At 39.7% G+C, this 144,179-nt stretch overlaps 1 protein-coding gene and 2 pseudogenes across 1 annotated transcript; 1 reads left to right on the top strand and 2 right to left on the bottom strand.

The window, feature by feature from the left end:
* Positions 1-20,823: 20,823 nt before the first annotated feature.
* Positions 20,824-37,193, bottom strand: LOC148029900 (uncharacterized). Its single transcript, XM_087687330.1, has 4 exons — positions 37,086-37,193; positions 36,828-36,997; positions 21,631-21,934; positions 20,824-21,275 (listed from the first exon to the last, which is right to left on the bottom strand). The coding sequence occupies exons 1-4, from the start codon at positions 37,191-37,193 to the stop codon at positions 21,144-21,146; spliced, it is 714 nt and encodes a 237-aa protein (XP_087543456.1). The 3' UTR covers positions 20,824-21,143.
* Positions 37,194-47,578: 10,385 nt separating this feature from the next.
* Positions 47,579-112,270, top strand: LOC148029899 (uridine 5'-monophosphate synthase-like; annotated as a pseudogene).
* A 2,085-nt stretch (positions 112,271-114,355) lies between these two features.
* Positions 114,356-114,449, bottom strand: LOC148029898 (U6 spliceosomal RNA; annotated as a pseudogene).
* Between the last annotated feature and the right edge of the window lie 29,730 nt (positions 114,450-144,179).

The following is a 144,179-nucleotide window of genomic DNA, read 5'->3' as shown; positions in this document are numbered from 1 at the left end:
ATTGCATACATGTTGCCCTCAAGATCATCTTGACGAACAGCCCATCCTATCCCAATAGGACTTGTATCTACCGTGAGTATGATAGGCTATCCATTAGAGTAATCAGCCCTCTTTAAGGTGGGGGCTAAAATCATCAATTTCTTCAATTTTCAAACAACTTGAGTATGCTCTTTTTCCCACATAAACCTTTGGCCTTTTCTTAATAGTTGATAAATATTTTCAGCAAAATGAGCAAAGCATGGCATCCAAATAATATAGAAAACACACGCTCCAAGAAATCTTCTCGCCTCCAAAACATTTATGCATATTTTCCGCATTTTGTTGATGGCATCAATCTTGATTGGAGAAGGCTTTCGGCCATATGGGCCACACATATGCCCAACCACAAGAACTTCTTCAACTCCAAAAACAGATTTAGCTCCTGAAAGAGTAAGATGGACTTCTTCCAGTTTAGACAAGATTTGAGCACAATTATTAATATGATTGGAAACAAACTTGCGGCATCCAAGCTCGTTGAGCTCTTCATTCTTCTCATGAATTTCACATCCTTTGATCAGTACATCATCAAGGAAAGGAAGAGTAAGTTGGGGAATATAATCTCTCAATACTTTGTGCATGGCATTCATCATGTGCGCCACTGAATTTGTAGCTCCTTGGGGTAGAGTACACATGCTGGCTAAACCAAGAGGCGTCTTCATTGTGGTAATGTCTCGGCTCTCCAAAGCAAGTTGAAATTGGTCATAGCCTGGATATAAATCACCCATGGAATAAATTTCTCTACCTGCAAAAGCCTTAGCAAATTCATCAACAATTGGCCTCAAACCAACATTTCTAATAGTGACTTTATTGACAAGCTGTAAATCTTGAATGAATCGCAAAGATTCATTCTTCTTAGGCACGGTAAACCATTGGTTAGAATACGGAGTTGAAGATGGCTCCAAAATTCGCATCTTTATCTTTTCATTTAAAAGCTCCAGTAGCTTAGGCAAATGAGCCCTTGGTACTGGAATTGGTTTAAGATTCCAAGGGATGTGTGGGATCGTGAAAATCACCATTGGTGCCACAACACTTGGATCCACACAACCAATTTCATGAGGCTGAAATGAAAAAGCTTTTCCATGTTTCTTTAATATTTGCAAAGAATCTTGCTTTTCAGATGGCAAGAGAAAAGAGTCTTCACCAATTTTTAGCTCCCGTAAGCTTTCAGCCTATAAATTGGTGACCAATATCTTTGGGGTCACGAACACTTGGCTGTTTGATGCCCTTTTAGCCAGTCCCTCACTTTCGGGAGGTAGTGGAGTTGCCACCGGCTTGACCTTCTTATCAATAGTCTTGTACTTCATTTCTACTCTTGCCTCATCCCTATTTGGCTATCCAAAAGCTTCATGATCAGCAAATTCTTGAATTATGTCATAAATATCCAATGTGCATACGTGTATGGACTGATTTTCAGCTTCATTTTCTGCATGAACAGCTACATGTATTTCACCAATGTATCATTATAAGTCAGCCCATAAAATAGTCCTGAAATTTCTTCATTTTTAGCTAAAACATCAACTTGCTTCAGCTCTCATTCCACATGACATAAATGCTTTCTTTCAGCCCTATCCATGGCTGAAAACTGTTTATAACAGCCCACACTGTTGGCCGTAAATACCTGCAAATCAGCCTTTGGCATAGCTCCCTTTACATGTGGAGGCAAATTTTTATGACATGAAGCACTGTCATAGCCTCCACTTATAGTAGTGTAACCCAAAAACCCTTAAATTATCAGGCATTAGGAGGCACAGGATGATCTCTCAATCGATCTCTATTCCGGTGATGATTTACACAAACAGTCAAAAATTGGACAGCTTTGTCATTATCGTTACTTCTTATCCGAGCATAAGATGAACCATCATCAAGGGCCTTTGTCTCCAAACGAGACTGAGAAATAAAAGGTTGACCAAGAATGATAGGATAGCTACAAGAATCTTGAACAAAGAAATGAAATTCATCTTTTACATTACCAATAGTAACCTGTACATAAGGACATGCCGCATAGAGATCGCCATAAGAATTATTGGCTGCTCTCATGCACCATCCCGAGTCCACATATATGGGCCATTCGCCATTCTCATAGAGACTTCTTGACATGACGTTGATCTCCGAACCATGGTCTATAGGGGCAATGCATGGAGTCTCTCTTTCTCCAATCTTGACAACGGTTTCGGTAGTCGCCCTTGCCCAATGGGTACGAGAGTAGTGACTACTTGGAATAAAATGAGCATCAATCTCTTCTTGCATGTTGTGAAGACAAGCTTCTTTCTTATGCATGGACTGCTCTTTGGATTGAGAAGACCCCAGCATAATATTCTCTGCAATAGTTTCTTCAATTTCAGCTTCATAGATGTCTTCATCTTTGGCTTCTATGGCTGCAATCAATTCTTTGATTGCCTCCAATCCAATCCCTTGAGTATTCAGCTTCTCTTCATCCTGTAATACACATGAAGAGTTTGCAAAAAAGCATGCACAGATTCTTCAATTTCTTCACCAACATATTGTATTTTCTATTTAATTACATCAATTATTACATCATGAAATCCTCCTTTTGCAATTTCGATACTTTCACCCAATGTAAATTCAAATTTTCTTCCAAGAATCCTTTCTTCTAGGATCCGCTTGAGATCCATCACAGTCTCTATGTTAGACTATAGCCGGGATGTTTTCCTTTTCTCTTTCCTTCCGTCTTCTTTGCTTGTGGGGCATCTTCCATATCATGCTCTGGCGGTGGTGATGGATTTTCAACAGCCTTCTACTGATCCGGTTTACTTCTTGTCACACATTTGGTTGGCCCTAAAGAGGAGGGACCGGTAACATCTTCTTCTCTTCTTCTCTTTTCTTCTACCACAGCTTCTTGATTATTGATTTTAGCCAACCGAGCGAAAGCTAAAAATGAATCAACTAACTCAGTCCATCCGGTTCTTCCTCGGATGCATTGATTGGCAGTAGTCAAATCATCTTTGGATGCCTTACCTCGCTCCATGAGATCTAAGGCCTGCATCCACACATTAGATTTTACATCAGCTTTACATGCTTTAACAATCTCATTGGTTGGCTCAATTTGTAGCCCATAGGTAGCTGCATCAACAGCTGCATAGGCTATTCTTGTTGCCAAATCCTCCAGTCTTTTCTTCATGCTACCGTTACCAAATTTTGGCTCAAGAGGAAGCCCAGTCTCGGTCACATGAATTTTACCATCCTTCCAAAAACTAATTTTTGCACCTCAGCTTCACAGAATGCACTGCACTCCCTCTTATCATGCTATAGGTTGTCACACCAAATACAACATATTTTGAAGCCTTCTCATATGGGTCTTTGGGCAGTTGTCCTCGTCTTCTTTCTTCCACTTTCACATCAAGCCTTTCCACCTTGGAATTAATCTCCATTAGATTAAGATGGAGATCCCGCACGCTCTTGATCAGCTTGTCCATGACATCCTTCTTTGGAGGTGGAACAACAGGATTTCTTGGTTGCTCGGCCATAGAAACAGGAGGTCGAGATAGACGAACAGACTCTTTTATGGACTCAGATGGTGCAAAGGTAGAACCCCACCTTAGGCACATCCGCTCTCTTCGAGAAATCATATTAACTGCTTCAGTGACATCACCCCAAGCATTCTTCAATCCCATCTCAGAGTCAGGATCTTCAAGCCGATCAGTCAGTTTCTCTTGAAGAAAAGGATCCACAGCCTTAGAAACAATTCAATCTTCTGGCTCTCCATACTCTGCTGATCATCAGGATCTTGCTGAGAAAATTTGCTTTCAAATTCATGTTGAAGAGCAGTGGTAGTTAGTCCCTTTTTGGGCCTTTCAACCCATTTAGTGAAGATTTTCCTCGTCATAAGGCCAGAATCTTCAAGAAAGAATTCTTCTCGAAGAGCCTTCTTGAATGTAGACCATCCCGCATTTTTTTGGAAAAGACCATGAATCCGGTCTTGGAGGCCATGCATGGCCAAACAGGCAAAGTATCGGCTCCACGCATGATGAGGAACCCCAAAGAAGACCATCTTGTCAATATAAAGGCGGATAAAAGAGGACACATTTTGCCCATTAAATTTCTCTCCTTCCTAACTGCTTCCAAAGCTTTAATGGCAGCAACATTATTCCACTCTTCATCTTGCCTCCGTTGTTGCTACAGTTGCATCTGCTACTGAGATTGCAATTGTTGTTGTTGGTTCTCTTGCATCAGATGAACCAACTACCGCAAGGCATCTACTCCCGAACTTGATGATTCTCCCATTGTACTTTCTCTTCTGCAGCCGACTTTCACATTAGGTTCACCACTGTCATCGTGTTGGGGATCGAAGGTCTACCACCGGGGTTTAGAGTAGAAGAGGAGTGAGAGACTCAAGGTAAGGAGAGAGAGAAAATAATGGGGTTTGATAAGTCTTGGGTTTTAGAGATGATTCAGTTGGAGAAGAAGACCTCAAGCTTTTTCATATACTTAGCATACATGAATGACATCAAAGACTTTGACTTGATTAGATCAAATGCTTATGAGGTTAGTAGACCATTACATGTAGAGATTTTATCTCAGATTTGATCTAAATACATATTTCAAATGCAAGCATAAATGGTTACAATTTCATGAATGCCAATGAACAACAACTCCAAGATACAAGTATTTGAGTGGTAGATTCCACTACTTCCAAGACATAGACCAAAATCTCTTGAAATGCACTAATAAATCTCTAAGTACACTTCAACCCTCTTTTGTAAAAGTAATTTCTATCCCATTAACAATCCCTTAAAACATACATAAACTCAAGAATATGCCTCTCCATTTACTCTCAAATGAAGCCCTGATGTTTAGACGTCAATACCAACACTTGCAACCACATAGATCACTTGAATTCCCTTCAAGAAGACAAGAACAGTGGGCTGCCCTATTTATGATAGTTCTTGGGACAGCCTATTCAGCCCATATATTGGCAAAAATCACCTCTTGACTTGCCCCAAAGTCACTCAAGTACTTGGGCACAAGAAGGGCTTCAACGAAACACGAATATGGTAAGAGAATGGAAGAAGACGCTCATAAGAGCAGGCTGAATACTTTTACTCTAGTTTTTTCCCTTTTATGGACTATCATACAACTCATTTTCATGACCAAATGGATGGGGCAAAAAGGACTCTCAGCTTCTTTGTTTGTATCTCCTCTTTATCTTCAGTTTGCTCTGTGTTTGCATGCTTTGGAGCATTCACCATACTCTTCAACTCTCCCTCCATCTTCCACAGGTGTACAGGCCCGAAAAATGCACCGAACAACGCGGGCTGCATTCCTCTCCTTCTTCCACACAAAAAGTGGACCATATAGGTCACTTACTAGTCACACAAGTCTCTTACAACCATTACTTCATGTCCCATACAAACCAAATGGACTTTGGGCACTCTTCTTGACTTCCAAGGAAATACACCTCATGAACCAATGTGACATAACATGTAAATTGTCAATCACCATCTGTTGATCAAGTTGAAGGTCCTCATAGACTTAATTTTTGTCAATTTACATGATACAAACTGAAAATTGCATGTCAAGTTACAAAGGAATTTATGAGATTAAATGGCATCTAAGACAAATGTAGGGGAATAATGATTGAATTATCTATGAAAGTTTCTCTTGTGAATCCTAATGAAGTTCTTCTACAAACATAAGAACTCCATGTTTTATGCCATGAACAGAAAACCCTCTAACAACGGGGGGATGTCCTATAGCCTATATTGTTTTATTTCATCAGGCCATGAGGGCTACTTCTTTTGCTACATTGAAATGATTTATCTTGTTAGGCCAAGAGGGCCATATGTCTGTTTGGTGTAGGTGTGTTTAATAATTCTTTATCTTAACATTATATCAAACAAGTTTTAAAAATCACATGGAGCGGGCCAATTGATACATGGATGCTTCTTGTGGCTAATTCAAGTCATGTCTTTCCTTTCCAAGTTCCATGTCTTAAAGTAGAATGTGTCAATGTACTTGGAGAATGGTTTTTCTTTGTTTGGTATTGGTAGTCAAGGTATAAAGTCCAAAGACTAGGTTGGGCATGTTTAAGGAGGTTTGATTAGTTGGCCATTGTTTCATGAGCAGTATTTGAAGATAAGCTTCTTCAATGTTCGAAGATAAGCTTCTTCAATGTTCAAAGATAAGCTTCTCATATATCTCAAAAAGGAGACAACAAGGAGTGTGGATAAAGTCGTTCACTTTATCTAAATACTAAACAAGACAAAACATTTTGACAATTGACAACCAACAAATAATAGCACATCCAATTCACAATCCAACTACAAGCCTTTTATGACATCAAACACATGGAGAGCACACACAATGTAGAGCAGTTATAGCCTCAAAATTAACAAACCAAAGAATTGAAGTTCGGAAAATAAACATCACTCAATCTTCATACATCTAATTTTGATTGTAGCTACACATCTAGCAATTGACACCATGTGTGGAGATGTTTATAAAAAATAAAAGTATTGCTTTCAAAAAATCTTGGATTTGATCCCCCTTTTCTTTCAATCAAGACTAGAGCATAAGTCAAAGAGGGTCCTTGCTCTTTGGTTTTTCCCCCTTATCTAGACAAATACCCTCTCTCACACAATGTGTATGTGTTTAAAATAATTTTTGTTTGCCTTTATGGATTTTAAAGTCTTACAACTTTTTTTATACCTTTAGTTTGTCTTTTTCATGTAGGCTGGTATCCTGATTTTGTTTTTTTTTAAATCTATTTTCTCCATATGCTTGATTGCAACAACCTTTCCATAAGATTGGTTAGTTTAAACAAATTTTTCTTCCAAAACCTCTACTTCTCTCATAATCACCACTCCAAACTTTTGCTTGACCCATACTAACGATGCCATCATGTCCAAAGTGCCCTGATTTGCCGAAATCCTAATAGCTAAAATCACAACCTCTAGTTGTACCTTGTTAAACTTCCTCTCAAGAGCTCCCAAAATGGCATCCTCACACTTGACTTCACAATGCTGGACTTCTCCTCTATGAAATCACAACTCTCTCTAAAGTTTGGCATAGTAGTCCTCCCTCCTTGCTTCAACATATGGATGTGCTTCCCCATGTAATAGTCTTGACTACTAACCATCAAACACTATATTAGGAAATTCACAATATATTTAATATTTGGACACATGATTAAATATTGTCCCTTTACTTGAAAGTGGAGTCTACCATAATTATTCTATAGGTTGTCTTTCCAAGTGCCAGTTTGAAGCGTAGATTAAGATTTAACCACATGGACAAATCTTTACCCTTATTTTAAAGTGGGGCTTGGGAGATTCCCAAATTCTCTAACATGGTGTTACTAGCCTTTAAAATAAAGATCACAATGATATCCCATATGAGTGCAACCAATACCAACACAAACAACTCCCTTGAAAACACATGCAAACTCTATGTGGCTAGCCTTCCACAAAAGAACATGCCATATATTTTTCAACATTTACCTATGTCAGCAAATGTGCTAGTTCACTACCATAGGACAATGAAACATCATCAATCTCCTCCATTGGCATTCTGATGATATTGATAGTCCATCTTCTTCATCATATGTAGCATCTCCTTCATGTCCATCAACATGCTCAACAATTACATTATTCTTATTTTCTACCTTATAACATGTTGTTACGAACCATATAGGGGACCTTCAGTGCTTCCATATCACTCTTGAGTATACCATCGATAACATATGTAGGTGCCCACTAGTAGCAGATATGATGTTCAACCTTGGTGCGCTATTATCTATCGATTCTAAGGAGACCTTTCCTTTGGCAGGAAAATAGTTGAAGCGCCATTAAGCATCTACATGTGTACAGGGTGAGCATGGATGGAAAAATGATGATTGACATAATTTTCATCCTAGCCATTGTAATGTATAGGCTTTACGTAATGTTTAACCATAACTTTACCATTTTATACAATTGAAAAAAATGTCAAAAACTTGTCATGAGTCATCTTTTGCAAAGCTTCCATAGCAAGTGCATTACTTATTTCAAACACTAGCTTCATTGGCATAACTTCTAATATACAAGAATATCCCTTGAAATTTTCTATGTATCTTTTCCTTAAAACCTCCCAAGCAACCAAAGCTCTTGAGTTATATTGTCAAATCATGAGGAGGTTCATCTAGTATGAATTGCTTCATAGATTATACTTTTGTGTTGCATTATCCCCATTAATACTTATTGTTTCCATCCAAAATCTCAATAGCTATATAATGTGCCAAAGCTTTTTGTGAAAAATCGGGTTTTCCATATATTCATGAGCAATATCTTGAGACCACATTTAAGCATCCATTTTTGGGATATTATCAAACTTTTCCTATTTGGATTCATCCTAACAATGGTGAAATTGTATTTGAAAGGGAGCTCCACCATGATCTCCATGGAGCTCAATTTCCACCATACAACAGCTCCGGACAATAGTAGCCTTGACAATGAGCAATCATATAGAATCACATGAACATTTTTGCAAGTACTACGATTTCCTTTGTTCATGCATTGTGTCCTATTCAAAAATATGCTTTGAGAATAAGCTCCATGCTCCATCATAGATGATTTGAGAAATTGCAATCGAAATCAATGCTATGTAGTCACACAATTTGTGCAACACATGGAATGATGGATGCATTGAAAATATAGTACGTAGCCTAAGTGCAAGTGCTTGTGAATTATGCAAGATGCAAACACAATTCCTTAATTATTTGCAATTCTTAACCTTTCCTCTCATCACTCATCAAAGAAGAAATGTACACTCATCACTCATCCTTGATTTTTTACAATCCTAACCTCACCTCTCATCACTCATCAAAGAAGAAATGTAAAATCATTACTCACCATTGATTCTTTACAATCCTTAACCTCACCTCTCATCACTCATCAAAGAAGAAATATTGTACTCCACTCCGGCCACCTAAAATCTCGCAATCATTCAACAAAAATTATGGTCTTCGTAATGCTTACTAGGTAAACGACCCATGTCACAGTTGAAGGCATCCTTCTTGACTCTCAAACTCACCCAACCACCTTTCTCACTCATGTTGGAGTTCCTAATTTGGTGATGATGATCCGAGACTCTTGCATGTGCAAAGAACAATGTGTGCACAATGAAAGGTGCTCTCTCAAGTGCATGTATATCTAAGATTTACTACATATAGCTATAGTGCGCATCATGCCATGCTAGTGCTCAATGATGGGGCAATGAGTGCATCAACCAAACATGTAGCATGGAAATAATTAATAAAATCAAGAGATGGCCCTTGAGTATAATGTATCCAACAAGTGCAATGTGAAGTGATCATGAATCCAAAATCCATGTGACATGCAAAGATATCACCAAGAAAGTATACCTATTCTAGGATGTCCAATAACTACTATTAAAAACTTGCTCTACTCTGTCCAGAAAAACACCAATCTCAAGCAAGTCTATCAAGTTTTCAGGCTCAACAAATCCAAAATAGTGACATAAAGAGTTTTTTCTCTAAGTAAACACAAAAACTCTTATTACAAAACAACAAAACAAACAATTATACTAATTGCTAAGCTATAAAATTTTTGCCTATCTAATGTTTCTCTAGGGGTTTTGGAGTTTATGCAAAGCACTTGACATCACCTCTTGTGAGGATATTATCCGGCATACAAAGATTTATCTTAGCAATAGCCCTAGTGACCCTCTCCTAGTAGTTTGCTATGAAGTTTGTTCTAGGAATTCTTGTTACTTGTGAGGCAACTAGGGAAGCCTCACAAATAACATAAGAAAATAGTAAATATATTTGAAATATCTAAAATATGGAGATATATTAAAAGGAATTTTAACACTTGAAATAGGAAAATGAAGAGAAAAAAAACAAAAGAGCAGATATTTGGCACCTTGTGAAGGCCTAATAGGTTCCTAGGGAGAGTCAAAGACCCAAGGCCAATGCCTTGGTCTTCTTAGAGATAACCTCTAGCCAAAAGAAAATAAGGATGGTTGTGATGAAAATAAAAGTTAATGAAAAAAAGATTTAGTATCGCCTTGCGAATGTTTGCTAGGTTCTTGGGTACCGAGAGATAGGACCGAATGCCGATATCCTTATTCTCCTTGAGTCACAATATGCATAGCTCCATCCTTTCTTCCTTTTTACATATCCAAGTGGTAAGTATTAAAGAGTAAACAATATAAAGAACTTAAAAAATTATAAATTCAATTGGACTAGGCTATGGGAGTCCCCATCTAGTAGGAGTTCTTGGTCTAGTTGTCCTAGGTTAGGTAGGTAGGTCAAATCACCACTTTGGATGACCCCTAGAGTTCCAAGAGAGACACGAAGAAAAGAGGGAACCTATTGTAGGAAAATATATCTTATAACATAGAAAATAATGTTCTTCTTTTTTTAATCAACTACAAGAAGAAAAACAACATCAATCTTTTGAAATCTTCACACAGCATCATACAACAACTCTCCCATCGATGTATCACAACAAAACTTCAACACATTCTTCATATTATTCATCAAAAGAACAAGAGAAAATATAAGAATGCCCCATTTTCAATGAAATTTCATCATATAGATCTCATTTTCAATGTCTTCATAATCGCTCTTTTGATCTTTCACTCATAGATACATTGTTTTGCATGAAAATTTGGCTATCACACACACACACACACACTCTCTCTCTCTCTCTCTTATGCTCTCTCTTAATAGTACATTGGAATAATGAAGAATAACCATCCATAATCCCTCTATGGTCATGGATACCCCTCCTAAGAGATATGTCTCATATGAAGGGTCACCAGAGCCACTACTATGTCCTTTCATGGCTCAACAATATCATTGTCACTTCGTTCTTCACTTGAGTCTTCAACAGCTACTTTTTCCACTTCTTTGAGTTATTTTGAACTTGTTTTATTCTCTTCAAAAGATTATCAAGCATTCCCAAGCTAGACATTCATCCCATAGAATATTTATAGATACAAATAGAGCAGAAATAGAACAGAGATAGAGGCTCTATAGAAGCTCTACAAAGGATCTATAGTACCATATAGAAGATCATAAAAAATAATTTCGCTAAACTAAAACCATTGCAAAACCATAAAAAATCATTCGATAATATTTCCAAAACTCTTAAACTCCATTAATCATAATTCCATCCTCTCATAGAGAATGAAATTAGAAAAAAATAGAAGCTAGCAAAACCAATTAGAAACCTATCAAGCACCCTATGAGACATTTTAGCATATCAAATCTCCACTGAAAAACATCATGATCTTCTCAAAACTATTCAACCTTATTTAAAAATATCTCAAACACTACCAAACTAATCAATCATCATTCAATTCATACAAAAAATGGCTTCTTACTTGTTTTTCTTGAGAATGAGGCTCCCAAGAGAGGAAATGATAGAGGGAGAAGAAAAAAGGGAGAGAGAGAGAGAGAGAGAGAGAGTGTGTGTGTGTGTGTGTGTGTGAGGAAGGGAGAGAGGAGAATGAGTGAGAAAACTTGAGGGGGTGGAGAGAAACAAAGAGAGGGGCATTAAAGAAAAAGAGAGAGAGAAAGAAAGAGAAGGAGGAGAGAACATAAAACAAAGAGCACAAAGAAAGGTGGATACATTGTATTAGATTAGTTAGAAAACTAAAGCTACTCTTCCATGGAAAGGGATGAAGGGGGTGTTTGAATTGCCCATGGATTTTTTAATACAAGAAAGTGGTCTTGGTTAGCGAAGAGAATTCCATTAAAAATATAAAATAATAGATTAGTTCAAATTAGGAATGAATGAATGTCAACTATTCTAGTGTGTCACCCTAGATCCAAATCAATCTTATTTTAGTGGGACTGAGTTGAGACTATACCTTATTAATAAAGTGGTTCATGCATATTACTTCCCTCAATTCTCACTCTCTTTAACCAATGCAATGTTCTACTTAATTTTGAGAGATGATAACAAAGTAGTTATCTTAAGCTAATATTAGATAACCATGGTAGGAGACTATAGTCACGAATTAAGGCTGGCTTTAGGTTGATCCTTGTGGGGTTGAGGTGGAACTTTTCCTACAAGGTAGACTTAATTTGGATGAAAAGGGATCAATTTTTGTACACCTTAGATTGCCTTTGTGATCTTTCTGCATTATGAAAAGTGTTCAATATGGAATAGCATACATTGCTTTATCAATGTCAATCATCTTCCCTATATTATAACCAACATTAAGTAGATATAGTGGATGGAAAATCTAAAAGTTGTTTAATGTTTGTTATGAAAAAATCTATGGTTAACCATACTATTAATGTGTGTAATTTCTATGTATCTAAAGTTATTATGTGTTGTAAATCAAGATGTTTTAGTTTACGGTAATTTTATTGAGTTACAAGAGAAGAAATCCCTTCTCAAAAATTTTAAAAAAGAAAAAGAGAATGAGAACAAAAATCAATTGTTTGTTATAATATAGAAAAAATGGAAAACGATGATGGTCGTGATGTTCAAGATCGTGAGGCATATCTTAATCAGTGTGTCACGTGTTTTTGCTCTCAATGCAAGCTAGCAATTAGACGAAAGTGTCGCTTGTCTACAGAATGCGTACGAGGCTTTGGCGAGTTTCAATCAGAGATAATTGGTCAGGCGATCTCAGAATTTGAGAAAAGGGTAAGAAATATTGATATCAATCATGCCTTATGTTCTATAGACAAAAACTAATTGAATATCATATACAAAAACATTAGACGTGGTCATAAAATCTATACATGGGAGTGACGTCTCATCCCAAGGAGGAATGCACCTATTGTGGCTAGTTAAAAGAGCTCGTGGGCATGCAAAGGATGGAGTGCCTAAGCCAATTCATTGCTTGGAAGGCACGACCCAATCTATACCATCAATATGAGAGGAGACAGGAAGCCTTTTAGACTTTCCTATAATCTTGGATCATGAGATAGAGGCAATGATAGATGCATTGATGCCCATGGATGCCAAGACATTTGATTCGCTAAGAGAGTAAGCATCCATACCATTATATGATGGGTGTCAAGTATCTCATGTGAAGACGATGCTTGCAGTCCTAAGTATGCAAGCAAAATACGACTGGAGCGATGCGAGTGTGACCGAGTTGTTTAGGTACATTCTACGTATGCTTCATTGATTTTTTTTAGCACTATTATAAAAAATAATTGTGGTTTTTCAAAGTGGTTTATCAGGTTTCTTAAGTATCATATATTAAAACTTGGAAGTACCATGCATGAGTCTTGTGATGATACACCACATGTGTTACGAAAGCTTGGCATGGACTACAAAAGTATCCATGCATATGTCAATGATTGCGTGTTGTTTCCAAGAGAGTACGGGACTATGGAGACATGTCCAAAGTGTGGTGCTCACAGGTATTGATAGGGCTTGCAAGGGCAAACCATCCCTTAGAAAGTTCTTAGACGCTTTTCACTTATCCCCCGTATACGTCACATGTTTCGTACATTGGGCATGGCAAGCTTGACAACATTGTATGCATAGAACAGATCTAGAGATGGAGTCCAACGAATATCAACGGATTCATGTGCATGAAGCCACATTGACTCTACCTTTTCAATATTTGCACGAGAGCCAAGGAATCTTTGCCTCCATCCTGCTATGGATTGTGTGAACCCATCCGATAAACTTCTTACAGTGTGTAGCATGTAGTCCTTATTAACTACAACATCCTGCCATGGCTCTCTACAAAGAAAGGACGCATGATCCTTAACTTGCTCATTCTTGGCTGGTACAAAGTCAAGAATATGGACATCTATTTCCGTCCATTAGTTGATGAGCTTAAGATTTTTTGGGAGGAGAGGGTCGTCTGGGAATATATGAGCAAGTGAATATGAGGCATGTATCTTATAGTGTTTTCTTTTTGGTCAAGCTTTATCATGGTTTTTTTCCTAATCTTGGAAAAGAATATGCAACAAGATGTAGACACTGGTCGAGTAGTAGAAATAGAACTTCAGAAGCTACAATATGGTAAACGCCTTGCCTTTGCTTATGCATCTGAATTTAGGCCATTAGTCTATGACCTCACTTGGAATGAGGAGTATTTAGTAGCCAATTTAGATGGGTCTTCCAGATGACATCAACAACCTCATGCTCACTATGCCTGAGGTAAAAGTACTCAATAGTTATGTCATGCAAGTCATCTAGTTTGATAATAGATTGTTAAAGAGGAAGCAAGGAAAATAAGAAGAATCAAGGCCTTGCCAATGAAAACTAGCCCCAATGAGAGAAGTAACCAAGCCCAAACTCTTGTACATAGTAAATACCAAATTCTAGTCCTTGAACCCATAAGAAAAGAAAAATGAAGAGAGAATCATCTATACCTATATTGTAGAAACCCTGGACACATTCCCTAAATTACCCAAATAAGAGAGAAAGAATCCCAAGAGTTGCTACAACCAACCTCAAGCAACAAAACACAGAAATTTGGTTGTGAATGAGATTGTACAACCAAACCTTAATATAAGAAAAGGATCTCTGGATTCCAATCAGATCCATGGAAACATTTCTTGTCACAATCTAAATGATCCTGGCAAGAAAGACCCTTTCCCTCAAAGCCCTGATTGACTCCAAGGTCTCCGCATATTTCATTGATGATGGCTTTGAGAATAGATACCAGATTCTAGTACTCCAAAGACCAATCTTGCACTAGCTGAAGTCATAGATGGAAGACCTCTAGCATCTAGAGATATTACCAAGGAAACCCGACCACTGATGGTAACTCTTAGTGATCATAAATCTTGTGTATGCTTTAATGTCATATCGAGTCCCACAAATCCAATCATCCTTGGGATGCCTTGCCTAAAGAAACACTATCCAGAAATTGATTGGGTTAAGCAAAATATTACATGTCATGAAAATCAAGGAAAGTTGGTATATCTAGGAGCCAAAGTCTTTATGCACATACCACATCAAGAATTGACCTAATGATATATTACATACCAACTCAAGAATCTAGTAAGGATGAATTAGTCAAGGTACCAAGACAATATAAAAACTTTCAAGATGTCTTTGAAGAAAATAATGTATATCTCTTACCTAAATAAAAATCATATGATTGTGCTATAGAACTCCATGAGGGAACTCAATCACCTTCTTGACCCATCTATAGGTTGTCCCTAGATGAGCTAGCTAAACTATGCAAGAACATTAATTAAAACTTAGCCAAGGGGCTTATTAGACACTCCAAGTCTCCTACTGGAATTCATTCAAGAAGAAGAAAGATGAGTCACTTTGAATGCATGTGGATTATCGAGGACTCAAAAAGATAATAGTCAAGAATGGATACCCTTTGCCGTTGATAGGAGAGCTTTTGGAATGCCTTGGAAGAGCCAAGATCTTCACAAAGATTGATGTACGAGGGGCTTACAATCTTGAATGGATTAAAGAAGGAGATGAATGGAAGACAGCCTTTCACACAAAATGTATGGTTACTTTGAGTATGTTGTTATGCCATTCGGTCTCCTCAATGCTCTTGCAATGTTTCAGCATATGATGAATGATATCTTCCAAGAGTACCTAGATGATTTTCTAGTTATGTAATTTGATGCTATCTTGATATTCTCAAAAGATCCTAAGGAGCATGAGCACCATGTAAATTTAGTTTTAGAAAATCTCTAAGAAAAAGAACTATATGTAGAACTTGAGAAGTTTTTGTTCCATTAGATAAAAGTGAAATTCTTGGGGTGTAATGACTCCCAGAGAGGAATCTTCATGGACCCCAACAAGATTGAGACTATTCTTGACTGGCACACATTGGCATGTGTCCATGATTTCCAATGTTTCCTTTGCATTGCTAACTTTTTAGGATATTTATCAAGGATTAGTCAAATATATTCATACCACTCTCACCAAACTCACATGAAACTCAAGTTCTCATGGACCCTGGAAGCCAAAAAGGACTTCTAGACCCTAAAGACCACTTTGACCATTTCCCCAATCCCAGTCTACCTAGATCCTACCAGGCCATTTTTCTTGGAGACCGATGCATTAGACTATGCCTTAGGAGCCCTCTTGTCTTAGCATGGAGATGATGGTCTTATGCATCCAGTGGTATTCCATTCAGGAAGTTCTCCCCTCTAGATATAAACTATGAGATCCATGACAAAAAACTCCTTACTATTGCAGATGCCTTTGATACTTGGCCTCATCATCTAGAGGGTGTAGCCCATAAAGTTATCATCTATATAGATCACAAAAACCTATAATACTTTATGATAATCTACAGCTTGAATTGAAGACAATATCTATGGAGTAACTTTTTATGTAGGTTTGCCTTTGTCATCACATATCGTCCAGGCGGCCAAAAATGCCAATCAGATGCTTTATTAAGAAGATCCTACCCTGGCACCTAAGAAGGGAGAAGAAGATTTTGATAAACAACAAGCAATACTACTCAAGCCATAGCATCTCTAGCTAGCACCCATCTCCAATTGTCACCAAGATGACCCTACCTTGATCCAATTAATCCATGAAGTCTTGTTATATCATGATTTTGCCAACAATGTCAAGAGAAAAAATAAAGAGGGAAAAGGAAATGAAGTCTATTAGTTTCAAGAAACTAATGGATTGGCATACTATAAGGATCTACTTTACATTCTTCCAGAAAAACTGAGACACTAGGTACTCCAACAATGCCACAGCACCCTAGTAGCAGGACACTTTGGAGGTAATAAGACCTTAGAGCTTATTTTAAGATATTTTTGGTAGCCCTAGATTTGAAAAGAAATTAAGGAATATATAAAATCATGTGATACTTGCAACAAGGCCAAGTTACCTCCTGCAACCCTTGCCCATTCTAGCACAACCTTGCTCTTCCCTATCATGGATTTCGTAACAAATCTTCCCAAATCAGACAAATATGACTCTATTCTTGGTGTGGTAGATAGATTCACAAAAATGTCACATTTTATCCCTACCACCCAGACCCCGTCACAAGCGTAGCTACCACTGGACTCTTCCTCAGATACGTTTTTAGATTACATGGACTCCTATATGACATCATCAATTAGGGTCCCCAATTCATATCTAGTTTTTGTAAGAGCTTTTACAACCTCCTTGGAGTCCAAGTTAAGTTATCCCCAAACTAATGGTCAAATAGAACGGGTAAATCAAGTCTAGGAACAATATGTTCATTGCACCATCAACTACCATTAGAGTGATTGGTTTGAGCTCTTGCCCTTTGGGGAGTTTGATTATAATAATAATACTCATGCATCTACCAAGCATACTCCTTTTTTCTTTCCAAACTATGACTAGCATGCAAAGATGGATGTGCATCTCTCTAATCAAGTAAAGAACCTTGCCACCTAAGATAAGTTCAACACCTAGCAAATGTGTACCAAGAACTCAAGCAATAGATCCAAAAGGCTCAGAATCAGTACAAGCACTATACAAACTAGCATTGTCTCCAGCATCCAACATAAAAAGTCAATGATAATGTATGGTTACTCAAGATTAACCTCCACACAACAAGGCCCTCCACCAAGCTAGACCACTAGAGATTTTGGCCCTTTACTATCATAATCCAAATAAATCCAGTTGCTTACTAACTCCAACTCCCTATCACCATAAAGATCCACCCAATCTTCCATGTTTCCTTGCTCCAGCCATACCATAGCTCACCACCCTTGAGGGGGAGAGATTTAATCCCCCACCACCTATCTAGATTGAAGATCATGAAGAAATTGAGATTGAGTATGTCTTAAACTAGAGGATCTCTCGGGTGTGATTGGAATACCTTGATTACTGAGAAGGATATGACATCAATGATCACACTTGGGAACCTGCAAAATATCTCCAAAGAGCACTTCTCAAAGTTAAATAATTTCATAAGAGGAATCCAAAGAAACTTGGACCAAACCACTAAGGCACTCCTTGTGGAACTCGTCACTACAGGGGGGGTGATGTCACAGACATACCATGATCAAATGTATGGATTATTTCTTGCTTATGCCATATGAGTCCATACCCTATGTGAATGCACCATTAATAAGACATCCTTGAGGCAACCATGTGAACCCACCCTTGCCATGTCATCATAGAATCTTCCAAAAGATATGACATGTCATCACTTGCATCATTGATGATGCCATCATGGAATATTCTAAAATATTTTTAGATGTCATCCAACACGTATAAAAGGAGGGGCTCATCCTCAAGGGGGGGGGGGGGGAGGGTCACCTTATAGAAGCACACTATATAACGTGCGTTCAAAGGATACTTTAAAAACCCCTTTTTTAAAAAATTTCACCATTTTATATACCCCTTTTGTGAATTTTGAAGGAAATAGTTATATCCCCTCTGTAAATCTAAAATTTGAATCGAATGTGCATTTTCATGGCCCCTTCTGTACAATTAAAATTAAAACATGATACTACCATAGTGAGTACTTCTCCAACTCAGCTCTTCCAAATGGAAAACCATGCATTAAGCATCATGTTTCCTTTTACCTCATCAAGTGGAGCATTATGAGCATTCATTGCTCATACAAGATCCCAAGCAACTACCACAGTAGTTAGGCAGTTACCCTCATCTACTCTTTACATCCACACCATTCATTGTGGTTTTGTACTTTGAGTCTCACTTTTGTATGAACTATTGGGCCAAGTCAAACAAACAGGTATTCACCAAACAAAAATCATTGCCTTCACGATCATTGCAAGTTTGTGAGCAATCCATTGCAACACCCTTGGTCTAGTGTCTTGATTTCATTAGGGTGACCTCTTGGGAAACTCAAAGAAAATATCCATCACCTTCGTGATCCTCCTAGGTCCTTGAGTAGTCCAGAGTGACACCCTTGGCACAATGCCTTAATCTCGTTGGGTTGGGACTCTTTGGGTCAAGACTAGAGCCTTCCTTTCACTCTCTTTGATCACCCTTTTTGAGCATGAGAAGGAGGGTTAGGCTACCTTAAATTGCCTTTCAAAGTACCATGGTTCTTATATAGCCCCAAAAAGTAATTTTTTGCCAATGACTCGCGATCCATAAGGAGCTTTTGTTAGGAAGGTGGCTAAAGTCAGGTTTGCACCTTAACAATAGCTTCCTAACATGAGTGGAAGACATTGATTGGCTTATCCTCTTGCCTTCTATGCAGAGAGGGGGGGTGCTATCCATACTAAGATGCAATTTACTACTACACCATTGTACCACTTCTATTTTGACCACTATCCATGATAGTTTACAAGGTTGAGCAAGTTGAGCAACCTCTTGATTGCCCTCCTCCAACACTTCTAATCTGCCTTGATGTAACCAATGCCTAATTTTAAGGACTCCTTTTTTTCCAAGATCCACAACTCTTAACTCATAAAATGGGCCACTTTACTCAAGATAGTGAGCCACTTAACTTGAGTAAAGTGTGGCTAATTTTTTGGAGCCATGCACCATTGTACTAGCATATGCCCTAAAGGGAAAGGCTAATAAAATTGCAAGGAGAGGAAACAACTATGGATGATTTGCCTCACCTGGTGTGTTGCCTATAATCCTCAAACTTGGATGTTGTTTGAATTTTAATGTGAACATAAGGTAAATTCATATTGATGAAAAGCTATGATAGAATCCACTCCCCCTCCCCCATGCTAGTTGTAAATATTTGTCTCTTGAGAATATATATGTCTTTAAGTATTGATCCCCTCCACCCATCTTCCCCCCACCCATCCTCCTCCCACCCCACACACCCCCCTCTTCCCCCCCCCCCCCCCCGCCTCCCTTAAAAAGTGTGCTTCTGAAATTTTTTGAATAAAAACACCCCTAATGTAAATTTTACATGAGGTGCATTTATAAACCCCTTCTGTTTTTGGAAAACTATAAGTCAACATAATAAAAATACCCTTTCTTTTAAACTCACGTGGTATATTACATGTTCTATAAGGTGACCCCCTCGAGGGCTCATCATAGAGCTCCTCAATCTTGCCAATGTCAGCAATCTTAGGAGCTCAAGGACTCAAGACCTCCTCGGGGGGTTCACTATATATATATATTCTCTATACAACGTGCGTTCATGGCCTATTTATAAATATCCTAACCTGTGAATTTTTCTTGAATAAAACACAACCCTTTTCTATTCAATTTGTAAGTAACCCCTTTATATGACACCCTTCTGTATGTAAAAAATGTATAAAAATGGTGTTTTAAAAACTCCTTATTTTGAACTCACCTTATATATACATATATTCATGAGTGACCCTCCCCGAGAAGACCTCCAAGTAAATAACTTCAAGTTCTAGTTCTAGCTCTTATCTAATCATGGTATCTAGTCTTGTCTTGCCTTCCATTGTACTCAAGTTGTCTTGTCACCTTGTAATCTCCTGGTATGAGATCTTATCTAGTATTTTGTATCTTGTTCATCCTTGTCGAGCGAGATCTTGCAATTGTGATATCTTGTATCCATAACTATTGTCCCAGGTTGTGGGATCCTTCATATCCTATCGAGTCTGTTATCTATACCTACGGTCTTAGGTTGTGGGATTTTATATTGTATCTTGTTAAGTTATCATTGTACATTGTGCCCCTACATGGGATTAACTTTTAATTAGAATTCTTGTAAAAAATCTTGTATTGGGTCCAATCTCTAGAGCACATTATAATGCTCCCATAATAGTTCCTTTGAAACATTCATTCAGTGAATCTTTACAATATTTTTTAAAGCTCTTTGCGTAGTCAACATTTGTTCCAAATTAGAAGACTCATAATACAAATCACTAAAATTTATGGATAGACATGAGATGAAGAACCCACCCAATGCACAATTATCCTGAGTTAGAAATGTTTGATTAATTTAGAGTATTGTCCATTGATCAATGTTTTTAAAGTAGGATATTAGTGTTGGCCTTGATGGAAGAGTGGAATATGAGTGATTGTTCCACCCTATCATTGTTTTAAATGTAGGATATCAGTCTTGGTCTTCGTAGAAGAGTGATCATGAGTGATTATTCCACCCCATCCAAAGTAGCACATGATGGTGATCTTGTTGCATGTAATTTGTTATGTTATGATGGTACCAAGAAAATAGATGATACTTTACAATAAAGTGCTACAATATATATTCTTATGAAATATCATGGCCTATCATAGCCTCCACATGTCAAAGGCTTATTTCTAGAAACCTCCCTTCTACTTTTCCTTCTCATAGTGCTCATATCCTGCATAGCCTGCAGATCCAAGGGATGCAATGCCGGCTAGTTCAGCCTCAGGCTTATGTTTTGAGGCGTGTAGGACATCCGTTCTTGCCTTGTTACCTTCGTACTACAAAGGGACAATAGAAGGGAGTATTACGGTGGAATGTGTTGTCTCTAAACATTATGTATATACATATACATAATACAACGTGACCTACACAACACAATATGCATACACAGATACACTGATCATCGAGCACAGATACATAAGACACATACATACTCATGGACGCATATAGGGAATGTAAGTAAGTATGGAAGTACATATGCACCAACATATGTGTACATGTGTACGTATGTACGCAATTACTTGCACATACACAAGCACGCATACATACGGTATGTGGGTGAACTATGGACATTAGTCATAGGTGCTATATGTGTCTATGAAAAGAGTGACGATTATGTCTAATATATCTTACCAAGGCGAAGGCGCCCGCAGCAACTGCGCCAAGCTCGCCGAGGCGCTCATTGCGCTGGTATTCCTTCTCTTCCCTCACACGCTCGTAGTTGTAGTCGTTAGAAGGGCGGCCATAGCCATAGCCTTCTTCTCGTTCGTTACTGAAGGCGGACGGTGCCTCCCCATTATAATACTTACCCTGGTGTTGGTGGTGTGGGTGAGACAGAGCTGCACTGGCTGCTGATATTTGTATTGTGGGAGGGATCAGAAATGTATGTGTATCGATATTTGTCAGACTTGGAACAAATGCGGTTGCTCGCGTCAACCTTTATAGGAGCACAGCGCGTGGCTTTGATCCTCTAACGCGTAAAAACCGGATTCCTCTCGTCTTTTGCTTTACGTCGCCGTCATCCCCACAAAATGCAACGGCGTCATCTCATAATATAGGTTCTTCCACCACCGCGCGCCATCGTTAAGGTTTTTTTACACTACCCGGGGCCATCAGCTGACGTGACTCTCCCTCCTATCCGGTCGTCTGGGCGTGCTCAAGTGTGTCCACAATACATACCTTCAAAGTTCCCACCAGTATAGATGAGAACAAGGATTTTGACAAACCAAGGCATTGAAACATCTCCGGATGCACAAGCTTGGCCAGGGAGGACGGCTATGTTTTCAAACTTAGTGGGACAATGATGTTTAAACAATAAATGCTATATTGAACCAATCAAGCTCATGATTTGTTTTCTAGTTAGTGGGTGTATTTTAATCGCGAGCATAGTTATATGCTCAAACCCTCCTCCATGTGAAAGTAGGAGCTTGTTCATCTTGGGCACAGGGGTCATGGTAGACAAAAAGTGAAAGTAGCCTTGTATGGACATTGTTTCGTCCATTCAATGCACAACAATACATCAGTATCGTGTTCATGTGGTGCAAAGTGGGTGGGATGGATGTGAATTCAATCTAGCTCCATGATAATTTGTAATGCATTCGTTTGTGTACACATGAGCCAATGCCTCAAGCACCATGACTCTTTAGTGTAAAATTCTTTGGATGGATGTGAATCGATTCTAAGTCCACGATAATTCGTAATGCATTCAAATGTATACACATGAGTCAATGCCCTAACAAACCCTATTTCATAAGGTCTAGACATCCATTAGAGACAATCATCCCATTGTTGTTTATATTTGCTAAAATGACTCATAGTAGTAGTGTGGTACCAAAAAGCCATCCATTTGAAACCCATATCACATTGTTAATTCACATCGTTTGGTTTCTTAGGGCAGAGGCACTCACAAACATGTGTGGGTCTACGTATGGCATTATTTGTATTTGTCTTGCACTACAAGATATAGGCCTTATACCGATGTTAAAAACGACGAAAATGCAAATAACAAAATTTGCCCCCGTTGTCGCAAAAAGTGTCCGTTATTGCTGACACCATAGAACAGCCGGTATCAGCGTCGCTATCAGCATCGGTATTGGCGTCGGTATTTGCGATGCTGCTATCGACACCAATACCGACGCTGATAGTGACAGTTTGAAATGAAAATAACGACGCCAATAACGATGCAAGCAGTAAAATTTGCGACGCTAGTAGCGACGGTAATAGGGAAAAAAATTTGTTGTGTGCTTTATTAGAGCCATACAAAATAGTTTCTGCACTGTGTACAATGCGCTTGCAAACAAAAACAAAGTATACTGAAATCATAACACTGATACATGAAATAAATACATGATCGCATAATAAGCGATTGGTACAATCATGATAAGATATTACCAATACATAGATTAGGCGACCCAAAAATAAATGTGTGTGAGCTCCAGGGATCCAAGGGCGAGCTACATATCCTCGCCCTCTGAAAGCTCGTCCCGCCGCAAAGGAGCATTGAACGGACTCTGCAAAAAAAGAAACAACACATCATCCACCATACAATAATGCATTCTAATTAAACATAGCAACTACGAACAAGAAAGATGAGTGACTTATAGGGCTGCCATGTCTATACAATCGGTCGATTAATGAAGTGAGACCGTGCTTCTCTGCATATAGAGTCTCAAGGCTGGTTGGATCGTGATTTGCAATGGAGTGCTGCAAAGAAAACAAAATACTAACTGTTAGAAACATAATTGTCAGTACATAGGATATTGCAAAAAAATAAACAAGCAAAACAAAAGAAAAACTTACAAAGTCCTCCAAATATGTCCTATGGCTGCCACTCCCAAGATGATGGACCACTCCGGCCTTGAGTCGTGCCCTCGCCACCTCGCGCTATTGACTCTAACATCCTGGAGAATCTGTAGCCTTCTCCCTCAATCGGCACCAGTCGCCGCATCTTACTACTCGGGCTTTGCAGCCCCACTCTTGATTGCCTTACGTGCGTCGGATCATCTGTGTGACATATATACACGCATGCAATTCATCATCCAGGCCTTAGAAAATCTATCTACTGAGACTAGAACCCGAAACTCCTCATGCAAGGATGCTACTATGTAGTTCTTGCTCCCCTCTCGTATGTTCTTCCAATGATCTAAGACGTTGCGTCGAAAAACTTGTTGGCACAACTCTCTCATGCAAGCCATCACCCTCCTCCCCTCATTATTCATGATGATGGCTCCTAGCCTATCATCGACTAGATATCCATATCCCCCTAGAGTCTGCCAAAGATAGGTCATCTCCCATCTGCGACCACACTCCTGGGCATATCCAGGAGACCCCTGTGCATCCGGTGTACCGACTGGCATAATATCTCTCCGAGTGGCACCCATAGGGATGCCACCTACTGACGGCTGATCAAAAGCCAAAGTAATTGGAGTAGACGTCTCCACATGTGTGACAAATCCCTGAGGTGACGCAACTCCAACTGAAAAACAAGATGGAGACATCACGTCCATGCCTCCACAACATCCACCTGAGCTTGAGCCACTCTCCCTAGAAGGGCCATGAGAGTGAGGAGTCGCACTTGTATCCCAAGTCGACCATGGGCTCATTGCATCAGTATCTCTGCAACATCCCCCTGACCCCAACGCACTCTCTCCCTCTGGCCCAAGTCTGGAGCATCCAGCTCGTCTCCTGGAAGCTGAAGCATCCGATCGCGTTGAAGTAGATCTAGCACAGGACCCTAATGAAGACCGAGACAGCTCTTGGTCTGCCATATCTCTGAATCTCGCGATCTCGTCTGGAGACATGCGTGTGAAGATATCCTGTAACTCCTCATTGCTCATCCCTCGACTCATTCTGAAAATATCACCTACACATACAAAAAATGATGTTAGAATAATCAATTTAAATCATACAAAGCATAGTAATATAAATCCTTTAAAAAAGATCTCACTTAAAATGCATATCTTATGTACCTTTATAAGCGATTGGTCAACGAATTGAGTAAGTGGATGTTCCAAGTATGAAGTATCCTATGGTCCCATGTCAATCTCCTGACACAACTCCGCATACACTGGAGGGTCGATAGACATGTCACCACAAAAGGATGACTCCACCTCGTTCTCAAAGAATTCTTGGACTCCTATATTTCCATCATTGTTAGTCAATGCTGGCTCCAAGCTTTCGGCGGCCTCCACCCCTTGCAATATTGATCCCTCTATTTACATATTATCTTCATCTATGCTCGGAACATTGCTTTGATCATATACTCTAGCACTTCGGGGAGTTGAAGGTATAACATATCACCATCGAGGTTGTCAGGGGTTTGGATAGAAGATTAGTTGTTCACAAATGTACAAGAGAGTTTAAACCATTGTGACATAAACCATGTCGTAATAAAATTAGCAAACAAATGAGTCCATGCACCTGCTCACAATGGGCCGGCAACACAAAGGTGTGGCACAAATCCGTCCATTTTTTTTGGAGTCTATTTTGAGAAATCCAGATGGACCTCGTCGAAGTATTGCTTCAGCTCCTCCAAGTACCACTTTGAACCACTGCACATCAAATAATATCATGGAGAAGCTATGGTAATCCATTGTAACAATACTTATGCCTGTCACCATGGAATTTTAGCCCTGATAATTGATCATCTTCAGAAAATGTAGACATGAGATAATGCATCATACCCGTCGGAGTACGGATAGACTTTACTACTTGCTTTGCAATGCGCTCTTCTTTAGTGGACAAAACCCAAGGAGTGTGAGAAAGCTGCACACGACCATTAGCACTTGACTCGCCAAAGCGCCTCCATCTTACTTACCTCCTTCAAATCCATTCGTGCCCCTATAGTGTCTCTCTTTCCTATGATGTGGTCCCATAGCAAGTTGCCCACATTCTTGAAAATATACATGGGATCCAACAAGTGGTTGACCTGTAAGTGGGTCCAATATGGCAACTCGTAGAAAACTGAGAACCGCCGCATTCCGTTTGGATGTGATTCCGCGTGGACCATTTTCCGTTTGTACCATCTTGCGTCGTTCATACGTGTTGGAGGTCATCCAAGGAAACCTTCCCTGAGTTCATGATCCTCTGGCAAGAAAGAAGCGTGTCCTTGATATACCATTTTCTTTATGGTTTGTGACCTTCGGGAGTCTAACTATGGCCCGTACAATGGACATGCATGATAACCTGAGGTAACCAAACACCACGACCCAGTGAATACTTGCTTGAATGAGATAAAATATAGATAATACCAATGAGAACGGAGGCCTGTTCACCTGAGCACTCTCCAAATCCTGGAAAGTCATGCATCGTCCACATGAGAATGGCTCGAATATTGGCTGACTGGCGACCATCGCGCCTGCTCATATCTTGCACGGTGATCCCCTCCTCCCACAAAATCTTAAGATCATCGACTAATGGATAAAGATACATGTCCATATTTTTGACTTTGTAGCGGTCGGGGACGAGTAAGATAAGGATGAGACGTCCTTTCTTCGTAGAAAGCCATGGAGGGATATTGTAGTTGACAAGGATTATAGGCCACACACTATAAGAAGTTGAGCGCAGACCGAATGGGTTCATGCCATCCATTGCAAGACCGAGCCGAAGATTCTTTGGCTCTCGGGCAAAGCCTGGGAAGGTAGAGTCAATGTGGCTCCATGCACATGAATTCGCTGATATTCGTTGAACTCCATCCATGGACCTATTCTGCGCATGCCACGTTGTCAAGCTCGCCATGCTGGACGTAGGAAACATGTGGTTTATGCGGAGATAAGCGAAAAGTGTCTGAGAACTTTTTGAGGGATGGTTTGCCCTTGCAAGTCCTGTCGATACCTGTGAGCACCACACTTTGTACATGTTTCCATAGTCTCGTATTCTCCTCGAAACAGTATGCAATCATTGATACATGCATAGATGTTATTGTAGTCCATGCCAAGCTTTCGTAAAACATGTCGTACATCATCACGAGACTCTGGCATGGTATTTGTAGGTGGTAATATATAATATTTTAATAACCTTAAAAAAATCATAAACACCTTGAAAAATCACAAATATTTTTAATAATAGTGTTGAAAAAAAAATCAACGAAGCATATGTACAAGATACTTGAACAACTAGGTCACACTCGTATTGCTCCACTCGTATTTTGCTTGCACACTTAAGAGTGCAAGTAGTGTCTTCAGGCGAGATACTTGGCACCCATCATATAATGGTATGGATGCTTCCTCTCTAAGCAGATCAGAAGTCTCGACATCCATGGGAATCAATGCATCGATCATTGCCTCCATCTCAGGCTCCAAGATTGTAGATAGGTCTGGAAGGTTGCATGTCTCCTCTGGCATTGACGGTATAGATTGGCCTTGCAAGTGGTGGATTGGCTCATGCACTCCATCCATCGCACGCCCACGAGCTCTTCTATTTGGCCGCAAAGGGTGCACTCCTCCTTGGGACGAGACATCACCTCCCTGGATAGAAAATTTGCCAGCGAGACCTAATCTTATTGTATATGGTATTCAATTAGCTTGCGAGTACAATGCATGATTGATATTAACTTTTCTTACTATTTTTTGCAAAACCACAATCACCTAATCAATGATCTCAGATTGAAACTCGCCAAATCATCGTACGTGTCTATAGACAATCGGCATTTTCATCTAATTTCTAGCTTGCGCCATTGAGAGCAAGGACATGGGACACGCTAATTAAGATACGCCTCGCGATCTTGAACAACAGGACCTTCATCATTTTCCATTTTATCTATGTTACAATGAACAATTTGTTTTTGTTATCATTCTTTTTTTTTCTTAAATTGTTATCCTCTTCTTCCATCTCTCTCTTTTTCTATGACCATGACTACGACTACGACTACGTCCACGACCATGACCACCACCACCACAACTACGACTATGATGACGACAACTACCACCACCACCACGACTACGACTACCACCACGACTATGACCACAACCACAACCACGACTACGACTACGATAACCACGACCACGACCACGACTATGATGACCACGACCACGACTACGACCATGACCATGACTATGACCACGACCACCATAACCACGACTACAAATATGACTACGACTACGACTATGACCACGACTACGACTATGATAACCACGACCATGACTATGACCACGACCATGACCACATCTATGACCACCACCACCACGACTACGACCACGACTACGACCACGACCACGACCACAATGACAATGACTATGGGTAGGTTGAACTCACTAAGAATAAGATTGATGATTCACCTCATCTTTTCTCTATCATCAATAGAATTCCTCTTTACCATTTACAACTACACTATTGCACACTACAATCTCTATAAGGACATGAGATTGGGATCTCCACAGATATCAAATCATAATCTTTAGCTTGATGCTACATATATACTACTACTACTCATGGAATAAACCTTAAAATAGTTATTATACTCAAATATATGAGGTTTAGAGCATAAATTTGTTTCTAAGACTATTTTAAGGAAGAAAGAGGGTTAATGATAAAAGAGTGTCCTTCCTTGTAAGTGATTTTATATTATATTTATTAATTAAAATTAATAGTTGAAGATGAGTTTCCTAAGAGATCTTGTGGTGATGCTGTTTTAGTTTTGCGAAGCATATATATGAATGATGCTATTTTAGTTTTCTTTATTTGTCTTTTTAAGAAGAGATTGATTTTTATAGAATATCCAAAGTTATTTTTGGGATTACGTTATGAAAAATGCATGTTTTTCATACTGATAGACTGATTGCCTTCGTTGTATATTTGCGTGGTGGAGGCTAGGACAAGCCTCATGTATGAGAGGTCTCTTTGCAAGAAGAACATTATGCTAGGAGGCACAAGTATGCTAGGGCTCTCTAGCCATATATCCCTTAGGTTTGTTGAGGATCGGCCTAACCCCTATGAGCCTAGGATGAGCTTAATGTAAGGTCCTACTTACTTTCCTCTCTTTTTGTCCCTCTCTCATTTCCTCTCTCTTCCTCAACCTCACCCTCTCTTTCTCTCTTTCCCTATTAGGTTTAATGATTTTTCTCTCTTTTCTTTCTTTTCTCTCTCCTCTCTCTCATATTTCTTTTTCTCTCTCCTCTCCATCTCTCATTTCCCTTTCTCTCTTTCTCTCCCTCTCTCACCCTCACCCTCTCTTTCTCTATTAGGTTCAATGATTTTTTCTCTTTTTCTCTCTCCTCTCCCTCTCTCATTTCCTCTCTCTTTCTCTCTTTCCCTATTAGGTTTAATGATTTTTCTCTTTTTCTCTCTCCTCTCTCTCTCTCATTTCTTTCTCTCTCTCCTCTCCCTCTCTGATTTCCCTTTCTCTCTTTCTCTCCCTCTCTCATTTTCTCTCCCTCCCTCACCTTGTCTCTCTCTTTCTCTCTTTCCCTATTAAATCTATTTCCCTTTCTCTCTTTCTCTCCCTCTCTCATTTCGTCTACCTCCCTCACCCTGACCCTCTCTTTCTCTCTTTCCCTATTAGATTTAATGATTTTTCTCTTTTTCTCTCCTCTCTCTCTCATTTCTTTTTCTCTCTCCTCTCCCTCTTTCATTTTCTTTTCTCTCTTTCTCTCCCTCTCTCATTTCCTCTCCCTCCCTCACCTTGACCCTCTCTTTCTCTCTTTCCCTATTAGGTTTAATGATTTTTCTCGCTTTTTCTCTCTCCTCTTAATGATTTTCTCTCTTTTTCTCTCTCCTCTCCCTCTCTCATTTACCTTTCTCTCTTTCTCTCCCTATCTCATTTCCTCTCTCTCCCTCACCCTGACCCTCTCTTTCTCTCTTTCTCTTTTAGATTTAATGATTTTTTTCTCTTTTTCTCTCTCCTCTCGCTCTCATTTCCTTTTCTCTCTTTCTCTATTAGATTTAATGATTTTATCTCTTTTTCTCTCTCCTCTCCCTCTCTCATTTCCTTTTCTCTCTTTCTCTCCCTCTCTTATTTCCTCTCCCTCCCTCACTCTGACCCTCTCTTTCTCTCTTTTCCCATTAGGTTTAATGATCTTTCTCTCTTTTTCTCTCTCCTCTCTCTCTCTCTCATTTCTTTTGCTCTCTCCTCTCCCTCTCTCATTTCATTTTCTCTCTTCCTCTCCCTCCCTCGCCGTCACCCTCACCCACACCCTCTCTTTCTCTCTTTTCCTATTATGTTTAACATCTTATCTCTTTTTCACTCTCCTCTCATTCTCTCTTTTTTTTCTCTCTCCTCTCCCTCTCTCATTTCCTTTTTCTCTCTTCCTCTCCTTCTCTCATTTCTTCTCCCTCTCTCATTTCCCTATCATGTTTTCGTCTCCCCCCCTCTCCCTCTCCCTTTCCCTTTCTCTTTCCCATTTTCCTATTATGTTTAATATCTCCCTCCCTCTCTCATTTTCCTATTATGTTTAATATCTCCCTCCCTCCCTCTCTCTCATTTCCCTATTATATTTAATATCTCCATGTCCCTCTCTCATTTCCTCTTCCTCCCTCTCCCTCCCCCTCTCTTTCTCTCTCCCTCCCTCTCCCTCTTCCTTTCCCATTTCCTCCCCCTCTCTTTCTCTCTCCCTCCCTCTCCCTCTTCCTTTCCCATTTCCTCCCCCTCTCCCTCTCCCTCTCTTTTTCTCTCTCTCTCATTTCCTCCCTCTCCCTCTCTCTCTCCCTCTCTCTCTGCCTCTCCCATTTCCTTCCTCTCCCTCTCCTTGTCTCTCATTTCCTCTCCCTCTCTCATTATACACAAATTTTACAAAAAATAAATAAATAAGAGAGAGAATACACTCTCCCTCTCTCTCGTTCTCTCATTTCATCCCCCTCCCTCTCCCTCTCCTTCTCCCTCTCTTTCTCTCTCTCTCCCTCCCTCTCCCTCTCTTTCTCTCTCTCTCTTCCTCCCCCTCCCTCTCCCATTTCCTCCCTCTCCCTCTCCCTCTATTTCTCTCTCATTTTCTCTCCCTCTCTCAATATATATGCACAAATTATATTTAAAAAAGTAAAAGAGAGAGAGAATGCACTCTCCCTCCCTCTCCCTCTCTCTCTCTCTTTCTCTTTCTCTTTCTCTTTCTCTCCCCCTCTTTTTCTCTTTCTCTCCCTCCCTCTCCCTCTTCCTCTCTTTCTCTCTCATTTCCTCTCCCTCTCTCAATATACACAAAGTAAACCCTAAACAAGTAAAAGAGAGAGAGAATAGACTCACTGTAAAGATTTGGCGAGGATTTGGTGGCTCCTCTTTGCAACGGCGGCTCCGCCTCTCCTTTGCGAACGGTGTCGTACTGCTGCGCATCCGAGGTGTGGAATCCACCAAAATGTGGTATGTGTGATATCTGTTTTTTTTTTTTTTACATAGTTGTTATGTTTGCATCTTTATTCTGCTTGGTGGAGGCTTAGAGTTAGCCATGTCCTCCCATGGGTGAACTGCAGATCCCAAGTCACAGCTTGCCTTGCCTGAACTTCAACTTGGAGTCATTCCAGGTGCTGGAGGCACTCAACGTCTACCCCAATTAGTTGGTTTGTCAAAAGCCATGGATATGATCGTGACATCAAAGTCTATCTTTGCTGAAGAGGCTCTTGAATTGGGCCTTATCGATTGTGCCATCAGAAGAGCTCCTTGACTACGCCAAAAAGTGGGCTTTAGATATTGCAAATTTTTGCAAGGCATGGAGTATTTCTCTTCATAGAACTGACAAACTAGAGCCTTTGGTGAGCCATGACAAACTTTGAAGCTTATAAGACAACACCCTTTAATTTGCTTAGATGCTATTAAAAAAGGACTATTTTTGAAAAGAGGACAAAGGGGGCGTGAGAAAGAAAAAGCAAGGGAGGACTATTTTTGAAAGGGGAGTTTTGGAGGCAAAAAGGGGCGACAGAAGAAAGATACGAGGAGAACAGGAAGAATAGGGGAAGAAAATCCTTAATGCTCTGGGGGACTTGTCTATCTGCATACGACGATATACTCTGCAATTGGACTATGAGGGCTTTCATAATAAGAGCTTTTATCAAAGAAAAAGCACAAACTCGGAGATCTGAGAACGAAGGGAGTTGGCATGTTTGTCTGGGGATGAAGGAGATGATACAAAACCATTCCTGAAGTAGTCACAATAGATGCCGAAGTTGCACAAAGAGAGTTTGAATTCACACAAAGAAGACAGTTGTGGTGGCCTCTTTGGTCTCGTCTATAATTCCGTAGGTCTGCACCTTTCAAATCATGGTACTCATGGCCGTGCAGACAGTTTTGACTTTGCTGATTTACGGCACAGCAAATACACAAACATAGTCCTGAATGACCTAGCAGCTCTTTCGGCCCTCTCTGTATGTTCCCTTGATCCATCTAGTCATCATCAGAAGGACAGGATATAGCTGCTCCAATACGGAGCTGATGGGACGAAGACAAAGAAGATATTGGCAGACAACAATGAAGCAAAAGGGAAGGAAGCATGAAGGTGAATCTCAGTCCATGTAATTGAGAGGACAAGAAGTCAACGAAGTCAACGAGCTTGTGATCGGGTTGATCTGCATATTTTCAACGTTTGAAAGCTTTCCTCCCATGAATTGAGAGCGTGGTCGTTAAAAATTGATTATGGCATATGTTCAGGGCCTGTTGTGTGTTTGCAAGATGGTTGCTAATACCTTGAAGACTTTTCTTCCATCCCTTTCGTAATTCCACAGATCTTTCGGCTGTCTCTGTATGTTCTTCTGATCCATCTGGTCATCATCAGAAAGAGGGAGCATAACGAAGAGGTAGGGGAATTTGGACAGAACAGGAACGCTATGTATGGAGGGAGGGGAAGATAAAAAACGGAAGACTGTGATGAGAAGCAGTAAGGCGACAGGCATTTGGGGGGATGAAATGTCAATAGAATGGACAGACCGCAGTATTTACCGAATTATGTGACTATCTGTTGTTCCAGAACGAGATTATGTCGAATAGCTACTGGTGTAATCAATGAAATTTGACAAATTAGAAGATGGAGTTTGTAAAATTTTTATGGTAAGAATTACAGTGACAGTGAGCTGGCTAATGGGATTATCAAACTGATAAAGAACCATAGATTGTGAGAAGAGAAGAGAGAGTGAGAGACACAGACACTGAGAGAGAGAGGAGCTTTCCCATGTTATCTGGCACAATTGAGCAATAATAGAGCATACTCTGCATCAAGGAACAGAGCATTTAGCCCTTGATTGCCCTTGGACTATTTCCACTACTTGGATAGAGCTGAATCAGCTTGGAGCATTTGGTTAAAGTTGCTCATAGATCTTATATTTTACATTACGAAATTGTAGAATTTCATACTGTCATTATTTTGAAACCATGACTTCCCAGCCACTTTCCCAAGAGTTGTAGTTATGCCACTCTGTACAACACATCTATGTACTTATCATTACAAATACAACATTGGTTTTGTTGGTGAATTGGCTTTGCTTACCGCTGCATTGAATCCAATAACTGTCTTTGAGCTTAATTAACAACTCCCTACCTGGATATGACCAGCAATCAACACCATTGTGTCTTCGGTACGCTTGTTAAGACTTTGAACCCGGAGCGACTTTGTTATTAAGGAGTTTTACAACAAGCTATGAGAATTTTGCAGATTGAGATAGGTATAACAATGACATGAGTTTTATTGTCATCATCCTAATCTCTTCTAACACCTAAGGAAGTAAGCGCCTGTATTTGAAGATCTACGGAATTGAGGAATCTTCTTTCTTGGAATTTCTTAAGAACCTCTGTGGTCGCGACTTTGCTTTCGAAAACCCTTCGACATCTTTGGTGAACTCGACGTGAAAGCGTCGCAGAAATTTCAGGATGGGAGATACTTCAGCATCCATTTCAGTTTCTTCTACGATTCCTGCTGCATCCTCTGCTTCAGCTCCATCATTGACTGCTGCGTCAAGTACTTCAACAGATGATCTAAAACAGATTTTACAGAATATATCCATGTATATGCAGCTTCAAAATCAGCAGACACAATTGTATATGCAGCAGCAGCAACAATTGCATCAACAACAGTTGTCTCAGCAAAGGCAACTATATTCGGAGCAGGAAAATGCAATCAGCACGACTAAGGCGATTGAAGCAGTTGAGAATGAGAAGAAGCTATTTTATGGCCATAATGTTTCAGCATATTGGAAGACATATGAGATCAAGATGGGATTTTTTGGAGTTTCAGCTAGACTTATGAGTAAGTATTTCCTTCGTCTTGTCACACCTGCCTTAAGGGCGAAAGTGACTGATCTTTTTATTCAAAATTTGCATTGGCAAGATTGTAAGAAGGCCCTGAAAGAAGAGTATTTCCTTGAGGACTTTGGTATGGCTACACGGCAGTCATTCCGAGAGTGGGTCTACATACCAAACAAAGGTCTAGCTGCTTCAGAGTTGATTCGAGAATTTGAAGAGAGGTATAGTCAGCTTGATGCCATTGAACAAAGAGCATTGGATGTTGAGAAAGTTGAGCTTTTCTTGCAAGCTGTAGATCCTGCTCTTCAGGAAGAATTGGGAGAGCTTCTTGAGGATCGCACGAAGCCTATGGCTCTTAAAACAGATTGGCAAGATGTCCAGGATGCAGTCTCGACTTTGACCAAAAGTAGGATATGGAAGACCCGCCTACAGAATGGCTCTATGACACTGACACCGTCTTCTGCTCCTATGTCTGCTTCTATCGGTGTTATTTCTTCTTCTCCTCAGCCAGTTTCTTGGCCTATGCCAGTGCCTATTGTTTCTACTCCTCCTATTCCTTCTGTTCCACGACTGATGCCTGCACCTTCTACTCCAAAACCATCCGATCCGTCGGTGCCTACCTCTCTTGATGACATAATCAAAGGCATAACGGATTTGACACTAGAGTCAGTTAAAGTGGAGTTGGTGGGAAAATTGAAAGAGCAGTTTGCTTCGACTGTGCCTACTATTTCTTATAGTGCTCCTACTGCACCTAGGAGTGCTCCTAGTGCACCTAGGAGAGATCAAAGATGTATTTGGTGTGATAGTATGGACCATCAACATTGCAGGGATTGTGAACCTTTTCAGGATGCAAGGAGGAAGAATTTGGTATATTGGGGACAAGATGGTAAGATTTGGTTGACTGAAACAGGAGCTTCGCTTGCTACCAACTTTGGGAAAGGCGGAATGAAGAAGTTAGTGAATGACATGGCTGCGCATACTTCTTATGTGACAGCTAGAGGAGATGCTTCTGCATATGGAGTCCAGATTGAGAAAGGATCATAGAATCAGTCAGCATTATGGACTTATGCTATGAAGACTGCAAACAAGGGGAAAATTCAGCAAACTGTTTTGACTAGTGCAGGCTCTAGCATCAAATCTGAGACAGGTTGGGATTTGCCTGTTGACAGGTACTCTATTTATGCCTACTTGGCTAAGTCTCAGGGAGCAGATGTACTTGTTGAGGAGAAGCATAAGAGGGATGACGAAAATCCCAGTGTAGCTAAAAAGACTAGAGGGGGTGAGTTTGTTACTCCACCTACTGCAGGACCGTCTTTGAGACCAGGGCCAGAACGATGTCGAAGGGTTTGTGAAAGCAATGTCGCAACCACAGAGGATCTTGACTAATTTCAGGATAGAAGATCAATCAAGCAAATAATCAAGATGAGAAAATGATGCCAAGACTCTGTTTTATTTCTGCCAATAATAAATACAAGGTACAAGAAGAAGAAACCCGAGCAGCCTCTGGATTGCGTAGGAAACACCTTTGAAAGGATAATAATAAAATAGATTTAAAGCTTTCTTGATAAGCACAAAATTGATACAAGGCCGTATCAAAAGACTAATACACAGGATTTTGATATAGAAGCTGTGACAAGAGGCTTTCCAATTTTAGGATACCTATCCATCTGTGTAAATACATTTTTAAGCATACCTCTTCTTCATATGCATCTTCGTCTTCCAAATCTCTCTGATACTTTGTTTCCCCTCAGCTCCCCTGTTCTTCATGTCCTGAATCTCCCTTTTAAAGTTGTTGAGTTGTCCTTCCCATCCATCATCTTCAATTTTTCCCTCTTTTTACCTCTGTAGTTTAGTTTTTCCAGTTATCCAGATCCGCCCTATTTTTAAATTACAGAAATCCTCCCTCCTCCTAGTGGAACAACAGAGCCTAGAGAGAAATAATTTGTCTTCCCATCTCCGCTTACCTTTCTTGAGTCTATTACAGAAGATGTTGAAGAAGAGTCTTTTAGCAAAGCATAAGGTGCCAATTCAGAAACATCGAATGCCAGTATATTTCGGAAAACAGAGTCCAGGATTCCGAAATATTTTTCTTTGATAAAGCCTCCTCACCCGTCGTTAGACTTCTCTGTGCTTCATCACCAGTAGAGCCATCTCCCTCTGCCGTCAACTTTCGCACGTCAAGTCTTGATCCTTTATTGCTTCATGTAGCAAAGAAGCAGATCATGTAATGGAAAACCTTGAAGCATGCACAAGAGAGGGTTAAGAAGAAAATAGAATACAGCATCCAAAAAGCCATGAAAGGGCGGAGCTCTGAGAGGCAGATGTGGCATGGCCGAGTTTCTGATGGCATGGAGATGGTAGAGGGAAAGGCTAGGATTTCTGGCTATGGTATTCGAATGAACTCGTCATGAATAAAGGGCCTCAGCCTCCTCTATGCTATCGAGAGAGAATCTTGAATCGGCTGTTATGGAGCTCTTTTGTGAAAGCCTACGGCCAGTGATGTAATTGTTTCGCCGACTAGTTGCAAACTTCCTCTCGTCCTTGGCCTTTGTCTTCTGAGTTCGCCTCTCCTAGTCCATCGTCTCTTTATATCCAGCGTCTTCTCATCTACAAAATTTCCTCTTCATCTGCTTCTCCCACCCTTTTTCTTTCTAAAGCATTCTATTTTCCCTTTTATCAGGATTACCTTTTCCTTGTTCTTCTTGTTCTGAATTTCGTGAGACGCATGCGCCCCTCCTTCGACTGTAGGATGGCGTTTCCTTCAGTATGTTCATCGATGTTCAGTCTTTCTCCTTCGACTTCAATTCCTGTTAGCTCTTCTTCGTCTCGAATTCTCTTCACCACAGCATCCTCGTTCTACCAGCTCCTCTTGTCGAAGGATTTCAGTCCCCAGAAAACCAGTGGCCTCCAGATGTGATACAAACAAGTCGATTTTTTAACTCACCTTTGATGCTGTTAGCATTAGGTTCCAAGCATGAAAAAATGACGTTTTCAAGTAGAAATCTGAAAAAGGGCTGAACAGATTCTCTTCTATAGAGAAAGATGACTGCATATCTTGCTTTCAGAAAGTACTCAGTAGAGGCAGCTCCACGGGTTCCAGAGCTGAAGTTGTCAATGAAACGAACACAGCGGCGTTCAAGAGGAACGGTCGTGCCTCCTCCTCAGTCAATCTTCTCCGAGTCTAGGATTCCCCCTAATTTTCCATTTTTTTTAGCGTAATTCTCCCCTTCGTCAAGCCGCAGAGTATCATCCCCTTTCCTTCCTCTGTTTCTGTCCTCGTCCCCTTTTCCAGGCTCCTTGCTTTTCCCTCCCTCTTTTCGATTCAAAAAGCTCCCCTTTTCAAAAATAGCCGTGTCAAAAATAACCATCCCTGGCTTTTCCATTTCCATTAGGCTAAATTTACCATAGTCATAGTGCAGTCCAAGGTCTTGAATTAAATCATCCAAAGTAAACGTGTGATTGTCATGTTTATAAGTTCCAATCATATAGAAATCCAACTTGATATTATCCATGCTGGCCTTAAGGACATATTTCACAGTGTCCCCATAAATGGAGGTATCAACACTTGTAAAAACTGAAGTAGGGTAAAATCTAGGCATTCCCACATGCCAATGCTTTCTAATATCAAAGTATGATAAGATCCTATCAATATGTTCTGAATTTGATGTGATAAGCTGAATATCTAAACCAGCCTGACCTTCTATAATCCCAAAAAGTTCCTAAACTTGTTCAACTGTAGCATTCTCGCCATAAAGACTCAGATTTTTCTTTTTATAAAGTCCATAATACAACATTGTGCTCAGCATGTTCACAAAACACGATCTCCGCATCCATAATATTTCCAAAATTCCCATACATACCCATCACTATGCCTCCAAACTTCTCTCATACGCAGAAAATAAATGTAAACACAACAACTAAGTATGTACAAAGTATCAAATCACACACACAACTTTTGGGTGGTTTTCACACCTCGAATGTGCAGCAATACGACAACGACAGATGGAAGATGCTCAAAAGAGAGAAAAGAGGCAAGAGCCTCGAGAGAGAAAGCAGCCAGGGTTTAGATTGATGTCCGATATTGAGACATCTACAGACATGAAGAAAATCTTTAATGACAAGATACTTGGCAGTGAGGTGACTTTCACTATTTCTGAGGTTTTGTGCATCTCGAAAAGAGAGTTTCAAGATCAGTTTCAAGAGGTCCTGAAGAGGAAAAGACATGCATTGCCTACTACTGATACACAGGGAGTTTTGATTGGGGAGTTGGATGAGGATGAGGATGAGGTTATGGTTGAGAATGCTTCTGTTTTTCCGCAGATAGAGAAGAGGGTTCAGCCTATGCATTATTCTGAAACTGATGAGCCTATCTTGATACCGCGTAGTCATTTTTTGTGGAGTCATTGGGCTAGGGAAACTACAGAGACGATGGTAAAAATTGGAGAGAAATAGGTGCCTTATGTTGCTTTGGTGGATCATGGTTCAGAGATTAATCTCATAGTTCGTGGAGTTTATAAAAGTAACAGATGGCCTATGGATGTAGAGCATGGGTGGCGTATGAGAGCTGCCAACAACACTGTAGGTGATTTGTATGCTGCCTGTCCCAGTGTCAGGGTTTCTATTGGAGATGTAGAGGAGGATTTCCATTTCTTTGTGCAGGATTCATGCTCTTATCCCATAATTCTTGGACAGCCATTCATCACAGAGATGCGCATGGAGACAAAGGTAATGGATGATGGATCTGCTTATGCACAGATTCGCAGTAAAGATGGTATGAGAGCACTTCAGTTTATGACTGTGTGTGTGAACCATGTTAGAAACAGGGATACTCTTAGAGATGCACCTTTGCCCACTGTGAGGGATTCGGGTTTTCATTAGGTACCACCGTTTCGCGAGACGACGGTCGTACAGAGCAGAGGAGATTGGAGTTCTCGCCTCCTGGCAACAGTGTTTTCTCCTCCTGTTTTGTTGGGATTTCAGCAAACAATTCGATGAGTTATCAGAAGACTTCTAAGTTGCCTAGAGCTGCCAGGCAGTACATATGCAGGAAGGAGAAAATTTTGAAAAATGCAGGAATTTTAGAGAATGATGAGCATATAGATGGGATGTATGACAGTATGATTTATGCAGATACGATGATAGAGATGAAAAATATGCTGAAAACTGATATGCAAAGTTGTCACAGTAATGTATTAGTACAATCCCTCGACATGTTTCATGAAATTGCAAATTTTGTGTCACAGATAGAGTCAGAGGCTGAGGTGATTCAGCAAAAAGTATTGAGTGCTGAAGAGATTCAGCAAACAGAGTTTCCGGCTGATTATGATCAGCTTACACAGACACAGAGGGCTGAAAACTTTCAGCCAACAAAGTTTACTGCTGAAATATTTCAGCATCCACAGTTTAGGGCTGTTCCTATGCAGTCCAGAGCAGAGGGCCGAGGATATTCAGCCACCATTGGAGTGCAGAATTGCTGATTTATAGCAAGATTTAAGTAATGCAGAGGATCATAATGAAGCCAGGGTTGACACGAAATACAAGACTGTGGATAAGAAGGTGAAGCCGATAGCTGTACTGCTTCCACCTGACAGTGATCAGCAAATAGAGAGGGCTGCCAAATAGCCAATTTTGAGGAATCCGGAGCATATAGGCCATAAATTTTCACCAGAGACTCTTGCTGAATTGAAAATTGGAAATGGTGAATTCTTGCTACCCACAGAGAAGCAATGCTTTTAGGAGATGCTTGAGCGACATGGAAGGGAGTTTGCTTTTTTCTCGCATGAGATTGGATGTGTGAATCTGGATATTGTTGCTCCTATGGTGATCTTTACTATTCCTCATATTCCATGGAACCTCCAACCTATTCCAGTGGCTAAGGCACACCTGCCAAAGCTGATTGATTTGTTGAATGAGAAAATCAGGATGGGAATTCTTGAGCCTTCATCTGCACCATACTCAAATAGGTGGTTTGCGGTTCCAAAGAAGAATGGTACTCTCCGATTTATACATGACATGTAGCCAGTAAACAGAGTTACTATCAGGAATGTTGGTATAGGTCCAGTTGTGGATGAGTTTGCAGAAGCATTTGCTTGATGTGCCATCTATTCTTTAGGTGATTCGTATTCGGGATATGATCAGTTTCAGCTGGCTTTGGAAAGCAGGGACATAAACACTATGAAAACTCCTATTGGGCTTGTCAAGATGTGTACCTTGCCTCAAGGTGCCACTAATTCTGTTGCGCATATGATGAATGCCATGCATAAGGTCCTTCGTGATTATATATCTTAGCTTACCATGCCTTTCTTGGATGATGTGCCCATTAAGGGGTGTGCAGAAGAAGAGAAGAATGAGAGTCTAAATGAGCAGGGATGCAGATACTTTGTGGCTGATCATATTTTAGCTTGTGAGAAGATTTTGGCCAGGTTAGAAGAAGTGAACTTGATAGTATCAGGGCAAAAATCTATTTTTGGAGTAAATGAGGTTGTCATTGTTGGACATATGTGTGGATATTATGGCAGGAAACCCTCACCTGATAAGGTGGATGCTATAGGCAAGATTACGCAGTATTGTTCTACCACTTCAGAGGTACGGAGGTTCATTAGAGCTTGTGTGTTTTATATGATTTGGATACCTCATTTTGCACACATAGCAGATTGTTTATATCAGTTGCTTTGAAAGGGGCAGAAATTCTATTGGGATGAGAGCCACACTAGAGCCATGCGGAAATTGAAGAAGTTATTGCATATTGCTCCTACTCTTCAGAAAGCGGATTATAATTGCGGAAGGCCTATTGTATTGACAGTTGACACTAGTCCAATTGGCATAGGTTGGGCTGTGGGTCAAGATGATGCAAATGGAAACCGGTATGCTATTCGGTTTGGGGCAAAAGTCCTAAACGAGAGACACAGGAGATATCCGCAAATAAAGAGGGAGTTACTGGAAATTGTTACGGCTCTCAAATGTGATAAGGAGTACTTTATTGGAGCCTCAGTTGTGGTAGAGACAGATTGCTTGCCATTGATAGGTATGATTACGAGTCGCTCTACTCTGGATATAGCTATGCTGAGATGGATTGCATACATCAAGTCATTAAATCCAGAATTCAAACACATAGCAGGGAAGGATAATCCAGTGGCAGATATGTTGTCTAGAGCAATATATGATGATGAGGAAACACTATTTGTAGAAGAGGATGATGCAAAAATTTCAGCACTATGGTTGATCATGTTTGCCATGTCCATGATATTGTGGCTTTCATAGAAGAACTCTATGTTGGAGATTGGTTGCAGATTGGCAAGTACCTTAGTACACTAAGCAAAAGAGATGAATGGACAGATGAAGAGTTTAAGAAGATCAGAAGAAAATCCTATGGTTATTTTCTCAAGGACAGATTTCTTTGGAAGCATCCGAAGAAAAGAGGTGGATTACTTTTGCGGGTTGTCTGCGATAGAGAGACACAGTTATAGGTGATGAGGGAGTTTCATGAGAGTCCTTGGGCTGGTCATAGAGGAGTGTGGGCTACTTATGAGAAAATCAAAGAGAAATATTGGTAGAAAGGCATGTATAGAGATGTTTCTCACTTTGTAGAGACTTGTAGGGACTACCAGATGTATTCGATAGTGCGTCATCGAGATGAGCTTCATCCGACCTATCCGTTATGCATTCATTATAAGTGGATAGTTGACTTGGTTACTATGCCTATGGGTCTATGGTAGATGAGATATATTGTTTTAGCTAGAGAGGATCTTACCAATCATGTTGAGGGCAGATCTTTGAGAACGAAGACCACTAGTGCAGTGTGTAAGTTCTTATTGGAAGAAATTTTCTACAGGTATGGCTGTGTGGGTAAGATCACTGCGGATCGCGGTGAATTGGATGCAGATGAAGCTAGGGAGTTTTTCTCTCAACTAGGAATCAAGTTGGCTCTAACCACAGCATACAATCCAGAGGGAAATGGGAAGAGTGAAAGAGAGCATCCGCCGATAGTGAAAGCATTAGCCAAAGAATGCAGAGGACGGATTGGAGAATGGCCGAGACTTCTACCATTTGCTTTGTGGGCTGATCGTACGACTCATAGTGTTACCACAGGATATATGCCTGCAGAGTTGATGTATGGTCAAAAACTTGTTATGCCGACTGAGACTTGTGCTTTGACTTGGTCAGTTTTACCTTGGCAAGAGGATTTGACGAGAGAGGAGCTCTTAGCTCTTCGGATTCGGCAGTTGGAGAGAAGACCAGAGGATATTCAGTTAGCTATTGACAGGTTGAAGGTTGCTAGACCAAGAAATAAGGACAGGTTTGACAGCAGGCATTGCTTGCGGCCTAGAGCAATAGAAGAGGGAGACTGGGTATTAGTCTTTGATAGTAGCCTTGAAAATCAGCATACTGCACTTCGGAAAAAGGTGAAAATATGGTTTGGGCCATACATAGTCAGACATGTCTTTGATAATGCAACATATGAGTTGATAGAATTGGATGGGACAGTTCTTAGAGTGCCTATTGCAGGAAAAAGAATCAAGATTTTTAAGAAAAGAGATGATGAGGATTATGCATTGGAAGAATTTGCAAGAGAAGAGCAACGAGAAGAAACTCCAACAGAAGAGACAGATGATATGACAGATAATCTTGTTGATATACTGGAAATGCTCAATGAAGAGATTGATCTGTTTGTGGATCTTGATGATAATGATCATGGGTAGTTGGCCCATCCGGAGGATGCGCAAGATTAGAGGGGGTGGATGTCGTACTGCTGCGCATCCGAGGTGTGGAATCCACCAAAATGTTATGTGTGTGACATTTGTTTTTTTTTGTACATACTTGGTTGTTATGTTTGCATCTTTATTATGCTTGGTGGAGGCTTAGAGTTAGCCATGTCCTGCCATGGGCGAATTGCAGATCCCAAGTCACAGCTTGCCTTGCCTGAACTTCAACTTGGGGTCATTCCAGGTGCTGGAGGCACTCAACGTCTACCCCGATTAGTTGGTTTGTCAAAAGCCATGGATATGATCCTAACATCAAAGTCTATCTCTGCTGAAGAGGCTCTTGAATTGGGCCTTATCGATTGTGCTATCAGAAGAGCTCCTTGACTATGCCAAAAAGTGGGCTTTAGATATTGCAAATTTTTGCAGGGCATGGACTATTTCTCTTCATAGAACTGACAAACTAGAGCCTTTGGTGAGGCACGACAAACTTTGAAGCTTATAAGACAGCACCCTTTAATTTGCTTAGATGCTATTAAAAAAGGACTATTTTTGAAAAGAGGACAAAGGGGGCGTGAGAAAGAAAAAGCAAGGGAGGACTATTTTTGAAAGGGGAGTTTTGGAGGCAAAAAGGGGAGACAGAAGAAAGATACGAGGAGAACAGGAAGAACAGGGGAAGAAAATCCTTAATGCTCTGGGGGACTTGTCTATCTGCATACGAGGATATACTCTGCAATTGGACTATGAGGGCTTTCATAATAAGAGCTTTTATCAAAGAAAAAGCATAAACTCGGAGATCTAAGAAGGAAGGGAGTTGGCATGTTTGTTTGGGGATGAAGGAGATGATACAAAACCATTCCTGAAGTAGTCACAATAGATGCCGAAGTTGCACAAAGAGAGTCTGAATTCACACAAAGAAGACATTTGTGGTGGCCTCTTTGGTCTCGTCTATAATTCCATAGGTCTGCACCTTTCAAATCATGGTGCTCATGGCCGTGCAGACAGTTTTGACTTTGCTGATTTATGGCACAGCAAATACACAGACATAGTCCTGAATGACCTAGCAGCTCTTCCGGCCCTCTCTGTATGTTCTCTTAATCCATCTAGTCATCATTAGAAGGACAGGATATAGCTGCTGCAATATGGAGCTAACGGGACGAAGACAAAGAAGATATTGGGAGACAACAACGAAGCAAAAGGGAACGAAGCATGAAGGTGAATCTCAGTCCATGTAATTGAGAGGACGAGAAGTCAACGAGCTTGTGATCGGGTTGATCTGCATATTTTCAACGTTTGACAGCTTTCCTCCCATGAATTCAGAGTGTGCTCGTTAAAAATTGATTATGGCATATGTTCAGGGCCTGTTGTGTGTTTGCAAGATGGTTGCTAATACCTTGAAGACTTATCTTCCATCCCTTTCGTAATTCCACAGATCTTTCGACTATCTCTGTATGTTCTTCTGATCCATCTGGTCATCATAAAAAAGAGGGAGCATAACGAAGAGGTAGGGGGGTTCGGACAGAAGAGGAACACTATGTACGGAGGGAGGGGAAGATAAAAAACGGAAGACTGTGATGAAAAGCAGCAAGGCGACAGGCATTTGGGGGGATGAAACGTCAATAGAATGGACAGACCGCAGTATTTACTAAATTATGTGACTATCTATTGTTCCAGAACTCGATTATGTTGAATAGCTCCTGGTGTAATCAATGAAATTTGACAAATCAGAAGATGGAGTTTGTAAAATTTTTATGGTAATAATTACAGTGACAGTGAGCTGGCTGATGGGATTATCAAACTGATAAAGAACCATAGATCGTGAGAAGAGAAGAGAGAGTGAGAGACACAGACACTGAGAGAGAGAGGAGCTTTCCCATGTTATCTAGCACAATTGAGCAATAACAGAGCATACTCTGCGTCAAGGAACAGAGCATTCAGCCCTTCATTGCCCTTGGACTATTTCCACTACTTGGATAGAGCTGAATCAGCTTGGAGCATTTGGTTAAAGTTGCTCACAGATCTTATATTTTACATTACGGAATTGCAGAATTGCATACTATCATTATTTTGAAACCATGACTTCCCTGCCACTTTCCCAAGAGTTGTAGTTATGTCACTCTATACAGCACATCTATGTACTTATCATTACAAAATACAACATTGGTTTTGCTGGTGAATTGGCTTTGCTTACCGCTGCATTGAATCCAATGACTGTCTTTGAGCTTAATTAACAGCTCCCTACGTGGATATGACCAGCAATCAACACCATTGTGTCTTCGGTACGCTTGTTAAGACTTTGAACCCGGAGTGACTTTGTTATTAAGGAGTTTTACAACAAGCTATGAGAATTTTGCAGATTGAGATAGGTATAACAGTGACATGAGTTTTATTGTCATCATCCTAATCTCTTCTAACACCTAAGGAAGTAAGCACCTGTATTTGAAGATCTACGGAATTGAGGAATCTTCTTTTTTGGAATTTCTTAAGAACCTCTGTGGTCGTGACTTTGCTTTCGAAAACCTTCGACAACGGCGATGGCAACGGCAATGGCCGCAAGCCTTCTTCCTCTCCCTCTCTCACCCTCTGTGCAAAATGGTCGCTCTCTCTCTCGCTCGCCCTCTCGAAATGTCTCACGAATGCGCGAAATGAAATGCGCTCAGTTTTTGGCCCTCTTTTTTTTCCCTGTGGAGCGTCGCTATGTGCGTTGCTATTTGTGTCACAAATGCAATGCTAATAGCGACACAAATAGCGACGCCGCTATTCTTGCGTTGCTACCTGCCATCGCTATACATGTGTTTCCTTGTAGTGTTGGTAGATATATGGTAGGGGACTAATGTGTTTTGTGTTGCAGTGAGTAGATCACTAGTAAATTCATATTTTTGAGTAGATCACATCATAATGCACAGATTTTGTTCATCTGTGGGCTCTTCATCAATGTGGGATTGCAATACTTGTCTACGCACTTCTTAGCATAAGGTTATTATATAACACACACATGTAAGTTTTTTACTTGGTTGTAATTTCTTTAAAGAAATCTTAGAAAGGCTTAAATATCATTCTTGCTAGAAAAATCCTATAATATATCTATAGTTTAATTTTTCTAGGAAAAAGCATGTTATGCAAGGGAGAAGAAAGGCAAGATCCCAAAAGGAACACCCTTTCATTGTATTTTGAGCACCAAAGCTAATCAATATCCATAAATATATAAAATTTACATTAGGGGGACAAATATTTACAACTAACATGGGGGGGGGGGGGGGGTGAATTCTATCATAGCTTTTCATCAATATGAATTTACCTTGTGTTCACATTAAAATCCAAACAACTTCCAAGTTTGAGGATTATAGGCAACACATGTGCTTTTGTTGGGTGAGGAAAAGTATCCATAGTTGTTCCCTCTCCTTGCAATTTTATTAGCATTGCCCTTCAGGCATATGCTAGTAAAATGGTGTGTGGCAAGGTGGTGCATGGATCCAAAAAAAAAGCCACACTTTACTCAAGTTAAATGGCTCACTATCTTGAGTAAAGTGGCCCACTTTATGAGTTAAGATTTGTGGATCTTGGAAAAAAAGGAGTCCTTAAAATTAGGCGTTGGCTACATCAAGGCAAATTAGAAGTGTTGGAGGAGGGCAGTCAAGAGGTTGCTCAACTCACTCAACCTTGTAAACTGTCATGGATAGTGGTCAAAATAGAATTGGTACAATGGTGTAGTAGTAAATTGCATCTTAGTATGGATAGCACCCCCCCCTCTACATAGAAGGCAAGAAGATTAGCCAAATCATTGTCTTCCACTCATGTTAAGAAGCTATTGTTAACGTGCAGACCTGACTTTAGCCACATTTGCAGAATATCTGGGCTCGAGGATCATGGTTTTTGCAATGAAGATGTCATTGTGCATGATTTTCTGGGTTCTCTTATTGATGCTAAGGAAGATAATCTAGCTACTAAGTTGGATTTTCATCACTTTAGATGTCGGTACATCGCCTATATGTTGTAGTGGAGCATCACCTAAAGATAGGATCAAATTCATAATCTTCTTCTTCATAATCATCATCTTCCCCCAAGTGTGTAGTCTCACTAGAACATTCCAAATTGGCAAGTAGGAAAATGAGACAAATACAATAAAACTCAACTTCGTCCATTGGGTCTACTTTAGAAACAAGGCAATTAATAGTTTTTGTGAATTTTTTCTAAGTGAAAATTCTTGAATCGCTACTCAAAAAAAGTGCTAGGGCTTCCAGATGGGGGAAGAAGTAGGCAAAAAACTATAGCTCAAGGAGTGTTCACCAAAAATCCAAGATTTAATGTAAAGTGAATTGCAAAAATTTTAAAAAGAAGCTCAAATTTTAAAGAATAAGGTTTTAAACCTTGAACCCTTGAAACTTTTAGTTATAAAAATGAAAAAATACATGGAATTTGATTCAAAAATCCTTCCAAAATTATAAATTAAAGGTTTTTGTATTTGCTACCAAAAATATTTTTCACGAACGCTGAGGCCAAGATATTTTGCTACTTGACATTTCATGAATGGAACCCATGAAAATTCTTTCATAATTTAAATAAATTTTCTAGTTAAAATGTGGTTGCATTAATGTTGTATGTTACAAATAACGTAACCTTAGAGCTACAAGGGTATAAGCAAAGTATCAAAGACTGCTTGTTTTACATCAATTTGTTGAGCTAACATTGAGAGAGAGAGAGAGAGAGAGAGAGAGAGAGAGAGAGGGAGGGAGCTACCATGGATGATCTCTTCGAGCCTGACAAGCTTGTCCTCACTCTTCATGATGCGGAGGTAGTCCAATCGAGAGCTTCAAGCTCAAGAGAGGCATCACCTCCCCCATATACATCGACCTCTGTGTCATCGTCTCCTTCCCTGCCCTGCTTGCAAAGGTCACACAAGCCACTTGGTCCACTTTCTTCTCCCTCCGCTTCAACGTCATCTATGGTGTCCCCTACACCGCGCTCCCCGTTGCCACGGCCATCTCCCTTTCCCGTGCCATTCCCATAAAAATGTGCCGCAAGGAGGTCAAGGACTATGGCACACACAACGCCATCCAAGGCATCTTTCGCCATGGCCAGTCCTGTTTTGTCCTTGAGGACCTTGTCACTAGCGGCACCTCTGTCCTTGAGACTGTCACTCCGTTCACTGATGTCGGGCTCATGGTCACCAATGTTGTTGTCTGATCGACTGACAACAGAGGGCCGTGCAAACCTACACCAGAACGGTGTGAAGCTTCATGCTGCGCTCGAGTTGACTGAGATAGTGGAGGTGCTTGTGCGGCATGGGAAGCTAACGAAAGATGTGGCTGCTTCTGTGCAGTAGTTTTTGGCAAAGAATCAGACTTCCTTGCCAGGCCCAACACAAGGGTAGGTTCCCCATCCTTCAAAGAGCAGGATGTCTTACAATCAACATGCTCTTCTTGCACAGAACGCAACAACAAAGAGACTTTTTGAGTTCATGGAGAGAAAGAAGAGCAACTTGTCATTGGCTGTAGATGTGAACACAATAGAAGAGCTGTTGGCTTTTTCTGAAAAGGTATGTATAAGCTTATTGTTTTAGTTTAGAACAACAGTGAGATTTGATGGTATAACTTAACCAATAATACAAACAATTGGTCAGTGTGAGCTTTTCTGTCCTTTACATTGATTTCAAGTTATATAATTGGAAAACACAATAGTTCAAGGAAAAACAAAATGTATGCCTTTTAGTTGTTCCTTGGAACTTAGATGCACCAACACTTCAAGTCTAGATACCTTCTTGATGCATGAATTTTTTTCACATGAGTAAAATCATCTAGCCAAGGATGAGGATTTATTTAAGGAGCTATCTCATTGGACCTGAGAATGTGGTATAATTGAAGTAATCTTTACATGTCTCAGTTGTATATATCTATCTGGTGGATGTTGTCATGTAGAGGTCATGTGAGTTTATTATTGTTAAGGCCTTGTTTAGGAACAACATCACAATATTTGATCAAGGTAGTTGAAATACGAGTTATGAGAGACTCACATATTCACCATCACCTACCAAATATGTAATCAGTAGGCCCACCTCTTAACTATGGGCAACAAAAGACCACAACTATGCTACACGCAGTTAGTTGTGAGTGCATTAGTTAGGCTAGTGCATCTATGTCGCAATTTTTGCATCTAGAAAAGATGAGGTTGTCTAATAGGCTACTCACTTTTCTAGATGGAAAAAATGCACCTACTATAGTGGTTGGACTTTTTGCATCTATGTCTAGTAGGTTGCTCATTGGAGTGGTTGCCAAAGTAGCCATTGGACAGACTCCAGAGTTAAAATATTATGTCAAAGTGATATTGGAGAATGAAAAATTCTTCACAGTGTTGTTTGGTATTACAGAACACCAAGAAAGCATAAGTTCGAAGGCATGTTGAAGGGGGGGTCCTCGAAGTATTGTGATTATCCATCATTCTTATATGGATTACTCAACTTGTTCTCCTATGAGAGCTGGATTTGAGGACCCAATTTGAACCCATTCTTGGAGTGTTGGAGCCCATTTAAATTGAAAACATGGCCGAGAGGTATTATAGTGCCAATTTTTATGAAAAATCAAATAGTAGTGGATGGTTGATGAACTGAAGCTTTCCTAGATGCATTTTGACATTAGGAATCCAAATCAAGTCTCACTTCGTCGATTGAAGGTCGTTTGACCCCCCATTTAATCCCTATAAGGTTTGGCATTATAAAGCAGCTACTGGATCCGGGAGCCAGAAAGTGTAGTGGGGAGACCAAGATGATGGAGTTCGATGTCACGAAGCCGCCTGTCCAAACCAATCTCGAATCTGAGTTTGTTTGCCCATCCAAAATTGAAATATCCACTTTGCAGGACAATGTGAACAAAAAACGATGAACCGGTTATTTTCATGTTTTAAAACCTTAGGCTTAATAAAAGCCTTGAAACTAATGAAAAAGTTGTTAAACAAGAGGGGGGGACGCTTTTTTTTTTTGCACTTCCTCAAAATCACTCGATGATGCTTCAATCCTCATCCATCTGGAGAGAGAGAGAGATTCTCAATCAAGATAAAGAGAGGAACGAGATGGCTGTAAGCTTGCCCATTTTAATGAAGGATTTCCAAATTTGATTTTCTAGTATTTCTCTCTCCTCTCTTCTCTCTCCTCTTAGTGGCTAATTATATGTATCAATGAAAGAGAGAAGCGGGAGCGGGGGGTGATGACGATTCTAAAGCCAACGATGTTGATGGAGTGGTAGAGGATGTAGATCGGGGTTGGAGAGTGCATCACTAGCAAGAGGAAAGCATCAACAACCTCTCAATGTCGGGATACATGCCTTGAACACGCGGGTTTCTATGAGTAAGTGTTATTTTTTTTCGTTTGATGAAAGATAATTGAAGAAAATGATTGATAATGATTGATCTTGGTTGCATATGCTGAGTTATCTTTTTAATCAAAGAAAAATTTAGAAAATTTGATGATATAGTAATTTTTTCTCAAAACACGTAAAACCTACAAAGTGCGATTTTTGAAGAAATTATGAAAATTGGAGGTTTTAGTGAGTGTTTTGAGTTTCCATGGAATAAAAATAAATATAAAAATGGGGTTAAGTGATTTTGATTATTGAGAACTCATAGTTCTGATTTTTTATAATTTTTCGAATAAATAAATAGAAAAAATAGAGAAAAATGAAAAATTTTAAGTTTTTCGTGATAGATAATTAAGGCAAAATATGATTCATGTTTGTGAATGTTTAGCACAGTTGAAGCATGAGGATTAAGCCTCAATTCATCATTTTTTGTATGTTAGAGTGTGTTCTTATTGCTTCCCATATGAAAAATGACATACAAGTGAACCTGGAACCCATGCAACACTGCAAAACCTAAGTGTTAGGAGGAGAGACCGTTTGTGAGCGTGCTTAGTTGCTAGAAATACATCAAATTCTTATTCATTTGGTTTATGCATAGCATATAGGCCGATAAAAATTAAAGTTTAAAGAGACTAGTAGCACGAGTAAACTCTGTGCAAGTCTTTAGCAATGTAGCAATGACAAGTACATCGAAAAACATTAAAGAATTATCTTTGCATACCATGTGCCTGATTTCTAATCATAAAATGATTTTGCACAATGGTCATACACTTCTGCATTTTGCATGCCACATGGTATAAAACTTGGATGTATAGCACTTGATTGCCTAATAAATGACCAACGTGGAGTGTTTCAGGATACCTTTGCTCTAATAAATAATTGATTGCCTAATAAAACCTAGATCCATAGCACTTGATTTCCTAATAAATGACCAATGTGGAGTGTTTAAGGATACCTTTGCTCTAGGCTAGACGGTCATTTCTTGGGGAAAGTGCTTGGTAAGGAAATATTGAAGTCTCCTAGATCATTAAAAATGAAAGAGTGAAGCTTGTATGTTTGTTCTTTATATTGGAACAATGCATCAAGGGGCCAATCCCTGAGATGTAGGAGAGCTATAGTGGGGCTATGGTATTTCAGCTAAGAGGGTTCCTCCTACATATGTGATACGTGGTATATTATACCAACATGTATGGGATCTCCCTCTAAAGAGTAGGGGAGGGAAAACATTGAACTGTGTCCTATTACAAACGCAAGATTGATATTAGAGTTAAATGTAGCATGTCCCTTAGACACTCCTGGCCGCAAGGTTGTGTGGGGTGTCTTGTGTGCCTAGAGGTCCCGCTAGTACTAGAGAGCCAGTTTCGGGCCCATTTTAGATCCCAACAAGTGTTACATTTTCCGAGAGCTTCCTACAAGTGGCAGTTTCCATGCCTTGGTCGATTGGGACCTATTCTCTAGTGTATGCCAAAGATTAGTGAGCTAGACTCACAAGACCGTCAAGCGGAGCTCCAAATCAAGAAAGGGCCAAACAAGCTAGATCGCATGGGCTAAGATAAAGAGAATATACTCTCCGCAAAGAAGTGGCCCAATAGCTTTGCAAGGGTGGGGTTTTCATAACCCTAGCTCAACATATAGTCCATTACGAGGAGGAAGCACTAGTTCTTCCCCCCTCCAATCAAGCCCTCCACTTCAAGTGGAGCTCTAGTTTGGGTTGTTCAAACCCCTGCAATTACCATGGTGGCACAACCTATTGCTATACCTGTTAGAATGGTGGATTTGCCAGCTTTAGGTTTCTCCCTACCCATCTTTAATGGGTTAGTGGAGGAGGATGTGAAACTGCACATTAATGAGTTCCAAAAGTTGATGTTCAACTATCGCATCGAGGATGAAGGACATTTAATGATGTTCTTTAACATGATTTTGAAAGAAAGATCTTCCATATAGTATCATGGCCTAGAGGTGGGAGCCATAACTATCATTGGTTTATTTTTCGAAGCCTTTCAAAGGGAGTTTTCCCTTGAAAAGGATGGTCAATATTGGCTGCGTGTATTAAATGTGACATGTCAAGAGCCACAGGAGGATATCCGAGCATATGCCAAGAAGTTAAAAGAGGTGTTTCGAAAATTGCAAGCCTTTATTCCTATGCCAACAGTTTCCCAACTACAATATTTCTTGCATGGTCTAGATTTCAACATTCAGGTGCGATTGAGTAGTATAACTTTGCCAGATGTAGACACTGCCATTAGACAAGCACAAGAAGTAGAATCCCTTCCATAAGCGGCTTATGCCTCTCCAACCAATCTTAATATGTGTTTAGTTTTAGGAAATGATTTGGCATTGACCAATGGCAATGGAAGTCAAGGGATAGCAATGACTAAGACCCAAATATAAGAGGAAGCATGGTCCAAAGTGTTCCTTTATTCCCAACTCCTCCTAGTGTGGCTATGGCTTTAGCTAGTCTAATGGCTCCATTAAATATTGGAGGCCAAGTAACGAGCCCTAATGTTATTCCTGTGAGTCAACAACAACCAGTGCCCAATCAAATTATTAGGTCAATGGAACAACGGATAGATAATCAAGGCTATGTGTCGAGTGCCTCAAATGTCCTTAGCAAAGTTAAGGACATGATGAAGCACTACACTCACATTATTTTTGAACAATATAGACAAATAGCCATTGATGTTAATTTTCTTAAAAAACAACAGAATCTGATAGGGAGTTGACGCCCTGAAGAGGGTGCACCCTCGAGATCTAGTTGTAAATGGAGTGGTGTCCAACAATACCCTCGGAAATTTCCAAGTGTCAAATGTGATATTTGTTGGAAGTCTGGTCACTTAGCTGCCACCTCTTGGAGTAAGATTAGCTCTCTCTAGCAAGGTAGCAGACAACGAGGTCCTGTTAACCATCACACGCAATGGAAAATCTCCAATAGGATGATGGATTGAAGCAAATCCTCCAAAGAGGCAAGGCTACTATAGAGGAGCTACCTAGGGGAAATGGAGTTAGTCTCATTGAGGAGCTACCTAGGGGCAATGGAGTTAGCCTCATTGAGGCTATGTGGGTCAATAGGAGTGAAGCCTCTATTCTGCGAGCTATCAGAAGAGGTAAAAAAGGTAAAGAAGGTGACAAGGACAATGTAAAGCCTGTTGAAGGAAACCCTAAGCAAGATGATAAAGGGACGCAAGTCCTTAACCTTCACATGGAAGGGGGACCTTTAAAACCTGAAGGGAGTAAATCTGATGCCAAGAATGATAAAGAGTCACCAAGGAAGAAGGTAAAAGCTAAGAAGGAAGTGCCAAAGCTGGTTCAACGACCAAAGGAGAGAATGGTCAAGCGTGAGATGAGAGCTCTAGTGAATTATCGCAAATTCGATTTGGGAGGCTTTCTTTGTGAAGTTAGACTAGATGTGAATCTCTTGCAGTTGATTAAGCTATCTCTAGGAGTACACAAGGAGTTCAAAAATATCCTACGTACTGGGTATATCATAGAACCTTTGGGTGTCGCATGAGTAGGAGATGATTGGTTTGAGCATGCTAAAAAGAATTACTCAAGGGTGGCAACCTACGTTGATGGAATACTAGTGGACCATGCTATTGTAGATACATGATCCTCTGTAAACATCATGAGTTCAAAATTGATGGAGAGACTGGGTCTCGCAATTCAAAAGGACGCCTCACAATTCTTAGAATGGCTGATGATAGTCCATGTTACATTTTCAAATGTAGATTGCCTTTTAGACTTTAAGGTGATTAGATTCGCAACGCATCCTAGCTATCAAGTATTGCTAGGTAAACCCTAGATCTCGCAAGTAGACTGTCAAGTGGATATAGTTGCCGGTCAACTAATATTTTGTAGAGGTGACCGACGAGTAGTAGTTGATGCTTTTCTTGAGTCCCCTCAAAGCGAGAGAGCTCCTTTATCCTCTACAGAATTAGAGACATTAGAAGCTGCATATGCTAAAGAGATGCCATTGAGTGATGAAACCAAAGAAGGGTCCACTATAGAAGACATCTATCAAATAACATTGAATGAGCCTATAAAAGCTCACGTTCAAATTAGAGACACGGACGTCATTGAGCTAGACCTTGGTATGCCAATTAAATTAGGATCCATGCTCAGTTTAGAAGAACAAGAGGACTATGTGTCCCTGATTCACGAGTTCCATGATATCTTCGCTTGGAGTTATGACTAACTTAGAGGTATTCCTCCTAGCATGGTTGTCCATACAATCCCTCTAAAGGAAGGAAGGCGCGTTGTACATCAGAAAGTAAGGTGTATGCCTTTTGAACTAAGGGACGGCCTATTTGAGAAGCTACAAAAGTTGCAGAAAGTGGGGTTGATCTTCCCTATTCAACATATTGAATGGTGTTTACCAATTGTGATTAGGAAGAAGAAAAATAATCAAATCTAGATTTGCATGGACTTTAGAGAGCTAAATAAGCAAACAATTAAGGACTACTACCCATTTCCCTTTATTGATCAGCTTTTGGACTAGTTAGTAGGTAGGGAAATATATTTGTTTATAGATTGCGCGGGATATAACCAGATGGCAATTGCAGAAGGTCTTCGATACCTTTGCGTACCATGTGATGGCATTTTGTTTATGCAATGCACCTGTAGGAAAATATATTCGTTCATGGATTGCTTCGCGGGATATAACTGATGGCAATTACAAAAGAACACAAGATTAAAATGACATTTATTACTGTCTTTGGTACCTTTGCATACCATGTGATGTAATGCAGATTATATGCCAATTTTGTCTTCCAAAAGAATTAGTATCGAACTGTGGAACCATTTCCTAAACAAGGTGATTAAAAGTTTGATTGAAGAGTGGCAAATTAAGTAGAACAAGATAACTCCTGATAATCCGTAGAAAAATGGGAAAGGTGAATGTACTAACAAGCAACTTGTGGGTATTCTATTAAAATAAGTGTCAGAGAAGAAACGAGACTAGGATAAAAATTTGTATGTGGCAGTGTGGGCATATAACATAGCATTTAAATGATCCACTGGCCACACCCCATCCAAAAGACATTACTCTAAATTCAAAATGACCATATCCGGTATTTGAATGTTGTCTTCGGAATATCCACATCCTTGACGCGGATATGATAATACCCTGATCTCAAATCAATCTTGGAGAAGATTTTTGCTTTCTGCAGTCAATTGAGCAACTCATCTATCCTCGGAATGGAATACTTATTTTTTATGGTTACTTGGTTCAGGCTTGTATAATCAATGCAAAGGCAAAATGTACCATCCTTCTTCTTTTAGAAAAAGATTGGAGTCCCCCCTCAAGGAGAGCTGCTAGGGCATATGTACCGTTGGTCCAATAGCTGTTTGATTTGTTCCTTTAACTCAATGGCTCCAGGAATGGACATCTTGTAGGGCCTTTTTGCAATTAGTGCAGCTCTTGAAATTAGCTTAATTTCATGATCCACTTCCCTAGGCGGTGGTAATTCCCTCAATTATTCCGAGAACACATCCACATATTCTTTTAACCATGATGGTGCTTCAGTGGTGTCCTCTACCTGATCTAGTTTATTTAGCTTGATCACGTAGATGGGTAATCCTTTCCTTATTCCTTGAGCTATTTGTGTTGCCTTAGCTAGATGGATCTTTGGTCTACTTGCTTCTCCTTGTGTTGTAACTAGCTCACCCTTAGGATTCCTAAAGGAGACTTGACCCTTTCCACAATGAATGTGAGCATCATTGGGAATTAGAAAATCCATCCCAAGTAGGGATCCATGGACTCCTAGATTCATTACCCTAAACTTAACAGATGTGGGCTCATTTCCTTGTAGGAATTCCACCTTAGCACTTTGTCTAGTGCAAGTGATTTATCGTCCATTTGCTAGTTCGAGAAGCAAAGTTGGTGTAGCTACGGTGGTTATCCCTAACCTTCTTGCAAAGGTTGGTAAAATGAAAGAATGAGTGCTACCACAATCAATTAGGGTTTTTAATTTCTTACCCTGGTGATCCAATGGTGTTTGAGTCACCGAGAATTGGCTGTTTGGCCCCTTTTTATGGAGGGTGGCATGAACGGTTGCCCTCTCAATCTCAACTTCCATGGATGGATCTTCTTCTTTGTCGATTCTTTTAGTGGTAATATTGGATGTTTTTACCCTTCCCAATGCTGCACGACCGTAGCCACAAGTCGCCCTGGCTTGGCCATCGAATTTCCCTTGATGGCAATCTCTGCCAAGTTTGGGACATTCCCTTTTGAAGTACCAAGGTTCATTGCAGTGGAAACAATGCATGCTTTGATCACTTATTTGAGTGGGGACAAAGTCATTGATTGCATTTGCTCTCAGCTTCTTCCATAGGCCTTGACTCTGTCCTTGTGAGCTTTCGACATCCCTCGATTCTGGTCTTTGTAAGACCAAGGTCCGAACTTCAGCTGGACTTCTTGGGCAATAGGTCCTACTCTTATCAAATCATCTTGCAAATTTGAAGGACGCATTGATTCCAACGGAGTGTTTATTGGCGAATTTAGCCCATCACAAAACTTTGAGACTTGTTGGGGGATACTCATTGTCAGGGTGTATTTCAGCAAGGCGACAAATTTCGAGTAGTATGCCTCCAAAGACAACTTTCTACTTAAAGAACTCATTCATCTTTTGAATTCTATAAGTAGGTGGCATATATCTTCCCTACATTGCTTCCTTTAGTTTTTCCCAAGGTATTGTGCTTTCAGTGATTGCTTGGTCCTTACACCATTGCTTCCACCATAGCCTACCTTCGCCCGTGAGCTTAAGCTTGGCAATCATGGCTTGGTTCACAAGTGGTGTTCGGGCAACACTAAAATATTCATCCATGGATTCAATCCATATTTTGGCATCGGCTTCAACAATCTTCCCTTTTCCCTCAAATTTTGGTGGTTTAATTTGTTTGAGAAGAAGCTTCTTCTCTTGTGCCTCTGTCGGGCTTAATGCGGAAACATGATTCTGGATCTGTGCTTGGGGTTGTATCTAGTTACCAATTTAAACCTTCAGTGTTAGGATTGCATTAACACTTCCTCATACAACTTAAATCAAAGTGCACATATTTTCCATCGCTACTATGCAACAATTCGAATGAACATAAAATTCTTATTTAACCATAGGGAAGCGTAAGCCAATTACTTGGGAATAGATAGGGATCGGCTAAGATGATTTTCTTTTCAGGAGTTACATCAATGCCATGTTAATAATTCCCTATTGGATTCAACTACAAGGACACAATAGTAGTATGGATTGGGGGAATAGATTGTCAGGAAGCAATAAGTCATGGGAAGTTTAAGAAATCCATTTTTTTGATAGCCATGACATTCATTTTTCCCCATTACTTTAATTATGTTTGCTGGCAAGATTTTAACCACCTCTTCGTAGATGTAGCAGTTGTGATCTACTTTGCCGGCATCCGATGTGTAGGGTTGAGTTCACACGAGCCTCATGGAAGATGAATAACTTGATAATATTCAAGTCCTCAAACCACTTTAGCCTCTTTAGGTTGTCTTGAAGATAGACGAGTCGGTTGGCATCTATGTAGCAAGATCCCGCACTCCGAGTCCAACGCTTCTCCACATACAGGGGTGAGGGGTTATACAGCCAATCCAGGATCCCAATCATGTCGGACCATCTGCAATAGATTGAAGAGTTTATAGCTGCCTTGAACATGATATGAAATATGAGGAACCTGCTTCATGCCTGGTAATTCTAAAAGTGATAGTACTCCACAAGTGAAGAAGGGGTTTTAGTCAAAAGGTCGTATCCACGAGGTATTTGAGAGAGAAGGAAGTAGAGAATAGGAGACATAAGAGAAGAAAAAGAATAGGCAGGTATATGAGTGGCGTCGAGCATGCCCTTGAAGGAGAGCACCCATTCCTTCTCCTCTAGCTCGAGCATATTTGTGAGCTCTGATACCATGTTCGAAACTGCGAGGAAGACGAGAGACGTGAGGAAGAGAGGAGAGAAGAGAGATATGAGACACCGGAAGTGGAACCCCAAAAGTATGTCAACTGAGCACACATGATAGGAATATATAGAGGAGACCTGGGGTGCTATATATAGACAGACTATATATAGCTAACATAAACAGCATGTGATTCCAAGGCACTAGTGGCTTTCATCCTAACAATGTATATGCCCTTATTATCATGCATTTGAGCATGATATGGGAGTGTTAAATGCTCAATTTTGGAGCTTATTTGTAGGTTGGAAAAAATGAACTAGTTGCTATTCTGAATTTGGAAATAATATTTCTAGACGGTTGTAGTATGTGTGATGCTTATTTGCTATTGACAAATTCTTTTATCATACCACTTGAGTGGTAGATGCTTTTTGGGATAATGTGAGTGCTGAAAGTCCAAATTCTGGACTGATTTGTTGCTGGTTATACCAGGGTATTGACTGGTTATTGTTTGTAGGAAGGATACCTATCATCTTCACATGACATACATGCAATATATTCTAACCAATTGGACATGTATCAACTCCTGCATAGAGTGGCAACTGAATGAGTTATTTTGGGGCTGTTTTGAGGTCTAAATACTCTTGTTTTGCCAAAGAAAGTACTCCTGGTTATAGTAGTGGGCTGGTTGTATTTGGTACTACTACTTACATACAATACAAACATTGATACTTGTATGGACATAGAACACAATATTAGTGAGTTTGGGAATCTCCCAATTCCCATTTTTTTAATACAAAAAAGGTGGCACCCGGATAACATGCCCATAAGTTTCTCAAAAACATATGATGTGACCTATCATTGGAAAGCACTTGAAAAATGGAATCTATTGATCTATAGAGCGCTCGATACGGAGTTATAGTGTTCAAGTTATGACAAATCCAAAGATTTGACCACGTGTCCCAAACTTATGGGAAATTCCCATATTTCCCAATATGGTGTTATAGTTTGTTGCTAGGATGTTTTGCCACTACCATAGAATGTTTTGAATTGATTTGAGCTTGTTTTATGCTCAGTTGAGTGTGTTTTTTCATTATTGGAATATAGTTTACAGTAAGCAGGTTGTTAAGAAAATTTTCTTGAATTATAGGAAACTATCTTGAATAGCAGGAAACTAGTCTTGAACTATAAGAAAAGGAGTCAGATACTTACAAGTTGTATACATCACTGAATAACTAAGCTACCACTATGGAAAATTCTCAAGGCACTGACAATATCACTCAAATTGTGGGAGAAAAGATGGACAACAAATTTTTTTCTTTATGGAAGTTCCCTATGAAGAATTTTTTGGTTGATAGAGGTTATTGGGACTTATTTACAGGTGATGACACTGAACTTGAAATGCATGAAAGGAATCCGATAAATGATTAGAAAAGGGATCATAAGCTATGGATTGAGAGAGCATGCCAGGTGTTACATTGGTTTTCCTTATGTATATCAGATGCTATGGTTATACAAATTACTGGATGCAGTTCTCCAAAGGATGCATGGGACATACTCATGAATAATTATGGAAATGTAACACATGCAAGAAAGATTCAGCTAAAGCAAAAGTTCAATAACATGTCTAGAAATGGTAGAAGCATTCAGGCCTACACTATAGATATCAAGAACATAGCAGATCAGCTTGCCACCATTGGATCTTTAGTGTCTGAGGATGAAATGATTTTAGTGATATTTAATGCACTACAATCAATAAAGTCCTTGATTTTAGTGTGCTCAAATGCGAATCTTTTATGGAAGTTGTTCATTCTTAACATGCCAGAGTGCACTAAAACACAATTTCCTCGGGGGGGGGGGGGGGGGGGGGATCACTCATGAATATATGTATATATAACGTGATTTCAAAATAAGGGGTTTTTAAAATACCATTTTTATACATTTTCTACATACAAAAAGGGTGTCATATAAAGGGGTTACTTATAGATTGAATAGAAAAGGGTTTTTCTTATTCAAGAAAAGTTCATAGATTAGGATATTTATAAATAGGCCATGAACGCACATTATATAGAGAATATACATATAGTGAACCCCCCAAGACAATTTCCAACAGGATTGAATAATGAAACCTAATTGGTGGTTAGTTATCATAGATTTTTACTAGAACACTTCTTCCTTACCAATGATGTCAATCTACATTTTTAAGAGTTCCCATCAAAGTAGGATTTATGGGGGCACTTGGTTACCAAGTATCATGGTTCCTTAGCCCGCAGCTCCATCGGTTGAAGCAGGATTTCCGCTCGATTGGACCTTACTTTACTTGGGAAGGCATCATATAATTTGGAATTTTCATTGGGGCTAGGCACCCAGGCTACAGGAGAATTGATTCCTTGTGGAAGGAAATCGACTGTGAGGACCCTCTCAAAGAGGGGGAAAAAGAAAGGGGAAGCTTGGAAGCCTCCAAGGGGGAAATTGCCCTCTCTCTCTCTGTCTCTCTGTCTCTCTCTCTCTCTCTCTCTCTCTCGTTTGGAAGCTGGGAAGAGTAACAATGATAATCCCCCTCCTTCTTATGCCTAAGGGGCTTTTATAGTGTGTTGGGGCAGGTTGTTGCCCCTGTAAGATCCCTATTACACCTCTTTTTTATCTAGTCTCTAGCTATGTAGTCAAAGAAATCTAGTGCAAATATTATATCTTCTCCTTCTCAAGGGCAGATAAGAATACTTTCTTTAGATAATAATGACCAAGCCTTTCAGCTTGGAGGATAGTTCTCTCCTCCAACTAGCCAAGTTGCAACCTCTCCTAGGGCACCTAATCACTCAAGTGATCAAGTAAGTGAACCTCTGAAGCCACCAAAGGGAACGAGGAGGTACATGTTCTACTATATGTTGAAGTATTTAGCTCAGATAAGGAAGGCCTAGAGAGCCACACAACATGTAAATCAAAGATAACTTTAATTACAGTTGTCAATGATATTTCTAACACATTGTCAAGATTCTCTACTAAATTTGCAATTCATAAGAAATTGCAACTAGTAGTGTTTGTTTGTCTATAAGAGACAACTGAAGATTTTGTTATTGACTTTATGAATAATGCTTACATTGCTAGTAATCATTCTCATAGGATCACCTTGATGAATAAGGATTTCAATATGGTCAACAAAATCAAGTATAGCTTTGAAAAATAATTGAGGCCCTTGCCCAATACTAATCAAAAAGCATGCGAGATCCTTAAATTCCCCTAAAATTATGAAGGAAAGTCAAAGATCCAATGTGAAGGATGTGACTTACATGTACTAAAAAAGAGGTATAGCTCAGTAGGACTCTATTGTCCAAGAAGAAAAAAGGCAAGAGGTGGTAGAAATCAAGGACGAGATTTGCAAGAGGAAAATCACTTTGCTTGGCCCTCTCAACTATGAGAGGATGGGTAAAGTGCATGTCTAAATGGTTTCCAATTTTATTCCACTTTTGAAAATGAGGACTACCTTAGCATATCTCCTAAGGACAAGTCCAGGTTGGAGAAAAAAGATATTCAATTATCTAACTCTGTAAATTATTGTTGCATAAGGTAAGGTATTTTTCTTCTCAAAATTTAAGTTTATAATGATTATGATGTTGATTGCAAATAACATTCTTGTGTTTTTTCTATTGGCTATAGGGAGTTGATTGCTTCTCTTAGTCAAAATATCTCTAAAAATGTATTTGTTGTTGATCTATGACTATATCAGTGGAATTGTTTTTGAGATCTTATTCAAATATAGAAAATTTTTCAAATCTTTTGATTGCATGAAAAACTATCATATATTTCTCCCTTATGTAAAAAGGTATGCAAGTTTTCATAAAGGTTAACTTATACTTATTCGTTGTGTTTATTGCTTACTACTATTTTCTATGCAAAGGGCATTGTAGTCTTATATATTGACATACTTGCTAGAAAATTTAACCTTATAAAATCTCTAAGTAGTATTCATGGTGGCCAAGCAAAGATGTGCATTGAATGGAAAGTTGATTACTTTCTCTTAATGGTTTATTTTAGTGTTTGTATTTTTTGTTACAAGTTTCCATTTGTAGTGCTAGTAAGCTTGCGACTATCTTTTTGGACACCACATATGGGGATATTGCTGATTTTTGGAAAACCTTATAGCTTCATATAACAAGAAGTACAATTGCAAATTGATACACATGCTTGTAGATCGAGAGTAATTTCAAATGTCTACAAGTTAATAGATTCAAAGTTATTGAAGATAGATGGGGTGAATGTAAGTCTCCTTGACATTGCTTATTTTTTGAGGGACCCTTATTGGTCCACCAACATATTACATTTATTCTGGTAGTGCCAAGATTAGCTTGATTCATATATGTGGTGGATAAGGGAGCAATGCATTGAATTGATATTGAACAAGGCAATCATATTAGTTGATCTTGACTCCCCTCTTCCAAAAAAATCTTCGAAGGCTAAGGTAGTGGAAACAACTATGGGCAAGGGCAAGGGCAAGTCAATCACAAAGACCACTACCAAAAACTCCAAAATGAAAGCAATGGCAAGGGAAAGGACAAGTCGACCACATTGGCATTTTGTGAAGTTTCCTAAGGCTTAAGAGGAGATGGATCAAACTTCACAGAAGAAACATTGGCATTCCTTTCATTTTGGAGTCTATGATAGTTGTCTTTGTGGTTGACTTGTCCTTTCCCTTGCCATTTCTTTCATTTTGGAGTTTTTGGTAGTGGTTTTTGTGATTGACTTGCCCTTTCCCTTGCCCATAGTTGTTTCCACTACCTTAGCCTTTGAAGATTTTTTTGGAAGAGGGGAGTCAAGATCAACTAAGATGATTGCCTTGTTCAATATCAATTCAATGCACTGCTCCCTTATCCACCACATATATGAATCAAGCTAATCTTGGCACTACTAGAATAAATGTAATATGTTGGTGGATGGATAAGGGTCCCTCAAAAAATAAGCAATGTCAAGGAGACTTACATTCACCCCATCTATCTTCAATAACTTTGAATCTATTAACTTGTAGACATTTGAAATTACTCTCGATCTACAAGCATGTGTATCAATTTGCAATTGTACTTCTTGTTATATGAAGTTGTAAGGTTTTCCGGAATCAGCAATATCCCCATATGTGGTGTCCAAAAAGATAGTCGCAAGCTTACTAGCACTACAAATGGAAACTTGTAACAAAAAAGACAAACACTAAAATAAACCATTAAGAGAAAGTAATCAACTTTCCATTCAATGCATATCTTTGCTTGGCCACCATGAATACTTCTTAGAGAGTTTATAAGGCTAAATTTTCTAGCAAGTATGTCAATATATAAGACTCCAATGCCCTTTGCATAGCAAATAATAGTAAGCAATAAACACAGCGAATAAGTATAAGTTAACCTTTATGAAAACTTGCATACCTTTTTACATAAGGGAGAAATATATGATAGTTTTTCATGCAATCAAAAGATTTGAAAAATTTTCTATATTTGAATAAGATCTCGAAAACAATTCCACTGATATAGTCATAGATCAACAACAAATACATTTTTAGAGATATTTTGGCTAAGAGAAGCAATCAACTCCCTATAGCCAATAGAAAAAACACAAGAATGTTATTTGAAATCAACATCATAATCATTATAAACTTAAATTTTGAGAAGAAAAATACCTTACCTTATGCAACAATAATTTACAGAGTTAGATAATTGAATATCTTTTTTCTCCAACCTGGACTTGTCCTTAGGAGATATGCTAAGGTAGTCCTCATTTTCAAAAGTGGAATAAAATTGGAAACCATTTAGACATGCACTTTACCCATCCTCTCATAGTTGAGAGGGCCAAGCAAAGTGATTTTCCTCTTGCAAATCTCGTCCTTGATTTCTACCACCTCTTGCCTTTTTTCTTCTTGGACACTAGAGTCCTACTGAGCTATACCTCTTTTTTAGTACATGTAAGTCACATCCTTCACATTGGATCTTTGACTTTTCTTCATAATTTAAGGGGAATTTTAAGGATCTCACATGCTTTTTGATCAGTATTGGGCAAGGGCCTCAATTATTTTTCAAAGCTATACTTGATTTTGTTGACCATATTGAAATCCTTATTCATCAAGGTGATCCTATGAGCATGATTACTAGCAATGTAAGCATTGTTCATAAAGTCAATAACAAAATCTTCAGTTGTCTCTTATAGACAAACAAACACTACTAGTTGCAATTTCTTATGAATTGCAAATTTAGTAGAGAATCTTGACAATGTGTTAGAAATATCATTGACAACTCTAATTGAAGTTGTCTTTGATTTACATGTTGTGTGGCTCTCTAGGCCTTCCTTATCTGAGCTAAATACTTCAACATATTGTAGAACATGTACCTCCTCTTTCCCTTTGGTGGCTTCAGAGGTTCACTTACTTGATCACTTGACTGATTAGGTGCCCTATGAGAGGTTGCAACTTGGCTAGTTGGAGGAGAGAACTATCCTCCAAGCTCAAAGGCTTGGTCATTATTATCTAAAGAAAGTGTTCTTATCTGCCCTTGAGAAGGAGAAGATATAATATTTGCACTAGATTTCTTTGACTACATAGCTAGAGACTCGATAAAAAAGAGGTGTAATAGGGATCTTAGGGGGGCAACAACCTCTCAAACCTCAAATGGCCAAGTCTTTGGAATATTTCCACTGTTCTTTGTATCTATATAAATTTTTCTTGCTATGTGATTTTTCCTAACCTTTGGGCTAGATAGAGAATGACACTAGAAAGTGATAGGATGTGTCTAATTTTGTATCTTTGTGAGGGACGATATGGTACAATATATAGAAATTGGCACATACAAAAAAATATGTTCACAACATATCTTAAGATATGAAGATACTACATAATTTAGACAAATGGTTCTACATAAAATAGTACAATCATTCTATATCAAAACCTAAGATATGGCATGAGAAGAGATGCTAGAACTTAGCAAAAACAAATATTCATGTCGTTTTATGAGAAGATGAACCCGCTTCACATGGCAAGAAAGATAACGAGGGAAAGCATCAAGATACGATGCAATTGAAGTCTGCGGCGAGCTCTATGAAGTATTTTAATCACATAGTTTTGTGATAAGCTAGGTAGAAGTCGAAACTGAGTGCAAGATACAACACAATCACAAGGAGGAAGGAAAATCCAAAACCGCCATTTGTGCCATTATGTGGGAGCAAAAATGGTCCATGTAAGCTAGGCCCCATTTTATATAATTGAGGTATTTTGTGACATGTGGTGTTGTGTCTTTGGCTAGGATCTCCAATGGTGATCCACATACTAAACATTGTTAACCTTCAGCACAAGACAAAAAAGAAAAAGTGGAAAAGCACAAGTTGGGAGCTGAAAGAAGTAGCCTAAAAGGAAATCAGAAACAATGGAAGAACCATGATGGAGAATAGCCAAAAGCACAAGGGTAGCCTCAAAAATCAAGTCAAATGCAAAGGTGCATTTTTAAATGCAAGGCAATCCTTGCGGCGGGCAACTTTCATGAACCTCCATGCAAATCTCGTGCGATAGCAGTTCCCCTAAAACCTTTGTAAAAGAGCACCAGACTCCCTGCTATGTGTAAATTGTAAAAGGTAGTTAGGCAAAGGTAAAGAGATAGATCAAATAGAAGGGAATGGGAAAAGAGAACCTTGCCACAATGTCTAGTCATGTATAAAAGGGGATGGGTGCCCAAGGGATCTAGGGCACGTATAAAGGCCAAAAAGTGAATAGAGAAGCTAGTTCTTTGGTGTGTGGAAAAGTGGACTCATCTTCTTATATTCTTTTCTTCTCCTTCTTTCTTATGTGTGCTTGAGAGAGGGAGTGTGAGAGTGTAAGGGAGTGAGTGTGTGAGGGTGATGGATCTTGGATGTGAAGCTCTCCATCATCTCCTCTCTTCTTTTCTTCTCTTCTCTTTTCTTGTCCCATGCATGGGTATGGAGGATGGAGCTTGGAGGTGGAGGCTTGAGGATACTTGAGCTTGCATCTTGAATCGTGGAGCTATTAGTGTGCTTGAGGGGCAAGCCAACTCATTCACGCATTGAGGTAAGCCCACTACACCTTGGTAGGATCAAAGGTGTGTTGGCTAGGTGAGAGATAGCCATAGGTATTCACTTGAATTGTCTGAATAATAAGTAGTCAGTGGGTCTTGGTGGTTGAGTGTGAGCTTGGCAATACATTTTGGTTCTATTGTCGAGACCAACAAATTCAAGCTTGAGCAGTTGTGCACCTCAAATCGAGTGACGAAGTAAGGGTTTCATCCCAGAACTAGAGCTTGAGATAGGTAGGATGTTTTGAGTTTTTAATCTTTGCAACAAGTAAGTATTTTGGTTTTCTGATGATTAGGCAAGTAGTAAAAAACATTTTTGTATTTTGCTTTAAATTTTTGTTGCATTTAGAGTAGGTTAGAATCCAGAAATTAAAGAGGGAAGCTTTAGGGTTGCTACTATGAAACATGCCCAAATAGGACATAGATAGGGAAAAAATGGAAAAAAAGAGTGCTTAGAGGTGTTAGAGTCACACAAGGAGTGATCAAGAAGATTAAGGTTGAGCCCATCAAGGGTTTAAGACCCCGAGCATCAGAGGGAGACATCATTTTCACTTGTGACATTGAGAGAGAGAGAGAAAGCTTGGACACTCAGGGTTTCCTAAAAATTGATGGACTCCCATTGGTGCTGTTAGCACATCCCATGTATATACAAACCTTGCCTTGTGTTAATAGAAATTTAGAAGTCCTCAATTGCTAGCTTACTCATAATCATGTCATCCATTCGATTTTTTGTCATTTCGGCCTGTTGACCACAATGAAATTGGACAACCTTACTAGTGTCTAATACCCAAAATCAAACACTCAGATGCCCTACACCCATCCAATTTCAAGAATTTGATGGCCAACACTTGGACCACTACCACGTGCTTGATTCTGAGGATCAAACACTTGAACATGTGACCTTGTCAAATTTTGGAAATCGAATGCTCGAACTAGGCTGTCTGATTTTTACAATCAGACATGACCAACCCATCCTGTCCAATTGAACATACCCTATCCAATTTCAAAATTCGAACATCCCATAATCAAACACAAAAATCGAACATTTAGAATTGGACATCTAAAATCAGACGTCATATTCTTAGAATAAGGGTAGGAACTAGTGGTACACTAGCCTAGATGTTGTTGAGTGAGCTAACTTTAACAACCTTAAGAGTCTCTTCATTAAGAGATTCTCTAAGCCCAAGTATTCCAATAACCTTTTAATGCAATTGATGAAAATCAAGCAGAAAGACAAGGAGGACATTGTAAAATACGTCACCTACATGCAGAGTCTCTTCAAAAGAATCCCAATTGTCATTGAAAAAGCAGTCTCCACGGTCCTCATCAATGGGATACAAAGAGAGAAACTCTAGAAGGCCTTGGCATGTAATTCAGCAGCGAGACACACTAGCTAGGATCTTGGGTGAGGCCATTAGAATGGATGACAAGGTCAAAGAGAGAAGCTCCAAGAGCTCAACCCAAGAGGAGACTAAGACTAGAAGCTTTGAGAGAGCTTCAATGTCAAGCAAAAGATCAAGCCCAAATACTTAGGATAAAGGAAAGGGCACTAACCGAAGTAAGAAGCTAGCGGAGTAGTAAAATTGCTAGAGATGATGAGACAACCAACACACTCTCATGTCCAATGCATGTATGGTGATGGAAACCACTTTCCAGCTGAGTGTTAGGACCCAAGGTCCCTACCTTGTGCAAATTGTGGTAGGTTTGGCCACGATACCCTGCATTGTAGGTTATCGAGGATACTCTTGTACTCACAACTATATGAAAAACCTAACCTAGCAAATAGGCCACAAACTTCTTTGAAAGGGGAGTCCATTGGCTCTCCTAACACCAAATGATGCCAAACCAGCCATTCATAGGATGAAGATAAATCCCATATGCATACCTAGACCACTTGGACACTACGTAACCCATCCACGGAATGACAAAGAGCCTTATGTGCATCCTTACGTCTCATATGATGAAGAGAGCAATGAAATTCTTATGGATTATCAACCTATACCATTGATGGTGTTAGGTAGAGGTAGAGGCAAATGCTTTGGAGGGCAAACCACCCCAGTGACTCTAAGCCTAGAAGATCTTCTTAGGTAGCATCCAACACTGTGGCAAGAGTTGAGGCAATGGGTTGAGGGGACAACGAAGCAGACGGCTGCTGACATGCATGACCATGACATAGAAACACAAATACCATGTCTGAAGTTGCACTCAATGACAAAATCCTTGCACATCAAAGCTATAGGAGACACCACAAGAAAAGTTACACTCAATTCCAAAATCCTTGCACATTAAAGTTGTAGGAGATCTTCTTATGGTTGGATCATCCATGTCCCAAGTAACAAGTAAGAACTCCTAGAGATCCTTGAATATCTGACAAATAAGCTAGCTCGCAATCTAGATGCTAACCTCAAACCTCTCCAAGATCTCTTGGATAAACCTAAGTGGCAATGGACCAAAGTGCATGACTTAAACTTAATGTACAATTGGGCCTTAGTCATCACTGATGAGAAGGAAAAAACCTATTAAGACCTAGGAGAGGATGAGTAGTAGGAGGACTATTCTAGCATGGAATATGAGAATTTCTATTCCTTCAATGATGAAAGCAAAGGAGAGATGGATACAGTAAAATATGACAATGAGGAAAGGGTGATAGAGTGAGTTTGAGCTAACTCAAAACCACGTTGAAAGAGTGCATTCAGAATCGAGAGGAGTCATGTGCATGGATCACATTCAAACCTCGCTAGAGCACATAGCAACAATAGACTACATAAAAGGAGGCCTTTCCCAGCCAAGCACTTTGTGCTAGTGCTTGGGACATAGTCACCATCCGAACTATGACCACCAGGTGACACTCCCTCTTCTAGCCAAGAAATAGAGTTTGATTTTTAGTCGGAGGTGAGTTTAGATAGTGATCCTGAGGTGCCAGGACCAACTAAGACTAGATGCACCAAAGGGGACTTGCTAGTCCATCTGAGGCACCAAAGGTTGAAGGAAGAACAACACAAGGAGCCTAGCGATAGACGGATTGAAGAGCAAAGGAATGCACAAGACTTGCCAAAGAGATTTACTAAGTTTAAGAAATGTGATAGGGTAGTGGTCTTGCTAGGAGCCAAACAACAAGGGCAAGTAAGCAAACCAAAAGAAAGACCAACAAAAGTCAAGGAGGTTAATCTAGCTAAAACAGGGGAGACACCCCGACCTGTCTTAAAATGCCGATGGCTTGATTAAGGAAGAGGAAGCAAGTTTCATTGCTCATGATGTTAGGAGGCATATTCCACAGTGGATTCCGTGAGATTTTGCATTGGATTTCATAAAATTATATTTATTTATCGGGGCTTGTACACAAGGTGGATTCCTTGTGCGAAAAGTTAATGGGAACACCTGTCCTTTTTGGGCGTCATGTTAATTTAATGTGCAAGTGAGTGATTCCATAGCAGGTGATACATATTTAAATTAATGGACGTTTATGAGTTTAGAGTGTGCCATCGTATTAAATTAAGGTTAGGACAGAGTTCCAAGATATTTATTTATTTTTGTAACTGAAGACTGCTAGGTATTTACTTTTATCGATTTAATTTTATTATTTTCTAGCATTTGTGAATGCTTCAGTAGTTGATGTGTAGAGCAGGCGGCGATGGTGCTGGGAAGCACTAAGCGATAGCATGTATTCAAGTTATTTAGAAAAAAATATCATTTTTTATAGGTGCGTGTCTTAGGCATGGCACCAATATTTATTTTGACGCACTTATTTCTTGAAGTGCTTGATATATATTTTTTATTTTGTATGCGCATGGGCGTATGATTTAAATATTCATTATTAGTCATTATATTTGGACACATCCCAACTCTTGGGATTCCCAACCACTTTACTCTTTATTTGGACCAAAGAAAACACAAAAGTTAAAGCATGCTAATTGTAAATTTGGGCTATTTTTGAGCTTAGAGACAAATAAAATATTAAATATATGCTTTGTGGAGCGCTCACACAAGGCATGGGGGGAGATTGTACCTAATTGGTCTTTTTACTTCATGTCATGCAAGTCTATTCTCTTGGATTTTGATCAAAAAGTAGAGTTTTTTATTCTTGGGGACCTTTCGATGCCTCGTTACGTATGCATACAACATCCAATTTACGCATCAGTGGTATCAAAGCGGAGCTGACATCGAGGGCTTCCAATCGCTTACCATCTCATGCGAAGGCGAAGCTCCTAGAACGAACGAGCTCTACAGTTAATCTCGCAACAATCCGTCAAAACTATCGCGTTCCTGGTGGTGAAGAACCCCCTGCTATGCAGTCAGATCACGAGAGACTAGTCTCTGGAGATAGAAGACCACCCCGCAAGCTCTCTCATGAAGACGTTTTTTCTTAAAAGACACAGACAAGTAATTTTCTATTAGTTTGGTTAGAAATCCTAATAAGATTTATTAAAAATCTTATCCTCATCAATTTAAACATTTGCGGCGAGAGTATCTTCTGAACGACACCGATTATGTTGACGACATGCCGCCGTCCTGGTCATTTTGATTCACACACAATAACTCCGAAATCAGTTTTTAACCTCCCTGCTAGCCCTTGTTCACACTTGCATTGTAACATAGACGAATTCTAGCAATCAAAGAATCATACTCAAACTATATGGAAGACGTATCCGCTTGGAAAAAGACCAATATCAATTTTTGTAACAGTGAAGGAGAAAGATTGCTAAAAAGGCACAAAAAAAAAAGAAAGCCTTGTAAGCCGGTCCTTGAGCTACACCATTCCGCTAATAGGATTTTGAGTGTGTGAGGTTGTTTGAAATTTTGCAGGATGACTAATCAAAATATGGAAGATTTTATGACCAAAGGTGATTTATGGGAACCAACGATGAAACAAAAATTGGACCTAATTATGATGCAGCTTCAAGAGGAACAAAGAGCATGTCAAACTTTGCAAGCTCAATTGGCAAGTCTTCAATGATCTACTATCGATAAAGATGGACCACAACTTGAAGATATTATACAACGAACAATCGATGTGACACAATGATTATGTTGAACGTAGAAATTTCTTAGTTGTGCCTCTGCAATCTAGTGACATTATCTTAGGAATGCCTTGGCATCATCAGTATAATCTCGATATAGATTATTCCACGCATTCAATGAAGATTCATTCTCATGGGAAACAAATCACATTGCATGGTGTGCACACTTTTGATAATTTTCCATTGCTTAGTCATACACAGGCTAAACGTGCGTTAAGAAAAGGTAGCAAATCCTACTTAATCTGGGTGAATGAAATTGAAGTTAAGGAAAATAAGATGCATCCAAGGCATACACAATTTCTTTCACAATTTAAAGACTGTTTTGCTGGCTGACTTACCACCTGGTTTACCACCCACACATCCTGAAGATCATAAAATAGACTTAATTCTGAGTTCTCAACCACCATGTAAAGCACCTTATCGACATAATCAAATTTAATAGAAAGAAATTCAAACTCAAGTTGAAGAATTGTTAACCCGAGGACTCATTAGGCCCAATAATTCTCCATTTGGTGCAAATGTCCTATTAGTTAAAAAGAAAAACAATACCTATAGGATGTGCATTGATTATCGTGCCCTAAATAAAATCACTATCAAGAATAGATATCTAATCCCTAGGGTAGACGACCTCATGGATAAACTACAAGGGGCTACAATATTTAGCAAAATAGATCTTAAATCTGGATACCATCAAGTACGACTAAACAAATCTGACATTTTCAAAACTATATTTAGAACTCAATTTGGACATTATGAATTCCTTGTTATGCCTTTTGGTGTAACTAATGTACCAGCCACATGCACTCGTATGATTAATCGCATATTTTTGAAACATCAGCATTGTGTCATTGTTTTCTTTGATGACATATTAGTTTTCAATAAGAATGAGAATGAGCATTATGAACATTTATCTTTGGTTTTCAAATTATTGAAAGAGAATCAATTTTATGCAAACCTTGAAAAGAGTGAATTTTTTCAAGCCCAAATTGAATACTTAAGACATATTGTTTCATCTAAAGATATTAAAGTTGACCCTAAAAAGATAGAAGCAATTTTGAACTGGCCGAAATCGAAAAATGTGCATGAATTACCTTTTTACTTTGGTCTTTCTAGCTTTTACAGAAAATTTGTGAAAAAAAATTCATTGCTTGCATTACCTTTGACAAAATTCTTAAAGAAAGGTATTGTATATCATTGGTCTGAAAATGAGCAAAAGTCTTTTGATTTACTGAAACATGCCTTAACCCATGCTTCTGTATTACAACTCCTGGACTTTAATAGACCATTTTTCCTAGTAGTCACTGACGCTAGTGGATCTGGAATAGGAGTTGTCCTTGTGCAATATTTCCATCCCATAGCCTACTCTAGCTGCAAGCTTAAACCCTCTCAACTTAAATATTCTAACGATGATAAGGAATTGCTAGCTGTAGTACAAGCTTTACATCAATGGAAGCACTATTAATGGGATCTGAATTCATGATTAAACTGACCAATAAAGTATCAAACATCTCCTTAGTCAGCCACAAATATCTGACTCACACATTAAATGGGTTGCTTTTATTCAAAGTTTTCATCCACTTATCCAATATCAACCCGAAAAAGAAAATGTTGATGCCAATGCCTTGAGTAGAAGACCAACTATTCATAATATCTATGTGATCTCTTTTGATTCCCTTATCTCTATGAAAGATACCTATGATCAAGACCCCAATTTTCAAGCTGATTGGAATAGATTAATTGCCAATAACTAGATTCCAATTGATTCATTGTCTTATGCTAATGGATTGATGTTCTATGAGAAAAGGTTATGTATAACTATTCCATTTATATAATTTTTATTACACAAAATTCGTTGTCCCCCATATCAAGGTCATGGAGGTATTATTTCCACTTTACATACATTAATTGAATATTTTTACTAGTCACAAATGGAATCTGATATTTCTAACTTTGTATCTGAGTGTTTAATTTGTCAAAGAATTAAGTGATACCATGGTAAGCAATATTGTTTGTTAATTCCTTTACCCATTCCTGAGAGACCATGGAAACATATTTCAATGGATTTTATTACTGGTTTGCATAACACTCAAGCTAATCACGATATTATTTGTACTATTGTAGTTCAGTTTAGCAAACAAGCATATTTCATTCCATGCAAGAAAACATTAAATGCATCTCAAGTTGCTCAATTGTTTCTAAAAAATGCTTTTACTAATCATGGTATACCAAAAGTTATTGTTTTTTATCGTGATTCTAGATTTTGCAATAATTTTTGGACTACTTTGTTTGCAAACTTAGGAACAAATATTGATTTTGAATTTGCATTTCATCCTGAAATAAATGGACAAACAGAAGCTATAAGCAGTACAATCTTGGATCTTTTACGTGCATTTTTAAAACCACAAACATGGGATACACACTTGCATTTACTTAAGTTTGCATACAATAACACTCCACATATAGCTACACGAAAAGCACATTTTAAAATCATTTATGAATATAGATTGCCTACAAATTTGACTTCATTTTCAAACAAAGTTAAAGTTGCTGATGATATTGCCAATATGCATGCTACTATTTTTTATAATGTTACAGATATGATTGCGAAAGCCCAGCAATCATATACTAAACAAGTAAACAAGAAAAGAAAAGCTATGAATTTCACAATTGATGATTATGTTTGGTTATGAATTCAAAAGCGAAGGCTACAAAGTGTTGAGAAACACCCTGTTGTAAAGTTAGCTCCTAGAGATTTTATGGACCTTTCAAAATCATTCACAAAATCAATGACAATGCTTTTAAATTAGAACTACCCCAACATTGGAAAATCCACAACACTTTTCATATCATTTTGTTACGACCTTTCAAAGGCCAATTACCTGTCCATCATGTCTATGAAATCCTCCTTTGTTAGAAGAAGAAACTCAAATCCTTGAGCCTGAGACTATTTTAGATACCGACTTTATGACCACTAGAACTGGTCGTAGATATTCTAGATATTTTGTGAAATTTAAAAATCATCATGTTGAAGAGGTCCAATGGATGCATGCTCGCGACCTAAGTGCTTACCTCTCACTGCTCGCTCCACATCGCGCTAATAGCAATTAAGGACAATTGCTATCCCACCCGGGGGGTATAATGCCATGAGGCCTATTCCATGGTGGATTCCGTGAGGTTTTGTGGTGGATTTCGTAAAATTATATTTATGTACTGGGGCTCGTACACAAGGTGGATTCCTTGTGCCAAAAGTTAATGGGGACGTCTGTCCTTTTCAGGCGTCACGCTAATTTACTGTGCAAGTGGGTGATTCCATAGCGGGTGATTCTGCAAAATACATATTTAAATTAATGGATGTTTATGAGTTTAGAGTGCACACTCATATTAAATTAAGGTTAGGATAGAGTTTCAACCTATTTATTTATTTTATAGCTGAAGACTGCTAGGTATTCACTTTTGTCAATTTAATTTTGTTATTTTCTAAAAATTGTGAATGCTTCATTTAATGTGTAGAGCAGGTGACGATGGCGCTGGGAAGCACTAGGAGATAGCGTATATTCAAGTTATTTAGAAGAAATTATCATTTTTTATAGGAGCACATCTTAGGCGTGTTGTTAATATTTATTTTGACGTGCTTATTTATTGAAGTGCTTGACGTATATTTATTATTTTATATGTGTATGGGCGCACGATTTAAATATTCATTATTGGTCACTGTATTTGGGTACAGCCTGACTCTTGGGGCGCCCAACCACTTAATTCTTTATTTGGACAAAAGAAAACATAAAAGTTAAAGCATGTTAATTGTAAATTTGGGCTATTTTTGAGCTTGGAGATGAATAAAATATTAAATACATGCTTTGTGGAGTGCTCATACAAGGCATGGGGGGAGATTGTACCCAATTGGTCTTTTTGCTTCATGTGGTGCAAGTCTATTCTCTTGGATTTTGAGCAAAAAGTAGAGCTATTTCTTCTAGGGAACCTTTCAGTGCTACATACGCATACGACATTCGATTTGTGCACCAGCTCTCTTGTGAGAGTACATGGACGTCTTTGCTTGGTCCCTCGATGAGGTGAAAGGGGTAGATCCTAGTGTCATAACTCATAATATCCCTATACCATGACCCCTGATGCAATAGTGGTTAAGCAACGAGATGACTATACCCTATGAATCCCAAGCATATTTAGGCTATCAAGGAAGAAATTGACAAGCTACTAAGGGAAAGATTCATTTTCAAGATTGAGTACACGGACTGGGTCTAACCCATAGTGATTGTACTAAAGAAGAATGGAAAGATTAGAGAGTGTATCAACTACAAAAAGGTAAACACTACTACTAAAAGAGATAATTATCCATTGCCATACACTGAGGACATGCTCGAGAGAATAGTGGGCAAAGAAACCTACAATTTCCTGAACGACTTCTTAGGATACAATTAAGCACCCTATCAATAGGCACAACACCACCTTTGCCATTGAGTGGGGTGTCTTCACTTGCATAGTCATGCCCTTTGGGTTGACTAATGTACCTACTACTTTTCAGCGGCTCATGTGTGCAATATTCAAGGACATGCTTAGGAAAGAGTTACATGTCTTTGTTGAAGACTTGTGGGTTCACTCCACGTAGAAGGAACACTTAGAAAGACTCTGATCTATCTTTGAACGATACATACTATATCGTTTCTCATTGAACCCCTTGAATGGCTATTTCTACGTAAAGCACAGATACATCCTATGACACGGTATCCAAGAATGCCATTTCTATTGACTTCTCAAAAGTTAGGGTTATTTTTTATCTTCCATCCCGCAACCAATTACAAGGGAATTTAGTGCTTCATCAACCATACAGAGCCCTATCGATGGTTTTTGCCAAACTATGCATTGATTGCTAGACCTATGTACAAGCAACTCATAATATTTGAATGGACAGAGGAATGCCAATACATATACAAGGAATTGAAGAAGATTCTAGCCATTGCAGTAATCGTAAGAGCCCCAGACTTGAACATAACCTTTCATCACTACAAGATACATGCCTCATATCGATGTTCAAAGCGATGAAAATGTTCATAAAACAATTTTCTCCTGCCATCGCAAAAAACATTGGTATTAGCAACACCATAGAATAGTCACTATTATCATCGATATATGTGTCGTTATTTGTATCTCTATCAACGTTGCTATATGCAACGTTAATAGCGATGCATATAGCGATGATTTGCAACGCTACCTGCGATGCTAATAGCAACGCGTGCAATAAATTTGCGACGCTAATAGTGACAGTTACAGGGAAAAAAAATTTGTGGCATGGCAGCACAATTAACACTATGTGCTTTATTTGGGCCATACAAAAGAGTTACAGTAAAGTGTAGAATGCTCGTCTCCATGAAGGAAACGTGTACTTGAATCCATAAGATTGATATATAAAATAAATACAAGATCGCGTAATGAAAGCAACGGTACAATCGTGACAAGATACAAAGGATGATAATAAGATATTGCATTAAAAATGCCTACATCAATCACATGACCAAAAAAAAAGAGGATGAGTGGTCCACGGATCCAACGGCGAGCTATAGATCCTGGCCATCCAAAACCTTGTCCTACCACAAAGGAGCATCGAACAAACTTCGCAAAAAAAGAAACAACTACGCATCATTCCACCATATAATAATGCATTTTAATTAAAATTAGTAAGTATGGACAAGAAGGATGAGTGACTTACTGGGCCATCGCATCCATACAATCGGTCGATCAATGCAGTGAGAGACCGGGTCTCTCTGCATATCAAGTCTCTAGGCCAGTGGGATTGCAGTTTGTAATGGAGTGTTGCAACGAAAACAAAATACAACTATTAGAAACACGATTGTTAGTACAATGGATATTGCAAAAAAATAAGCAAGCAGAACAAAAGAAAAAGTTACAAAGTCCTCCAAATAAGTCGTGTGACCTCCACTCCCAAGATGATGGACCACTCTTGCCTCTAGTGGTACCCTTGCTACCTGGCTCTACTATCTCCAAGGTCCTGGAGGATCTGTAGCCTCCTCCCTCAGTCATCTGCATCTAGCCACACGGGCTTTGAGGCCCCACTCTTAAGTGCCTTGCGTGCATCCAATCGTCTGTATGATACGTATGCACACATACACTCCATTATCCAGCCTGTGGACTGCTACGGCCGGTACCCGAAACTCCTCATGCAAGGATGCTACTATATACTCCTTGCTCCTCTCTAGTATATTCTTCCAATGATTCAAGACATTGTGCCAAAAATCTTGTTGGCATAACTCTCTCATACGAGCCATCACCCTCCTCTCCTCATCATTCATGATGATGGCTCATGTCCTATCACCTAGAAGGTATCCATACCCCTCTCGAGTATGCCTAAGATGTGTCCTCTCCCACCTACGACTATGCTCTTGGGCATATCGAGGAGACCCCTGTACATTTGGTGTACCCACGGGGGTGGTGTCTCTTAGAGTAGCACCCATAGATGTGCCAACTATGGACGATTGAGCAAAAACTAGAGTGACTAGAGTAGATGTCCCCACAGGTGTGGCAAATCCTATATGTGACGCAACTCTAACAAGACGACGAGACAGAGACACTGTGTTGGTACCTCCACAATAACCACTTGAGCCACACTCTCTCAAATGTGCATGAGAGCAAGGAGTAGCACTTGTATCACGAGCCGAGTGCGGACTCACTGCATCCACATCTTCGCAGTATCCACTCGAACCACTTCCTCCGTTCGGTCCAAGTTTTGGAGTGTTGACCTCATCTACTGGAAATTGAAGCATTAGAGTGCACCAAAGTAGATCTAACAGAACAACCTGATGGTGTCTGAGACAGCTCTTGGTCCGCCATATCTCTGAATCGAGCCATTGGAGACATACGTGTGAAGATCTCCTATAGCTCCTCGTTTCTCATCCCTCGACTCATCGTGCAGATCCAAATATCCACAAAGCTTACCTGCATAGATAAAAATTAATGCTCGCATAATCAATATAAATCAAGCAAAGCACAATAATATAAATCTTGAAAAAATGATCTTACTTAAAGCACATATCTTATGTACCCTTATAAACAATTCGTTAACGAATTGATTAGATGGATGCTCCAAGTATGAAGTAACCTATGGTCCCATGTCAATCTCTTGACACAACTCCGCATACACTGGAAGGTCAATAGAGAGGTTACCACAAAAGGATGAGTCAAACTCGTTCTCAAAGAATTCTTGGACTCCTCTATTTTCATCATTGTTACTCAATTTTGGCTCCTCTACATACTCCAAGCTTTCAACGGTCTCCACCCCTTGCAATATCGAGCCCTCATCTATGCTAGGAACATTCCTTTGATCATATACTCTCGCACTTCAGGGAGCTGAAGGTGTAACATACCACCATTGAGGTTGTCGAGGGTTTGGATAGAAAATTACCTATTCAAAATCACATATAAGAGAGATTTAACTTTTGTAACATGTACCATGTCGTAATAAAATTAAAAAAAACATGAGTTCATGCACCTGTTCACAATGGGCCAACAATACAAACGTGTCGCACAAATTCATCCATCTTTTTTCAAAATCTATTTCGAGAAATCTAGATGGACCTTGTCGAATTGTTACTCTAGCTCCTTCGAAAGTACCACTTTGAACCACTGCACATCCAATAGGATCATGAAGAAGCTATATTAATCCACCCTCATAATACTCCCTCGAGAATTCTCGCTCCTCAGTTGAGACCTCCACCCCTTTGCAAGACGATGCGGTCAGTGCTCCATGCAACCATCATTTTGACATGAACTGCGACATCTCCTCCATGCCCTCATGATATAGAATCGGTCAATGGCGCGTACACGTCGATATTCAAATCCTGCTTCTTCCCGCTGGCTTGCTTGTACCTAGCGAGCCACATCTCCATGGTGGCATGGTGCAACATACAAAAATGATTCACTTTCTCCTCCATTGCAGCATCCATTCTTTTTTCCACTCCATTTCCAACCACCACATCTACAGTCAATCTATCATCATCCTTTAGTAACCATAGCATATTGTTGTTTAAATCCACCATTGGTAGCCATTGTGAAATATGCACTAACGCTTCAAACACCAACCAACCTTGAGCCATGCTACCTTCTGACCGAGCTCGTTGTCCCACAAATCCTTTCAGGGTTTTCATGAAGCGCCCGAAGAAGAATATCCATCATGTATGGATAGGTCCAGCAATCTTCACTTCATCTACAAGATGCACCAAAAGGTGGATTTGTATCGTAAGCATACTAGTGGATATGTACTTCTCAAAGAGAGAGACCGTCTCCATTGCTCCTCTCCTTGCAGATTCAATAGAGGATGTCTTGATCTCCTTTTGTGAGATCCATTGCACTAAATTGCCTGTGTATTTCTGGAGTAAGGCATCTTGTGATCGCAATCGGTAGTACAAATTGCTACAAATGAAGAAGCATTATGAACAAGACTACATTCCAAATAACAAAATACGTAGGCCACTTACAATCCATTCATAGTACAAACCTATCATATATTATCCCAATCATGAGATTTTAGCCCTGATAATTGGTTTTCTTTAGAAAATGCAGACTTGAGAGAATGCATCATATCCATCGGAGTGCGGATAGACTTGATAATTTGCTTTACAAGGTGCTCTTCTTTAGTGGACAAAACCCAAGGAGCGCGAGGTAGCTATAAGTGACTATCAGCACTCAATTGTGACCAAAGCGCCTCCATCTTGTCTACCTCCTTCAAATCTATTTGTGCCTCTACATTGTCTCTCTTTCCTGTGATGTGATTCCATAGTAAGCTGCCCACATTCTTGAAAATATGCATGGGATCCAACAAGTGGTTGATCTCTAAGTGGGTCCAATACAATAACTTGTAGAAAACTGAGAACCATCGCATTTCATTTGGCTATGATTTCGTGTGGACCATTTTTTTCTCGTACAAACTTTGGGCGTTGATTCGTGCTAGAGGTCATCCAAGAAAACCTTCCCTCACTTGATGACCCTCCGGCAAGAAAGCGGCGTGTCCTTGATATACCATCTTCTTCATGGTTCATGACCTTTGAGATTCTAACTGCGGCCCATACAATGGACATGCATGAAAACTTAAGGTAACTAGACCTATCCCTACACCTCTATCTAGTGAGTACAAACTTGAACAAGCTATGATAGATATTACCAATGAGAATGGAAGCCTACTTACCTGAGTAGTCCCCGAATCCTAGAAAGTCATGCATGGTCCACATGAGAATGGCTCGAATATTGGCAGACTACCGACCATTGCACTTACTCATATCTTCAACCGCAACCCCCTCCTCCCACAAAATCTTAATCTCATCAACTAATGGATGAAGATACATGTCCATATTTTTGACTTTGTAGTGGCTGGGAATGAGAAGATAAGGATGAGGTGTCCTTTCTTCGTAGAAAGTCATGGAGGGATATTAAAGCTAACAAGGACTACATGCCACACACTGTAAGAAGTTGAGCATAGACCAAATGGGTTCATGCCATCCATAGCAAGACCAAGCTGAAGATTCCTTGGCTCTCGGACAAAGCCTGGAAAGGTAGAGTCAATGTGGCTTCATGTACATGAATCTGTTGATATTCGTTGGACTCCATTTGTGGATCTATTCTGTGCATGCCACATTGTCAAGCTCTCCATGTTGGACGTATGAAACATGTGATGTATACATGGGATAAGGAGAAAGTTTCTAAGAATATTTTGAGGGATGGTTTGGCCTTGCAAGTCCTGTCGATACCTGTGAGCACCACACTTTGGACATGTCTCCATAGTCTCGTATTCTCCTTGAAACAGTATGCAATTGTTGATACATGCATGTATGATGTTGTAGTCCAGCCAAGCTTTCGTAAAACATGTCACGCATCATCACAAGACTCACGCGTGGTATTTTTAAGTGGCAATATATGATACTTTAGTAACCTTTAAAAAAATCATAAAACACCTTGAAAAAACACAAATTTTTTAAATGATAATTCCGAAAATAAATCAACAAAGTGTAGTAGAAGGTACTTGAGCAACTCGATCACACTCGTATCACTCCACCCGTATTTTTATTGCACTTTTAGGAGTGCAAGCAATGTCTTCAGGTAAGATACTCGGCACCTATCATATAATGGTATGGATGCTACCTTTCTAAGCATATCAAATGTCTTGACATCCATGGGCATCAATGCATCGACCATTGTCTCCATCTCAGGCTCCAAGATTGTAGAAAATTCTGAAAGGCTACTTGTCTCCTTTGGTATTGATGGTATAGATTGGGTAGTACCTTCCAAGTGCTGAATTGGTTCACACACTCCATCCATCACATGCCCACAAACTCTTCTAACTGGCCGCAAAGGGTGCACTCCTCCTTGGAATGAGACATCATCTTCCTATAATAATTTTTATGGCTTCATCCAATGCTTTTGTATATGATATTCAATTAGTTTGGGAATACAATGCATGATTGATATACACTTTTCTTACCGTTTACTCAAAATGTGAGATCACCTAATTCATGACCTCTGATTGAAACTCGCCAAAGTATCATACGTGTTCCATAGACAATCAAAATTTTCCTCTAATTGCCAACTTACATTGAGAGAAAGGACATGGGACATGTTGATTAAGATATGTCTCGCGATCTTGAACATCATGACCTTTATCATTTTCCATTTGGTCCACGTTACGAAAAACAATTTGTTTTTTTAATCATTCTTTTTTTCTTTCTTAAATTGTTTGAGAAGGGATTTCTTCTCTTGTAACTCAAAAAAATTAATGTATATAAAGTCTCCACATGCCTATGGACGGGCCTATAGTATGTAAAGTCTAATATTCTATGCATGCGGATGAGGAAGCAGCTACCCTATGTCGGACACTGTCCCACCGTGGTATTGCACCGGACCATTACTACTACTAGTAGTCGCCTTCTCGAACACACCAAAGGTGCACCTTTAACAAAACCTCTCTCTCTCTTTCTCTCTCTCTCTACTACCACTACCACTACCACTACCACTACCACTACCACTACTACTACTACTGACCTTCCCGAAGCGTCGAACACACCCAAGGTGTACCTTTAACAAAACATCTCTTTCTCTCTCTATCTCTCTCTCTTCTACTACTACTACTACTACTACTACTACTACTACTACTACTACTGAAGGAATTAAAGAAGTACTACTACTACTACTACAACAAAAAACAAGAAAATAAGAAATTAAAAAACTACTACTACTACTACCACCACCACCACCACAAAAAACAAGAGAAGAATAATTTAAACTACTACTACTACTACAAACAAAAAAAGAAGAAATTAAAGAACAAGATCTTACCCTCTCTTTGTTTTTTATCCATTCATTCTCCTCTCTCCCTCCCTCCCTCTCTCTTTCTCCCTTTCTTTATTATGTCTCATGTTTATTCCCCCTCTCTCTTGTTCCTTCTTTCTTTTTCTCTCTTCCTCTCCCTCTCTCATTTCCTCTCTTTTTCTCTCAGCACACATCATTTTTAATAAAAACAAGAAAAAGAAAATGAAAAAAAATAAAAACAAACCAAGAGGGAGCAATGCACTCACCAGAAAGGTCATCAGAGGATGGATTCGGTGACTCCTCTTTGCGACGACGGCTCCTCTTCACCCTTCATACTCTTCCTCCTCTTTTTTCGCAAATGGTGGTGGTGCCGGTTAGAAGCTCTCCTTCTCCCTCTTTCTCTCTTTCTCTCCCTCTCCCTCTCAAACACATGATGTAGTTCACTCTCTCTTTTACTCCCTCTTTCACTCTTACATGCAAAATGTTGCACTCAGGTTTTGGCCTGCAAAATGCCACTAATATGCATTGGAAATGGCTGTCCCTATTCTCCTATATCATTGTAGTGCATGTTCATATTGACTCTTCAAAACTCAAAGTAGGAGCTGTGTTGTGCTAGCCTAGTGACCACATTCTAGACTATTTAGTGAGCTTTGCTAGTAGACAACTCATAAATATAGAAATGAAGTACTCCACAACCAAACGAGAGTAGTTAGCCATGATATTTTCCATAGAGAAATCTTGGCATTATCTTTTGGCTATACTATTTTTTTCCTTTGTTGACCATCAAGCCTTGCTACATCTAGTAAACAAACCCTATGCTACAGAATGCATAGCTTGATGGTTAGTTTTGCTTCTCGAATTTGACTTCTCCATTGACAAAATGGAGCTAAGTCCCACCATTGCAAGACAACCATTTGAGAAATGGAAGATTGACTTCATTGGGCCTATCAGTCCTATAGCTCAATATTTGTAAGCCAAGTACATCATGATTTCCATTGACTATCTCACAAGTGGGTAGAAGCTTGAGACACTAGGAAGAATGACACACGAACCATTATTAAGTTCTTATGGGAGTAGGTAATCTCTCGATTTGGCTACCCCATCAAAATTTTCAATGATCAAGGCACGCACTTCATCAATGAGGTGATTGCTCATCTCCTATCCACCTTCTTGATCATCCATTGGAAATCCCCCCTTACTACCCTTAGACAAATGGTCATGGAGAATTAACAAATAATATTCTGGTAAACGTCCAGACCAAGGTAGGCTCTGCTTCACGCAATGACTAAGATAACAAGCTAATGCAGCCTTATGGGCCTATCGGACAACCTATAAAAGCTAAGGTAATTCTACATGTAGAATTCTTCATTCCTAGATTGAGAATTGCTATTCAAGAGAGATGGGAGGGAAATGAAGCATGGATGGAATGTCTAGTTGAGCTAGAATGCTTATCAGAAACTAGCCTTCTAGCCACCCATGTGTTGGTTTGCGATAAGGGACAACACACGAGCTCGTTTGACAAGCATGTCAAGCAGCAAGATTTCAAACAAGGTCACTTAGTACTATTGTACGGAGTCAAGGGACATAAGAAAATAATGAATTTAGGGGGTTAGAACCTTTCAGAGTTTGCACCATAAGCCAAACCGGTAATGTAGAACTTGAAACCTTGGAAGGTGAGGGCATAGGCTTCTTTAATGGCAATTTCATAAAGAAGGACTACCCTCCACATATCCACTTCATGAACCCTTGATGCTAGAAGCCCCTGTCAATGTACGAGTAGCCACCAATATGGAGATTGAAGATGAGGATGAGGAAGCCGTAGCTCTATCTTACTGCGCATGACCATTATAGTCCAGAAACACATGCCATTGATGCATTGATCGAAGAGGGCACTAACTTTAATATCCTAACTCATGATCATTAGACTCAAATTATAAAACCATAGTTATAGCTCACTAACGCCAAACACTGCCCATTTTGGGAGCTAATCATATGCACTTCTGATGAAAAGGTGCAAAGTTGCATCTATCGATTCTAATAGCTTGCCCAGGATCTTTTATGTGTTGCAAACGCGAAGCAGGCACGGAATGGTTATAAGGACAAACCTTTAAGAAGCATGCCCATTGTGATGTTGACTACTAGTCATAGTGCATTCACCTGACCATCAATAGCGTAGGAATCGTCATAGCCTTCAGCAGGGGTTGCATGACTCCATCACAGTCTGCAAAGCCACTTGTAGAGAAACCCACCATCAAGACTAAGGAGGGGGGTCATGATTCAACACCACCTACCAAACCTCAGCACTAGCAAAAAGCTCACCATAAAGCTAAAACCCAACACCACTTCAAATGGATACCAAAACATCCAAGATCGTCGCCTAGGAGCACCCAACCACGAGTTCACAAGACTAGGAACCTTCCCTTGAAACCTAGGATGCCTAGAAGAAACTATAGGCATTGACCAATGGTCAAGCCATGATGGGCTCCCAAGACCTTATTGTAAGCGCAAGGCTATTACGAGGTTAATACTTGGATTTGAAGGATCATAAAATTTGTAACCTTTGGAATGATCTGAATAACCAAGAAAAATAACCTTCAAACCTGGAGGATCCAACTTATGTCGAGTGTCCTTGGGCACATGAATATAAGCAATGCAGCCAAATGTGTGAAAGTGAGAGACTGAAGGTGTCTTCCCTGTCCAAATTGTTATAGGAATTTTACCAGCAGGTGCAGTAGTTGGAAGATGATTTTGAATAAAAACAGTTGTAAGAAGTGCTTCAGTCCAAAACTTTCGAGACAAACGAGAGTGTATAAGCATGCAACGTATAGCATTAAGAATCGTGCAATTTTTGCGCTCAGCAACACCATTTTGCTGAGGAGAATAAGGAACTGTAAACTCATGATGAATACCTTGATCCTTACAGAAGTCATCAAATAGATTGGATACATATTCACCGCCATTGTCACTGCGAAGCGTCTTTATAGAGAATCCAGTTTGAAGCTCCACACTTATCCTGTATTGTTTAAATATAGATAAAGCCTCAGACTTATGTCGAAGAAGATAGACATGTATGTACCATGAGAAATCATCAATGAAAGTTATAAAATATCGATATTGAGACTTTGAGGCAGGAAAAGGACCGCAAATATCGGTATGAACCAAATCCAAGAGAGCACAGGAATGTGATGAAGTAGAAGTGTGGAAAGGCGAACGATGGTGTTTTCCAAGTGCACAGTACTCACATATTCCCATACGTGGATGAGATTTAAGATCCATACCTTGCACAAGACCATGATGATGAAGATCAAGAATCTTGGCAAAATCAAAGTGTGCAAATGGTTGATGCCATAATTTGCAATCTGCATCTCCAGGGGCAGTAACAACATTTGCAACTGTATCATTCAATGATAGCTCAAATAGATTACCATGTCGAGGAGCCACTGCTTAGTATGCCCGTCTTTCTCTATACAACATTGATTATGATCAAAGCCAACAAACAAACCAAGATCAACTAGACGAGCAACAGAAAGAAGATTTCTTTGCAAATCTGGAATATGAAGAACTCCTCTTAATATTCTAGTGGATGAAACAGTCCCCAGATATAAATCACCCACTCCTTTGACTTGACAAGTCGTATCATCCGCAAGGTAAACAAACTTCTTGACAGGAAGAGAATGATAATTGTGAAGCCACTGCGATTGGTATGTCATGTTTCCAGTGGCACCTGAATCAACGATGAATAGAGAACCATCATGAACATGAAGTACATTTTTTGGAGAGATATCATAATGGACGAAATTGAGCTCCTGATGAGTATGATCATCATCAGTTGTAGTTTGTTGAACAATATAAGCTCGAGAACGTTCTTCATCATATCTGTGTTTATAACAACGACGAGGTGGATGATCTGTATGTGCACAATAATCATAAGGAGGAAAACTTTTGGACGAGCGAGGTTGCTTTGTAGTAACTCCATGCTCCTTATCATATTGACGTGCCCAGCAATCAGAAGCCACATGACCTTTCTTATCACAATAAGAACAATGTTTGTTAGGATAAGCAAGATGAGAAGATTTACTACCTTGATTAGGGCGTCCACTCTGCTGAAAACGTGAAGCGGGACGCTTGCGAGCAACAAAAGCAGTATCAAAATCCCTTTGTTCACGAGTGACCAAAACATCATCAGATTTTTCCAAATGATGCTCATGATGTTGAGAATATTCAATAAGAGATATACATGCTTTGTCAAAGTGGATATCATCCTTATTAGACAAAATAGTGATGATATTGTCATATAAGGATATTTGATGGTATGAAGAAGTTGAGTAACAATCTGATTTTTAGCAATAGGAGCGCCGGCAGCACCAAGCTGATTGATAATGTCTTTAAAAGCCTCCATATGAGAGTGCATAGAAGTACCAACCTTATATTGAAGATTCTTCAAACAAGTTTGGAGATATAAAATTTTGGTGACCGATTTCTTCTCAAATGTTGAGATAAGATACTCCCAAATAGCATGAGAGGTTTCCAAATGAAAGACATCCAACATAAGTGAGTCAGGAAGTGCAGACAATATATAACGACGAGCTGCTTTGTCACGACGAATCCAATCAGTATGATCAATTTTCCATTGTTCAAATAATGGACCATCAGTAATCATAGAATTGTTATTCATCACATCAATAGGTTGAACTGGGCAAGATAGGTCGCCCAAAACAATATCAAATAATTCGTCACCTTCAAGAATTAGCATCATCTTTGCTTTCCACCCAGGAAAGCCTTGTCCTTGGAAGAAGGGAACCGAACGTTGGCCAGACGGATATCCGTTAACAATAACGCAATTGGCCATGCCTGTATGTCGAGAGAAAACAAATATGATGAGATCGCAGAATCTGCAAACCATGATCAAGACGAGCATAGTTGAGACGCATGACAATCAAAATAGGGATATGCACGTAAGAACAACGAAAAGTATTGAGTGACTAAAAAGAAATCCCGAAATAGAGAGGCGTAACGTGCAAGACGAGATGAGGCATATAAGAAAAGTGCTATTTCGCTCGAGCAAAGAACGTGAACGATAATAAAACATCGCTAAAAATAGCAAGATGTTTGCTTGTCGTAATCAACATCATTAACGAAGACGAGCGATTAATAAACTATAATTGGGGATTAACAAACTATAATTAGAAATATAGTTTTAAATAAAGAATCGCAGATTTGAGCAGAATTGCTATCTTGAATCTTGAACTATCATAACTTTTGATCTAGAACTCCGATTGACAAGTGGTTTTGACAGGATTCGAGAGCATGACAAGAGCTATGCACCTAGACTTGGTTTTGTTTTTAAAGACAAAATTAACTAATACTTCTAATTTGAACAAGTTTATGCATCAAATTATCACTTGTGCAAAGAATTCAATCAAGTATAAACAATGAAACAACTTATCTTCCTTGTTGTTGCTACGCATCCATAGCTCTGATACCATGTTAAGAGAGAGAGAGAGTACAAGAGAGATACACAAGACATGCTCCCAAAGAATGATTCATATTGATGTAGAGTTAGTATATATAGGTGAGACCCTAGTCAAGTGAGAGATGATATATATAGTTGTAACACATAGATCATGTCACGTACAATGAAAGAAGGAAAGGGCAAGGCCCCAATCAATCCCATCCCTACTTTCATAGTGCTCTCCATTTCCACAATCATATCGACACCACACTCCACAACCAAAGTGGATGCTAGAAACCTCATGGGATGGGTATAATACTTTGTTAACAGGGAAATGGCCCAAGGAACAAGAGAGGGTACCCCCATAATGAGAACTAAAGATCGGTAGCAACAGACACCGAGTCTAGGTATGATCCCAAGAGACAGAAGAGGGAAACCTCCACAACCTCCATTCCCACAACACAGCTGCCACCTGTAGAATATGATGAGTATGTCAAGGAACTTCTCTGGTAGCTAAAGAAGGAAAAGGAAGATAAGAGCATAGCAATGGCTAAACTAGAGGCAGAAAAGGAGCCTATGGCTACGCCCCAATTAGAGAAAAATTATCAAGTAGCCATGTGCCAAAGGGGCTGAAAGAGGAGCTGCAAACCAATGATGAAGTAGAAACAAATTGGCAAGCAAGGCTAGATGAAGACAAAGTACTAGCTGAGATCATGTCAAAGGCTGTCCAAGTGAGTTTCAAAGTCCAGCAATACACCTTCCTGAACACACTACTAGATGTCACTCAGACGGAGAAAGGGGAGGTTGTTGACTTCATAAAGAAGAAGTTAGGGATTGCACGAAGGGCCCTAAGAGTAGGCCTGTAGATGCTAGCGCAACCCTGGCTGTTAGCCTTTGCCTTCAGGAGCAACAAAACTATCTACTACAAGCAGGCTTGACCCCACAAGTCGATTCACTAAGGTTCACTGAGGGGGCACAACATGAAGACCAACAAGGAGAAGAGGCTAGCACAAGATTTGACATGTGACCTCACCAGGAAGAACTTGTCCCACAGCCTCCTTCTCCACATCTAGAAGAATAGCAGTAGTAGGTAGACACCTCTATTGAAAGAAAAGTGGAGTGTAAGAGGAAGAGACAACAGATGGTGGAGCAAGCAAAGTGAAGATTGAATGCCAAGCCATAATGGCCGGTCATGTAAAAAGGGAGATGGGTGCCCAAGGTATTTAGGGCATGTATAAAAGCCAAAAAGTGAATAGAGAAGCTCATTCTTTCATGTGTGGAAAAGTGGATTCATCTTCTTCTCTTTTCCTTATGCCTTGTGAGTGCTTGAGAGAGGGAGTGTGGGAGTGTGAGAGTGTGAGGAAGTGAGTATGTGAGGGTGAGGGATCTTGAAGGTGAAGCACTCCATCATCTCCTCTCTTCTTCTCTTCTCTTGTCTTGCACGTGGCTATGGAGGATGGAGCTTGGAGGTGGAGGCTTGAGGATGCTTGAGGTGTCATCTCAAATCATGGAGCTATCGGTGTGCTTCAGGAAGGAGGCAACTCATTCGGCCATCGAGGTGAGCTCACTACATCCCAGTAGGATGGAAGGTGCATCAGCTAGGTGAGAGATAGCCATAGGTGTTCACTTGAAACACTTGAACAATAAGTGGTCCGTGGGTTGAAGCAGTCCCTCTACAAACATGTAAGCATTCTTCCCACTATGTGTCTCTATGTGCCTATCACATATCAAAAGTCGGGCTAATGGTGTATAAAAATCTATGACAATTCTATTATATGCTTCTTTACCCAGTTTTTCATCTTGGTTGTCCTTTGAAATTGGTGTCATTTTCATGGTTTCTTCCCTACTTTTGTGCCATATCTTGATCTTACCCTTCATTTTCTTCCTTGGAAGATGAAACATGACAAGAGTTGTTCATCCATCTCAAATGGCTATCTTTGCATTGTATCTTGATAGCACCATATTTTTGCTTGCATTCTCTTTTTTTTTGTAGTATCTTGGGTTTTCCCTACCTCTTTCTCAAGATACAAAGTGAGTAAGGACTTTGGGTGTGTTTGGATACATCTATTGTGCCCTTTCTTCAATGTTCAGAAGTCTCATCCTATATTTATTCAAGTTCCCATGCTCATTAGCAACTGTGGGAATACCTATGAAATTCGTAGACAAAGGTAAGTCACCATTGAGGGTTTCTTGATGGCCTCAAATCATAGAGGTTACTCCCTCAAAAAGGCTCTTGGACTTTCTTTTTTACAATGGAATTGAGTTATCTTATTATGCATTTGCAAAGGACATTTTCAACCCTGATTAAGATCTTGATCATGTGTTGAACTCTAGCAAAAACTTTTGTATGAAGAACTTTGTTGAGTTTGAAAGTCTAGCATTACGTGTTGTTGAAAAGGATACAAAGAAATATGTTCATATACCTATTGGGACCTCACCTTATGGAAGTCGCTATTCAAAAGGAAGTGTTAAACTCATTCTCTTGATAGGTTTAATGCTATCGATGTGTTTCTTTTTACTCACTATAGGAAATGGAGGTTTATATCAAAGTTTGATGTGCATGTTGTGATATTCCGTTGCTCCTACTTTATAAGTTGATTAAATATTATATGGATTTCTCTTCTTCTTTATTTCTCCATATGTATCTTTATTCAATTTGATTGGACATATGATTTATCCTGATTATGAAGGAGTCACATTACAATCTCCACCTCTCAATCATCAAACAAAAGTTTATTGCTCCTCTCCATCGATCCCTAGCTTACACTTCTCTTAAGAGAATTGGTTTTATGATGTAGGCCATTAAAAGAACCCTTACTTACAATTGCTAGATACCATGTCCCTCATTTTCACGTTCCTCTTTATCCACTAAATCTACACTTTCTATTTAAGTGTTAGATATTCCCATATGCATGTGTAAGAATGAGAGTACACTTTGAAGTTTCTTTCCCTTCTTATGTGTGCAACTAATTATATTGCATGTAGTTGCAATGGGTCTCATGCCATGCAATAATCAATGATGGTGCAAAAGTATGTAGACTCTCCCTTTGTCATGGATGTCATTATAGAAGGATAAGAGATGACCGCCAAGTATAGTGAGGATGCTTGTGACTTATATCTCATGAATTGTGTTTGGCCAAGAGTAAAGAGATGCATACCTTATCACCAACTCTTACTCTTTCAATCATGGCCTTCCAAGAATGTTATGAAAAATTATTGCATTATTAGTTATGGATCTTTTAAGTGTGTTATGAAGATCTTATTAAATATATATAACAAAACTAAATCTAGCATAATAAAAGAACATCTAAACTTGTAAAAATCAAATATCCTATAGTGCATGTAAACAATGAAGAAAAACTTACATGCTCTTTACACAACCAGAGGTCTTTTCTTATTTTTTTGCTAATACTTGATATATCTATTCCCTTCCACAAACATGCAAGAATTCAATTGTTCCAACTTTAGTAAAATGTGTCTACATCATTCAACCATTTGTCTTTGTCATATTTTGACTCATCATACATACAATCCTTCTTCCCCTTTTAACCTAAGATTCATTAGTCTTGAAATATATTTCTTTATTTAATAACCATTGACCCTTTGTTTAAGTACTTGCCCATTGATGTTTTCCAATGCACACGTTCCATTTTGAAATGCTTTCTTTACTTTAAATGCTTTATTTCCAATTTCTAAATATTTTTGAAGGTTTCTCTTAGGATTTATTTCATAATAGTGACATGCTTTTTGCACATCCAATTGGTCTTCGTGCTATTTTACTAGTCTCTCTTTCCGATAGTCTTATTCTTCTCTCCCATATTTAAGGTTTGTATCTCAACTTCATCACTCAACTTCCCTTGCATCTTTTAGGTTGGTATATCAACTTGAATTTGTAATAAGGCTTCCTTCCCATAGACAATTGAAAGATTGAACATCTCACACTTTCTCTTTGTGATATATGGTGGGCTTTTAACACACTTGGAAGCTCCAAGTCCCATTTTTATGGATGATATTTTGTATTTTTTAAAAACATTCTTACAAGCTCTCCATTAAACATTTCATTTGGAGCATGTTATTGTTGATAATATCGAGAAAAAAACATCTTGTTATCTATATTTTTCCACAAATATAGTAATCAACTCACCTTGAAAATCTAGGCCCATATTGGATAAAATATGAAGCGATGTCTTAAATTTACAACAATTTTTTTGTAAATGGTGTTATCCATATCACTTGCTTTGATATGTTTTATAGCTTTGCAGTTGTCCTAGCAATAAAGGTTATTAACTATGGTTAAGATGTTGATTTTTTCTCTTGAAGGACAATTATTAGTGTTGGACTTGCTATAAGTGCCAAGAAATAAGTAAGAGGATATTAAAACTAGAGTTGAGAAAAAAAATATTTCTTAAGATATTTTTGAAAAATGGAAAGCACATCTTCAAGAGATACTCATGATTGGTGTTGAAAGTCCACAAGCTTGCAATTCTTGCACTCTTACTCTTAGAAGGTCAACAAACAAAGAATAGTAAACATAGAGAAACACATACTTATGCATAGAGAGAGAGAGAGAGAGAGAGGGGGGGGGGAAGGACAAGAGGGTCAAAGCTTTTCCCCTTCTTGATTTGTGGAGCATTTAATGAATAAGAAGTAGCCATTTGGTTATATCTCAAATGTATAGAGTCTTCTTACTTTGGTATTCTGAATCTCTATTTTTTTGTTCATGGTCTAAGAAATAATCTTATTGTCCTAGGATGCACAGAAATAATGGGTTGTTCTTGCACAGTGAATGCGGTTTCTAACGTGGCTTTACAAACCTTGGGTTCTTACAGAACTCAATTTTTGACATGATAGCTATAAACATTTATATGCTATTGCTAACACAAAAACTTTGTTGTGTTGATTATGCACCATAAGCTCTATAATAGAGAAAAGGAGAGGACAAGGAAGATGAAAATCTAGCAAAAAATATCAAAGATATAGGTGCCTTTATTTCTTTGATCTTTGATTTGATTTCAAGTATTCATTGTTCTTAATTTGTTTTTGTGTTGATTGTGTGGGTAAATGTGTCCATCTAAGTTATTGCTTGACATCATTAGAATATTTTGGGGCTTGAATGAGAAGGTGTCAAGTGTATGTGTGTGGCATTTGTGTGCTTAGCTAGGGATGATCATGTATGTAATCCCTAAAGCCACAAGTGAACCCCATTTTACAAGCCATGGTAGTTCAACTGTAATTAGGAGCCTATTGTTATGATGTGGTGATATAGTCACCCATATGTTTGGGAATCCAATAGTTTAGATTTGAGATTTGTAAGTATTATATTGGCATTTAGTATGCTATACTTTTATATATTTGCATGCGTAGGTGCCAACACATATACTTATGTAAGGGGCCAAGGTTATGCATATATGAGAGTGGGATTTTAAGACAAATAAAGGGAAAAAATCATGCAAAAATTCATCATTTTAAAGAGTAAAGAGGAGCCTAGTAGTGGAAGTAGCAGAGGCAGATTTGGGCATTTTAAGTATTAGTGAAAGATGGGTTTTAAAGTCACATGTGAATATTAACCCCACAATGGTTCTAGATTTTTATAAAATGTTTCAAGTAATGGGACTAACAATATCAAGTGCAAGGTCATAAGTAACTTTTAATCATTTTCTACACAGGGAAAAAAAGGAAATTCCCTATCAATTTCCTAGCTAAAAATACACATAAGTAGGAAAAGTAAATCATAGGCATCAGAAATTCCCTACATAGGAGAAATCCCCTATGTAGGGAATTTTCCCTATGGAGATTTCGCTAACATGGAAATGTTCCATTTTCCCTACTTATTTTTAATTTTAACTAGGTAATTGATGGGGAATTTCATTTTTTATTTCCTATATAGGAAAATGTTTCCACTATGTTTCCCTACATATGGTAATTTCCCTATGTAAAAAACTTTTTATACTATGTTTCCTTACATAGAAAAATTTCTTATGTGATTCTAATTTTTCTTTAACTTGAAAATATTGCATTGTCCTTAGTTTACATATTCCTACGTATGTGAATTTCTAAGTAGAAAATTATATAACAAAACTTCAACTGGAAAATTATATAGATATTATTTAGTTAATTATAAATAAGACATAATACACATCTAATAGACTTGTAAATTTTTTCTCTATATAGGCTTTTTTTCCTATGTGTTAATTTTTTTTTCATAAATGGATAATATTTTTTTGTATAGGCTTTTTCTCCCATGTCTAGAAAAAGCTTGTATATATATAATTTTATTTAAAAAGATTATTCAATCAAGCTATATGATGCCATAATATGGTGATACTATACGACATTAAGTTTCTACCTTCTTCATGATCTTGTTGGGGAGGATGTCATTGGGCCTACCTCACTTCTAATCTCAATGCCAAGCTGACTGCTAGGACAATATGTTAACTAGAAAGGCATAAAATAGGAGATGTGATGGTATTCTACACTATCACCAACTCTAGACTACTTTGTACTGTGAAGATCTGTAAAAACTATAGAAGTCCATAACTCACACGATTGTTGCTCTTCCCATTAAAAAGTTATTTTACTTCTCCTATAATAAAATGAACTTAACATTCCCTTCTCTCCCTTCTTAATTGTCATCATTAAATAGAGATTAAAAACTTCAACTTTATAACTTCTCCTTCTATTCTACTTCAAAGAATATTTTTCCTCAATTGATCTCTTTACTTGAATCAATCATAGCTATCATCCTATAGCTATTCACATAGTGCAATGTACTAGCAATCAAGAATGAGTGCATACCAATAATAAGACATTTCTACAATGGTTATGGCTAGCGCTTACTTGTACAAAAGGCGGGTCTTAGTAGTACCATTGCTTATCAATTGTACCAGTATTCTTCCCTAACTGTTGTAGTGTGTATCTCTTTGCCCTTCTCTAGTGCCCTTATGTTGTTGCAAGCTTTGCAAAAAGATGTTAGTACATTTGACAAAAACCAATTCATTTCCAATCATCACTTAAACCTCCAATAGAGATGGTTCACTTTACCTATTTACACAACACGATTCAATCATCTAAAAAACTCTAGCAATCACCATATAACCTAAACTTACAGATTGTATAAACCTTCTTATCTACTATCAATAGTCTTCATCATACCATAGGCTACTATGTATGCCATCTTTTTGTGCAAAAATTGTAGTTTCAAGCCACACTAATGAAATGTTTGTACTACTAAGAAGATACACATATGCAAAAACTAGGTATAAACGTTCCATCTGCAAGATTTTGAGCACCAACATTCCAACAGTTGGTGATCATTGTTTCTTTGTCTCCCTTCATGACCAACCATAAACCAATTTTTCCAACATCAAAAGCCAAATCTCAACACTAGAAATGAAGATTTATAGATAGAAGTGATTCTGAGCTTCTATGATAAAAGCTACTCAAATACTTGTGCTATACACTTTCTTTTCTTACTTTGCAATCCAAAATTGGTCCTCTAACTACTCTGCTTCCTCCAAACTCCCTATTAACCCATATGACTCTTAGGCTTGTCAATAATCCTGAGTGCAACTTGAAGATTCTATTTCTCCAATGCTTGCTAGCCAAGCAAAAGAAGTCAATGACCCATCATTGTTGTCTAACCTCCAAGAGCATAGAAGAGTTGTGTATCTGAAGATGTAGTCCATTACTCTCCATCTTTAACTTTAATTCGGCATCTTCTTCTCAATTCTTGTTTTGGAAACCAAGGAGAATTGAAGCTACCTTGTTTTCTTATGCTTCAAGATTGGGGACTTGGGGCTCCTCTGAACCAATGTTAGAACTAGATATGAATTGTATCACTTGGAATGATATGATGAGAGTAAGGTTTTGCCTGTTAGCTCTAATTGGCAACTACCTTCTCACCTATTCAATGAGGCATAGAAAGACAGATACATCAACAACCTCATGTATTGCAATTGAAAGATATTTCTTATGACATGTTGAAACTCATGTTCTTACACATAGATATCCATCAAGCTCCAAGGTTGAACTAAAGAAGCTCGAAGCCAAAATCTATCAGTAAAGTGTTTGAAATAGTTAGTTTTAATTGAGTTGAAATCTTAAAGAAAAGCAACAACTAGTTACCCTGCAGTTGTCATTGACATGTTGAAGGTCTTGCGAATGTCTCCTCCATCAAACATTTGATAGGAGACTCAAAGATGAGTGCATTTCACAGCTTAATATTATTGTTTTGAGGAGCTTCACTGATCCTTGAAACCTGAATCTAACACTTTTTGCAAAAATGAAGAAAAGAACAAATATAGAATAATCAACAATGGTATCTCCAAGTTAAGGGTTGACTTTTTACACAACCACAACTATAGATTCATCCAAAACAACAATTACTATTCTTCACATGGCCAACCTATTAAAAAAAGATATTCAAACAAGATGCCATTAGCAAAACACTCTCTTGGATCTATACAACCCATCTACCATCCTCTCCACTAGAAGCCACTTCTTGCTAACCAAATCAATCATCTTTGTTTCTATTACTCCTACTCACCTACTACTTGTGGCCCCTACCAAGAAGTTGACTAGATTGCTCAATGATGTTGCTTTCATTATTGTAAGATAGACACTCAGACCTTGTGCCTCTAGTGTGCTGATGGCAAGTGTATCTAAGAGAAAGTGTCCTTCTTACAACATAAAAGTCATTAGGTCTTCCTCACTTCTAGTCTCAAAGTCAAACTCAGTACCAGACCAATCTGTTGACTCCAAGGGGATAACATGGAAGATGCAGTCACTACAAGATATAGACCTTATAGCGACGTTTAAAGCGACGAAAATACAAACAACAAAATTTGCCCCCGTCGTCGGAAAAAGCGTCGTTATTGACGACGCCATGGTATCGTCGCTATTTGCGTCTCTATATGCGTCGCTATTTGCGTCTCTATATGCGTCGCAAATTTGCGTCGCTATATGCGTCGCTATTTGCGTCGCTATATGCGTCGCAAATGCGACGCATATAGCGACGCAAATAGCGACGCATATAGCGACGGTTGCAGAGAATTTGCGACGCTGATAGCGACGACAATAGCGACGTCTGCAGTAAATTTGCGACGCAAATAGCGACGGTAACAGAGGAAAAAAAAATTTTGTGGCAGGGCAGCAAGCTGCCCTGCCACATATAGCACTGTGTGCTGTATGAGAGCCATACAAAATAGTTTCTGCACTGCTGCATACAAAGCGTTTGCAAACAAAAAGAATCTATACTGAAATCATAAAACTGATAGATGAAATAAATACATGATATCGCATAAAATGCGATTGGTACAATCATAAAACAATATCACTAATACATAGAAAATGTCTACATAGATCGGGCGACTAAAAACTAAAGGTATGTGAGCGCTAAGGATCCGAGGGCGAGCTACAAATCGTCGTCCCCCGAAAGCTCGTCCCTCTGCAAAGGAGCATCAAACGGATTCTGCAGAAAAAGAAACAACATATCAATCCACCATACAATAATGCATTCAAATATCTCATGGTAACTACGGACATGAAAGATGAGAGACTTACTGGGCCGCCGCGTCTGTACAATCGGTCGATCAATGATCTGAGACCGTGCCTCTCTGCATATTGAGTCTCAAGGCCTTGCGGATCACGATTTGTAATGGAGTGCTGCAAAGAAAACAAAATGCTAACTGTTAGAAATATGATTGTCAGTACAAATAATATCTCAAAAAAACAAATAAGCAAAACAAAAGAGAAACTTACAAAGTCCTCCAAATATGTCCTGTGGCCGCCACTCCCAAGATGATGTACCGATCCGGCCTCGATTCGTGCCCTCGCCGCCTCCCGCTGCTGACTCCAACGTCCTGGCGAATTTGTAGCCTCCTCCCTCAGTCGGCGCCAGTCCTCTGCATCTAACCACTCGGGCTTTGGAGCCCCACTCTTGATTGCCTTGCGTGCGTCGGATCGTCTATGTGACATGTATGCACGCATGCAATCCATCATCCAGCCCGTAGAGAATCTATCCACTGCGGCTGGCACCGGGAACTCCTCATGCAAGGATGCTACTATGTACTCCTTGCTCCCCTCCGGTATGTTCCTCCAATGATCCAGGACGTTGTGCCGAAAAACTTGTTGGCACAACTCCCTCATGCGAGCTATCACCCTCCTCCCCTCATCATTCATGATGATAGCTCCTGACCTGCCATCCACTAGGTATCCATAATCCCTAGGAGTGTGCCTCGTATGGGCCCTCTCCCATCTCCGTCCACGCTCCTGGGCATATCCAGGAGACCCCTGAACATCCGGTGTACCGACGGGGGTACCCTCTCCCGGAGTGCCACTGAAAGGGGTGCCACCAGAGGGGGTGCCACCAAAAGGAGTGCCACCAGAGGGGGTGCCCCCAAAAGGAGTGCCACCAAAAGGCGTGACATCTGCCGACGGCTGCGCAAAAGCCGGAGTAACTGGAGTGGACGTCCCCACAGGTGTGACAAATCCTGGAGGTGACCGAGCTCTAGCTGAACGACGAGACGGAGACACCGCGTCCGTGTCTCCACAGCAGCACCCCCCTGATCCTCCTGCAGTCGCAGTCCCTCCCTCTGGCCCAAGTCGCGAGCGTCGAGATCGTCTGCTCGAAGCTGAAGCATCTGATCGCACTGAAGCTGATCTAGCAGAGCGCCCTGACGAAGAACGAGACAGCTCCTGATCTGCTATCTCTCTGAATCTCGCGAGCTGATCTGGAGACATACGTGCCATCATCTCCTGAAACTCCTCATCGCTCATCCCTCGACTCATCCTGAAAATAAAGATACCTGCAGAGATAAAAAATAATGTTAGAATAATCAATTGAAACTATACAAAGCGCATTAATATAAATCATTTTTGAAAAATCCATCTTAAAATGCATATCTTATCTACCTTTATGGAAGATCTAAACAACGAATTGAGTAATACAATTCTCCAAGAATGAAGTATTCTATGGTCCCATGTTAATCTCCTGACATAACTCTGCATACACTGGAAGGTCGATAGACATGTCACCACAAAAGAACGAGTCTGCCTCGTTCTCAAAAAATTCTACGACTTCTGTATTTCCATCATTGTTAGCCGATGCGGGCTCCAAGCTTGCGGTGGCCTCCACCCCTTGTAATTTCGATCCCTCTATTTGCATATATTCTTCATCTATGCCTGGAACATCGCTTTGATCGTATACTCTCGCACCTCTAGGAGTTGAAGGTATAACATACCACCATCGAGGTTGTCGGGGATTTGGATAGAAGATTACCTGTTCACAAACACTTACAAACCGTCTTCAAACCATTGTGACATAAAGCATGTCGTATTACAATTAGCAAGCAAATGACTAGAAGATTACCTGTTCACAATGTGCCGGCAACACAAAGGTGTCGCGCAAATCCATCCATTTTTTTTCGGAATCTATTTCGAGAAATCCAGATGGACCTCGTCGAACCGTTGCGCCAGCTCCTCCAAGTACCACTTTGAACCACTGCACATCGAATATTATCATGGAGAAGCTACGGTAATCCACCGTAATAATACTTTGCAAATTCCCAAAATACTCCATCTCATCCACAACCGTGTTCGGATCCGTTGCTCGTCGCCGGCTCTCTTGCTCAAACCTTGCCATGACACCACAGTCCATTGTGGAGCGCATTTTGTCAATACGCTCCACCCGAAAATGCCGTCCGCGCGACCACGCTGCACTATATATTTTGTACTGCACATTGAAACACTCAAATTAGATGTAGCAAACAAATTCAGATACGACACATTCTAAACCCCTCATTACCTTTGGACTACATCCCCTCGAGAACTCCCACTCCTCCATTGAGACCTCTGCCCCTTCGCTGGATGCTGCGATCAAGGCTCCATGCAACCATCGTGTTGACATAAACCGCGGCATCTCCTCCATGCCTTCGGGATATCGAATCGGTCGGTGACGCGTACTGCGTCGGAATTCAGCTCGCGCTTCCTCTCGATCTTGCCTTGCAATCTGGTACTTGGCGAGCCACGTCTCCATGGAGGCATGGTGCAACATACAAAAGCGATTCACTTTCTCTTCCATTGAGGCATCCATTCTTTTTTCTACCCCATTTCCAACCACCACATCTCCAGTCAGCCTGTCATCGTCCTTGAGCGTCCATAGCATTTCATTGTCTGGTTCCACCGTTGGTAGCCATTGTGAGATATGCACTAATGCCTCTGACACCAACCAACCCTCCGCCATGCTACCTTCCGGACGAGCTCGTTGTCGCACAAAGCCTTTCAGGGTTTTCATGAAGCGCTCCAGGAAGAACATCCATCGCGTATGGACAGGTCCGGCAATCTCCACTTCGTCCACAAGATGCACAAGAAGGTGAACTTGTATCGTGAGCATGCTAGTGGGCAGGTATTTCTCAAAGAGACAGACCGTCTCAACTGCTCCCCGCCTTGCGGATTCAATAGAGGACGTCTTAATCTCTTTCTGTGAGATCCATTGCACCAAAGTCGACAGCTTGTAAATGGCCCCACGAATTTCTGGAGTTAGGCATCCCGCGATCGCGATCGGTAGGACAAACTGCCACAAATGAGAAAGCATTAAGAATAATGGTCACTTTTCAAATTTCAAAATGTCCACGCTTATTAAAATCCATTCTGTTCACAAACCTGACATATCTTATGCCAATCATGGGATTTTAGCCCAGACATTTGGTCATCTTTAGAAAATGCGGACCTGAGAGAACGCATCATACCCGTCGGAGTGCGGATAGACTTGATTACTTGCTTCACAATGCGCTCTTCTTTGGTAGACAAAACCCAGGGAGCGCGAGGAAGCTGCACTCCCCCTTCAGCACTCGACTGCGGCCAAAGCGCCTCCATCTTACCTACCTCCTTTAAATCCATTCGTGACCCTATAGTGTCTCTCTTTCCTGTGATGTGGTCCCATAGCAAGCTGCCCACATTTTTGAAAATATGCATGGGATCCAACAAGTGGTTGACCTGTAAGTGGGTCCAATATGGCAACTCGTAGAAAACTGAGAACCGTCGCATTCCATTTGGATGTGATTCCGGGTTTACCATTTTCAGCTCGTACCAGCTTGCAGCGTTCATACGTGCTGGAGGTCGTCCAAGAAAACCTTCCCTGAGTTCATGATCCTCCGGCAAGAAAGTGGTGTGTCCTTGATATACCATCTTCTTCATGGTTCGTGACCTTCGGGCGTCTAACTGTGGCCCACACAATGGACATGCATGATAACCTGAGGTAACGAGACCTGCAAGGCGATCCACGACCTAGTGAATACTTGATTGAATGAAATAAAATATAGATATTACCAGCGTGAACAAATGTCTGCTCACCTGAGCACTCTCCCAATCCCGGAAAGTCATGCATCGTCCACATGAGAATGGCTCGAATGTTGGCTGACCGCCGACCATCGCGCCTGCTCATATCTTGCACCGTGACCCCCTCCTCCCACAAAATCTTAAGCTCATCGACTAATGGACGAAGATACACGTCCATATTTTTTACTTTGTAGCGGCCCGGGACGAGCAAGCTAAGGATGAGATGTCCTTTCTTCGTAGAAAGCCATGGAGGAATGTTGTAGTTGACAAGCACTATAGGCCACACACTGTAAGAAGTCGAGCGCAGACCGAATGGGTTCACACCATCCATGGCGAGACCGAGCCGAAGATTCCTTGGCTCTCGCGCAAAGCCTGGGAAGGTAGAGTCAATGTGGCTCCATGCGCGCGAATCTGCTGATATTCGTTGCACTCCATCCGTAGACCTATTCTGCACATGCCACGTTGTCAAGCTTGCCATGGCAGACGTGCGAAACATGTGGTTTATGCGGGGGATGAGCGGAAAGTGTCTGAGGACTTTTTGAGGGATGGTCTGCCCTTGCAAGTCCTGTCGATACCTGTGAGCACCACACTTTGGACATGTCTCCATAGTCTCGTATTCATCTCGAAACAATATGCAGTCGTTGATACATGCATGGATGTTATTGTAGTCCATGCCAAGCTTCCGTAAAACATGTCGTGCATCATCACGAGACTCAGGCATGGTGTTTGCAGGTGGCAATATATGATATTTCAATAACCTGAAAACATCATAAAACACCTTGAAAAATCCATCCATATTTACAATAATACTGTTTAAAAAAAAAACAATGAAGTCTGTATGCAAGGTACCTGAATAACTCAGTCACACTCGTATCGCTCCAACCGTATTTCGCTTGCACACTTAAGAGTGCAAGCAATGTCTTCAACCGAGATACTCGGCACCCATCATATAATGGTATGGATGCTTCCTCTCTAAGCGGGTCAGATGTCTCAACATCCATGGGAATCAATGCATCGATCATTGCCTCCATCTCAGGCTCCAAGATTGTAGGCAAGTCGGGAAGGTTGTCTGTCTCCTCTGGCATTGACGATATAGATGGGCCTTGCGAGTGGTCTATTGGCTCCTGCCATCCATCCATCTCACGTCCACGAACTCTTCTAATTGGCCGCAAAGGGTGCTCTCCCCCTTGGGTCGAGACATCACCCCCCTGGACACAAAATTTGCCAACAAGACCCAATCTTATTGTGTATGGTTTTCAATTAGCTTGAGAGTACAATGCATGAAAAATGCTAACTTGAAAATACCGTTTGCTGAAAATCTGCAATCGCCTGATCAATAATCTCAGGTTGAAACTCGCCAAATCGTCGTACGTGTTCTATAGACAATCGACGTTTTCGTCTAATTGCCAACTTGCATTGAGAGCAAGGACATGGGACACGCTGATTAAGATACGACTCGCGGTCTTGAACAATAGGACCTTCTTCGTTTGCCATCTTATCTACATTACAGCAAACGAGGCTTAAATGGATAGCTTTTTGGAGATGTACGTCAACTTGCAAGTTGACCATAAACCTTGCATTGTATATAGTAGTCGAGAGATTTTCCGATGTTATATCTCGGCCTTGTATCATGCTCAACGATTTGTTTGTCCCGGTAGATAATTTTTTGTTATATCTCGGCTTTGAGTATAAGTAATCCATTTTAAAATTAATGCGCGCCATCTATGAAATTTTACAACTATAGTAATAAAATTTATTTCAATCAATTCTACTCATAGTCATAAGACCTGAGAGAAATTATCCTATACTCAATTTAAGGGATCTCCACTTCTATAACAATAATTTTGGGTTAATTTTGATGAAGTACGTGGCCGTATGCAAAGCACATTGCATACCATTATCGATACGTATATTATCTTAAATTTCATTCCCTTCCCTCTCCCTCTCCCTCTCCCTCACCCTCTCCCTCTCTTTCTCTCACCCTCTCCCTCACCCTCTCGTTCTCTTTCTCTCCCTCTCTCATTTCCTCCCTCCTCCTCCCTCTCCCTCTCCCTCCCTCTTTCTCCCTCTTTCTCCCTCTCCCTCTCCCTCGCTCCCTCGCTCCCTCTCCCTCCCCCTCCCTCTTTCTCTCCCTCTCTCATTTCCTTCCCCTCCCCCTCCCTCTCCCTCTCCCTCTCCCTCTCTTTTTCTCCCTCTCCCTCTCTATCTCTCTTTCTCTCTCATTTCCTAAACAAGCAAAAAATAAAGTGATTTAAACATCCTCCAAGCAAAAGGGAGAGGGAGAGATACAATGCACTCTCCCTCTCTTTCTCTTTCTATCCCTCTCTCATTTCCTTCCCCTTCCTATCCCTCTCACTCTCTTTCTCTCTCATTTCCTCTCCTAAACAAGAAAAAAATAAAGTGATTCAAACATTAAACAAGCAAAAGGGAGAGGGAGGGAGAGAGAGAATGCACTCTCCCTCCTTCTCCCTCTCTTTTTCTTTCTCTCCCTCTCCTATTTCCTCCCCCTCCCTCTCCCTCTCCCTCTATTTCTCTTTCTCTTTCTTTCCCTTTCCCTCTCCCTCTCCCTCTCTTTCTCTCTTACTCTCTCGTTTCCTCTCCTAAACAAGCAAAGAAGAAAGTAATTTAAACATTAAACAAGCAAAAGGGAGAGAGAGAGAGAGAGAATGCACTCTCACTCTCTTTCTCTCCCTCTCCCTCTCTTTCTCTCCCTCTCTCTCCCTCTCCCTCTCCTTCTCTTTCTTTTCCTCTCCTAAATAAACAAAAGAGAACGATTTAAACCTTCAACAAGTAAAAGAAAGAGAGAGGGAGACTCACCAATGAGATATGGCGAGCGTGGGCGGCTTCTCTTTGCAACGAGGGCTCCTCCTCTCCTTCGCGAACAACGACGGTGGCGGTGGCGGCGGCGGCGGCAACAAGTCTCTTCCTCCTCTTCTTTCACAAAGCCTTGGCTCTCTCCCTCGCTCTCGCTCTCAAAAGGCGAAGAAAACAAAATGAAAACGGCGCTCTGGTTTCGGCCGCGCTTTTTTTTCCCTGCGGCGTCGCTATATGCGTCGCTATACGCGTCGCTATTTGCGTCGCTATTTGCGTCGCAAATGCGACGCAAATAGCGACGCGTATAGCGACGCATATAGCGACGCATATAGCGACGCCAATAGCGACGCCAATAGCGACGCCAATAGCGACGCCGATAAACGCCGTCGCTAATCGGCGTCGCTATTGCCCCAGTCCCTTGTAGTGAGTGTTGTTCTACACATTTGTTGTTGCATGTCCATTTTATAAGCTAAACTTGAGCTTTAAACATCCATATACTACTCATACATTCCCTGGGTTTAGCACAACATAATACAAGAACTCTCAAAGGCTAGTGAATCCGCGAATCATGTCACTGATACTTTCCATGACATCATTGGTATACTGATCGAGATGGCCACATACTCTGGGTGAGATCTTTTTTGGATGGGGTCATCACTTCTTCAAACCGCTTCATCACCTTTTCCAATTTATTAAACGAGCCTTCCTTATAGAGAAGGATGGTAGGTACCTAGTTTTCAAGTGATCACAAGAATCATTAATTGAATAAACAATTAAATTACAACACTTTACCAACCAAATTGGAGAAGCCACACAAATAGTCATAGGCTCCTGATAACACAAATAGTTTTTCTTATAATATCAACATGATGGTAGCAACATCAAACTGAAACCTCTAATGTGAACAACATACTTCAAATTATAATATCAACATTGAAGATGGCCATGTAAGGTCTGCAGCAACACCTATAGCCACCTAAGATGTGATGGTCTTGTAGTAAGGATAACACAGTGCTCTTCTACACATTTGTTGTTACATGTCCATTCTATAAGGTAAACTTGAGCTTTAAACATCTCATATACTACTCATACATTCCCTAGGTGTAGCACAACATACTGCAACAACACCTATAGCACCCTAAGATGTGATGGTCTTGTAGTAAGGATAACATGGAAGATACATTGCTCTTCTACACATTTGTTGTTACATGTCCATTCCATAAGCTTAGCTTAAACATCTCATATACTACTCATACATTCCCTAGTGTAGCACAATATAATACATGAACTCTCAATGGCTAGGCAATCCCTAAAGCATGTCCCTAATACTTTTCGTGACATCATGGATATACCAATCAAGATGGCCACATACTCTAGGTGAGATATTTTTGGATGGGTTCATCACATCTTCAAACCACTTCATCACCTTTTTCGATTTGTGAAACCAACCTTCCTTATAGAGAAGGATGGTAATTACTTGATTTGCAAGTAATAACAAAAATCATTAATTGAATAAACAATTAAATTACAACACTTTACAAACCAAATTGGAGAAGCCACACAAATAGTCATAGGCTCCTGATAACACAAATAGTTTTGCTTATAATATCAACATGATGGTAGCAACATCAAACTAAAACCTCTAATGTAAACAACATACTTCAAATTATAATATCAACATCTAAGATGGCCATGTAAGGTCTGCAACAACACCTATAGCCACCTAAGATGTGATGGTCTTGTAGTAAGGATAACACAGTGCTCTTCTACACATTTGTTGTTACATGTCCATTCTATAAGCTAAACTTGAGCTTTAAACATCTCATATACTACTCATACATTCCCTAGGTGTAGCACAACATACTACATCAACACCTATAACAACCTAAGATGTGATGGTCTTGTAGTAAGGATAACATGGAAGATACATTGCTCTTCTACACATTTGTTGTTACATGTCCATTCTATAAGCTAAACTTGAGCTTTAAACATCTCATATACTACTCATACATTCCCTAGTGTAGCACAATATAATACATGAACTCTCAATGGCTAGGCAATCCCTAAAGCATGCCCCTAATACTTTCCTTGACATCATTGATATACCAATCAAGATGGCCAAATACTCTAGGTGAGATCTTTTTGGATGGGGTCATCATATCTTCAAACCACTTCATCACCTTTTTGAATTTGTGAAACCAACCTTCCTTATAGAGAAGGATGGTATTTACCTGATTTGCAAGTAATAACAAAATTCATTAATTGAATAAACAATTCAATTACATCACTTTACCAACCAAACCAAAACCTCTAATGAAAACAACATACTTCAAATTATAATATCAACATCTAAGAAGATAGCAACACCTATAGCAACCTAAGATGTGACGGTTTGGTTATGAATGCACGCCACACAAATTCACAAGTCCTTTTTGCAAAGAGATATCCCAAAATTGGCTGAAAAACCTCTTGCCTTTTTGTATATCACTCTATTCTAGAAGTTTTCTACACCTATTTATGATATTTACAAAAAATAATATCCAAAATATCCAAAATATGCTAAAATTGTCCAAAATTCCTCTATTTTGGAACTAACCATACTATGGACAATAGCATTAATGATTAAGATCACATGAACTCTCTAGATCAATAAGAAACTCAGATGATGATACACTCCAGATTTTTTCACACTCTCTCTACGTAGTGATACAACAATGTTCTACAAATTTATTCCATTTTTAGATTTAAAAATAATTTAATTTTTTTACAATTATTATTATTTTTTTCTTAATTATTGCTATAATAAATAGTCATTAATTTTCAATTTTGGATCATACAGCAGCAACAGCAAAGACCAACCATAGCAAGTAGCATACACTATTTCATCCACATGTAAGATTGCTTTCACCAAATTTATCAATTATCATTATATTTCTTAATTCTACATGTTTTATTTGTACTAGATAATTAATTTCCATATTATGACAACTGCACATTCTTAAAAAAAGGTTTGTAGCCCTCAAACACAACACATATCACTTCCATATCAAATTTTAGCCCATGTGCATCTCAATTTCATGATGAAAACAATAATCGAATTGAATCTTCTTTAAACCCGAGACTTATCACAAGAAAGCCACTTAAATTTTCCTAATTTGAAAGACATAGACCACCTGCTCACAATTCATATAGCCACTACCAACCACCTTCATGCTTCCTTGCTCCATTGCTTGCATGTTATTGCGATCAAACAACATTTGCCCCTCATCCTCTTAGCCCACATGAATAGTAATTATGGCAAGAGAGAAAGAGAGAGAACCATTGATTTTTTAAAATTTTAGCATATGACATCATTTCTCATGCTTGTTGCAGTGATCTGAGGAATATCCACTCTTTGAGCACCACCTCTAGTCTTGCCTTTCCCTAGAGACCATACATTGAAAAAATGTTTCTTTCACACATGAGTTATTTTATGCTTCCTATCTCTTTCATTTTGATATTTGTAATATAAGAGCTATGTTGTAGCCTTGGTGTATCCTCTTTGCTTCTTGTGACCTTTTGTTTGGGTCAAGGTAATGTATAAAATTATTGGAAAACTTTCAATAGCCTTTTTTCCTTCTGTCCACCACTGTGTCTTTATGTTTGAAATATTTGGTCCTTGCTTAGTAATAAGACTTCTGCATTCATTGGGTAGACCAAATCAACAAATTTCCACACTACCTTACAAACCAAGAACCCGAATTATGAGTAATATGTTGTGCATAAGATAAAGGTTGGGGCTAATTAAGAGCTAAATAGTAACTTCAAAGGCTTAGAAACCTAATATGAAGCTCCTTACCATATAGTGTGTAAGATTATTAGCTTGCCAAGTATCTTTCATGGCGATCTTGAATTTATCTCACCCCTACTTGAAGGCTAGGACATTATTCTTGGACCAAGATATTTTATCATTATATAGGAATACTATATCCAATGCCTCTCAAACTTTGACCTACATTGCTTGCTCTTCCATTATCCCCAGGGTCTTTGAATGCATTATTTAGTGCTCTCTATGGGTTGTAATGAATATAAGAAGACATTTCATCATGTTCCTCTTACTAGGATTGTTGTGGAAGCCCAAAAACCTTATAGCCTTAACTTCTCCTATTGAGGGTTCCTAACAACATTAATTCCCATTCTTCGATCTTTGCTGACTCTACATGGATCATAATGTAACCCTTGTGGAGACCAATATCTAACTAAACCTTCCAAATAGTCTTAATAGCATCATCTGTAGCCTTCTATGATTGAAATTTTGATGTGAATCCAATGTAAACATGCACAACTTTCTCAAGTATTGTACACAAGACATGTAATGTACAAATGTGAACAAGTGTTAGAGTGATACCTAGAATGGCTTGAAATTTTTGATCCTACATATATCTATTAGACACCTTATTCCAATGAGTAGCATAGCACTAATTTGCTATGGATATGCAATAAATGCAATAATTCTTAATAGTAGTATATTTTAACACATTATACATGCACTTGTCTTTGAATGTGTGGCATGTGCCACTCCACTTTATATTTTCCAATCCCTTTAATGCTTAGTTCCTCTCCTACTTATTGAGCTCTTATATACTCAGGTATAGAAGTTCATTGAAATACATGGTGCAACACATTAAAAAAATCCATGTCAACCTGAAATTCTCCCAACTACCAAATGCCTTGCTCTAATTGCATTTTGAAGTGCATTGAGACCTCCATGCCTTTATCCCCCTCTATACCTACCTAAAGAGCCCTATTCATGAAGGTGTTAGAAACTCTCTTCATTTGCTTATGCTTCACAATATTAGTTTCATCTATCTTGATAAAAGAAATGGCAATCCCATTTACTATTGTATGCTCTAGCATATAAAGCATGATCATAGTTCTTTGCAAAGGCCTTAGGTTAAAGAATATGTTATTCAAGCTATCATAGTTTAGCACTTTGTGATGTGAAAGGGATCACCAAGGACTCCTAAGAATCTTTGGTCAATGCCGCATTTTGTATGTTGAAGTGAAGATGGCTTTGGAAGTAAAGATAATGAAACCCTTTTCCTCTTCAATATCTCTTGCATAACTTTGAAGAGTTCCAATGATTCCCACTCTATCTAGGATGTCTTGCATAACTTTGAAGAGTTCCAATGATTCCCACTCTATCTAGGATGTCTTGGATTCCCTCTTTGTCTAAGAAAAAACTTTGTAAGAGCTTTCCAACACATTATTTCTTGGGCTTTCTAAATGTCTTTATTGACCAACATGTTCTTTATAGCTTTAGGAGAAACCGTGTTGTTGTAGGTTAATTAGAATGCTCTCTTTACATTCCTTACTTTGCCTAAGAAAAGAACCCTGCTAGTTACAACAATAACAACACAAACATATGAGCATGGATTCATAATGACTTCAGATAGTGAATACTTACTTCCACTTGATGGTCTCAAAACACAAATGAAGACCATAACTAGTTCATGGTGAGTGACTAAATGTCACCATATTGCAAATATTTTTCTCATGCAACCTCCAATTCTAGGTTTGAGAGTCTTGATATTCTTAAGAATTATTTACCTTTGATACAAGCTGATCATCAATTTATTTTGTCAAGCTAAAGTAGTTGGGTTTTGAGACTCCTTATCTTTCCTTGGATCTCCTCTTATTGTTCTTTGATTTCATCTCTTTCTTGTCCTAACCACTAGTTCTATAGCTTTCAAAGGAGATTCCAAGTTATAACCAAAGAGGCATTGAAGATGACAAGCATATAACACTTTTGTTATCAATGATAGAGAAAAAATGTTCCATGGTACAAAATGAAATAAATTACCTAGATTGCGATTTTTTTTACAATATATATATATATATATTTAAATACACCACACTTTCTCTCATTTTCTTATAGGGCCAAAGAATGAGCCCAAATCTTCCCTAATATAATGTAACAATAGTAACTATGTTTGCCCATTGGGCTAATCCTAACACAACAATTAATGTAGAATAGCTTTTAAATCAAGATGTGAAGTTGATTTAAGTTCCCATAACTATGTCATTTTCCATCATGGGCATATATCTTCACAATAGAGGAAGATGAGAATTTTCTATGAATCCATAACTTTAATGACAACATTTTAAGACAATCATGCTTTTTGACTAGAGAGATAAGAATTGCCACTCTAGACATTATATGTATTCTCCATAAGTTCCTAAATCCTCTAATGTGTATCACTTCTTTAAAAACTACATAAAAAGTCAATATAGCAGTAAGAGGATCCAAAATGTATAGGGAGGGAAGAGGAAAGCCAATATGGCTAATAATGAGTGGAAGAAGATGAAGAAATAACCCAAGAGGGATTTGATGAATGGAAGTGATAGAGTGATGCATACCATGAGTCTATTTGCAAAATGGGATCATTACCACAACTTAGTACTATCGTGGATGGCCGATATAATTGTAGTTTCTTAAATTAGTTTTTAATTATGTTTTCTCTCTATCATTGTCTAGTTTCAATGCACATGCAATAATTGAAACTCAAATTTTTTGTGCCCTTGTAAGAGATTGACATCTAGTACTAGTAGAGCTATGATCTAGCAATAGCACTAAATGAGGAACTTGTGTACATAATATGTTCTCTAAAATCATTCACAACAACATTCGGATTGTAAGGTCAGAGCTCTATATAGCTTTCACTCTACCATATTTAAATAACTAGTCATATATGTGGTTATCCACTACCTCATTTCTCCTTGTGGCTTATTTCTTTTTTGCCAAGCATAAACTTGCCACTTGGGGAAAAGTAATGGATTCAATAAAAAATGATTCATGTAGGTAATGTTTGAGCTACGTCCATGTTTTGATGTGTAAGTATAGGGATCTATGCTTGCATGCACAATGCTAATATTGTTACTCCATATTTTTTTTTGTATTTTAGTAACATTGTCATGACCAACTGATCCAAACCCCAAACCCAACCATTTACATGGATTGGCCAAGGTAAGAAGCGGATGGAGTTGATGGAATAGAAACAATAATCTTGGATTGACACAAAAGAGGAATACAAAAGAGTGAAGAGGGATGGCATAAGTGAGAGAAAAAAAGCACAGATCAGGGAGAGAGAAGAGGTAGTCCTGTTCAGATTCATCTCTCAGTAACTCATGTGACTAAGCGTTCCATCCCCTCCTTCCATTCTTGTAATAGTGATATCCTTTGTACACTCCGTGGCTACAACTTGGGACATTTTTGTGACTACTATTCCCACCGCTCTGATTTCCCCCAGCATTCTTCTATGATGAGAGTTGGTCCTGAAGAAGTGTATCACTCTCAAATATATTTCTTGCCTATCCCCTCAACCATGATAGTAGTCAGAATAGCACTAGCAAAGCTTCGCCATCCCAAGAGTAGCACAAAGATTTTCCTCCTTGCCTGCAAAAGATAAACACATGCTCAGTGTAACAAAATAGAATGCTAGAAGGATAAAAGGAAGATAAGCCCATACTACCTTCAACACATGTTTATGGCCTCTCCACATGTTTGTCCTGACTTCAGGAAATTGGTCTCTCCCTTTATCGTGTAATTTGGCCCATCACAACATCTCTAAGGCTTATATCAATGGAAAGACTTGAAAACTTGATAATTTGAAAACTATATAAACACTAAAATTTTGTTTCTGTTGAATAGTATTTCATGCAATCAAAGTTAGGGGGTTTCTTAAATGTAAACCTTACTATTAGACATACTAGGCGCTCCGCGCCTAGACTCGCCGCGGCGCTTCGCGCCGGGGCGGGGACGACCAAATTGGTATCGGGCAGCCGAAATTCCCAGGACGTGGAGTCAGTTAGGTTGTCGATGCGAGCAAAAGATCTTCTTCTTCGTCCTCCTCATCAATATCAATTCTGTGCACGTCGTCAAATAACGCAGCTGCAATATATATTAGGATGGCCGGGCGGCTCTGGCAGGCGGTTCTTGCTTGGCTGAGGAGGGTACTGCTGTTCTTTGGCTAGGGCAGGAAGGAGATGGAGGTGGCGTGCATGGGGTTGGAGGGGGCGGGCAAGACGTCGCTGGTGGCCGCCATCGCCAGGGACCACGGGCCCTTCCTAGAGGACCGCATCCCCACTGTCGGCCTTAACATCCGCAACCTCACCCGTGGTCGCCTCACCATGCACATGTGGGACCTCGGCGGCTAGCCCCGCTACCGCGGCATGTGGCAACGCTACTGCCGCAGCACGTCGGCCGTCTTCTACGTCGTCGATGCCATAGGCATTGAAGCTGGCCTTCGCCTTCTTGTCCACCAGGAGTTGGCCGGGGTACCCCGGGTAGGCGCTCGCCCCAAATGTGCCAGCACAGGCAGTGGCCGCCTCCAGAGGCATGGACGCCTCCCCTTCAAAGTAGCCCGTCTAATTTGTGGCGGCGCCCGCCAGGACGGTCCCCACCACCATCACCATGCCGTCTGCGCCCACATCGCAGTTGGGGAGGGAGGGAGAGAGAGAGAGAGAGAGAGAGAGAGAGGGGTAGTACGGACCTCCGTCAGGCATGCTCTGACGGACCTCCTTATATAGACGAGGAGGGTCGAGGAGGGTCGAGGCTCGAGGAGGAGGGCAAGGGAGGCAAGTCGAGGATCGAGGCCGTAGGCGAGTAGGTCGAGGAGCCACAGGCCGAGAAGGTCGAGGAGCCGCAGACTGCAGTGACCTCGAGGCGAGCAGCTCGAGGCGGGCAGGTGTTGTCGTGGCACCCGCCCCCACCATCTTTGTGGGGAGGCTGGGGACTGCCACGTGGCAGCAGCCCTCGACCTCTCGTTAATATATAGTAAAGACTCAAGGCCTCACTTAAAATCCCCTTATTTGTCAACTTATCCTAGATGAAACACACTCTTTTGCTATTCATGTGAATATCCCTATCAAATGTTGTCCTTCTATATATAAGAGGTATCTAAAAAATGGATCTCAAAAGCTTTCTTCGTTGAACTCACATGCTTGACTTATATGTTTATGTGTGCCTTTGCCTTGAGCAACCAAGCGATGACGATTAACAATGTGATATGGGTCTCCGTGGATGCTTTTTTGGTACCACATTACTACTATAAGTCAATCAAACAAATATGAATAGCAATGGGATGACTATCTTTAATGGATGTATAGACCTTACAGATTAGGGTTGTTAGGACCTTGACATAATGTGTATGCATATGAATGCATTATAAATTATCATGGACTTAGGCTTGATTAACCTCCGTCCAGAGAATTTTTCGCTAAAGGGTGATTGTGCTGAGGGTCTCTAATGGATCATTACAAACCTTAGAAGATAGGGTTTGTTAGGGTGTTAACTCACGTGTACACGAAAGAATGCATTACAAATTATCGTGGAGATAGACCGGATTCACATTCATCCGAAGCGTTTTGCACTACATGGCCATGGTGCTGATGTACTGTCGTGCACTGAAGGGAGGAAAGAATGTCCATGTGAAGGTGTTATCTTCCATGAACCCTGTGCACATGATGGAGAAGCTCCTACTTTCGCATGGAGCATATAACTCCGCTGGCGATTAAGATACACCCACTAACCAGAAAACAAATCACGAGCTTATCGATTCAATATAGCACTTATAATGTAGATATGATTGTCCGACTAAGCTTCATTAAAGCATAGCGTTCTCCTTTCCACGGCCAAGCTAGCGTTCAAGGCCTTGGTTTGCCAAGGTCACTGTCCTTATCTATACTGGTAGGGAACTTTGAGGGCATTGGCTCATAGGGCCCAGGGGAGTGTAAAAGAAACCTAACGTTGACGTGCAGTGGTGAAGAATTTCTATTATGAAAGGTGGCGCCGTGTAATAATGATACGATGATTATCGGCAGTGGGCTGTGGCATTTTGTGCGGATGACGGCGATGTAAAGCAAAAGACGAGAGGAATCCGGTTCTTCACGCCTTGAACTATTAAGGCTGACGCAAGTGAATATCGATACGCATACATTGGATCCTCAAACTGTTTTGCTGCGTTGTATCATTTGTATGGCCTAGTAGGCCATGATGTATACAGTAATGCTGTATATTCTCTTAGAGGGTGGGACTAGAGAAGCCTGTGAATTTTGAGGGGTTATATGTCCTTCTACTTTTTTCCGTTCTCATACATGGGCCCGAGTGCCGTCCTGCAGCTGTTGGGAGCGCCTACCCTCCAGAAAGGAAGCTGTTACGAGGAGAAAAGCCGGGTTCTCGACATTTGCGGCGCGGGCGAAAACAAAAACATATTCGGATCCGACGCAGCGACGAAAGGCGAAAAAAATTTGGACCATTTCTCGATTTGTGCAGGGGCCATGCTAATTTTCTCTGTATCGTTCCAATCCGGGCTGACCGTGCATGTGGGGCAGAACGCAGTACACGTGGCACGCTGCTGCAAGTGAAGCGGGTGCGGCTTTTGGCTCATGCCTACGTTCATGGAGCTCCCGCTCCCGCGTGCGCTTCTAGCTTTGTCACTACTCATGCCGCGTAGAAACACATTTGCTCCAGCGGAAGTGAATATCGATACGCATACATTTCTTACCCACACCACCACGATGGCGAGTATTATAATGGGCAGGCACCATCCGCCCTTCTAACGACTACAACTACGAGCGTGTGAGGGAAGAGACGGAATACCAGCGCAATGAGCGCCTCGGAGAGCTTGGCGCAGTTGCTGCGGGTGCCTTCGCCGCTCTTTTCACAAAGACACATGTAGCATGTATGAGTAAGGCCCATAGTCCATTCACATACCGTCGTAATGCGTGCTTGTATATGCGCAATGCGTAATGCGTACACATGTACGCATATGTTGGTGCATGTGCACTTCCATACTTACATATCCTATATACGTCCATGCGTATGAGCCTTAAAAGCATATGTGCTCTATGATGAGCGTATGTGTGTATGTATATGTGTTGTGTACCTCATGTGTGTTATGCATATGTATGTACGTAATGTTTAGAGACACATCACATTCCACGTTAATACTCCTCTACCTTGTTCCTTTGTTAGTACGAAGGTAATAAGGCAAAAACAGATCTCCAACATGCCTCGAAACATAAGCATGAGGCTGAACTAGCTGGCGTTGCATCCCTCGGATCTGCAGGCTATGCAGGATATGAGCATTATGAGAAGGAAAAGTACAAGGGGGGCTGGTAGAAACAAGCCTTTGACCAGTGGAGTCTACAATGGGCCATGATATTTTCATGAGAATATATTAACTACAATCACAATGTAACTATCCATTGTAGCATTTTATTTTAAAGTGTCCTCTATTTTCTTGGTACCATCATAACATAACAAATTACATGCAACAAGATCACCATCACGTGTTGCTTTGGATAGGGTGGAACAATCACTCATGTTCACTCTTCTATGAAGACAAAGGTTAATATTCTACTTAAAAAAATAATGATCCATTGACAATAATCTATATATTGGTCCCACATCTCTACCTCATTAGTGGATGCTTATGCATTGGTTGGGTTCTTGATTTCATATTTATCAATAAATTTGAATCATTTGTATTATGAATCTTCTGATTTTTAACAAATGTTGGCTTGTTGCAAATATGCAAAGAGCTTTTAAGATAATTAATGACGATTCACTGAATGAATATTTTGAAGGAACCTGTAAAATTTTAAATAAATTTGTCCTTGCATGGTAGGAGATGCTTTCCCCTTGCATGGTAGATGATTCACTAAATGAATGTTTTCAAGGAACCTCTAAAATTTTAAATAAAATTATCCTTGCATGGTAGGAGATGCTTCCCTTGTCCGTACAAGTTTAAATTCAACCTAAAAAGTTTGAGAAACACTCACATTGTTATCCTTACATTGATTTTCCTTTTACATGAGAGAGAGAATCTTGTGCCATAAACAAATCGCATCTTTGTATCTCTTAAATCTTAAAATAGAATGTATTTAAGCATGTTATATACCATAATAACTACAATCCTTTCCTAGAATTTTTCTCTATTATCTCTTTTTGTAATCCATGATAAACTTGAAAGGTTAATATGATTTTTAGGACAGACTAAAACCTTTTAAAAGATCATCGAATATCGAAAGAAAAAAAGTGTCTTGCAGTTATTATTGTTCACTATACACACTAGCAGAACTCTCTAGTTAAAACCTTTTACGATATGAACTCCCATACTTAGGAGATGCAACTCTAAAAATACAAATGTACCACGTATGATCAATAGAATGATATTTTATTTCACAAAAGACATATAAATATATAGCATATTACATTTTCAAAAGGAGCCTTCTAATTGCATAGTGAAGGCAAACCCATAAGCTTCTTAAAGAAGAGTAGTCATTTAATTCCACTGTGATGTGTAAGTAAATGTATTTTTTAATAATTAAAGAATTAAAAGCCTTCGCGGCAACATGGGATGAGAGAGATTGCAAAACCCCATTAAAGAATAACCTTTCCAAATGTCAATTTATCAAAAGAAATAACCAAAGGAGAACATTAGAAAAACAAGATAAATGCCTCTTGCTCCATTTTTTATGTTGCATGCATGAGTTTTATGTTGGGATTGTGATAATCATTTTGGACAGTTGCATGGATTGCATTGCTACTCTTGGAACCTTTGCTTTTGATTCTTGTCATAGAAATAAATATTATGATTGATGATTATTATGGCTATGACTAATAGAAAAGTAAAGTAGGTTGGAATCTCTTCATAATCTCTTCCTCTCTTGTCTCCTTTGTTTATCAATCACTCTCTTCCTATACTACTTAGTATCTTTCTTGTCATTACAACCACTTAAGTGATCATGAGGTTTTCTAAAGCTTTATAGTTGAGTTAGAGAGAAAGTTTATGCTATCCTTTTCATTTGTGACCATTCATTTTTTTGTTGGCTTTAAAAAACATGATTTTCTCTCTCTAAGTTCCTTGCTTTTAAATGAACTTATATGCATTCTCATGATTCCATATCATACTTATGTAAATTTGAAAAGGATAGGGATTTCTTCAAGAAGAAATGGAAATGGTATGGAAATGGTACAAAAAATGGATGCAATAGTTTTCTTGTCTCATGAAAACATGCCATTGTAAGCTTAATAAGATTGCAAGCTTGGATGCTTCAATGAATCCATGGCCTTTTCATTTTCAGCATGCACTACTATTTGTGGAAGTATAAAGTATTATTCAATTTTGTTTACAAGGTACATCAAATAACTTTTGAACTTGTGCTAGCACACATCAAGGAAACTTTTGAGTTTTTATGCCTTCAAAAGTTTTGTTGCAATTTTAAGTTGAGACATGTGGTGCACCTAATTAGGAAAAATTTAATAAAGATAATTTATTATCAATCACTCATGATTTAATTGAAAAATATTGTTTTAAAAATGATGCTATGCATGTGAGACTTGATGCATTTATGAACATATAAATGCATGTAAAGGTTCTAACTAGCTATCTATATGCAACACAATTAAGATTTTAATTAAATTTATTCCATTTATGATCATCCTTGTAATGATCTTTTTCTTAAAACTATTTAATATATTAATTTAGTGAGCCATCCATGTGAAACCTTATGTGTATAGTATTGTATAATTGATTATAATATGCTAAATAAAGATTGCTATCATCAAAATACATGTTCATGTACTTGTTAATTGCTTAACTTATAGAGTCTCCAAAAATTAAATATAGTCATATTGATTGTAAATGGTATTTTTTATATTCTAAATAGACATTATTATAATTTTTTGAAATCAAATACATAAGAAAGCCAAACAATAGCATAGAAGAGTTGTTGAAAATGAAAAACATAGTTTTTATGACACTTAACCTAAAATTTGTATTTTCTCTTACAAAAAGCCTAATTAAAAATTTTACCATGTTATCTTGTTAATCATGTCTGTTTTAATTGAATCAAATACCCAAACAACCATATTCTAAGTCTACAACAGAAAGTTAGAGCCAAAATAAATTGTAGACTACTTTAAGACAAACTACATAGATACAAGGAGTTTTTGTTCCTTACTTGTTTTCTCTTTGAGTTATATATGATTATTCCTCTTATGTTATTAAGTTTAAATATGACAATTGAGATTGAAAGTAGGAAAGAGTGATACATACACATCTAATTTGGTATATGACACAAATTAGAATGGGATTTTCTTGAGAAATGCATCATTCAAGAAGAGCTACGTGGTTGATCATATTATGGTTCTCAAGAAATTGATGGATTCATATAGAAGTTAGCTAATCTAAGAAATTCTTCTTTTTCATACTAATCTAGGAATTCAAGATTGTAGTTGTGACTGTGATTGCGATTGTGACAATGAATGTGAATGAGAGTGAGAGTGAGGTTGGGATCCCTTATCATGTACATGACATAAGCTCAAGGATGGTTGATAGGTTTGAGCTCTATATTTTTAAAGTTAAGGTTTAAGCTATAGCACATAAAGTAGCAAAGGAGGTAAATGTTACTTTCAGTTGGAGCCTAAAGGATGTAAGGAATCCTTTGAAGTTACTAAACAATGCATCCCTTGGATATAAGTTAAAAGTCAATGGTACACTATATTTGGAAAAAAGAGCCAATGCTCTTTCTTTTGTATGAGTTTTTTGTGTTCCCCAATTGTAAGTTTTGAGCCATAAATCTAAAAATTTACAACATCCCATCTTGTTCAATGACATTCTTAAAAACTTATTATTCAATACAAACATATAAGCCATCGTGAAGCAAGTTACCTTTTGAATCTATAAAAATGATTCTATTTAATTTGAAATAGGATATAAAGTTTTTCATTACATCATGAGTTACAAAATGTAAGTGTCAATGTAGAAGGATGCAAAATAATAAGACATCCTTATAAGTTTCTATTTGCTTCTTTATTCCTTCTATCTCTAGCATCTTATGATCATTCTTTGGCAATGTAGCTTCTTTGTCACTTTCCTCAATGATCTTTAGTCTTCTCACATTGGTTTTTTTCTTTGGTTACTAGAAGTATTTGACTTTGAAAGGTACTTTCTATGACGTGCCCATCTATTGGCTGTCCAAGCGTGTTTTGACAGTCCATCGAGAAACAAATCAGAATGTCACCGCCCGGCACTCCCATGGAATGTCACGGGGTTTGTCACCTAGGGTTTCTCGAGTCCACCCGCAATGGTATGTTCATGACCGAACCCACTAGGATCAACATGAAACTTGAGTCCCGAGTGGTCAAGGTCTCCTGGGCATTCTACTTTACATGGAGTTACCCAATCTGAAGCAATTCCATACCTCACATGGTTCAAGGAGAATGAGAAACCAGAGGGATGCATTGCTCCACCTCTCTACCTGTAGGGCATAAACCCATTCCGATTCCCTAAAACGACATGAATCGGGTTCTAACCCGCACTGTCTAAAGGTCGAATGATGGTAAAATCTTGTGAGAAGCCTCTTAGTTTCCTAGGACAACCTAGCCGTAGGGTGGATCTCTCGGAATTCCGCCCACCCGCTTCCCAATATAGACATACTTTAGTTATCAAATTAGCCCCTATCACCTTTATGTGTGACATTTAAAATCCACTTTCTTAATTAAGCATCTTAGGAAACAAGATTCGTTTACGTAATCTTATGACACTAAAACTAAAAGAAGTTTAGATAGCTTCCTTAGAAGTAAACTTAATATTATCATTTTAGCTAAGATACAAGCCTTGTTCAAAAGGGAAATTTTTTTCAATCCATGAGGATGCACCTTATTTCCTCCAAGATTCCACTCTTGCACTAGTAACAGGGGCCTCGAGAATCTATCTCAAGTCACATAGATCGTTTGAGTAGGAACCAGAGGCAAGATATTTATAGCCAGAGCCTGCCTGGTATCCAAGCCTCCTCCTACATTCAAACCAACCCGGGGAGAGGCCTCTCGTGGCGGGTTCGGTCCACGTTCCCGTCATGGCTATTTAGAACCCCCTTTGGCTAGGATTGCTGGCTAGCTAGGGTGGTCTGGCATGCCCTCCAAAAGTTCAACCTAATTCATTATTCCCATTTCCTTTATGAGTTTGGGGTCATATAATCTTTTTACAAGAGGTGTTCTTAAATTTGCAAGCACAAACAATGGTGCAGGCGGGTGCTTGGGACATCTGCTAAGGTGGAGTCCCTACCTTTGACGCTTAGCATTCGTCCTTCTTGAGTTGACTGCAATCTCCAATATCCTCAGACGGATAGGGAATACCTTCTTTCCGACCCCACTCCTATGTGATAGGAGCAAGCAATTATGCAATCACCGATAATTATCGGATGGTAGTTGTCCTAGCTTGCTAGCCTTTGGTCTAGGGTCCTTGTCTTGGAAAAATGACACTCAAGTTTTCTTTTATTAACATCGAGTTGTGTCATGGTTAAAGGTAATATCTTCAAGGTTGTTTCAGCTTTATCGAGGGCAGTTTTATCATAGAGACCAATGAGTGTTTTACATGTCTCTAGGTCCTCCTATGAATATAACAATAGTTTAGCTCATTTACTTTTAAACCCCAAATAAGTGGAGTTAAGACCTATCCTTGTGTATATAGGATTCATCTTATTGAACTGCTCTGAGCAATTAAGGTTAGCACTGCATATGCATGTCTTATAACTATCTTTAAGATGAATCCCTAATAGTGCAACTGAAACTGTCCATGATACCACACAATCTAGAAGCGAGTCCTTCTTAAGACCATGATGCAATGCAGAGTTCTACTCTTGGGAATTCACTTCAATGCTCTTATGCAAATCATAAATAGAGGCTTGTATTTTTCTTTTGTGCGAGGAATACCAAGTCATGAGGCCTAATGCAAGTGCAAGCTACTTCTCTCCAAAGATTTATAGGGGACTAATATCCGGCTTAGCGTTACAAAATGACCTAAAAATAGTTAACCTTTATCTTAGCAACTCAGGGTCCTCATGGGCTTGATTCAAGCCTTTAGTCCTACCTTTCCAATTTCACAAGTTTCGTGATGCAAAAAGTACGATTTCCACTTAATGATGAATATGCTTTATTGTCACGATAACCCATTTTCCACTTTCTTTTACCTCTCAAGCATGCAAATCTTAGTACATAAATCTAGTACACTAGGAATACAATCAATAAAGTGCTTGATTTCAGTGTGCACAAATGCGAAATCTTTTGTGCAAGTTGTTCGTTCTAAACATGCTAGAGTGCAATAAAACACAATTTCCAACATGATTGAATAATGCAACCTAATTGGTGGTTAGTTATTATAGATTTTTACTAGAATACTTCTCCCTTCCCAATGAATTCGATCTACATTTTTAAGAGTTCCCATCAAAGTAGGAATTATGGGACACACATGGTTACCAAGTGTCGTGGTTCCTTGACCCGCAACTCCATCGGTTGAAGCGGGATTCACGCTCGATTGGACCTTACTTTGCTTTAGAGGTATCATATAATTTGGCTTTTTCTTTGCGGCTATGCACCTAGGCTACATGAGAGTTTATTCCTTGTGGAAGGAAATCGACCATAAGAACCCTCTCAAAGAGGGGAAAAAGAAAGGGGAAGCTTGGAAGCCTCCAAAGGGGAAATTTCCCTCTCTCTCGCTCTCTCTCTCTCTCTCTCCTCTTACTCTCTCCTTCTCTTTTCTCTTTCTCTCTCTCTCTCTAGTCTGATAGCAAGGAAGAGTAACGATCACAATCCCCCTCCTTCTTATGCATAAGGGGCTTTATAGTGTGTTGGGGGGGAAAATAGCATGGTATGGAGCCCCCCCCCCCATCCTCATTTGGGCAGCTAGGTTGATGGCGGCCCAAAGGGGAAGAGGGAGTGGATATTATCTCCTTGACGACCCATTCTCCACACCATCATCGGCCCTCCTTGCAGCTCCCCTTGTAGCTGGGGGCGTGGGTGAGGAGGGCATTAATTCCTCATTTAAAAAAAAACAAATTTCCTAATTAAGGGGGGGTCATATGGTAGGAGGAAGGTAAATAGTACATCCTTCCCCCCTTAAGGAATCGAGATGTCCTCATCTCAAAAGGAATTGGGGGTATTGTTGGTTGAGAGTACTCTTTTCAATCCATTTGGTATCTTCTTCTAGAAAGTCTTTCCACTAGATGAGGTACTCCTTGAGGATTCTACTCCTCAATCTCTTATCTCGAATGTTTAGGATTCTATCTAGCTAGAGCTTAAGGAATCCTCGGCTTGGCATTATAACTTGTTGATCATTGAGTACATGGCTAGGATTGGATACATATTTCTTTAATAGATAAACGTGAAATACATTGTGAACCTTTACGTTCTCAGGGAGTTGGAGTTTGTAGGCATTGGGCCCTAGGCACTTGAGGATCCTGTAGGGTCCACAATACCTTGGACTCAAATTTTTAAATTTTCCCAATGACAAGGAACTCTTATTAGATCATACATGAATAAAAACCATGTCTCTCTCATTGAAGAGTCGCTCTTGTCTGTTTAGATCAACATAGGCTTTCTGCCTATCCTTGGCTGATGGCCTTAACCTGCTCATCCATTTCCTCGAGAATTCCCTTAGAAGCTTCTACCCTTAAAGTAGGGTCATGCCCCTACAATGCTTGAAAAGGTGTCATTTGAATTCTTTGTTGGTAGGAAACATTATAGGCGAACTCTACCAATGGTAGATATTGGATCCATTTCATGGGTTCATGATAGCAATAAGCTCTAAGGATATCTTCAATGACTTGGTTGAGCCTCTCCATTTGGCTAGCAGTTTGAGGGTGATAGGTTGTACTGAAATAGAGTTGAGTCCCAATGGCCTTGAATATCCCTCTCTAGAAGTGAGATGTTGTAAGAGAGGGGGATTTAATAATGGGAAAATACTAGCTACATTGGCTGGAATATAAGGTGTTAGGGACTTGATTTTTGGGGCATTAGATTATAACACAAGTCTCCTTTCATCTTCATCTCTCTCTCTCCCAACTTTCATGGCTTCTTTCTCCCTCTTCCTGTCTTCCTCTCTCCTTTTCTAGTCTTTCTCTCTCCTTTTGCTAGTATTTCTCTCTCCCCGTCACAATCTTTCTCTCTCTTCCTGCAGTCTCTCTCTCTCTTCTACACACACACTCTCTCTTCTTCTCTCTCTCTCTCTCTCTCTCCCGTCCTCTTCATGACAAGTGGTATCAGAGCCATAGGTTCTTGATCCAATTGGCCAACATTCCATTCAATTATCTTTTTCTTTTGTCACACAGATTTAAGAGCCACAGGTACATAGATACAGACATGGCATGGAGGAGCAATGCAATTATCAAGGAATTTTGGATCACAAGGACTGCAGGTCTGCATTAATGGAGTCTTGGACCAAGTTTGGTGGTAGGAAGGCTGAAGTTAGCAATTCATTGGTCATTTTAGACCATTTTTTGAAGGTATTTTTCCAAAAACATTGGTAATAAGAGTAGAGGAGGGAGAAGTTACTGTTACTTTTTAGGGAGAGTCTTTCTCTCTCTTTCTTTTCAAGCTCCTCTCAAGCTTCCATGGAGGAGATCAGCCCATTACCTCCACTCTACTCCATGAGTCCAAGAATAAATGGCATAGAGAGCCTCTAAGCATCAAGAGCTCGTGGTTGTATACCATTTTAGTGGCAGTGGAGTTGTCATCATCACCATCATCATGGTTCTTTTAGAGATCCTATAAGGTCCTGCACAGGATCCATGCCTACTGCAGTTGCAAGGTTAAGCATTTTCTGTGTATTTGCAAATATTTGTCCAGGGCTAAGCTAACGACTGTGTGGTGTGATATTTCTAGAACCTTGCCATTCTCTGGGAAGCTCATCCTCTTGCAAGATAGACCGGTCAAGAGGAAGCTTTTAACCTGGCTTTCCCACCCAATGTATTTGTGCCTGTATTGGCCTGCCCAGATTTGGCTGTATCATTCCCCATATTGGAAGTAGTCTGAGTCGGATTCCAAGGATTGGGAACTGGCACTATATTTGGAGCGAGGGTTCTAGGTATTGTCGTCGTGGTGTTAGCTCCAGTTTGAGGAGTTTAGGCTCATACTATTCCAAGAGCTTGTGGACCCAATAAATTCGCAAAAGGGTTTGATGCCAGGTCATTCCTACCATCAGCTCCCACTACTGCTACTTTGAGTAAAGGCTCCTCCACTATCTCATACATGCGCCTTAGCATATTGAATCCTTAAGGTGTTGCTTCAATGTTACTCATTGCACCATCTGTGTTTCTCATCATCTCACGCACAAGTTCAAGGTTCTTGGCTACATCAAGTGTCTGGCATAATGTATCTAGATCATTGAGGATGTGGGCCAAATTAGGATTCCTATCAATAATGTCCCTCATCAGTGGATTGCTCATGATCAAATTTTGCATGAGCTCAAGGTTGTTGATCAAACTTTGAACAGCTGGCATGTTAATCATGTCCCACATCAGATTAGCATTCTACATTAATTGATGTTGTACCTACTAAAACTCTAGAAAACCCATGCCGGAATTCCCTCCCTGTGTGATCGGCTCCTTTGATCCTCCATCTCATCCATTTCATACAATGGTCTAGGCTTTTGACGCTTGCACTTGGAGTTCTGAGAATGGCCATCTTCTCCCACACTTTCTTCCATGCCAGTATCCATTGACCCATGAATGCCCAAGGAGGAATGACTCATGAGCTATAGGGGCCCAACAGGTGAATTTTGAGAATGTGCCGGAATAGATTGCTGCTTGCAGTATATAGACGAATGCACCATTGGACCAGATGAACATATTTGAGGATGCGGCTCTAGTGAAAGTGGTGTCTAGCAAGATTGAGGCTCCCTTGTAGAGCTATAGAGTGGGGGAACTTGCTAGGGTGGAGAATGTGGATTATACTCAAGGGGTACCTATGGACTGTATGCAACGGGTAGGCAAAAATGTGTAGCTTATGTTCTGGGAGAATGCCACCATGGGCTTCTTCCTCTTGCCCAACTCTGATCTATTTTATTCCTTTGAGGGGAGACTTTGTGAGTTCATAAGTCAACTATGATATGAATTTGGGCTTTTATTGGCATCAGGCTTGCACCAAGCTCAAGTCGGTAGAAGATTGCGATCAAGATAACCATTTATGCCCGAATGCCAGAAGCTGGCATTTTTTATTCAGCTTCCAGCTTCTCTGATTTAGCTTCCTTTGACAAATCAAAATATACTAGGGTATATTAGGCTTGTAGCAAAGCTGAAGTCGATAAAAGAATACGATTGAGATAACCATTTGTGCCCTGGATTCCAGCAGTGAAATAGACGCACTTTTGTCTGAAGCACAGTGACACATGGCTGCAAGTTCATGTCTAAGATGTTGTATTGAATTGTGATTTTAGGTTTGGTGCATGCAAGAGACTTTTCTGGTGGGTACTTCACTGATCCAATAGGAGGATAGTCATGGGCACCACAAGCATAAGTGCTACCATGGGCCTGAGGATAGCCAATGTTTCCAGTATAGTTATGCTAGTATTGAGTATGCATGTATGCATAACAAGGCAGGACAAACTAGTATGCATAACCAGGCGGGACAAACTGGTATCCAAATATGTTGGTGGGGTATGGTGAAATTTTGAGTCTCGTAGGTTATGCATATGCACAATGTGGCTATGCCATTGCTAATGATGTTGTGTGTGTGACGGTTGGAGTCTGTGACAACTCTTGACATGAAGAAAAGGGATTGGCCACTTATCAAGGTGGTATTATTACTACTAAACTTAGAAGTAAGGTTTGTAGGGAAAAACTGATAACACGTATCTGAATTAGAACTTGGCCTAAAATAGCTTGTGCTTCGATCTGAAAAAGACATGAAGTTACTAGGCAATCAAGAACCCTCTTGTGATTGGGTTTCTGTGGCTTCATAGGAGTACTAAGGTTGTGGCACTAGCCCAAACCCATGGTAACTAGGCAATGCATGTAAAAATAACTATCGGCTTGGTTGTGCCATTGGCTCAAGTTTAGAGATCTTAGGCTTTGGCTATGGTACACTGGAGACAATAGGTTGCTCAAGCACATTCTCCCCACTTGAGACTACCATTCCAACATCTTCATAGCTTGTAGTAGGCATTTGTTCCTTGATCACTATGGAAGAAAATTTTTGTAAAGAGCCAGCAGTTTCATCTACTGATGTGATCTCACGAGATGCATGAGTCCACACTACATGTCTTGAAGAGGTTTCAATGCCTTTCGAACAACATGCTGCCAAATAGTTTTGAGCTTGTCCTACGATAATGGCTTAAGCAAGAATTCCATAGCCCCAAGAGAAATTGATTTCACCATCATGGACGTATTCTCTGTTGCTGTTGCGAGCCACAAGACATTGAAGGCTCCATAGGACCACAAGTTGCAAGAAGGAGGACAACCATGAATTCTTTGGAGTAGGCAGCCACTACCTCTTCCCCAAGCTTCAGCAAAGTATGTCTCATGGGTCTTGGTCTCTCTTCTCCAACCACTTGCTTGGAGAGATTAAAGATTTACATGAATTCTTATTTAGGCTAAAGCTATGAATCACCTATTGCTTGCCTTCTTCCATTATGCACTTCTTGAAATGCATGCATGATTGAGCACACTTCAAATTTATTTCTTGTTGGCAGAGAATTTAGCTCCTAACCCATAATGTGCTTGGTTTTGATTCTTGATCAGTAAGCCAAAAATTTTAAGAAAGGATAAGTGATGCAATCAATGAGTCACTAATTTGCAGAGGTAACCCCTTTCCCTATCCCATTTTCCTTATTGATCATGCGTATTATGAAAGGCCCAATCCTCAATTTGTAAATGCACATCATGTTGGTTGCTTAATAATAAATGTCTGCCATGTATATTCTAGGTGAGGAAAAGCCCGATACTAGGTGAGATGGCAAGAAAAAAGAGGGGTGACCTCCCCTTGCCATCAAAGACCCTAAAGGGGTGCACAACCTGGGCCTCGGGAGGACTTTGCCCACCTCTCTGTGATCCGCAGCCCGAAGTTCCTTGCAGGTGCAGGTACCCTCATGAAGAACCAAGATATTGACTTGGCACTGATGTAGATATATTTGCTAATATATGGATGTATTATTGGCTGAAAATGTATGGGAAAATACTACTGAGGATGTATTTGCAGACATGAGAATACATATGCAGTCAATGGCAGTGAATACGATGCTTGGAATGTATGGGAAATACCTATGCATGGGGAATTGTGCTAAGAGATGCTTATGACATGCTCACTTCTGGAATAAGGTTGCAAATAGTGAATTTGGATGATGAGAAAATGTATTATGCCATGTGGGATGACCCTTCAGTTATGCATTGATAAGTTGATCCATTGCAACCCCTTTCTTGACCCCCACAGGGTGCTGTAAGCAATTTGCTTGCATTTACAAAAGTATACCTACTCCCAGGAACTAAGCTGTAGGTCTTCGAGATTGCCACAGGTCATACTAAGGGCTTTGATTAGTTTTTGAGTTCTATTTGGACTCTACAATATGCTTACAGGTCAAAACAAGCCTCCTACAGGTGTATGCAAGGTGCTGGACTACACAATACAATAGTACTTTTCCTACTACAGAATTTTCTCTATAAAACCAAGGAGCGCATCCTTATGCTCAGTTGAAAGAGGGAATCCGTGGCTCCGACTTGAACAAAAAAATAGGTCAATCCGAGCTTCCTAGCTCAAGTTACAGACAAAATAGTGGTAGGTGGTCTAACGAGACTACACCTAACCATGGCAGGGAATAAGGGAAAAACTAAGGCAAATGATGACCTCCAACAACAAATAAGGGGTGCACACACCTGGAGGGGTGAAAAAAACCCTGAGGTAGAAGATGATGGTTACTCTCATGACATGGGGAGCCTCAGAGCGCTCACTAACACCCTCAATTCACATGAGACAAGGCATGCTGAGAGGCATAGAGAATTGCTGGAAGGCATTGGTCAAATGAAGACCATTATGGACACCCTGTTGCCCAAATCACTAAGTGGTTGGAATTTCAAATGAAAGGGAAGAAACATGAGGATAGATTGGGTATGCATACTGAAAGAGTGACTGGCCCATCACTGAAAGTAGCAAGTATGAACTCCCAAGGCATTTTGGGGAGAGTGGGCATCCCTAATAGCACTTTTGAACTGGGAGAGCCTTCACATAGGCAAGAGGAGCCCATGAACAATGCAATGAGGGGTAATTTTCAGCCATCACAAGGGCCCATGCCATATATGCGAGTTCAACCATCTTTTGGTAGAAATTACTCTAACAATGGATCATTTTTGGGCAGCCACATGGATCAACCTCAGTTTAGATATATGGGACAACCACTTAATCATGAGAGAGAGCTGAGAGACAAGATTATTTTCTCAAAACTCAATGTTCAATCTTCATCTCTAGCTAAACTCAAAGAGTGGCTTTCCAAGCTTGAGGATTATTTTTACATCTTGCCTTGTAGTGATGACCAAAAGATCCATTTTGCAACCATCCACTCGGAAGGATTTGCACATACATGCTGGAGGTACATTAAAAAATAAAATCAGCAAGTAGACTCATGGGAAGCATTCAAGGCACTCATGCTGCAAGTATTTGTCTCGCCGATGGAAAAAGAAAGGCTTGCTCGCCAATGGTATGGCCTTGAACAATGTGGTCTCTTTGTTAGAGAATACAAAAATCAGCTCCTCAACCTTACCATGTATGTTGAGTCGATTAGTGGCGATGCCAAGTTACACAAGTATGTGTATGGGTTGGATCCCCAACTCTCGGCTGATGTTTCACGGATTTATTCAAGGCTATTGAATTGGTTGAAAGATACTCCCATAAGTATTTTAGGGATACTTCAAATCAGCCACAGTATCAACAACAAAGAGGCTTATCTTAGCCATCTTTTGGGCACCTAGAGGGCCTACAGAGTCCAATTTTGGACAGCAACGAGTTGCTATAAAGCAAGGCTAGTTTGGGGCTAGTTATGGTGTTGCAAATATGCCATTTTGGTACCCTTAGAGTTCCCACATACCCAACCTTCAATGCCTCAAGGAAAATCAGTAATTTCAGGATAGCAAACAATGGCAAGGCTGAGAATAAACAAGGGGATAGCAAGAACAAGAATACCTCAGCCCGTGGAGGTCAACGATCCATTCCCATGGATTTGTACAAAGAAAGGAAAGAAAAAGAATTTTGTTTCAAGTGTGGGAAAAAGTACACAGCTAAACAAGCTTCCAAATGTGCTTATAGAAATGCAAGGGCAAGAGTCCAAAGTATGTTGGTCTTCCAAGACTTGGAGGATGACCATGAGGATGCAAGTGCCTGTGTAATGGCTGTTGAAAATGATGAGACTAATGAAGAAATTGGGCAAGAAGAGTTCTTTGACCCTACAGAAACCTTTCCTTTTGACCACAGCCTGCAAACACCTTTCCTTTTGACCTGGGTGGTTATGTACGTGTAGATATAGGTGACGAGAATGACTCGCATGCTGCTGCCACTATTTGTACTATCTCTTATGGATGAAGAGAGTATCATCTAATACGTTCTAGGGGTAGTCAAAGTTCAAAAGGAAAAGAAGATCTGATCAAGATGAATCATGGAATACTTGATCAAATGGCAAGGATTTCCCCTTGAGGAGGCCTCTTAGTGACCAGCTTCAATCAAGGAAGAGTTCCCTCATCTTATAGACACTAACTTGGCTGAAATGAAGTCAACACGTAGCCTATCAGACATTCTATAGACAGCTCTCTATTTTTAACCAAATTTGATTCTGAACTATGGACAACATTCAATGACATACATGGGCTGAAAGTACTCAAAGTAAGCTCCGTTTCTATGCGACAAACACCCCGATTGGAGTTACCTATCAAAAGTTATTGCAGATTTACTACAGCAGGGTCTCGTAGTAGACATCATGCTGTCCAGTGTCTGTAGCTCGCATTTGCTCAATATATTTGGGTCAAATTTCATTTTTTATAATTTTCCAATAAGGCCCATGTATCGTACTTACCCCAATGACCTATCATACGTAATAATACCTCTTCATTCATTAGTATACCCCTGTAATAATGCAGCAAAGTAGTACTTTGATCTGCTCCTGCCCAGTTGTCATAAGTGCCCTTATTGTTTTTTAGGGCAACAACCTTTGAGTGGGAATGGAATGTAAGAGAGGGGGATTTAATAATGGGAAAATATTAGATAAATTGGTTGGTATATAAGGTGTTAGAGACTTAATTTTTGGGGCATCAAATTATAATACAAGTATCTTCATCTCTCTCTCCTAGCTTTCATGGCTTCTTGCTCCCTCTTTCTATCTTTCCCTCTCCTTTTCTAGTCTGTCTCTCTCCTTCTCACAGTTTTTCTCTCTCTTCTTGCAGTCTCTCTCTCTCTTTTGCACTCTCTCTCTCTCTCTTCTTCTCCCTCTCTCATGTCCTCTTCATGACAGATGTGAAGAGGCAGTCGTGATCACTAATGATCCTTCTACGCAACCCATGGAGTCTGAATATCTCCTTGATAAAGAGTTTGGAAATATCTGAAGCTTTATAGTTTTTCTTGACTGGAATGAGGTGTGCAACCTTAATGAGCATGTCTACTTTAACCATATTGAATTATAACCTCCTTGCACTGAAGGTAACCGAACAACAAAGTCCATGCTGATGAATTCCAACTTCATTTGGGGAATATCGAGAGGTCGCAGCTTCCTAGGCATCTTGACATGTTCCCCCTTAATGTGCTGGCAAGACAAAAATTCCGTGATATATTTGAGCACGTCTCCCTTGAGCCTTCCCCAATAGTAGCTCTTTTTGACTGTGTTGAGGGTCTTGATATATCTGAGATGGCCGGAAAAAGGGGAGTCATGTGCTTCCCAAAGTATTCTCTGTCTCTTGCTCGAGGGTATGCATAATCTTGTCATAAAATAGACAAGTCCCTCATTGATGGAGAATTCTTGATATTTGACCTTAAGTGTGGGGTTTTTGTCCTTCTCCAAAATTTTGTTTATAATCTCCGGATATTCTGGATCATGGCTAGCTTCTTCCTTAGCTAGTTCAAGGATAGGGTTGCTAGGTATTGACACCATAGTTGCCCAAAGATTTGGCCATTGAGGCTTTCTCCATGATACGAGAGTTGACAAATGCCTTGCAACTTAGGGCATTAGTGACCACATTCTCTTTCTCAGGTCGATACTACCTGATCTCAAAATCATACTCCTGCAGAATTTCTATCCAATGACGATACCTCATGCTGAGGTCTAGCGGCTGAAGATCCATTAAAGGCTCTTATGGTCCATGACTAAAGAAAACTTTTTACAAAGCAAGTAATGTCGCCAAAGTTTGAGGGCATGAATCACTGCTAGCAGCTCTAGGTCATGGGTGGTATAATTCCTTTCATGGGTTTTTAGGAATAGGCTATAACCTTCTCGCATAAGTACACAACCCAGTGCAAATGATCTAGCATCCATGAAAAATTTAAATTCCTTGCTTAAGTCAGGGAGCTTTAGAATTGTTGTTGTCACCAAGCTATGTCTTAAATGGTAAAAACTTGCTTGTTCAAAGGGTATCCACACTATGGCAACTTTCTTTTTCAGCAAATTTGTGAGGGGTGATGCGATTAAAGCATAGTCCTTACTGAAGATCCTGTACCAACCTATTAATCCAAGCAAGCTACACACTTCTTTAATAGTAACCGGTGGAGACTACTCTTGGACATCCTTAACCTTTGTAGGGTCTACAAAGAATCCTTCATTCGACACAATAAATCTAAGATATTCAATCTGCCTTTTGAGGAAGGCATACTTTTTCTTCTTAGCATAGAGCTTGTGAGTCCTCATGGTCTCAAGGACGATGCGAACTTGGGATTCATGATTCCCCTCTTCCTTGGAATAAACCAAGGTGTCATCAAAGAGGATGAGTACGAAATCATCAAAGTATGATCTAAAAATGTCATGCATTATCCAGTTAAAGGTGGCAAGGGCATAAGTCAATCCAAAAGACATTACTCTGAATTCAAAATGACCATATCTGGTATTGAATGTTGTCTTTGGAATATCCACATCCTTGACGTGGATATGATAATACCCTAATCTTAAATCAATCTTGGAGAAGATTTTTTCTCCCTGCAGTTAATCGAGCAACTCATCTATCCTCGGAATGGAATACTTATTTTTTATGGTTACTTGGTTCAGGCCTCTATAATCAATGCAAAGGCAAAGTGTACCATCCTTCTTCTTTTAGAAAAAGATTGGAGTCCCCCCCAAGGAGAGCTGCTAGGGCATACGTACCCTTGGTCCAGTAGCTGTTTGAGTTATTCCTTCAACTCAATGGCTCCAGGAATGGACATCTTGTAGGGCCTTTTTGCAATTGGTGTAGCTCCTAGAATTAGCTTAATTTCATGATCCACTTCCCTAGGTGGTGGTAATTCACTCAATTCTTCTCAGAACACATCCACATATTCTTTTAACCATGATGGTTTTTCAGTGGTGTCCTCTACCTGATCTGGTTTATTTAGCTTGATCACGTAGACGGGTAATCCTTTCCTTATTCCTTGAGCTATTCGTGTTGCCTTAGCTAGCTGGATCTTTGGTTTACCTGCTTCTCCTTGTGTTGTAACTAGCTCACCCTTAGGACTCCTAAAGGAGACTTGACCCTTTCCACAATGAATGTGAGCATCATTGGGAATTAGCCAATCCATCCCAAGTAGGGATTCATGGACTCCTAGATTCATTACCCTAAACTTAACAGATGTGGGCTCATTTCCTTGTAGGAATTCCACCTGAGCAGTTTGTCTAGTGCAAGTGATTTCTCGTCCATTTGCTAGTTCGAGAAGCAAAGTTGGTGCAACTGTGGTGGTTATCCCTAACCTTCTTGCACAGGTTGGTAAAATGAAAGAATGAGTGCTACCACAATCAATCAGGGTTTTTAATTTCTTACCTTGGTGATCCAATGGTGTTTGAATCACCAAGAATTGGCGGTTCGGCCCCTTTTTATGGAGAGCGGCATGAACGGTTGCCATCTCAATCTCAACTTCCATGGACGGATCTTCTTCTTCATCGATTCTTTTAGTGGTAATATTGGATGTTTTTTCCCTTCCCAATGCTGCATGACCGCAGCCACAAGTCGCCCTGGCTTGGCCACCGAATTTCCCTTGATGGCAGTCTCTGCTAAGTTTGGGACATTCCCTTTTGAAGTACCAAGGTTCATTGCAATGGAAACAATGCATGATTTGATCACTTATTTGAGTGGGGACAAAGTCATTGAGATTGCATTTTCTCTTGGCTTCTTCCATAGGCCTTGACTCTATCCTTGTGCCCTTCTATTTTGAGCTTTCGACATCCCTTGATTCTGATTTTTGTAAGACCGAGGTCCAAACTTCAGCTGGACTTCTTGGGCAATAGGTCCTACTCTTATCAAATCATCTTGCAAATTTGAAGGACGCATTGATTCCAATGGAGTGTTTATTGGCGAATTCAGCCCATCACAAAACTTTGAGACTTGTTGGGGGATACTCATTATCGGGTTCAGCAAAAGGAGACAAATTTCGAGTAGTATGCCTCCAAAGATAATCCCAATTGTTTCAACTTAAAGAACTCATTTATATTTTGAGTTCTATAAGTAGGTGGCATATACATTCCCTGCACTGCTTCCTTTAGTTTTTCCCAAGTTATTGTGCTTTCAGTGTGACTGCTTGGTCCTTACACCATTGCTTCCACCATAGCCTAGCTTCACCCGTGAGCTTGAGCTTGGCAAACATGGCTTGGTTCACAGGTGGTGTTCCGGCAACACTAAAATAGTCATCCATGGATTCAATCCATATTTGGGCATCGGCTTCAACAATCTTCCCTTTTCCCTCAAATTTTGGTGGTTTAATTTGTTTGAGAAGAAGCTTCTTCTCTTGTGCCTCTGTCGAGCTTAGTGCGGAAACATGATTCTGGATCTGCGCTTGGGATTGTATCTAGTTACCAATTTAAACCTTCGGTGCTAGGATTGCATTAACACTTCCTCATACAACTTAAATCAAAGTGCACATATTTTCCATCACTACTATGCAACAATTCGAATGAACATTAAATTCTTATTTAACCATAGGGAAGCTTAAGCCTCAAGTACAATTACTTGGGAATAGATAGGGATTGGCTAAGATGATTTTCTTTTCAGAAGTTACATCAATGCCATGTTAATAATTCCCTATTGGATTCAACTATAGGGACACAATAGTAGTATGGATTGGGGGAATGGATTTTCAGAAAGCAGTAAGTCATGGGAAGTTTAGGAAATCCATTTTTTTGATAGCCATGATGTTCATTTTGCCCCATTACTTCAATTTTGTCTGCTGGTAAGATTTTAACCACCTCTTCGTAGATGTAGCAGTTGTGATCTACTTGTCGGCATCCGATGTGTGGGGTTGAGTTCACACGAGCCTCATGGAAGATGAATAACTTGATAATATTCAAGTCCTCTAACCACTTTAGCCTCTTTAGGTTGTCTTGAAGATAGGCGAGTCGGTTGACATCTATGTAGCAAGATCCCGCACTCCGAGTCCAACGCTTCTCCACATACAGGGGTGAGGGGTTATAGAGCCAATCCAGGATCCCCATCATGTTGGACTGTCTGCGATAGCTTAAAGAGTTTATAGCTGTCCTGAACATGATATGAAATATGAGGAACCTGCTTCATGCCTGGAAATTCTAAAAGCGGTAGCATTCCACAAGTGAGTAAAAAGAAAAACATTTTCTAATGAGAACATCACTTCACACTTGGAATCTATCCTAATTGTTTTAGTCATTGGTTGGCTCTGATACCACTATGACATGCCCGTCTATTGGATGTCCAAGCATGTTTTGGTAGTCCATCAAGAAACGAATCGAAGTGTCACTACCTGGCACTCCTATGGAATGTCATGGGGTTAGTCACCTAGGGTTTCCCAAGTCCGCCTTGCAACGGAATGTTCGTGGCCAAACCCACTAGGATCAACCTGAAACTTGAGTCCCTAGTGGTCAAGGTCTTCTGACATTCTACTTAAAGCAGAGTTACCCAATTTGAAGCATTTCCATACTCCACATGGTTCAAGGAGAATGAGAAACAAGAGGGATGCGTCCCTCCACCTCTCTACCCGTAGGGTGCATAATCCCATTCTGATTCCCTAAAATGGCATGAATCAGGTTCTAATCCGCACTGCATAAAGGTTGAATGATAGTAAAATCTTGTGAGAAGCCTCCTAGTTCCCTAGGACCACCCAGTCGTAGGGTGGATCTGTCGGGATTCTGCCCACCCGCTTTCCAATATAGGCATACTTTAGTTGTCTAATTAGCCTCTATCACCTTTATGTGTGACATTTAAAAGCGGCTTCCTTAATTAAGCCTCATAGGGAATGAGATTCGTTTAGGTAATCTTATGGCACTGACACAAAAAGAATTTCAAATAGGTTCCTTAGAAGTAAACTTAATATTAGCATTTTAGCTGAGATACAAGTCTTGTTCAAAAGGGACATTTTTTGCAATCCGTGTGGATGCACCTTATTTCCTCCAAGATTTCACCCTTCCACTAGTAATAGGGGCCTCAAGAATCTATCTCAAGTCACACAGATCGTTTGAGTAGGACTCGGAGAGGGAAGGAATTTACAACGAGAGCCCCCCCTAGCATCCAAGCATCCTCCCACATTCAAACCAAACTACAGAGAGACCTCTTGTGGCGGGTTTGGTCCACCTTCCCATCACGGCTATTTAGAACCCCCTTGGCTAGGGTTTCTTAGAATATCAAGCTCCCGTTACTCTTCAGTCAGTCTATCTTTATGTGTGTGATACAACTGTACATGCGTGTGACATTCAATAAGTCGGTGTAGTCAGTGACTTAACCACAGTTAGTCTTGGTTAGTCATACCTATGTATAAGTCTCTTCAGTTTGTATGACTGAAGAATCATGGAAGAACAACAAAAATGAGATGAGGCTCATCTTCCACTCTACTCCGTCTCTCTTCCAACATGGTATGGGAGCTTGAACGCCTGAAGCGTGAAGGCTTGGCAGTGGCCATTTGACATCAAGACATCAGATCTGAAGAAAATGTCATCAAAGGAGATTGTGCATGCATCCCCTTTTTTTTGCAAAAGCTACATCTTGCTACAAAAATTGTTTTTAGAGAAACGGCCTATCGTTCCTGACCGTTTTGATGTGGCCTACAACTTTGTAGAAAAAAGTTTTTTCAAATTCCTTACAAATTTTGAGATATTCAACACAAACATGTGCAGAGTGGTTGTTTACTGCAATAAACATCATGTGATTCCAAGGCACTAGTGGCTTTCATCCTAATAATGTATATGCCCTTATTATCATGCATTTGAGCTTATTTGTAGGTTGGAAACAATCAACTGGTTGCTATCGTGAATTTGGAAATAATATTTCTACAGAGTTGCAGCATGTGTGATGCTTATTTGCTACTGACAATTGCTTGGATCATACCTCGGGGGGTTCACTAGATATATATTCTCTATATAACGTGCATTCATGGCCTATTTATAAATATCCTAATCTCTGAATTTTTCTTGAATAAAACACAATTATTTTCTATTCAATCTGTAAGTAACCCCCTTATATGATACCCTTTTATATGTAAAAATTGGTATTTTAAAAACCCCTTATTTTGAACTCACGTTATATATACATATATTTATGAGTGACCCCCCCGAGGATCATACCACTGGTAGATGCTTTTTGGGATATTGTGAGTGCTGAAAGTCCAAATTTTGGACTGATTTGTTGCTGGTTATACTAGGGTATTGACTGGTTATTGTTTGTAGGAAGGATGCCTATCATCTTCACATGATTTACATGCAATATATTCTAACCAATTGGACATGTATCAACTCTTGCATAGAGTGGAAACTCAATGAGATGTTTTGGGAATGTTTTGAGGTCTGAATACTCTTGTTTTGCCAAAGAAAATATTGTTGGTTATAGTAGTGGGTTAGCTGTATTTGGTACTACTACTTACATACAATACAAACATTGATACTTGTATGGACATAGTTTGTTGCTAGGATGTTTTGCCACTACCATAGAATGTTTTGAATTGATTTGAGCTTGGTTTACACTCAGTTGAGTGTGTTTTTTCATTATTGGAATATAGTTTACAGCAAGCAGATTGTCAAGAAAATTGTCCTAAATTACAAGAAACTATCTTGAATAGCAGGAAACTAGTCTTGAACTATAAGAAAAGGAGTCAGATACTTACAAGTTGTATACATCACTAAATAACTAAGCTACAAGTATGGCAAATGCTCAAGGCACTAACAATATCACTCAAATTGTGGGAGAAAAGATGGACAAGAAAAGTTTTTCTTTATGGAAGTTTCCTATGAAGAATTTTTTGGTTGACAGAGGTTATTGGGACTTATTTACAGGTGATGACGCTGAACTTGAAATGCATGAAAGAAATCCGACAAATGATTAGAAAAGGGATCATAAGCTATGGTCTGAGAGAGCATGAAAGGTGTTACATTGGTTTTCCTTATGTATATTAGATGCTATGGTTATACAGATTACTGGATGCAGTTCTCCAAATGATGCATGGGACATACTCATGAATAATTATGGAAATGTAACACATGTAAGAAAGATTCAGCTAAAGAAATAGTTCAATAACATGTCTAGAAATGGTAGAAGCATTCAGGCCTACACTATAGAGATTAAGAACATAGCAGATCAGCTTGCCACCATTGGATCTTTAGTCTCTGAGGATGAAATGATTTTAGTGACATTGAATGGACTTGGCAAAGAGTATAAAGCATTTGATACATTTATTTCTATGAGAGAGAATCCCTTGATTGGGATGAGCTGATTGCTTTTCTATTGCACGAGGAAGTTAAGCTTGGGCTGAATATATATCCTAGTATGTCTCAAAGCAGAGACATTGTTCTTTACTCTAGCCAGTGTGGCAGAGGCGGCATGGGCCATGGCTCTTTTTGAGGTTGAGGAGACACTCGAAACACTTATAGATAGCATCAGCAGAATTCCAAGCATGGCACAAATACACAGGGCTAGTGTGGATCTAGCAGCTTTAGAGGTAGGGGGAGATAACCCCATTGTAGAGGTGGTGGATCTGGTTCATGGTAGTCAAATGATTAGTCAAAGAGAGATAAGGACTGCCATTACTACGGCAGATATGGACACATTATAAAGGATTGTTACAAGAAGCAGGGAGATATGAAGGAAAAGGGAAAATGGCATGGGTACTATGCATCTTCTAGCAGTGCTCATGATGAGCAGGTTGACAGATTGTTTGCCATGCAGCATGTGTCTAAGAATGCATCTAGGCAGAACAGGGATGAGAGATGGTACATTGATTCAGGGGCTTCAAATCATATGACACCCCATGGAGAATGGTTTGATGAGATGGTTGCAGGTTCACATGGTTATGTGTGTAGCAGGGATGACACCCAACATGACATTCGGGGCACACATGAATTTTTCCGTTGTTGATGCCTGATGGCAAGAAAAATAGCCTCCATGATGTACTACATGTACCCATGATAACCAAGAATCTTTTGTTAGTTGGATAGATGGCAAAACAGAATTTGCATGTGAGATTTAATAGATATGGATGCTTTGTTGAAGAATATGGTAATGACTGCAAATTGATTGCTAGAGGCCAAAGAGATGGCAAAATGTTTACTCTTGATGCATCAATTCCAAAATTGAAAGTAGCCATGTCTGCACATGATGATGGTGTTATACGGGATGTTGAGATATGGCGTAAGCGGATTGGCCATGTGAATGTACCAAAACTGAAATCTATGCAGCAAAAGGAGAGTGTGCTTGGATTGCCTAGGTTCAAGTATCATGACTTTGGACATGTATGTGATGCATGTTAGTTTGAAAAGCAGACAGGGTTTCCATTTATGAGACATGTACGAAATAGCTCACGACCCTTGTAGTTGGTACATTTAGATGTATGGGGTCTATCTCATAATTCTTCTTTTGGTAGTGCTCATTAGTGAGCATCCTTCATTGATGATTTCAGCAGGTGTACTTAGCTTTACATGCTGAAACATAAGGATGATGTGTTGGATGCATTTAAGGACTTCAAGAAGCATGCTGAAAATGAGTTGAGCTATAATTTCATTTCTTAGATTAGATGGAGATGGAGAATATGTCTCTAATTAGTTTGACAGGTACCTTGCTAAACATGGGATCAGAAGATAGTTAACTTGTAGCTATATATCACAGCAAAATGGTGTAGCAGAAAGGAAAAATAGGGTACTAATGGAATGGGCAAGAGCTATGCTGAATGAGAAGAGTTTGCCAAATGGTTATTGGGCTGAAGCAGTAGTGACTGCTATCTATGTGCTGAATAGAACCCCTACAACAGGGATTCATGATGTAACTCCATATGAGAGGTTGTATGGTCATAAGCCTAACATTTCACACTTGAAGGTATTTGGCAACATTGCATATTTGCATGTTCCTAATGAAAAGAGGAAGAAATACATGGCTGAAGGTACATTGATTAGGAGATATGTTCCTGATGCAGTTACAGATTATAACTGGTGTGCTTCCATGGATGAGGAGTATGCAGTCATGGTTGAAAATGAGACATGGGAATTGGTTGAGTTTCCAGAAGGCAAAGTCCACATTGGCTGCAAATGGGTGTACAAGGTTGAGTGCAAGTCAGATAAGGTATATGGCTGCTACAAAAGCAGTATGCTTATGACATGTTACAAAAGTATGGTATGGCTGAATGCAAGCCTATGGAGACACCTCTTAATCAAAATTTCAAGTTCCAGACTGATGTTGGGAATGACATAGAGAATGTGACTATGTATTGACATATGGTGGGTAGCTTGATATACTTGACTATTACCTGTCCTCACTTATGTTATGCAATGGGGCTGATTAGTTCGTTCATGCAGAAGCCTCACAAACCACATTTAGATGCAGTCAGGAGGATTATGAGATATGTAAAGGGTACTACATATTATGGGCTATTTTATGCATATGGAAAATCTCTTGACTTGACACGGTTTAGTGATGCTGATTGGGCTAGTTGTGCCTATGACAGGAGGTCAACCAACAATTATGCATTTGGATTGGGAATTAGTATGATTAGTTGGAAAAGTAAGAAACAGCCTGTTGTTGTATTGTCTAGTAGACAAGCTGAGTACAGAGGAGCTGCCTTAGCGGCTTGCAAAGCAGTTTGGTTGATGAAATTACTAAAAGACTTGGAAATACGACTGGAAAGCAGAGTGAGATTACATTTTGATAACCTCAATAGTGTTATGTTGGCTAGCAATCATGTCTACCATGCTAGGTCCAAACCTATTGAGGTTCACTACCATTTCATCAGAGAAATGGTTCTTACAGGGCACAAACAAGTGGTGTTCTTAAATTTACAAGCACAAACAATTGTGCAGGCGAGTGCTCGGGACATTTGCTAAGGTGGAGTCCCTATCTTTGATAATTAGTGTTTGTCCTTCTTGCATTGGCAGAAATTTCCAATATCCTCCGAGGGATAGGGAATACCTTCTTTCCAACCCCACTCCTATGTGATAGGAGTGAGCAATTATGCAATCGGATCTATATCTGATAACTCTCAAATGGTAGTTTTCCTAGCTTGCTAGCCTTTGGTCTAGGGTTCTTGTCTTGGAAAAATGACACTCAAAATATCTTGTATTAACATCGAGTTGTTTCATGGTTAAAGGTGATATCTTCAAGGTTATTTCAGCTTCATCAAGGCCAGATGTAGCATAGACACCAATGAGTGTTTTACTTGTCTCCAAGTCCTCCTATGAATGTAACAATAGTTTGGCTCATTTACTTTTAAACCCCAAATAATTCGAGTTAAGCCCTATCCTTGCATATATAGGATTCATCTTATTGAACTGCCCTAAGCAATTAAGTTTAGCACTTCATATGTGTGTCTTATAACTATCTTTAAGATGAATACCTAGCAGTGCAACTGAAACCGTCTATGGTACCACGCAATCTAGATGCGAGTCCTTGTTAAGATCATGATGCAATGTGAAGTTCTACTCCTAGGAATTACTCATTTCAATGCTCTTATGCAAATCATAAATAGAGGCTTGTATTTTTCTTTTGTGTGAGGAACATGAAGTCATCAAACCTGATGCAAGTGTGAGCTACTTCTCTCCAAAGGTTTATAGGGGCCTAATACCCAGCTTAACATTGCAATGACCTAAACATACTTAACTGTTATCATAGTAAATCACGGTCCTCATGGGCTTGATTCAAGCCTTTACTCCTACCTTTCCAATTTCACAAGTTTCACAATGCAAAAAGTACGATTTCCGCTTAATGATAAATATGCTTTATCATCCAGATAATCCATTTTTCAGTTTCTTTTACCTCTCAAGCATGCCAATGCTAGTGCATAAATATAATGCACTACAATAAATAAATTCCTTGATTTTAGTATGCTCAAATGCAAATCCTTTGTGCAAGTTATTCATTCTTAACATGGTAGAGTGCACTAAAACACAATTTCCAACATGATTGAATAATGAAACCTAATTGGTAGTCAGTTATCATAGATTTTTACTAGAATACTTCTTCCTTCCCAATGATGTCAATCTACATTTTTAAGAGCTCCCATCAAAGTAGGATTTATGGGGGCACCTGGTTACCAAGTATCATGGTTTCTTGACCCGGAGCTCCATCGGTTGAAGCAAGATTTCCGCTCGATCGGAGCTTACTTTTCTTGGAAAGGAATTATATAATTTGGTATTTTCTTTGGGGCTAGGCACCTAGGCTATAGGAGAGTTGATTCCTTGTGGAAGGAAATCGATTGTGAGAACCCTCTCAAAGAGGGGGAAAAAGAAAGGGGAAGCTTGGGAGCCTCCAAGGGGGAAATTTCCCTCTCTCTCTCTCTCTCTCTCTCTCTCTCTCTCTCTCTCTCTCTCTCTCTCTCTTTCTCTTACTCTCTTCCTCTCTTTTCTCATACTCTTTCTCACACACACACACACACACACACACACTCTCTCTCTCTCTCTCTCTCTCTCTCTCTCTCTCGTTTGAGAGCTGGAAAGAGTAACGATTATAATCCCCCTCCTTCTTATGACTAAGGGGATTTTATAGTGTGTTGGGGCAAGGGGGGGGGGGGGGGAAATAGCATGGAATGGAGGCCGCTCCCCCCCTTATCCTCATCTCAGCGGCCACGTGGATGGCCGCCATGTTGCATATGGTGGAGGGGAAGAGGGAGTTGCTATTATCTCCACGATGACCTGTCCTCCACACGATCGTCGACTCTCCCTTTAGTTCCCCCTACTTGCGCCATGCCATCCTTGTCAACCACAGTAGTCCCCCGCCATGTTACTTATGGTCGAGGGGAAGAGGGGGTTGCTTCCACCATGTCGTCCCCCTCAACCACACCAGTTGGCGGCATGAGTGAGGGGGGTGTTAATTCTTTCTTTTTTTTCAAATAAAAATGTTAACTAAGGGGGGGTCATATGGTGGGAGGGAGGGAAATATTACGCTCTCTTTTTCTAAGGCTTTAGAGGAGATGGATCAAACTTCACAAAAGAAACATTGGCATTCCTTTCATTTTGGAGTCTATGGTAGTGGTCTTTGTGGTCGACTTGTCCTTTCCCTTGCCATTGGTTTCATTTTGGAGTTTTTGGTAGTGGTCTTTGTGGTTTACTTGCCCTTGCCCTTGCCCATAGTTGTTTCCACTACCTTAGCCTTTGAAGATCTTTTTCGAAGAGGGGAGTCAAGATAAACTAATATGATTGCCTTGTTCAATATCAATTCAATGCACTGCTCCCTTATCCACCACATATATGAATCAAGATAATCTTGGCATTACCAGAATAAATGTAATATGTTGGTGGATCGATAAGGGTCCCTAAAAAAATAAGCAATGTCAAGGAGACTTACATTCACCCCATCTATCTTCAATAACTTTGAATCTATTAACTTGTAGACATTTGAAATTACTCTCGATCTACAAACATGTATATCACTTTGCAATTGTACTTCTTATTATATGAAGTTGTAAGGTTTTCTAGGATCAGCAATATCCCCATATGTGGTGTCCAAAAAGATAGTCGCAAGCTTACTAGCACTATAAATGGAAACTTGTAACAAAAAATACAAACACTAAAATAAACCATTAAGAGAAAGTAATCAACTTTCCATTCAATGCACATATTTGCTTGGCCACCATGAATACTACTTAGAGAGTTTATAAGGTTAAATTTTCTAGCAAGTATGTCAATATATAAGACTCTAATGCCCTTTGCATAGCAAATAGTAGTAAGCAATAAACACAATGAATAAGTATAAGTTAACTTTTATGAAAAATTGCATACCTTTTGACATAAGGGAGAAATATATGATAGTTTTTTATGCAATCAAAAGATTTGAAAAAAATTCTATATTTGAATAAGATCTCGAGAGAAATTCCACTGATATAGTCATAGATCAACAACAAATACATTTTTAGAGATATTTTGGCTAAGAGAAGCAATCAACCCCCTATAGCCAATAGAAAAAACACAAGAATGTTATTTTGCAATCAACATCATAATCATTATAAACTTCAATTTTGAGAAGAAAAATACCTTACCTTATGCAACAATAATTTACAGAGTTAGATAATTGAGTATCTTTTTTCTCCAACTTGGACTTGTCCTTAGGAGATATGCTAAGGAGGATGCTCCAAGTATGAAGGAACCTATGGTCCCATGTCAATCTCCTGACACAACTCTGCATACACTGGAAGGTCAATAGAGAGGTTACCACAAAAGAATGAGTCGAACTCATTCTCAAAGATTTTTTGGACTCCTGTATTTCCATCATTGTTACCTGATTCTCGCTCCTCTACATGCTCCAAGTTTTCAGTGATCTCCACCCCTTACAATATCAAGCCCTCTATTTGCATCTTGTCCTCATCTATACTGGAAACATTGCTTTGATCATATACTCTCACACTTCGGGGAGCTGAAGGTGTAACATACCACCATTGAGGTTGTCAAGGGTTTGGATAGAAAATTACCTATTCAAAATCACATGCAAGAGAGATTTAACTTTTGTAACATGTATCATGTCGTAATAAAATTAAAAAAAAAATGAGTTTATGCACCTGTTCACAATGGGCCAGCAATACAAACGTGTCGCGCAAATTCATCCATCTTTTTTCAAAATCTATTTTGAGAAATCTAGATGGACCTCGTTGAACTGTTGCTCCAACTCCTTCAAAAGTACCACTTTGAACCACTGCACATCCAATAGGATCATGAAG

This window comes from Lygodium microphyllum, chromosome 10 (assembly GCF_053477565.2).
Source record: "Lygodium microphyllum isolate KBCC chromosome 10, Lygodium_microphyllum_v1.1.10, whole genome shotgun sequence".
Lineage (NCBI taxonomy): Eukaryota > Viridiplantae > Streptophyta > Polypodiopsida > Schizaeales > Lygodiaceae > Lygodium > Lygodium microphyllum.
This window is presented reverse-complemented; position numbering and strand designations above follow the sequence as displayed.

Excerpts from the sequence above, each read along its gene's own strand:
- LOC148029900 (XM_087687330.1), bottom strand. The coding sequence starts at position 37,193 with ATGCAGTCATCTTTCTCTATAGAAGAGAATCTGTTCAGCCCTTTTTCA. Across the intron at positions 36,998-37,085 it reads TAATGCTAACAGCATCAAAG|AACGAGGATGCTGTGGTGAA; the intron begins GTGAGTTAAAAA and ends AGGAGCTGGTAG. Across the intron at positions 21,935-36,827 it reads ACAAGAAGAACAAGGAAAAG|GTTGACGCGAGCAACCGCAT; the intron begins GTAATCCTGATA and ends GCTCCTATAAAG.